Source organism: Lates calcarifer, linkage group LG10, assembly GCF_001640805.2.
Source record: "Lates calcarifer isolate ASB-BC8 linkage group LG10, TLL_Latcal_v3, whole genome shotgun sequence".
Lineage (NCBI taxonomy): Eukaryota > Metazoa > Chordata > Actinopteri > Centropomidae > Lates > Lates calcarifer.
In genome coordinates this window covers 17,203,551-17,317,237 of record NC_066842.1, presented here as the reverse complement: position 1 = coordinate 17,317,237, position 113,687 = coordinate 17,203,551, and the positions used below count along the sequence as shown (strand labels likewise).

Below are 113,687 nucleotides of genomic sequence, written 5' to 3'. Positions count from 1 at the left end.
GTAAAGAGAGAGAGGGAGAGAGAAAGGGAATCAACAGACAGGAATACAGAGGAGGAAGAAAGATGAGAGAGAGGGGGGTGGGAAGAGGAATGGAGAGGAGTTTAGAGGCTCTCAAACACTTTGCACTCCCAGCACAGCAGATGCCACATTCTGTCTGGCACAGTGATCTGTGGGCCTGCTCTATTTATACCCTCACTGTGTCACTTCAGGGCCAGCACAACACTCACTACGCACACACACACACATCTAGCATCAGGCTTTTGCAGAAGCTCTTCTGCAATGACTGAAATGAGGCAGGTTAGAGAGGCTCCGTGCAAAGAGTGGAGATGGAAAACAACGTGAGGGCACATACAAAAATAATATGGGAACATGATATATACAGTGGACATTTTCTGTTTACACTCAATAACCCTTAATGGCTAAGTGAAAATATGTCTTTAGAGATTTCTGCATATTTATCAAAAATCTAAAACTAAAATCCTTCATTACAAAAGTATTTAGACCCTTAATTCATTATTTTGTAGAAGTCTCAGGCAGCTATGACAGCGATGAGTCTTCTTGGGTCCCTGCAAGCTTTGCACAGATATGCTTTGGGTATTAAGGTGACTGAAAGGTGAGCTGTCACCTCAGTCTCTGCTCGAATGCACTATGGAGCAGGTTTTCTTCAGGGACCTCTCTGTATTTGGCTGCATTCATCCTTCAGTTCTGTGTCTGTCCTTCCTACTGAGCAGCACCCCCTTGTCTCAGAGCCACAATAGGGTAGCGCATTCTGTCATCTGTCACAATAGGGTAGCGCAGTCTGTCTGTTATCACAATTGGGTAGCCCATTCTGTCAGGTATCACAGTAGGGTAGCACATTCTGTTTGGTATCATAATAGGGTAGCCCATTCTGTCAGGTAGAGATTATCGATCAGAATAGGGTAGGGCATTCTATCAGGTATCACAATACTATAACGCATTCTGTCAGTTAGAGAATACCTATCACAATAGGGTAGTGTATTCCGTCCAATATCACAATAGGGTAGCACATTCTGTGAGGTATTACTATAGGGTAGCGTATTCTGTCAGGTAGAGAATACCTATCACATTAGGGTAGCACATTCTGTCAGGTATCATAATAGGGTAGTGCATTCTGTCAATTAGAGAATACTTATCACAACAGGGTAGCGCATTTGGTTAGATATCACAATAGGTTAGTGCATTCTGTCAGGTAGAAAATATCCATCAAAATGATGCATGGGCCGGTATGAGATCCTGATTGTATGATAATACAGTTTCATGATATTGCAATTAAAGCTCTAAAATTAGTTATTTTTGACATTCCTGGTGAGAATTCTTTTTTCCTGAACATAATCTATTTTTTTTGAACAACACAGAATGTTTAGGAGCATTAGTAAAGCTGTATGTTAAATTAAAATAATAAAATAATATAAAATCCCTTAAGTGACCCTAAACCTGTAGTTCAACAAGCTCAGAACATAAATACCTGAATTCTTTTCTGTAAAAAATAACATTTCAAAATAAAATTAAAACATAAACAGTCTCTTTCATAAGTGAGCCTAAACCTGCAGCTCAACAATCTCAGAACATTGAATTGAATTCTTTTCTGTTAAAAATACACAACAAACCAAAAGAAACAAACAGACCAAAAAGAACTCATCTTTGACAAATCAATTTACTTTTTATCCTGGTTCTTATCCCATATGTTTTTTGGTTTCCAACTTCTTCTGCATACTTTCTGTCACAGAAACCATTCAACCACCAAAATATTCAGCTTTTCTGCAAAAAAAAAAAAAAAAAAAAGCCATTCAAATGAATGCTTCAGCTGCTGTTTTAAGCTTTCAAGTTATACCTCTGCATTCAGCTTTTTTCAGCCATTTTCAGCATTGCTTCAGTGATTGCTTCCTTCCTCAGCATTCACACTGCACTTTCTTCAGGAAATGCTTTTTCTAGTTAAATTGACAACACAATACAGTGTGAAGAAATCCTGAAACTTGTATGTGAGAGAAGATAAAAATGCAGATTCTACTTCTCAGTAATGCCTGGCTGGTTTTACTTGGCAGGCCAGACCATGAGAAAGAAGAGAGTGAACAAACAGTGGTCTGATTAAGCAGCCGGAGGATTGGAGCCTTTTGGATTGCCCTGGTTACTGGGAATAACAACCACAAGTTACATCAGCTTTCCACCTTAACAATAAATAGAGTTGGGAAACTCAAAGAGGAAAATCTTAGTAAGTGTTAAAGCAGTAAAGGAAGGGTGGAGGGGGATGAGAAAGGGACATTTAAAGCTGCAGCAACAAATACAGCTCTGTGTGTCCTCTTTTCCATAAGAGTGAGTGGTGACTTTATAGCACAACAGTATGAAGATGTGAATATTGTATTGTATTTTTTTCGTCTTGCGTGATTACTCTCATATTGGCTGAGGAAAAGCTTGATAACAGCACAGCTTTAATTTAATAAGCAGCACACTGTGGACAAAAGCAGGGTGTCTTTTCTTGCGCTTTGTGTGTAATCTCATCTGTAAAGCTATGTTGCATTGTTAAGAGGCAGAACCTCTGCATGTTCAATGGCCTTTGTTTGTAATCAATCAGCTCAAATGTTACAGAAGCAAAGCAGGGTTCATTACACATCCGGCTCAGAGAAACAACACCATTCCGCACATCCATCAACCTCACACACTGTGGGCCCCCGTAGTGTAACACTAGCTGGTTGGGAATGGAGGGTGCGCTCACACACCCAAATACAAACACTCCCACGCATATACAAATATACATAGATGCACACATCTGCATCCTCACACACAATTGTCTGTGACCTATGATGTTATATGCAAAGTCACACAAATAAATTCTAATAGCACAGAAGGAGGTGGCATTAAGGAGCAAGAGGAATATTTTATACAGGTGCAATAAAAAAAGCTTGGAGGCAATCTTTGAAGGGTCACCTTTGATATTATGAAAAATGAAAGGCTAAATCACATCTGTAATAGTTCTGTGTGTCTGTCAATGTGTGAGAGTGAGAGAGGCGAACTTTAAAGGCATCACCTATATCTAGTTGCATGGGTGACAAAAAATTCAATGAAAGCTAAAATAAGTTTGCGTGACTGTGTGTAAACCAGGGACTGAGCACTCCAGCTGTCAGAGGCACACAGGGGAAGGGAGAGCTGCGCTTATGTGTGCACCAGAGAGCGCAGGATAGAACAACAACAAACACTTCCTCCACTTTGAAGTGGACCCTATCGCCCCTCCTCCCTCCGCTGTCCATCAGCAAGTCATAAATCCAAGCTCTCTTCTGCCGACGTGCCTCTGAAGTTCAGGAATGCCCGCATGGGATTTTAGGCCCGGTGAGTTATGGGAACACCTGGGAGGGGTGAAGGGGGGACAGGCATGAAGAGAGAAGTGGAAGGGGGGGGGGGGTATGTGTGCAGGCATCCTTATACCTATGAAGGGCAACATGTTGACAGCCAACTAGGCTGATGGATTAGTTCTGGTGGTCAACTGTCTTAGGTGTGGGTAATATGCCTTTGAATCATGGAAGAAGCATGGAATACAAGCTTGCCGATGGCACGCACGTACCCACACGCACCTATTGTTTTTATGAGATGGGAACATGAGCATGTAATACAGGCTTGTGTGTCTGGCGGCAGCTTCAGATAGAAAGAAATTGCAGAGAATTAGGGGATGGCAGAGAGAGAGAGGGGTGTTTTTGAAAAGGCTGAGGGTTATAAAAACAGAACATGGCTGGGGTCGAGGCCTAGCCTGACTCTGTTGTTCCTGCACAGCAAGCTTGCATTCTTTAAGCCTGCACTCTCAAAGTCACCCATCTGCCTGTCCCTGTCCTAGCGTAGTCACTACATTGCCCTCCATTTGTTTGTCTGTCAGTGAGAGCAGAGGTTTGTTTGAATCTGTGTACCAGGTGTGTATCCTTGGTTCTCTTTCAGTCTGCTGCTATATGTTGTGCACATACCGTATAGGTATGAGTATGTTGAAACCATTGCTTTTATTATCGTTCAACCTTTCAAGTATTTTTTTTGAGTGATCAGCCAAAATGCAGCCAGAAAATATTAATGGCCCGCCCTCCAATTGTTTATCATTAACAGTGCCGGAGAAGTCCCCCTTTCCCTCAAGTGGGCCTGTTGGTTCTGCCCACTGAGAAACACTGATTTAAACCATTCTCTGAAATTTTTCTCCCACTACCCTCTGAACTATTTGAATGCGCACCACTTCAACATGCAGAGAAATTTAAAACTTGACAGGTCTGCCGTGGCCATAGTTACGGTTGCTAAGCTGTGGTTGGATAATCGCTGATTGGGCAAGGGATGTAGTGAATGATCAAAACCGTTGTCAGTTAATTTCCTGTTGCTCAACAAGAAAAATTAATCCACTAATCACTGTTTTAGTATGTGTGTGTGTGTGTGTGTGTGTGTGTGTGTGTGTGTGTGTGTGTTCTAAGAGTCTGGAATGAAACCATGAAGATGATAAAACTATATTGCTCCCCGTTCCTTGCCCATGACAGGCAAAGCAGGAGGAACATAAAAGTCAACACACAAATGGATAAATCACTTTGTTGCACTCTCTTTGCCCTTGCTGGAGATGTCTGTTTTCTGTCTTAGTGCATCTCACAGCCAATCTCTATACCTTTCCATTACCTGATGGGAGGCAATAAATTTTGCTATTAAATTGACTCATATACAGTAGCTCATCTCAATGATATATTTCAAACCTCAAGTGTCCAATAAATCCCCCCCTTTTCCCTTTTAAAGAAGAAATGATATAGAATAAATGAGGTGGTTCAAAAATCGAAGGAGTGTGGGGGGGAATGAAAGGAGACAAAATGAGAGAAAATACTTGATATTCCCCTTGTGGTAGACAGTGCTATATTACAGGGGATTGTGGAACCCTAAAAAGATTTAGCTTCTCTTTCAGTGGCATTGATTTTGTGGAAGATGTCTTTGTAACTAGCCCGGATGATTTGCCCCCTCCTGCGATCAATCAATGCTTGCAGGATCTCACAATGGCAATATTTGCACAGGCCAAATAGATGTGAAGAAACAGAATGAGAGAGAGTGGAGGGGAATTAAAGGAAAAGGGTGAGAGAGACAAAAAAAAGAAAGGAGGGGAGACCTTATGAAACTGAGACAAGGACAGGAGCCACATCACTAAATCAAAGCCTTTTTGTTTTTCCGAATTCAACCTTGCTGATTCACAAAATGATATGGCTCTCCTGAATTTCCTGTAACCCCACCTTGTCTGTCAAGTGCTCTTTTTATTTATTGAGAGGATATTGAAACCTCCCACATTCAGCTTTTTCAGTTGTGTTGCCAAAGGATGCATGTTATGCAAAGTGTAAGGTTAAAACACAAAGGTTTGCTGCTTGAATTGCCTCTCAACGTGGAAGGAAGTGAACCACTACACCCTGTATTGTTTCCCCTTTGGTTTGCGTAATGTAAGGGTGTCATGAAGTGCTAGACACTAAGCCTCACCCTGCATTCGTGTCAGAGTACAGTGTAATTGCTGTGGCTGCTGGCGTGGGAGGCCTGGATGTCTCAAACTTGTTATTTGAAATGAGTCAGGTTACAGGTGTGAAAGGAGAGGAATTCTTTAACGTGTACATTATAACACATAATTAAACGTCTCCTGTACAAGACAAGGAAACACAGCATGTCTGCATTTTTATTACTCTTGTCCACTTTTTCCTCCCAGTTAGGTCACTTACAGATTCCCATAGTCCCTCTCATTGCTTGCCATTTTGTCAACATTAGGTGGATGGTGACTATATCAGAATATGAGTCATCGTAATGAAACTGTTTAAAGGCATCATTATTTGTGATGAAAGTATATAGTACATGTATCTGTTGGATCAGTGGAATACTGCGAAGCCAACACCTGTAATGCGTGATGTGTTGCAGTTGTGCATTTTGTAATCGGGGTCCAGGCATAAAAATATATATTGCAGTAGTCAAAAACTCAGCAGGGTACCTTCAACTAAAGTTTCTGTACTCACAGACAGTATTTCAACTCTTTGCTAACCAGATGCCCATGAGCCATGAGCCTCATCTTTAATGAATTTTCTCACACCCCCATAACCAAGTTCATCATCTTTGAGAAGGGAGTCAAGAATAAGTCCTGGTGAGAAAATGGCTCTTGTTAAAAATGGGAGATTTCTTTGTGAACAGCCTGTCCAAAAACACAGAAAAATGATTTTCCTAGGATAATTCCAGGTAACAATACCATCAAATGATATTGTTGTCAAGGACATGTCTGTGAAAGCTGAGATTACCTTGCAATGCTGCCAGGTTTGCACCCAAGTTTATAAAATCCTGAAGTAGAATAGCCATGACATCACATAAGATTCATTAGGTTATATAGTATGTAGAAATTATGCATTATCCCATTCCTCTGTTTCTTATACTAGGCAGTCCCATCTCACCTTCACTAAGGCATGTCCAATCTTGTTCAAATGACAGTGATACTGCAGAGTCAGCCATAAACCCTCCCTAATGTTTGTCTCTTGTGAGCTCTTCCCTCTTTCCCTTCTAAAGAGAGAGGCCAGCACCTGGATGCAACCCAAAACGACTGCCTACCTCTCACGACTGTCTTCATCGCTGCAAGCATGAGTGCTCTCCTCTTCTATCTATGCTCCTGCCGACTTATCTGCTCAACTGATTGACTGTCGTGACATTTTCTCGCCGTTCGCTTTAATCATTTTGGTGTAACAGTGTACCATTATGGAAAGAGGCAAGCCGGAGCGTTTGTGTGGTACAACAGCCTACTGTGGTGGCACAAAGCGCAATTTACATAGAAATGACCAAATTACTGAGCACCAGCGCAGCCATTGGTGCTATAATTCAAAACGACTACTGCAAGTAACCACACGCAGGTCTCCGACAGCCTCCAGGCCAACACTAACATTCAGAAAGCAAGTGGTCAGGCAGCAGGAAGGAATGTGCTGTTTCAGCAGGTTGTAGGTATTTTGTCATCAAGCATCACACGTCCTCTTGCCCTTCTGTGTATCGATTCTCTCTGCACTTCAGGCATGAAAAGGACAAAGCTCTTATGACACAGTCACAGCCCACTGAGAAAACAACAAAAAACAAAAACTCCGCTGACAAACAAGTATGCTGAAAACGTACAGATATCTTCACGCTGTTGAGGAGGATTACGTTTTTATAAATGCTAATTTAGAATCTAAAAAATAAAAGGTGTCAGATATAAATTATAGTCTGCTAAATGGTGCATCATTTGCATACACCTTTTCAGAATTAAAAAAGTCATCCTCTCATCCTTGTTAAGCAGACATAACCATATGTCCAGACAGCTAATTTGGACCAGTCACCTCTTTGTCTGGCTTTTGGGCTGCTTCATAATCTCCCCTCACAACATTTGCATAGAAATATCTTAATTACGGCCACAGTCTCAGCTAGGTGCAGGTGGCCATGAACGCATTCAACGGCAAAATGATAGATTATCTCCCCATGAATGCGATCAGTTGTTCTTTCCAGCAAAAGACTGGGAAAAAAAAGCCCAGTCATTTCCATAAGCATACTAATTCACATTTACATAGAGATGAACCCAGATGCAAATGAGCGAAACGGCATGTACTTGAAACAGGTCCCCTGGCTGTACTGAGAAATCAACAGGCGTCACCCGGTGGAATATCAAAGTCCATCAAGCATGTCAATCAAAATGCTGTGCAACATTTCAGTTAAAGTAAGGAGGGGAAAAGCAAGGCACAACATCTGAACACAACAAGGTCTATACAAGGCAGCTAATGTCATGCCTGGGTAATCCTAGATTAAATGAATAGAATAGAATTTCAAGACATGTGCTACGAAAGCAGAATAAAGCACATGCTGAATTTGGCTCTTTTACTAACTTGTCATTTGGCACTTTTGACTTGCAACTAGATGGATAGATGTACTTTATTGATCACAAACTGAAACACAGAAGAAAGAATCACAGCATATGCAGACCTGTAAAAAAAAGTCTTTTACATTCAGAAATATGATTTTATAGACCTATTCTCTCTCTATGCTATGAAATGCAAATGGTATACATGAAATCAAATGAGGCTTATGGCTTTCTGCAGGCTATGGTCTGACATTTTGGAGACAGAGCTTGAGGGATGAAGCATAACAAATAGGATGGAATTAAGTGGTGAAATTAATCAGGATTTATTTTTATGTATGCTATGACTGGCATGAAGCAAATCGTATTAAGGGAAAATAGAGGGAATCCAGACTGAGGTTAAACAGTTCCTGTTTCAAAAACAGTTTAATGGATTATATGCAGATCTCTATGTTTATTTGTGTACATACTGCAGGCTACATTACTGCTCCATACCTAATATTATCATGCAAAGATATAATCACATATATTATTTTATCCCATACATTTCTGTCTACATATACTACATCAAAGATCTGACTCATTGGTTGTCATGAGAGGAAAAAAAATAAACTAGCACAATGAAAGTAACCAACCTTTATGCTGGAAAAAGACAAGAAGGATGCAATCTCTTAATCTGCGAGCATGACAGCCCTGAGAGAGTGGACAGCAGCTGGACAGATGTATTAGTCCGTTCCCTTGTGCATGATTTACTGTGACAGAGCCCCGCAAAAAACAATTTCCTACTCAAGGAAACTAATTTATTTGCTGAAGACATTGGCCATCAGAGTTTACGGAAATCTCTTGTTCAAGAAAGGAGAAATGTATTTTGGTTTTCCTGGTCTCTCTCTCTGTCTCTCTCTCTCATATATACAGACTCATCACTCATAGCTTCACCTTCTCTTTTTAATTTTTTCCCACTTTTTGCATTGTTATTCACTCTCATTTATCAAACACTTGTGTCTTATTGCAGCTGACTTTAAATCCGTTTGGCAGAGATTAACGGAGCTGGTTGTCCCTTGTGATGTTTCCTGGTGCATCGACTTGTTAAACTGGCAGCATGTGATCAAATGTGCTTACATACCACAAACCCAGAACTCTCACCTATGGAGGGTCACCAACTGAAAATCTAGCCGATTTTAACATCAACTTTCTTGGCAAAGACAGCGAAAAGAACAGGACATCTTTAGATTTGACTCAAATGAATTTGGACATACACATGCTGAGATGAAAACAGAGGGGGTCACTACACTTAACACGTTTTTTTTCTCCTCTCATTAGCTGAGGTATGTGCAGCCCCCTTCTTGTCCGCCTCTGTTACTCATTACCTTCTACTTTGTCTTGAGAAAGAATGCCCAGAGGCCCTGACCTCATGCTTACAAACCTAGTTTGGACAAAGCCAGGCTTTGTGCCAGCTCTCCAGGCACACCATAGCCTGGATGTCCAGCCCTTTACCACTGCCAAAGCCCCTCCAGTTGTTGCCTCGGCTCCCCCGTTTACCCTTCGTGGCCCATGTCCACTCAGCTGTGACTAAGTGACTCTCCCCCTAGTATGTGCTGTGTTTCATAATGAAATCATTCAGTCATGCGCAGGAAGTTCCCTGCACTGTGTAGCCATGAAAGAATGCCAGTTATGTCCGTCCACTCGCACATGGCAGGCCCACTGGGAAAGGGACAGTCTCAGTCAGTCGGTCACCTGGTGTCTGGCAAAACACCCCATTTTACTTTATTGAAAAAGCACTCAGTCTTTTATACTTTAAATTGTGCAAACTAGTTTGGTGTAATTAAGCAACTATTTAGTGTTTTTACAATGTATTTTAAATTTTGCTTTTAGCTTTGTAACTTTTAAGTGATGATATTTTTATATTTTGTTTGAGCTAATGATGGAGGAATAATAATAATGCTTTCTGCTTTCTTGATGAGAGTGAGATTAGAAGCTTGATACATCTCTCGTGTCTGTCTGGTCAATACAAGGCTGCCAGCAGCCTGTTAGCTTAGCTCGGAAATGAGGGGGGGGGGGGACAACCAGCACCTGTAAAGCTCACTAATTAAGATGTGAGAACTAATTTTTACACTTAAATATAAAATAATGATGTGATAACAACAAGCAGTTTAACAGAATTTGTGTGCTGAACCATTTCTTGGCCAGGAATGGTTACTTCCTGAAGTCTTGTCATCACCGTAAGGTTGCCAGGCAACCAGCAGAGACTTTGAGAAGCTACTCTGGCCAAGTAATAGTCTGGCTCATAAACCACAGTGTGTCATTTTTATACAACAAGCAATACAGGACATGTTAATCAGTGAGTTTTAGAGGTACTGGTAGACAGATTTTGGACCTTTGGACAGAGCTAGCTAGCTGTTTTCAGACTTTAAGATAAGTTTAGCTAACTGACTCCTGTCTGTGGCTGGACAAACATTAAACTGATATTGATTTCTCATCTAACTCTCAGCAAGAAAGCTACAGTAATAAAGATTTCCCCAAATGTCATACTATTCCTTTAAAATGCTTCATCAATATGAACTTTATTGTAGTTTTTAAAAATCATGAAATAGGGACCCAGGCAGCTTTGACAGTGGTTTATGTACACAGCTGGGACTCCTTACACTTGCCTGCCTGAGAAGTGTCTGTGTGCTTGTGTGTGTCCATGGAGATGATCCTCCCTCAGCTCCTCTGGAATGTTTGCAATGTGCACAAAGAATAAGAAGATCAGCTTGAGTACCTGGGGTCTGTGCTGGGGCCTGCTGTGGGCCCCTGGCTGTATGACTGTCTGAGCCTGTGATTCAGCCTACTGGCAGATAAAAACAAGCACATCTGGAAGGAAGCACAGATCACTTGCATGTATGAAGGCATAACCAACTGCCATATACTGCATAATAACCTACTGCATGAGCTAGGACAAATTGCAATCGTTAGACCGTGTCGCAGAGGTATGTGCATGAAGATTTAGTTGCCTTTGGGTGGGAAAAGAAGGGGGGACTTGAGGGAATTTGCGTGGTGATCTGAAATAAGCCAGGCAGGAAGAGTGAGAGGAGAACATATGCAAACAGTTAAAAGAGTGATTCAATAACCTCTTTGATATCCACCATTAGTGTGATTACAGCTGGCATGGTCCCTGGTTAAAAAATGGCCTTCTTGTGCAGAGAAACCCGCAAAAAAACTCATTAGGAAAATGAAACTTTCATTTTCCATTTAGCTAACAAATGAAGTTGACAGTGATGTTAACAGTGAAGACAGATGAGCGATGGGAAGGGCAAGATGTGGGTGAAATACAGAGGGAAGGAGATCGTGCGAGGCAGGAGAGGAGGAAGGTTTGTGAGTCTGGTTTAGACATGCAGACCTTAGTTTAGCATTGTGTTTAATCCCTGGTGTCTGTAGCCTGTCGTAAATCTCTTTGCAGTGTTTGGCAGTAACAGACGTGCTTAGTACACCATGCCCAGCTGCAAGTGCAGACTTTGCACCCCCCTCTCTCCCTTTCCAACACACATGTTCTTATACTAACCCTACACCCAGCACATTAACATGACCTGCTTTCCCCTATACAACAGTCAGTGCACATATTGATCCCCAAGTCCTTATTACAGCTGCAGCAGGCGGTTAGTCTGGAAAAAGCCTCCAGTTACACCTGCTTAAACCTCTGCTGCTCCTCCGCAACTATGTAGTGACCTCGCAGGGAGAAGCACAAATCACTGACACGTGCTGTAATCCATTAAATGAAGTGCGAGTACAAATCGAGTCGCTATTTGAACAAGATACACTCATCTTCTCATCCCCTTCCGTGGAGCTGTACAGACAGTAGTGGTGTGCCCTGGAGTTTGCCATGTATTTTTTAAAAAAGTTGTAAAAGAAACCAGATGAGGTGCAGGGTAGTGAAAGGCTGGAAAGAATTAGGCTTCAAAAAGTTTGATCATTGACTTTCCCTCTGATGTGCTCGTAAGTCTAGAACCAGAAATCAGACACAGAGCTGGTGTGGTGGTGGAACTAATGAGGAAAGGGTGTTTCCAAAAGGGTCAAATTAAACACTGATGTGAAATGAAACGGTAAAAGGCAAAATAATACAACTGACCTCCAGGCAGTATACCTGTACTTTTTCTTTTATACCTTCCACAAGTACGGATTCGACCTCTGAAAGACTGTAAACTGGGCTCTCCTGTGTGAGCACAGCTCTCATTAATTGTGGGTTTGGTTTCTCAACGGCACAGGCACCCACTGAGGGACTTTTCCTACTTCATCTGCAACAGATTGAGCCAATAAGCCATCCAACCTCGGCTGTGGATTGACTGTTTATATTAGTAGTGTGACAAATATTCTTGCAGTCTGTCTTTTGGGTCTGAAAGGGAGGACGTCTTGATATAGTTAGGGAACAGTAAAACCCTTTTCAGGGGATGTCAAATGATGTCAGTTGTCTCCTTCAGTTCATCATTCTGGGTGAGATTATAAAGGGGATTAGAGATTCCTGTTGTACCGTGCCTGTGGCTGACAGAATGGCTCCTGGGGAACAGTGTGCCAGAACAAGATATTTCTACAGCACAATGAGAGCACTGTAATGGGCAAGTACAGAGGCCTGAAAAATCCCAGTGCTCCACACAAACACGGTAAATATTTGATACACTCTAATAAGGCAGTTAAGTACAAACTGCATATAAAACACAGTCTGACAACAGTTAAATTAAATTACAGTGCATTTATCAAAAAAGACAAGAGATTTTGGAATGTTACAATGCACATTAAATTAGTGGAGCATCAAATATCCAAAACAGTTTGGCAGACAATATTTACAACATACTTACAACATGTACAATGGACATGATACACCTGTGACTTTAAGGCTGAATATTCAATCCAAACACAATTACAAGAGTGCAGGTGCTGCTATGACAATGTACTGTGCAAACGATTCTCTATAAAAAGCGAGCCAGATGTCAACAGAAATACAGTATTCAAGAGTTAACTTATGTTAAGGCTTAGGAGTTTATCATTAGGATTACTGAACACAAGGCAAGAATCCAAACACGCACATGAAGGGCTGCATTATGATACCCTAGTCACAAGTATAGCCTACTCTTTACATTGATTCCTATTCAGGTGAGCATCAGTGGAGTGAAGTAAGACAGGATAAACTGGCCTTAATCATTCCTCTCTGTGAGGCATACAGTGAAAATCTGTGCAGGGAGCTTATAAACGTGTCAAATTTAGTTATTCATAAAGTAGGCAACACATTCTATTCACAAGAGGTAGTTCAGCTGGATATTCAAGACAGTTTTCTGTAGCTAATGCGCATCAGTTTAGCACAGGTGTGTTTGCAGAGCTCATTATACTGTGCAGACAACAAATCCATCACCTGTGCCTGCTGAATGTTCACAGCTGGCTGTACTTGCCTTTGCAATGCAAAATATGTTTGTATAATCTGTCTATCCTGTCCTGGAGAACACCAGCGTGCTCGTCTGAGAGAAATCCTAATTCCAGAGACAAAGGCTCGCTGTCTCTGTAGAGCTCCAGCAGCCTTTTCCGTGAGTCTCTGCGCCTGTGCAGCTCCGCCACGCGCTGCGTGGTCCTTTTTCTGAACACACACACGGAGCTTAGCACCGTATTGTGATATTTCTCCCACATGTTCAAGACCCGAAAGCCGTGCACGAGTCCGGCCTCGTTGTCGATGAATACAAGGTCACCGTGGGGTGTTTTGAGGAGGTTATTGGTGTCCCTCTCCATTACGCGCGAGTCCCACTGCAGGCTGAACAGATTGCTGACGAGTCGGTCGAAGTTTGCAGTCAGGTAGTCGAAAATGATCAGGTCTGTCCACTGCATCAGCTCCAGCAGCTCCGCCGTGGTCTTGTTCCAGAGATCCTCAAGCACAGGATGCAGCCCGCTGCTCTCCTGTCTGAGCGGCGCAGGTGTGACCACCCCGGTCAGGTTGGAGACCCACTCAGTGAGAGAAACCACGGCTCGGTCACTCCACTGTAAACCATCTATTCGCGTCCTCACAGCCGCCCATTGTTCACTGTCACTGTTGAGCTGGGAAAGCGCTAGAGGAGGCACGTTTGTGATGCCCAGCAAACTGGCAAGGTAATACGTCAAAGTTTCTCCTTGCACCTGATCCGCGTTTATCCCGTAACGCACACACGCTTTGGTCCCATCTGCAAAAGTGGCGAGCTGGTTGGATATCCTGCCGCATCCAGCCTCAAGCTTCACTATCCGGTACGTCCTGGCCCTCTCTCGCCAATCCCGAGCATATTCCTCCGTGAAGCCCACGGGTAGGAGATCTTCCAACCATTCATTCCAAAATATCCCATCCTCCACTGGGGAGCCCAACTTGACCGGGCCCTCCCGCCGCGCTGACCTCTTGTTATCCCCATTCACATGGTAATCTCGATTTCCTGCAGAGACGGTTTGATCGGTGTGGTTGGGAGCCCCAAGTCTGCCCCCCAAGTGCGGTCTTTGTGCCGCTGGGACGGCGAGCAACGCCCGGAAAGTTTTGGCGGAGAGGTCCGCCGGGAGACCCTGGTGAAAAGACCCTCCCCCGGGCACCGAGTACCTCCGCTTGTGTCGCTCCAAACGGTTCTCCAGTGCGCTCCAGACGTAGAAAACACTTGCAAGGGCGCACAGGAAGAGCAGAGCGAACAAGTTTGCTGAAACAGCCCTCATGGTGAAGATCACCTTTCCCTTCGGAGATCCAAAGAGCTCCCGCAGATTTAAATAAGATACAGAGAGATTTTTTTTTTCAATCCACAGTTAAAGTGAAGCGGCTGAGAGCTGTGCGCCCCGTGTCCCGTACACCCCCGAAGCCCCGCGGCTCACAGGCGGACTGTTTGAGAGAACAGGATGAAGAGGGTGACTCTCATCTCCCGTCCTGTTCAGATGTCTTGTCATATCCCTCCTCTGCGGGAAACAGAGGGAGCATTTCGCACCACCACGGCGGTTGTCTCCCCTACTGAACGTTCTCCATTGCAGCCCACTGGCGTCGTAGGGGCTCTCTGTCCGCGTACACCCCTCTGTCTCTCATCGTCTTTTCTCTCTCCGCCGTTCGCTGGGTGAGTTTGATTTGTGGTTGTGTCGGTTCGCAGAGAGAGAGAGAGAGAGACACTAGGCGGTGAGACACGTGACTCCAGTCCCGAGGTGGTGGGCGGATCGTGGGAAGGAGGGTTCAGAGAGGAGCGGTGCAAGTGCACCGCACTGTGTTGTGTATGAATGTGTGTGTGTGTCTGATGTGAGAGGATTGTGTGGTATTGGCAAAGACAACCATTACGATAATTGATACCTAGGGCAAAAATACTTTGGAAATAATGTCACCATTTTAAACAAATTATATTTCGTGCCTGTGTACCAAGCGGAATATATGTGTCAATGAGGCAGGCATGGATAGAGTGGAGATGAGCCTGCTTCAGCTCAGTTTGCACACATTTATACCAAATCTGATGCCAACATGAGATCATTATGGATCACAGCAAGCAATAAGTAGCTAGAATCAGCACATATTGTTTTATTGTATTGGCTCTATACTCCAGCACATTGGATTTGAGATGAAAGTATAACTGGATTGAAAGTGCTGACTCTCAGCTTTGAGATAGTTTGGTGGAGTTCTCATATTGGATAGGACTCATTTCCCTTTTACACTTCCATACTCATCATGATCCAAAACACACAGACAAGGCAGCCATTTATTCCCAAACAGTGGGATATTCCTGGCCAAGTCAGTCACCTGACATTCGTCCAGCTGATCATGTGTTTCACTGCTGAGGACCAGACTGAAGGCAACAAGATTTCAGTTTTCAGTCCCTCAGCTCCTGAAATAAGCAAGAAGTGGAGACTAACAGAGGAGTTACAGACTTCAGCCAGTCGCTGAGTAGAAACAGATGCAACTAAATATGAAAATATGACTTTATTTTTGTTTGTTTGAATGTGTCGAGTACATTTTAGGCCCCCAAATTTGAGATACCATGTATTAAAGTCTGTTATTCCTACACTTTTCTCCTGAGGTGGGCACAAAGACCCCCAAATTAAATGTCACATTTCTCTTGAGATCCAGTATGGTGGAGTACAGAGCCAGAATAACAGAAATATGCAATTTTCCTACAGACTGCACCGTCTAGCAATGATCTGGCTGTTCCTTCCATACCACGTGATAGATTTTTAAAGCTGAAAACAAGATTTGGAGACATTTAAAATAATCTACAGTGTGACCATAAGTGCATTTTTATGCAGAAATAACAATTATTTGAGTATATTTTTGAAAAGCTTCTGTTATTTGAATTAATTTCTGTGTAATCTAGACCCAAAAATACATGTGTTTACATGTGTGTGTCTTGTTTCTTGTGTACAGTGTGTCCACAACAAATAAAAAAGTACTAGAAAATCTTAACACGTTGTCCACTTACTCCCTTTATGGAGTTTTCAACAATATCTCACTGTTGTCAACAGCAGGTAGTGTTTGTACCGTCATAAAATACAAATTCCAAAGTATTTAATGCTTCATGCTCCTGTTTTGTATTCATAAAGACCACAGTTACTTCAATTTCTGCTGCTAAGTATTTGATAATTTTCCCACCAACACCTGGGGCACAACTAAGTCAACTCCTGCTTGTTTCATCCTCATCCAAGGCTTTTGTTAAACCAAATGTAACATGCATGCACGCAAACTCCTTTATACACATCTCCCTCATTAAATTATTCCTCATTAGCATCCCCTTACACTCTTTATCATTCGACTCATGCTTTCACACTCTGTATCTTGAACCTCAGTTTCCTAATCAAATTAATTGGGTCATTTTTATAGCAACATACTGGCATGCTAAATTGCCTGAGTCGAAAAAGACAGCCACAGACAGGAATACTCAATTACACCCAGTAAACTAGAGGTCTACTAATGTATGCTTTAAATGCCTGGAGCTCTGAAACTGTTATCTCCATGCTGATATCCTTGTTATTTTATAGCTCGAAGAGAGAGCTACACAAAACCCATCCACCCGAATTCATCTGATAAAATGCAGAAACGGACAAGAAGCGAGTTCTCCTAGACAGGCAGGTGAAATGATTCTGACGTGGTCATGTTGCTCATGTAGCCTTCACTTCTGCTTTGCCAAGTTGGATCTTTTAGTGCTTTTGCCATGAGCAGAATAATTTGTTCAATTCCCAGCCTGTGTTTGATTCTGCAATGCAGATTGACAGCGGTGGCAGTGCAGAGGGAACAAAAAATTCCCCGGATTGCTTTCAAGTAGAGAAGCATTTTACAAGTCTTAGAATTGCAAGAAATGGTTTGTGTAGCGGTGCATGGCAGGGCATGTTTTCTAACGTGGTAGACAAAAAGAGTGGATCCTTGTGGAGGTGGGGTTTTTCCATCTGCTGTTTAAAACAAATTAGCCTTTGCAAATTGCACACAGGTGTCTGTCTCCTGGAAATGCAGGCAGTTAGGGCTTCCTAAATACATACAAGTACGGGCAGATATAGAAAGAAGTGTTTTGTGTTTTTGAGCATTTTAAGTTTGAATCCATCTGTACTGTACATCAGCTTGTCATGTTAGATTTCTGCTTGTTCTCTGTCCTGCTCTACAATTCCTGCTTCACCTTGATGTAGCGGCTTCGCTTTCACTTTAAAGCATGACTTAAGACTTGCAGGGTCTAGACATGGGAAATGAAGAAGGCTTAAGTGCATTGCTGGAATTCTCTCTGATGCGTGTTGCTTTTTAGGAGTGTTGAGTAACTGCACTGTAACTGACTGGGTCAGTCTGCAGCAGTGCGGCCCAGTGGTGTCCCTTTTCTCAGAGCACAAGTGTGGGCATGTTCACATATCAAACCTATCTGTTTCTTGCCATGTGTTATCTGCAGGTCAGCCAACCTCTGAGCCCCCCCACCCCCACCCCCCCCCGCCCTAGCCTGCTGCATTCCTCCCTCTGCTTTCCTCGTAAATCCCACAGCAGTCCCGCGAGGGCTGTAACACAGGGAAAGCTTTCCTCCACCAGTCATAGCTGTCCGTGGTCAAGCGCTGCGGTGACACGAGAGAGAGCCCTGACTGTCTTTCATTCTGTCCACGGCGACACAGTACACCCATCACCGGCCGTCTGACCACGCCGCAGCTGTGATACAATCTCGTGTTCTCTGTGTGGTGTCTGTCTACCCGTGCAGATGGACAGAGGAGACGCAGGGCAGACATTAAGGGATGGGGGGGGGGCAGAAGAGGAGAAAGTGCAGTGGGCTCCTGTCACATCCCTTGTAGTCTAAGGTTAATTCACGCCGAGCAATAACTCATAGGTCCCTTGACACTTTGCAGCACTCTGTTTCCTGGACTGAATAATGAATGTGCGGGGCTTCCATTAGTGTTGAAAGCTACGATTATTTCACAGGGCCTGACAATTACTCATGCTGAGGGACTCAGGGACGGGGCGGGGGAAATCCATTGGGATGAATTCGCCTCCTGGTTTATGTGTGTGATAAAGAAATCAGTATGTGAATATGTGTTCTTTGGACAGGTGGGCTTGTATGTATTTATTCTCAAAAAGAAGTGAGTGGAGCAGACAATAAGAAGGAGGTATGGTTGTTTAATTTAGTATTCTAGTGGTGAGGATGTATGCACACTGAACTGTCAATACCTGCCTTGAATACAGGAACTGGGATATTGCCATCTGCTCAAGAAACCCAGCATGTGCTTCCTGTCTTCACAGAAGGCTAGAATTTGGCTGCGGTAAACTTTGCAGTTGCGGATGCACCATTACAATAAATACTCCAGAGACAGATAAGACATTTCTTTTAACTACTGGTGACAGAGACACGATCTTGTCAGCACTTATTTCAGCACTAACGCTTCCGAATAGTGCATAAATAGCATAAAGTGGACTTTATAGTCAGATCGCTCTACTTTCTTGGCTTCTATTAGTGAGCGCAGATGTTGCTGGTGTTGAATGTGAGAGGTTATGCAGTTTAATTCTCAACCATGGTGTTTCCAGGATGATGCAGGTTTTTTTTTTTTTTTTTTTTAAGCCGCAGCTTGCTGGCTTCATCTAGATAGAAACTGAGGTCTCAGAGGCAGGGAGAAGAAACAGGCAGCCTATGCAGAATCAAAACGAAGCTGTTGCTACAACGAGAGATCCGCTGCACTGCTGGGACCTGAGCGTGGCACAGAGCCACCAAAGTGCTGCCCTTTTTTCCACCATTCACTGCAGTTTCATTAGCCTGCCTTTGCCAATTTCCTGATACGCAGGCTCAAGGTTTCTTAGCAGTGACTGGTCGGTTGCTATTTGCTAATGAATGGGTAATTGTTAATGAGTGCAGTGTTACTCTCTCAGCCATGGAGAAAAAGCAGGAGAGGCTTGGCTTATTGATGTACTGTACTCCTCATATCCATCTGGTTTCCATGCAGCAGCAGTTAAATGGCGGGCGGGGGTGGGGGGGTTTGAACCAGCAGAGAAGTGGGGCCATTGAAATTCAGTGCTACACAAGGGAGACCCTCTTAGAAGAGCAAAATCGGGAGGGGAGGAAGGAGATGTACTGTCGAGCCACCCGATTAAAGAATCAGTGTCCAATCTCCTGGATTACACCCTCTGACCTGCCACGCCAAATCCCCTATTAAATAAGTCAAGAATTGAATTCTTTTTACTTTCCTTTCTGTTAACTGGCTTATTGACTCAAGTGTGCTCGGTGCTTTGTGGCGAAGCTCGCCTTTAAGTTGGCTAAAGGGGGAGCTTAAGAACATCTGATCATTATTAGGAAAGTCATGACATTTAGGGCCTTAGTGTATGTGTTTTTCACATGAAATGCGAAGTGTGATATAGTTTTGCCCCCAGCTCTTGCATGGGTCACACATGGTCAGTTAAGATTAGAGATGGTGGTTGAATGTCCTCCTAACGTTTCAGCGAAACAATTTGGCAGCTTCAAGTTTAATGGGCACGCAGCGTGAAGTGCCCGCTCTCATCGTATCACACTGGAATGAATCTTCTGCATATGTGTGTGTGTGTGTAAGGGAGGAGTGCTGTGGTTTTGCATGCATCTTCTCTCTCAACTCCTCCCCACCCTCTCCAGATCTCAAACCAGTTTAAGCAACCACTAATGAAAAACATTTAGCCTTCTCAGCATATGGTTCTAGCTTACCCTCTACACGGAGGGCAGAGGGAATTTAGTCACATTCTTTTGAGCAGATGTACGGAGATGTGATTTATTTTAACAGAATCTCCAAATTAGCCCTTCTGTCTTCTCTCTGCACCATGCTCAGATAGAGCACTGTGTTGTTAACTACAAGGCCAAACTGACTTGGGAGCACTTTACTCTGTAGATTATAGAGCTATTGGTAAGAATAAAGATAGGAGAAAAACAGTCTATATTTCACAGTCTAAATTCAGATTAACAAGCCTCTGCAGCGCAACATTAATATGTACTTGGCATATGCGACATGCTGTAAACACATGCCAGTTGACTAGAAGCTATAGCACCAGTGCTCCTCTTTTTGCTTTCATATGGCTCTGACGCTTCAAAGCCTTAAATGCTGCTTAGATGTAAGGTGGACATTAGTTAAAAAAAAAAAAAAGAAAAAAGAAATGCAGTATGCCAGCAGAGAGCAGCTAACAGCCCAGGGAGCGGTAATTATCAGCTGTCGATACTGAAACAGCCTTTAATTGGTGCCTATATACAGCATATAGCACATTGATTTAATTCAAACAGTTGATAACACCTTGCATTACATCTTAACAGAAAAAAACATCTTGCACCTGGAAGCATCTGGAAATGTTCTTGTTATTTCAACTTGAGATTTCTTCCTCCCAGTTTCTCCTCCTTCTTTATGGCTCCTCAGCTGCAGTAATAATGCTGTTGGTGCACGGTTAAGGGAGGGAGAAGACTGCAGAATCCTGCACACAGGGGTGACCCCTTTGACATCTTGACCTTTTGCTTCCCACAAGGCTGGTTGTGTTGACAGGACCCTGGTGGGGGGAAGGGTAAACAAACGAGCCACATGGAAAAGGCTTCTAAACAACTGCTGCAAGTAAAAAAAACAAAACAAACAAACAAAAAAAAAACTTTACTCAGAACTCGCTCAGTGTCTCACTCCAAATTAGCATGCAGTATAGTCTGTTTGAGTTAGCTGGATCATATAAAAATAACTAAGTGCAACTCGATTCAAAGAATTGCCTGGTTTTGTGAAAGTTTTTGTGTTCTTGGCACGGTGTGTCTAAATCAGGAATAATCCCTTTACTCTTATCTTTTAATCTCTGCTCATTTCTCTGAACTGTGCTGCATAAATAACAACATCCTGCTTGTCTTTCTGAGCCTAAAGTCAGTACAACTGGGTTAACATATAAGATTCCATCATTTAAAACCCCAGAGAGAAGGCTCAATGCTTTGGCCATTTGATATCAGCTGGAGGTTGGCAACAGAGCGAAAGCCTGATCATTTATGGCTGTGGCCTTGTGGAATGAGCTTTTTCCACAGGCCTTGATGTTGAGTGTATTTTACTTTCATATGCCTCACTGGTGCCTGGAATCTCTAATGTGGCAGAGAGACGCTCACCACTGATAGATTTGCGTCCCTTGGGACAGGTTTGTATCAGTGTTGGCTGTCAGCGCATACATTATGCCATTTAAGCAAGAATGATCACTGCTATTAACAACAAAGCAGGCCCAATTGAATAATTTAAGTAGTGGGTAGTGGCAGTGGCTTGTTGCTGATAAAAGAAGGGAGTGGAGAATTGATCAAACAGCCAGCCCTCACCCAGCTGTGGGAATATAAATAATAAAATGAGATCAGACTGATTAGTCATGGTCCCCCGTTCCAGTCCGGTGCCCACTACTTACATTCCTCTCCCTCTGAGATTCTCGCTGTGAACATCTTGATTCCACTTTGGTGCTTGCAATGGCAAATCAATATGTTCCATAACAGATGGAAGTGGGAAGGATGGGAAGTGCCTCATGTGAAATCCTAGAAAATGATGTGCTGAGGTACAGTTTCTTTTTTTTTCCTACACAGGTTTTTGTGACTCAGCTGGAGGGGAAAAAAAGACATCTTCTCTTCCACATCAGGAATGTTTAGGAGTCCTCATATGCTACTTGCAGATTCAGCTCATGTCTCTTTTGAAAGGATTTTCATAGATTTGTAGGCTCTGACTCCCTCTAGAGGGAGTAAGGTTTAACAGCAGAGGATAAACAACAACATGAACTATGAACACTCCCACTCACTTGAAATATAGATTTTTGAATTCCTAGCTTACACCAATTTTCAGCGATGGAATGAAAGGACACAAAATGTTTTCTGTGTTCTTTAATTAATATTAGTTGACAGCTTGGGAGTTGATGTCCAGCCTTGGACAGCTTCTTGTTCCAGATGAAGTTTTTGGCAGGCTGTGCTCACTTTTGAATTATGCAACCACTTCTGTGCAAATGTTCATTTTTGTATGAACTTTAAAGAATTGTTCACTGGTCGTTCTTCAGAATATCCGCCAATAACGTTCATCCACATCCATCTCTGTGATTCAGTTTGCATGATTAAGACAGCACAAGTACCCTTTTATGGTGTGTTTAGATTTGCCAAATTTGTCCATTTACAAGAAATCTGGACTAACAGATGGAAGACTGACAGTATGCCTTTACATCTTCATCTGAAGGAGAATGTCTCCACAGTCGCACCACAGTCGATGCTACATACTGCGGCATGTTCTGTCTTGAGCTGCATACATTGCAGGAGGTTAGACATCAGTATGAGCAATGTATGATGTAACAGATCTGTAAGGGTAAAATTATTAGAGAAAAAAACATCCTCAGCTATCAGGAGGATTTATCAGTTACTTGAGATCATGGTGCTATTTCTGGCAAATTTCTTTAAGTATCTTGGAATAACAGGTTTTGATCCCAGATAAGATTTTTTTTTTTTTTTTTTTTTAACATTTATGGCTATGTTACTTGAGGATTGATGCTAGATAAGTGATCCTCTCTTTGACATTCTGCTAATTTAGTCCAGGCCTTTCAACGTCATGGCTTTTACACTGAAAGATTTGGAATGAGAGTCATGAATATGTGAAGATCAAAGTGTTTTAACTTTATCTTTGAAGAAATAGCAAAATGCCAACAAAAATTACAAGTGCAGGGCCAATGATGTTGATTGTGGGAGTGGATTTTAATTCATGAGAAATTGTTAAGAATTTAAAAGTACTTCTACAGTCTCTGGTCTGGCTTAATTGCTCCTTTGTCCTCCGAGTCTGCCTCTGTCTTTTATGGACACACACACACACACAGTATTTTCCCCTTCATTATGTATATTCTATTACAACTCCAGACACTATATGTGCCCATTTCTGAAAGGGAATACGTACAATATATCACAATGGTTGCTAATATGGCTGCAATAAGGTTGTGCTGTGTTACATTACATAGAACCTATGCATACTTTCCTTCTACACCGCAAACAAATTCCTCCAGTACACTCAAGGGGTTTCGGGTGCCTTAAACCTCCTGCGACATGTTCTGTATGGTTTGCTGTGCGGTCAGTCAATGCCCACTCTAGCAAACATTTATGTCTTTCTGTACTTTGCCACAAGAGGCCGCTGTGCACATATCATCTCTCCTTTGTAGAACAGTTGGAGCTGTTGTATGTAGGCTGCTGTTTATGCTGTTTTTGCATAGACTTTTTCACAGTCTAAGCTAAGATAGAGGCTAAGACATTGTGCTAAAAAGAGACGGAGATAGGGAAGAAAAGAAAAACAATGAATCTCAACAAAAACTCACTTGCCACTTTATTAGGTATGCCTGTAGAAACTAATGCATTTCAATTCAACAGCTCTGCCATAAATTTTACTTTCACATGGCTTGTAAATATTCAGTGTTTGTTGACTGTTGTCAGAAAGGTGATAATTCGGCTTTATTACTGAAGTTGTAGTGAGTGGTATTGTATTGGACTGCATTATATAAAGACAGTGTTTATAATATTTTGTCAAGACCATAAACAAAGGGAGCAGAATATTAGAAATACAACTGTCAATACATGCTTGTCAACTTAATTGTTTTGCCCCTTGAACGCAACACAATTGATCCAAAGTTCTTTACATTATACTGCAAGACAAAAATAAAATGCTTTGTCCTCTTAGCACTCACCTCCTTGCTAGCAGAATTTGGGTTAAGGGGGCTGGATTAGGGTCAGGGGTTAGGGTTGTGGGGGTGTAAACAAACACAAGAACATAATTTCATAATTTTGGTCAGCTCCTGAAACACCTGAGTCATATGGTCTTACATCAAGCCCATCATCTTTTTGAGTGTGAATTAATGCGATATTTCAGACATGACCACGTGGACCCAGCACATAGTAAAACCATATGTTAAACTTACACCTGTATATTTGTGCTTCTCATGACCATGGTTATTATTGAAGTATTTTATTTACATGATATGCCACCTCAGTTACAAAAGCCAATACACATTCTCAGTTATTATTTATATAGTACACATAATCTCACTATTGGATTTTATTTTTTATCCCATTTAATTGCCCTGAGGCATGCTACATGGTCAGGCTTAATATTTGACATGGCAGAAAATAATACCACCCTAGATCCAATGTTATTGTGATGGCTGCAGAGCAACAAACCCTCCCATGAAACTAAATCCAAAATTTATGTGACTATGAATACACACAACAGATCAAGTATCGAGAGGGTGGTGCCCCACGTCCACGCCCTGCATCTTGACATCCAGCACAATGAGCATGATCTCTCTCCTGTTTGTTTTCCGCTTAAAGCCTCATTAAGGGGCTCTGCTCTATAAAACTGTGAATTCCCCATGTCAAGTGTTCCATTCCTCACACAAAATGCCACTTATGTCACTAAGAACACATTGAGATCACGGGCTCCTGTCTGGAGACTCTTCAAGAGCCATAACCAATAGAGACGAATAACAAAACACAGAGAGATCAGAGAGGAGGAAATGCTGTCCAGCAGCAAAATTGGGGAGGAGGAGAATTGGAGCATGGAGGTGATGTGCTGTAAAAAACCGAGTTTCTGTTAATGGGCTTTGGGTGACTGTTTTCTGCTTTAAAGTAGCTTAGTGGTTCCAATTTTGGTCTCACACTGACCTCACTCAGCCCAACTTTTTCACTCCCTTTCTTTCTTACTCCCTCCTCCCCTATATCTTTCTGACCAAATTATTTCCACCACAATGGCACAGCCTTGGTGCTCCACAAACGGTGACAGGAAGAGGATGAAAAAAAAAAGATGTCCAAAACAGAAACCTAGTTGCCATGGTACACCAAAACAAACTCTCCGTGTGAGACAGTTGTCTGGTTCACTGCCCGTCTGGCTATTCTAATGACACGACAAGGGTCACTCTGTGATAAACACGGATGAAGGAAAGGAAATGCAATTGTCCAGCAAAACAAAAGTGGAGGCAGGTCTGTAGGATGCTGTGTGTCTCATGTCAGAAACCTCATGACTCCCTCCTGGAGCCAAGAGCAAATGGAAAGTCTCCTCCTTCCTCCTGCATACCGTACTTTCCTTCTGTGTCTTCTTCCATGTCCTTCTGAGGTTTCCATTAAAAGAGTGACATTTTTTTTCTGCCAGTGTGGTTCCGTCTTCCCGAGCAGGCGGCTTGGTCAGCAATTACTCAAGAAGCTTCCAGTGCTACTGCAACCAGCTCCAGTTGTTCTTCCCCTTTCAACATTTACATTTTTTGTTGAGTTTTGCATCCATGCTCATAAGATCCTATTTTAGACCTCATAGCTAGAGTCTACAGTCTTCCTATAAAACTTCTTTCCTATGGGCTGGACAAGATTTATGATCTTGAGAGCTGTTTCAATGATGGCTTTGAGACTATTCTGAGTCAAAGCCCACTCACTGCATTGAAAGAGAAGGTGACCTTGTTCAAATATAGTTTGTCAGTCTTCAATATATTTTCAAGGGGAGGGCACTTGTTTTATTGGATAATATTCAAAATAAGTCACTAAGTTCTCCAGGTCCAAGCTTTTAAATCTTGATTAAAAAATGAAAGATCAAAGTAATATGTATAATAATATTTTCTGTTTGCAAACACTGGCTGATTTTACAATTGGCTGTGCATGGATTTGCATGGAAAGCAGAGCTCTGTGGATATTTGGCATATGCTGTAATCTGGATGAAGTCGTTTCCCATTAAAAGAAGTTGTTTCCCATTAATTTTTTTCTGGTAAGGATCAGTTATGTTCTGATTCAGAGGGGAAAAAAACACATTTCACTTCAAAGTTTGCGATTACAGGTCTTCAGGCAGTTTACATTATACTCAAACTGTGACTACATGTGATAGAGACTGACTGAACTGTATAGGATCATCCTTGGAGATACATATGGAAGAGTTCATGCTGCATACTGGATGTTATATGGGTGTGGAGCTCACCAGGCTATACATGCATGTGCATATGCTCAGATATGCACACCATATCTCTACCATCCTATCTATAGACACCCTTGAGGGTGCTATAATAATCTTAACTTCAATGCAGTTCCCTGCTGTTGCAATGTCCTGCAGATGGACCTTTTGCTGTGGGATTAACAGGGTGTAATAGGATGTGAAATCCAAGTCTTTGTGATTTCCAGCCAGGGCAGCCATAGCTGCATAGCTTCATTGGGTGGGACTCAGAAGGACAGATTTAGAGGTTCATACAAAGTAACATTTAAATATATTTGACCTGACTTACAGTATAGGTTGAGGTAAATCAAAGCCAGGCAGGAACAATTTGGAGTGTGACTTGAAAGCAAAGTGCAGGCACATGTGAGCCAAAAACTACATTAGATGTCTCTGACTAGTATATAATATATGATATGAATTTCAAGTACTGCTTTGAAGTAACTGGAATTGGATGGGCAGTGGCAAAAATGTAAAATGTAATTCTTGGGGCACCGTATCTCACTTAATTTAGCCTGACATACCTACAGGCATATATGTAGGATGTAGGAGTATGAGCTACATATGTAAACAGGGTCGGCAAGTTCAGACATATGTCCCAAAGCACATTCAAATGTTTTCTGTATATCTTCTATTATATTTAGACTAATTTGGACCCATTTTCTCTTTCATATTATTTCACGTAATATCATGTCATCATCACTGTGTCCACCTTCCCTCTTTTTCTTCCCTCCTGCTCTTTTACTACATACGTGTAATGGAGGAAAATGACTGTTGAGGTGAAAGGACAGACTCTCTGTAGGGACAGATAATTATGCATAAACACAGTGGCACAGTGGACAGAGTAGTTAACCTTAAAGCAGTTCATAAAAACAAGTTGTCTCTATAAGTGGAATGTTCTCTTTAGAGTGCAGTGCATTAATGGGAGCATATTTGGCGTCCAGTTTGACACTGTCCTGCACTATTAAGTTTCTAAACTGCACGTCGTCATGGCACTCTGCTCCTGGCAACAGTCATCGTCGGCTTTGTTCAAAAGCTGCTGCAGGCATCTGTCTTACCTGTGAAACAGGCGGCCTAGTTTCCATCCACCGCATCTAATGGAGACGGCAGGTTTTGCCGTGATAGAGTGAGACTATTAACTGTTTGGAAAAAAAAAAAAAAGGTGCTCGTGTTTACTCTGTGTCCACTGTGTTACCATAGAAATGGAATGAATGTGATGCCATGATTAGATTCTGGCGTATTGAAACCACATGGCTCCATAGTCAGACACCTTCATTTTGTCTGGCCTTGCGAGAACCCTGCCTCAAACACAACACAAACAAGTCAAAACTATTAATAATGCACTGATCAGACAACATTTTGGAACTGTATACTTTTGCATAGCCTCTGAAATACCTTCTGTAAGGAATGTGTAGTCGAGAGTGGATTTCTCCCTGCTTGTCATTAAGTGTAATGGCTCCTAGGTAATTTGTTTTGCCCCTACTGCACCACTTCCTCAGTGTACTTGGTAATGAGATTTTACTGTGCACTGTGGGCGGGGGGCCCGTTCTTTTTGACCAACCACAGTCACTGTGGTGCCAACTGAGAACCTTCTGTAATGCAGCCAAGGATGAACATGATCTGTGGGTCATGAGAAAGTGTTTCCCATCAGGAGGACGTCTCCACTACAGTAACATGATGGATGAAGATCTCAGCAGGCCACTTGTTTGTCTGGCAAGGTGACCAAAATTCTAGTCTCCTATAGTCAAATGGGCAAAACAGATACTAATGACAACATGACAGAATTACCATTGTCAGACATCATATTGTTGTTGTTGCCCAGTAAAACATATCTTCTATTTTGGTTATTACATTTTTTTTTCAGGAAAACTGCAGATGTGAGGGTGGTTTCAGTCCAAATGCCCAAGAGACAATGGTTTGCACAAAGTAGAGCACACAATGAAAAACAGCACATAATCTTACAAATCAGCTAACTAGGATGCTATGAACCACGGCAAAATGTAAACAATCACAATGTTAACTTTCTAAAGTTGTCCTCTGTGAGGTTTTTTTTTTTTTTTTTTTGCAGCGCTTGAGATTTTTTTTACTCCAGTTGCCGTATGATCACATTGTAGATTTATGCAGCTGTGGGACTACAGAGATTGCACAGCTTTCCCACTATATTCTCTACTGTAAAATTATCACCGTCATAACTTCTGGTTCCCATCAGTGACAGAATCCCCACTAGACACATGTTGTGGAGGTCAGGCTATTTAGTTGAACTTAGCTGTCCTCTCCATTGGAGTTAATGGCCTTGCTCTGCACAATGTCAGACTTTTTTCTCCTACTTCTTAAGCTACACAAATCATTTAAAAACCCACAGGACTGGATGAAATAAATATTGTTACTGAGCTGAAAACAGTGCTGTTTGTTGACATTTTGGACATACATGGTATTCATAGGACGGTGGCCTCTGCTTCCTCAAAGTTGTATTCACCACCAGCAGTCACAGTTATTTTAAATTAAAATTCCAACAAATACACCAAGAAATATAGTGTAATAATATTCATAGCCACCTTTGTACAATAAGTGAGTGACTCACTTCTCAGGTTACTTTGTTAGCTGATAAATTATCATATGTGAGGTTGTGTGTGAAACATCAACAAATGTAAGACTAAAATGTTCTATAATATTTAAACTAAGTAATGAGATAGTGTGTTAGTATACAATAAGAAATACATGAAAATTTGTATACTTTTTTGTGTTTAAAAAAAAAAGGAAAGATGTGTGCAGTCTCCTCTGTGCTGTTCTGACGCAGAGCAGACTGCAGCTGTAGTCCCACTGAAAATACTAAACCAGGGTCCACGTTAACCTGAAAGCCTTGGGTTTCACATAATAAACTATTAGGCATCTGGACAAACAGTAGAGAGGTGATGAAAGGTGGATAGAAGGCACAGCAAGGCAGACAATATTTCATTTTCCCCCCTCTCTTTCTTGATTTTCCTTTTTTCCTCCATGCATCCCACTGTCTTAGTTCCTATTTTTTCTTCATAAAGTCTCTTGATTTCAGTCTGTTTTTCAGTTCCTCTACCAAACACGTACATTGACTGGAGCACTGCTCATGTGCTCCTTCTATGGTCTAGATCCTGCTGTTTTAGGAAACTGCCAGGGATATTTGATTCTCCTGCTCTGAGTCGTTTGATCTCTATTCTCTGTTAGCTCTTGCATGCAGCTTGGCGTCCCAGTGGGCAAAGAATAACAAATGAATTAATTCCAGTGCTGCATCCAGCTGAAATAAAACACACCCAGGAGATCATACAAAATAACAACTTAAAAAAAAGCATCTTGAGCAATTGTGTTTTCACTGGCTACTTTTCTGTTGCTATTGTAAAGGCTTCAAGTTTGAATCAAAGGTAAAACTTTTAAAAAATGTATTTACTCCATTCGATTTGCAGAATAACATTAACTACATTTTCAGTGTTATAGGAAACTTAATTATGTAATTTATGTATTACTGTTTGTTTGTTTACAGTGTATATGTATGAGTATATAATAGCGCATAGTGTCAAATTGGTGGAGGTTATTAGAGAAGGCTCATTGGGAAAACATTGTCTTTTGTTGATATCATATTTGCGTAGTGTACTGTTATGGGAATAGTTTAATATTTTAGAAAATATACTTTCTGGCCAAGAGTTAAATGAGAAGATCTGAATATGTAGTCAACAGCTGGTTAGCTTAGCATGAAGACCGAAAACAGGAGGAAACAGAGTCTAAGCACAGTCGAAGCTCGGTCCTAAAGTGTTGGTTGATTAATTTTTGTTTCATGGACAGAGGCAAGCTAGCTGTTTCCCCCATTTTCCAGTCTTCCAGTCTAGTCTAAGCTAGTCCTCCTGGCTGTAGCTTCACATTTAGACTACAGACATTAGACTGGTATAAAGCTCTCAGCAAGAAAGACAATATTCACATGCTATTGTTAAACACATGCTGCCCTCTGAGACTACACACAGCTGCTGTTTTCAGGCTTAGCTAGGTGTGAACTTGAATAACACTGACTTCAAGATTTTTTAGACATGATCACATAAATAGCAAAGCAGGCACAAATTCTATCAACACTTCATTGGCCTTGTGTGGCCCGCATATAGTGTAGAACATAAACTGTTGTTATGTGCTTCCCCTTATTCTCTCTCTCTCTCTCTCTCTGTGTGTGTGTGTGTGACACCATAATGAGTTAAGCATAAAACGCTGGAGCCTGCATTCATTCACGAGCAGTGACGTCGTCCTCTGAGCGGAGTTTTCGGGAGACCACTGCAAGTGGAACTCCTTTGCGAGGCTGGGCTGTAACCTGAAGCCAAAGAGAGAAGTGAGAGAGAGAGAGACAGAGAAAGAGAGAGAAACTGAGGGAGAAAGAAAGTGAGAGAGAAAGAGAGAGAGAGAGAGAAATGGAGGGAGGGGGAGGGAAGGACTGAAGGGCCGAAAGAAGGTGATGTCAGCTGAGCTCAGAAAGTAAACAGAGTTCCAGACTGCAGCATGCTGTCTGCGGGACCGAGACTGCAGCTGGGGCAAACCCATGGGGGCACCCGCACAACCCCCTGGTCCGGCACCTTTACCTCTGGGAAGGAAGGCTGCTTCCTCTTCATATCCCTCCTCATCCTCATCTCCTTACCCCAAGGGAGAGCTTGGCCCTACGGTAAGGCACTGGCAAAGACTTTACCTTTACTTTTTCCTCCCTCTCCCTTTGCTATCTCACATCCTCTTGGTTTATGTTCTTTGTTCTCAAAAAGCTGGCATCAGCACTCTCTCCATCCCCTCTTCCCTTCTGTCCTTTAAGAGCACAACAGCACTCAGCAAGGCTTGTAAAAGAAGACCCACAGAGGAGCAGTGATGTAAAAACTAGCTTTTTTTTCTTTACAGAAGCAGCAAAGAAAAACAGCACAGTCAAGTTTGTGGAATCTTTGTCTTTACAACTTTTATTGTGATATACAGAGTGAGGGGTTGTCCTGTGTGGGTTTGTTTATTGTCCCATTAAAAAAGGGCTCTGTGATCTTCATACTAATCTTTCTACTCACTGCTGTTGTTCTTTGTGTGAAATTAAAGTGATGTTGTTTTTCTACTCTTAAAAAAAAAGAAAGAAAGAAACAACAGTTGGATGTTACCACACATTCCTTGAGGTAAAATAAGGCGGTTGGAGTCTTAATGGGGCTGTTGAATCCTGGCTCCTTATCCCATTTGTGTGAAAGTGTTGTGGGTGAGTTCCCTCATCGATGAAGATCGACTCTGCCTGTTTACCCTGGGTGACCACTTGAACTGCAGCAGGAAGACATGAGTCATGTTTGAGTCAATCACGCTCACTGCGGCAATGTGAATAACTGTGCACCGTCTCCAAGACTCCCATAACCAAACCTCTGCCCTCTGCCTGATTCCTGTTCGCACGGCTTCCACTGGGTAAATTAATACCTTTAATTTGTAATGCTGGTGAATGTGGCAAAGGGCTGGGCAGAGCACAGCTGTGTTAAACTCCTGTGATTAAGAGACTTCTGGCAGATTTACCTACTTATGTTGTTGTCAGCTGAGTCACTCTCAGCACGGCTTGTTTTGTAATCGTATATAATCAGCTGATGAGAGATGTTTTCTATTGAGCAACCTAAAATACTTTCCTTTTTTCAAAAGCATAGCAGTTGTTTTTTTTTTTTTTTGATCTATGTACGGTTTCCTGTTCAGGATCTCCCACCTACATGAATCTTGAGATGTTCTTGTTCTACTGACACACTCTCCTCATGGTGTGTTTAACTTAAGTCTACTGCCAGGGCTTCTGAGTAGTGGGCAGTAGGAAACAGAGACTGATGTTAAAGTAATGATATTAGAGTGGAAAAAGTGAAATCTCGGCTGAGAGTTTAGTTACAAGAAGAAAAACATGGCCTCTGATTGAGCATTTGGAAAAGTAGTGTGTCAGACATCAGACTCAAGAGTTCACTCCAAGTTTAGGGGCTAAATCTTGAAAACAAATGTGCACATCTCAGACTCCTGTTTGACCTACATATTGGTGTGTGTGTACATACCATTTCACCAAACTGGGTAATAGTTTGATAGGATATCTCATTGGGTGTGAGGTTTCCTGGTGGAGGAAAGTTTATTTAAAGCAATCTACAGGACGAGCACAGGGATCAGCGCTTGGGATCAGGCTTCATTCAGCTACGCAATGCCCGCAGACCTCCCCTGGGAGTTTCCCTCTTCCATGATAGGTAAATCAGTCCAACCTCGAAATACCAGACAGCTGCTGTGGGCAGTAGGCAAAAGGAATTATACACTAGCACACACACGCACGCGTGCACTCACAGCTGCTGTAAAAACAACTATTTTTCCATGATACATCGGTGTGAAATAAGCGCCATTTTGTCAGGAGGAAACTATTTATTAAGTAGTGGATATACTGTAATTTGTCAGTCTCCTCACAGGGAAGTTCTTTCTTAATTACAGCAGAGAACAAGTACGACCTAATGATTTAGTGGCAAGGAATATGCAAAGTGTTTTTGATAAGCATTTTGAACTCATCCTAAAGTTCTCACTGGGCTGCACACTGCACTGTATGTAGCTGTATTTGTTTGGAGTTAAAAATAGCTCAATGGTGTCTGGCAAGACAAGACAAGTACTATAAGATACAGTTTCAGAGCAGTGAGCAAGAAAAAGACAAACTAGACAATATCCGGTTTAAATGCCACAGACTGCAGACTCCAGCTGCGTTTCTGATAACATTTGGATATCATATTAGAGCTTAATTATACAGGTTATCTGAGACTTGCTATGCTTGGTTGTAAAAGTGAACTGGGTGAAATGTGGATGCTAATGTGAAATCACAACAAATTAAAAAGCAGATGCTGACCGTTGGGGTTTATTCTTAGCTGAGTTCAGAGGAAGTTGCTTGCAGAAAATGATGGCACAGCGTTACAGCTGATACAGGCTTTATGAGTCACTTGCAAGGTCAAATTCAGCACCTGCAGCACATTTCCAATGTAGCCATTTATCAATAGTGCTGCTTTTCCGGGCCTTCTGGAACAGTTATGTATATCTGTGTGCTTTATATTTGCACACAGAGTACTTTTTTAAGGTAAGAAAAATGAACAATGATAAGAGTGTTTTATAGTTTGTCCTCGGCTTAAGTCGGGATGTGATGTGGCTCTCCAACAGGTCAGTGGGCCAAGAGGGCAGTATGGTTGGAGACGAGGTCACGTGATGTGGTATTCCGTGACCACTGTTCTGCCCCCGGTGATAATGATGTCAGTCTCTGGATCCACATCAGTAGTGTGCAGCTGAGACACACTGACTAATAACATGAGCCTGTGGAGCTTCTGATTGGATGGAAGCGCTTTTGTGACACACAGAGGTCTACACCAAGCAACAGGGCATCTATTATGATGCCTGTATCATTCCTATTTTGATTTCTATGGCTTCTTGACATGCATGTTGAGGCTTACATTTAAGAGCTCAACATCTGGAATGGAAAAAGCAGATACCACTTACATAAGACCAGAAAAGCCAAACAACCCACACTGAACTTAGCTACAAAACTGAGGGGAAAAAAAACCTGCTTGTGATCTGCTGTTAAACTGTGTTTATATGGCTTTGTGCCAGTGTCTTCTCTCTCTCTCTCTCTCTCTCTCTCTCTCTCTCTCTCTTTCTCTCACACACACACAAACACACACACAATACTAGTTATGTGTGCACTGTGGAAACCATCACACATACCTAACCACAAAAAAATAAGACAAGTTGGATAGAAAAGGTGCTAAACAGCCATGAGGCACAACAGACAAGCAAACTTTGTAATCAGATGAATATCTTCCTTGTTACCTCTCTGACAACTGTCAACACTTCCAGTTTATCATTAAATACAAGCCAGGGGCACACAGCACAACCGCAGTCTTGGGTTAAATTACAGGTCCGGGAACAGAGCATAATGATAATGATAATGGTATGAAATTTGCATGGTGGTGCCATTTTTTTCCCTCACATTCAAATCAGTTTTCATGGTGTTTGTGCTTGCAGAAAACACAGCACAGTGCATGCACTAATGCTTGCACAGACGCCCACTCGCTTTTAGGCTCGCCCCCTGTAAGTGTTCACTTCCACACCTGTTCAGACCTTCCTAAACTCCTGTAAAACCCCACTTGAAGTTGTTACTGTCCAGTGTGTAGTTACCTGCAGGTGTTGACCTGGAAGCCTCGCAGATGTGTTTTTACAAGGCGGTAAGCGTAGTGCCGAATTCATGCAAATTGCCAAGCTGTGAGCCAAAGAACAGCTATGTAAAAATGATCTTCAGAGTTGTAAATCAGTAAACACTGAAAAATAAAGATGCATGCCAGCATGTGTCCAGCACTGGGGGAGTCACGGTTCAGAGAAGAACACAACAGCCTTATCAGCAGAACTGGAGGTCAACAGCCTGAATCTGTATGTGAGAATGAAAACTCTGCTGCCTGTGTTCATTTACCACAGGGAGGAGCATAGAGAAAAAAAGCTTATGGCAGCCTGGAACCTAACCCTGTCCTAACTGCACATACTTTCATGTCACTGACCATCTGAGGCCCAACAAAAGACGATTTTCCAGCCCTTGTTATTTTATTCTAAATCAGGGCCTTCTGGTAGGAGTGTACTGCGGGCATTTGCAACCACAAGATGTCAAATCTCTGTTGAAGGACAAGACACACAGCAGCGATCCGTGTAATGATATTACCAGACCAGCTCATAAAGTCTTCTGACCCTTTCATGTTGATGTTCCATAAATCAGGTTTCACAGTCTCTCCAGCCAGTGTCCTTTACAGACTTCAGTGAGGAAGCAGAAAAGCTGTCCCATAAGGAGGGGAGATTGTGTCAACACCTCTCAATCCCCATGTGGTGGGCATGACACCTTTTAAACACATCGCAGGGTAACAAACAACAGCAGTTTACAGATAGAGGAGTAAAATTGGTCTGTAACACAGTTGGCAGTGGCCTTAGTCTATCCAGAGTCTCCTGTTTGACAATCCTCAGCGTCCAACTTATATAATTAGGGTCACGTTGGAATCATAACAAAAGTCATAGTTGTTTGAAATGTAGTTGCTTCCACATGCATTTTAATGTACATGAGTGAAAACAGAGCAGGAGTTGTGTTGGACTTGTGCTGTGCAGACAAAGTCAGGCGACTGTAATCAAACAATTAGCAGCTTTAATATTTCATGAGTAAGGCGCCAGGTGTTAACAAGAAAAACAAATGCATGGAATTAACAAAGATGATATCCCTGGATCTGCTGCATTGATTTTTATTTTATTTATATTTTTTATTAACTGGCCACAAGTCTAATAGTGTTACATGAATGTAATTCTAAATCAGTGCAGTGCTGCTAAAAGCCTGGGCTAGATTTTTTGTCTTTTAAATTGATTTTACTGGAACATTGCATACTGAGGAAAATGACAGTTTTAGGTAAGAATGTGGCTAAACCTTTGTTTTGTTTTTATTTGCTGCCTGCACTATTGCTTATATCTGTTTGTACTTTTCTCACAGTACGGTGCATAATCCCACTCTTTGCACTCAGCTTTCATCTTGTCTCAACAGACATCTCCCTAAACATGCAAGCCATGCCCATGCCATGGATTTTTGTGGCTCTCACACATGGTCAAAATAAATCCACAGAAAAGACAATCTGAACAAAAACCATGAACTTTTTTGTTGTTGTTTTTATGGAGACAGACCAAGCTGAACAAGAGAAGACAATGCAAGAACATGAGCGCTGATTCAAAAAACAAAGCTGAGAGGTCTTAAGTTCACATTCATTTTTAACCACAGGAATCTATTACTGGTGGTTACTGTGGCAGCATGGGCATTGTGTAAGTGCCTGGTTCTCAGTGATGAAATCAGTGATCCTGAGGTCTACCACACAGAGAGCACGGCACAGACAGAGCAGGCTGACCACCTTGTTGTCACAGGCTTGCTGAACATGGTTTAAGGTTAGTACACAAATGAAGGTGAGCCCATGTTATCAAAAACAATAAATGATGCTAGGAACAGACAGGAATCATAAAACAGCCTGCAACAGCTTTATGAAGCACAAACTCTGTCCTTAAGAGACCCGCACTAAAGTTGACCTAGTGGCGCTGCACAACCTACTTTCAGTTTGATTAATGTCAGCGTGTATGTCATACCTCACTGTGTCTTCATGGAGAAATAGCTGAAGAGGAGGCCAGATTGTGGCTGGACTGAAATTACAATTTATGATATCATTAATGTGGAAGGGCAACAGGGACGACTCACAGCATTCCAAGACATCTGCTCTTCTTCTCTCTAGTTGACCGTCTGCAAACAACCGCTAAGAGATTAATCACTTGCTCTTGTTGCTTTTGTGCGTCAGTGCGTTTGCGTGCCTTATTTTCTTGGTTTCACCAAACCCATATAAACTGTGAATAAATCTGGTGTGCAACTACGCCTTTGCAAATAAAACCAGCGTGCAAGCGTGTCTGCGTGCTTTTCAGAGGAGAGGAACAGGAAGAATACATGGTGGGAGTCTAGGGCTGAGGGCATGAGGAGTTATTATGATCGCAGGGCTGGAGGGAGGGCACGTACAAGCTGCTGCAACGACATGGTGCCAAGTTTAAAGTGCAGCTTCTGTTAGTTCTCCGTCCACATCTGCCACAAGAGAATTTCCACTTGTCTGTTTCAGCTTTTAAATCCACTGTTACATAATCATAACCACTCAGGCTCAAAGCTCCTTGAATCACTGGTTTCCAATCCAATTAAGCATCTCATTTACTGGGTAGAAACTTTACAAAAAAGAAGGTCGGGGTTTACACTTGGGTTGGTAAAGCACACTCTGATTAATGATTTGATTCTCTTTTCATTAACAATTACTTTACCATTGTGGCATGTTGTCTGATGTAATATGGTATGAGAACACACAGAGAAGGCAAACTACTGAGAGACTTGCGGTTCCCTGAAGAGGAGCTTGCAACCATATGGCAGTGGAAATAACCAGAGAGCAGCAGCTCGGATAAACACTGAACTTGCCAGAATCCTTTCACTTCTGCTTGGGCTTCTGCTGACCATAATGCATGTCTGCTCACATTTTCCCACAAGGCCAAATATTACATCTGATATATTTTCTCCCCGTTTGAGTCATCTTCCTCTCTATTTCCGTCCACTTATGAAATAATGGTTACATAAACAAATGTTTCCTGCCAGCGTGTCTGAGTGATATTGCTGAATTACTGACGCTGACACATCGTCTTGTTTAGATTACAGGTACTTGTACAACCACTGCCCAGGCCCAGAATGGAACGTTATGTGCAGGGGCTGCTGTGAGTATGATGTCATCCGCTGTAAATGCCCAATCCAGGGGACTCCGGTGGGCTACGCTGTGCCCTGCTGTCGCAACGCCATCAATGAGTGTGACCCCTGCATCATCCATCCAGGTAGAAACTTTGTGAATATGGATATGAGTGCTCCCATTCAATGACAATGATTTCTGCATTGTCTTTGTAAAGTATACATCTGTTGATTCAGCTTACAAGACTTGGGTCTATCTTGGAAATCTACCATATACTTTGTGAAAGACTAAGTGCTGCACAGCTGTTAGCATTGTAGCATGAAAAACAGTGTGACAGAAAGACTGAAAATAACTTCTGCATTTGTGTCTGATCTAATTTGTTACCCGGCCAACTTCGCATTGGCTCCCTCTCTTGCTCCTCTCTTACTGGCAGAATCCTCTTGAATTGGCAGAGTGCAGGAGTGTATGATCACACTTGGAACTTTGATTTGTGAATGAAATCGTTGTAAATCGGTGTGTTTTTATAGTCCAAGATGAGCACATCTCTGTTTGCGTAAAGCATATAAAGTGTGTGAAAATACAATTACCTGGAGATCTCTGGACACATGTGCTGCAGCTCAACTCTTGTTTTCTTCAAGTCATTTTCCCACATACCATTCTCCTATAGAAGTATGTCATGTTTTCCTCACAGCTTGAATGTACTCATGTTTTCCTTTATGGGGAAAAAACAGCTGTTCAGAATTAAATGGATACCTGTATGTCACATTCTACTGTTAAAAAACTAAAAAAATGCACTCCAACCCTCTGCGGACGAACATAAATTCTCATGTGTACATCCTTAACCCAAAATTCATACCTTTACTCAGGTTAGATGTTGCTCTTAAACTCCCCATGGACAGAACAGCCTCTTAAGTAAAAATCCATCCACCCAGGAAACCATTTCATGGGGTTTTCTTCACAGTTCTATTTCAGGAAGCCACAATATGTTTGTGCTGTGTTCTGTTCTAATGAAAGATTTGCTTAATGTGTTCACCAGAACTAAAATAAAGGAAACATATGTTAATGCAAAGTGTTCCCAAGTCTGACAATAACAGCTCTTTTGAATCCTTTGTGTTCTGGCATATCAGTGTTACTCCTGCTTTACTGTCATTTTTCCTCTGGCTCTGTTTCTTCCAGGTTGCAGTATATTTGAAAACTGTAAGCGCTGTAACAATGGGACGTGGGGCCCTAGGGATGACTTCTTCATTACTGGCAAATACTGTGCTGAGTGTCGGCCTGGCTGGTCTGGTGGAGATTGCATGAGTAAGTCCCTTCATTCTCCTAATTACAAATCCTACATGGCTTCAATATAATTTTTTTTTTTCTATAGTGGAATGAATACTGTGTACTATATGTTCTTTCCTTCCCTGCTGATTTGTCTTCTGTGCCAACTTGGAAAGCTGCCTTATGCCCAGGAGGGTTTCCATGGGGAGCAGAATGACAAGTCAGAGTCAACATTCAGGAATCCCATAAAACAATTTAATATGCAACATTTGGACACTGACTATAGCTTTCTCAATATGCAAATATTCCCCCAAGAGGCATGAGAGCCACGAGAGGCATACATTTAATTAAAAGCAGAAACTGGGAAAGGCTGGTGAAAGTCTTTGTTGTCCCTATACTTATTGTGTTTATGTTTCTTTATGTTGTTGAGCACAACAGAGGGCTTTTACAGTCCCTTTGGAGACTCAAATGTAATTACTTCTGGTTTGAATGGTAACCAAAGCAGCTGAATGTAGACCCTCAGAATCATAATTAAAATGTAATTAACAACCTATGAAATTTAAATAGAAACTCATTCCTACACATCTTTCCAAAATGGAATTCCTGTGTTTTTCAGAGTGTGGAGGGGTGCTCCGTAAGCGACAGGGCCACTTGGTGCTGGAAAGTTACCCCAACAATGCTCGGTGTGAGTGGACCATACAAGTGGACCGTCCCTTTACTATAGAACTCAGGTAAAATCATAAACATTCTGCTTCTTTGGTTGTTTAGTGGACCTCATTTCCAAATTTTGTCCAGATTACTGAGGTAATATCAGTTAGGTAACATCAGCAACGTAATATTCATTCTACTGAAGCACAGCCATGCTTTGAGCTAAATGCTAACTTTAGTTTAGCTTAAACTTTAGTGTATATCCTACCGATGACAATACTAACATAATGATGTTTAGGAGGTATAACATTTATCCTGTTAGCATACTAACAATAGCACTGAACACAAATTACAGCTGAGGCTGATGAGAAGAGGCATTTCATCAAAAACAAAGTGTTGGACTAATTTGGACCCTTGTGTTAGAGCTTGCACAATGGTCAGTGCACCATCTACATTATTAGGATTCGTTCTCTGGGGACCATGAATATCTGTACAAAATATCGCTGCAATCCATCCATTTTTAATCTAGATCTAAGTAGTGGGCTAACTGACAAGATAAATCAACATTGCTATCCCAAGAGCCACTCCACTGACGTGGCTAAAGATGACATAAAAATAGTCAACAGCAAAGTGTCCTAGTTATTCTGAATAATTCACATACCTCGCTGTCAACAGTTCTACTACTTTCTACTGAAGAATCCCCGAAGTCCCAAAAAGTGAACAAACAGTAGCTGATGTGGGCATAATGACTACAGCTTACAGATGAATGTGTGCCTGTGGAAACTGAAGAATATAGCAAATCTTTGTGTCAGTAAAGTCCAAGTCACTACAGTTTAATCTGGCATCAAAGTTTCAGTTTTTGGGATTGTCATTGTCCATCTGTAATAGTTATTAAAGACTGGCCCACTTCAGTCAAATTTCCTCTCGGTTCAGATATTTCTGCAAGATGTATGTCGTGCTCTGATGGCAAGTCTACAGCAGAGTTTGGAAACCACAACACCCTCTTTTTTCATGAAGGTTATTACTTTTCAGTCCTGTGATAGCTTTCTATTTCTGTCATTTTCTCCATTACACATACAGCATTTTATAGGCGAGCATTTGTACAGGGACAAAAGCTCCATACAGTGCACACGGCAGTGGTTTGTTATGTGCATAAAAGCCATTTAATGATCCCAAGCATTTTTTCTTCCATGTATAAAGCTTTGCATTAAACTTAACAACCATGAGCAACCATGTCATACATAGACTGCGAGGCCAAATCCATTCTGTGCAGACAAATGTCACTATGAGCTCAACTAGTAATTGTCATAAATGTCATATTTTCTATATGTTTATACAGTTTGTGACATAAATCCAACAAAACTCCTAAAATGAAATAGCACTGCTGTGCTCAGAGATAGACTAATGGAAAGTTATACATGTGTGCCTGAGCCACTGGGGAATTACTGGCAGGGTTTTCTTATATTTCTCCGTCTTTAACTGCGGTGCGTCGTATACGCTCTCATCACAGGCAGCATATTTACCGAATACAACTGGCATTAATTGTTAGGTGCTGCTGCAGGCTAACATTTAGCATTACCGTAAATCTCATTAGTCTGAGCTTCCCTGACCCAAGGGTCTATGATAAAGAATAAAATTAGAGGATTTGGGAGCATGCCATTGTCTTGTTTAAAGATCATCAGTCCTTCATGTCTGTTCCAGGAGATTACATCTCTAATCGGCGAGAAGGGGAAAGGAGACTCCTTTGTGTTTTTCCTAATTCAGCTGGCAGTCATCTCAATGTCACACTTTCACTGCAGCCAAACCACACAGCTCATGAACTGAAAGTGTGTAAATTTATCTTAGTCATTTAAATTCACATTTAAACAGGCATCAAAGCCACTCCTTCTGAATATTCTGAAGCACACGAAGGATGTTTTGGCATTACCTAGAAATTTAGTACCAGTAATTACTAGTTGTACAACTTGTTTTGGAAATAACACTGTGCAATCAACATGTTTATTCAGGATTCATATTTTATAGATGTTTAATGAGCACAGTTCTAAAATAATGAGATTCCTGTTTAGACGAGGGATGCTGTTTATCAGAAGCACTTATTGCCAAATCCATAAATGTAATGGCATTCATATGTGCACTTCAGCTGTTTAATGGACACATAATGAGTGTTGATGATAACTGATCTATTAAATATAGGGGAGAGCAATTTCTGAAGAAGTCCCTAAAGCTTGCCAAAGCCACAAATCCAAAGATAAGCATCTCTTTTTGGTCTTTTGTTGTGCTTACTCTTTCCTTTTTTTGCTGCCAAGCGTGCTTTATCTCAAATATTGAATCTTTGCCCACATGATGTTGGGGTAGAGTCAATGGGTATAGTGATAATGTGATCTTACTTGTCTATACCTGTCTTGGTCATGATTGCAGGTGACTCTTTTTCTTCTTTACTGCTGGAAGGAGCTTTGTTCTGACAAATCTTTGTAACACTATAAATAAAAACAAAAAAGCAAAAATCTAAACTGAATCTAATCTAAACTAACTGTTGCAGTACCTGCTAAAAATGAGACACATTTAACGCAACATTAAGTCATGTAATAGTGGGTAAATCACCTTCAGCAGCTGTTAATATACGCATTAGCTGTCATTATTGTTCATTACTTGTTTGCTGGCTGAAGATTTTAAAGCTTTGGTACTGTGATGCCAGCTGGTGCGGCACTGCCAGGGAACACAGGTGTTCTCATAATCTGGGAAAACACGAAAACACAACAGTCCCTTTTACACACTCACAAAAAAATCCCTTCAGTTAGTTTGGGGTGTCTATGGCTCAGGAGGTAGAGCAGGTCATCCATTAATCAGTAGGTTGGTGGTTCAATCCTCGACCCCCTCCAGTCTGCATGTTGAAGTATCCTTGGGCAAAATTCTGAACCCCAAATTGCCCTTGATGTATCATTAGAGAGTGTGTGATAGAAGTGAGAAGTGCTTTATGAACTCAGTGTAAACAAATTTGAACACTTCTTCAGAGTTGAAAAGCACTATATAAATACAGTCTATTCACCATATTACCATCATATTCATATAATGTCTGAAGGTGAAAATGATGAACAGCAAAAATAATTTCCAAATATTAGTTTTGCAGCGTTTCATATCCTTCTTTTTTCATACTCATCTTCATACTAACAGGTTTATGATGCTGAGCCTGGAGTTTCACCATTCTTGTCGTTATGATTACGTGGAGGTTCGAGACGGTGACAGCATCAACTCAGGTGTTATTGGTCGATTTTGTGGGAACAGCAGGCCTGCCCCAATTCAGAGCTCTGGCAATAGTTTACACATACTCTTTGTGTCTGATGGTTACAAGAATTTTGACGGATTCTTCGCCACTTTTCAGGAGAACTCAGGTAGGTCAAATACCAGCGACAACTGAAAAACAAAAAACATTTGCTACTCCAAATCCTAACCCCTTGCCCCAGCCATAGCCCAAACCTAAAACCGAAGGAAAACAAGAGAGACAACTAGAATGTGTCCTTACTTTACAGACAATAAATAAAAGTAATCTGTAAAGTCACAGTCAGTGAACAAAGGGGTTATTTGGAGACATGGGCCCCAACAAATACAAACAAGAAATAAGTTTCCACACTTCTTTCTTTACACTGGTCAGAGCCCAGTGTATAATAAAAAGCTTTAATATGGCATTGACTGACACCTATATATTTCAGCGAAGGCCTGCTAATGGACCATTGAGAATTTGAGGTCTGGCCAAAATATCCTGACTTTCCAGAAATGTTCTCACTCTTAAGGTTTAAAACTCAAACACACACACATACACACACACACACACACACACACACACACACGTAAGTTACCAGTGGCAAAGCCAGATCTAGTAAAAGTAAACAGAGGCTTACTATGTAGAAATACCCACACACCTTTAGAGATGGAAAGTGAAAATGTCATTTAAATGGCACCAGCTTTGAATATGAATCCCTTGATGTAGCCTGGTGTGGACAGCCATTCCTTTTGGCATACAGATTCTGCTGCTGATAAATACAGTATTTCTTTCTTTTTGTACCCTAACGGCATACACTTGTATGTTCACAGCCTGCAGCTCCTCTCCTTGCCTGCATGATGGGACTTGCATCCTGGACAGTTCTTACACTTACCACTGTGCCTGTCTGGCTGGCTACACAGGCAAGAGGTGTGAAAATGGTGAGTCTGCAACATAACTAAAGCCCCTGTAGTATGATCATCCTTGAAAAATGCTTATATTTAATATTTTGGGGGAAAATGGAAGTGGGAAAAGAAAAAAAAATGGTTCTAATCACAGTCTTTGCAGCATGACTTTAATTTTCCATCTCACGAGACATTTGAAAGACATGCATCTCATTGTATTGACACTTACGAAATCCCAGAATTATTTTCGTAAATTTAATCTGAAATCAGACACGCCTGGTTACAGCAGACTTACTGAGAACTGACTTCTTCCTGAAAGCCTTTTTTTTTATTGTTGTTGCTACCCCGAGGCAGGCGGTGATTCATTGTCACAAGGGAGAGGTCTGTGGTTTGGACTGGGTTCAGGCCAGCTGCCTTTCCCTGTCCATCCATGTATGGTTTTGGCAAATCAGCATTTCAAGAAATATGAAATAAATGTCACTAGAAGGGCTGCAAATCCAGAATGCCACCATACAAATATATTTGCTTTAAACTAAAAACAGGGATAAAAAGAGCAAAAATAAATACTGTTTTTCTGAGTTTGGTGACCAATTTGGTTTCTGAAGATACCAGCTCCATATACCATGGGAGGTACTGCTCCTTCAGGGTGTGGCTGGAATCATTTTGGCCTACAAGGTCATATATTTATGGGTGTCTGGACCTTAACTTGTGTTTTTGTACCCAATACACCTCCCTTAAGATCCTGCAAAAACAGACTTCCTGAACCCCGCTTGCTTTTTTCCTTGTGGGTTCATTTTCAGGCTTAAATTTGAGCCGATGAAACTAATGGTGAAACAATTGTACTTCTATAACACAAGCCAGCTTTTCCACTGGAGGAGACACCTGTAAAAAAAGGCAGGAGTTTCATTCCAAACAGTGTGCATTCATCTGTATTCCCCTGAGGAATCCTCAGCTGTTAATTTTAATGGAAGAGAGCTGGAATAACGTTAATGTCTTGCATTTTGTAGAGGAAATGTAGTCTACATTTCTGCCACAGAGTCACATGAGAATTTTAAGTATGAACCTGACATTGGCCATATTTTATGTCTGCAATAATCAACCTGTCATCTGCTCTGAGCCTGAGCTAAAACTCATTCTGTATGAGAGAATCTGACACGTTATCATAGAAACTCGAGATGGGAAATAAATTCTCCTCTCTTCTGCCTCCCTGGCACAGTTTAATCTATTCTTGAGTATAATCTGTTTTTGGAGTGCAGTATTCAACATAGCTTCCAAGGCATTTATGAAAGGAATGATGATTTACTTACAGCATGTGTCATTATGCGCACGGTGTTAGCATTCCTCCCTAATAACACCAGACTCATCTCATTATGTCTGTGGACACAATCTGACATGAAAAATGGATCATTTAGCAAAACACAAGAATGCCCACAACACCTCAGGGTGCTTTTTTATGCATTCAAAGGAGGTCAGCTGCAGTTTACTTTTCCACTTTTGGTTGGCCAACAGAATTCTCCATCCCCTAAGGGACAGAAGTTTAGAAATGGCGTAAGGCACAAACGCCCAGATTATAGGGAGAGTTCCTTGGTTTAGAGCTACAAAAACCACAGACATTGCATTTCACTGATCTGACCCAATTTAAAGTTAATTTAAAGTCAACAACACAGAAAACCTCCTGAGGGACCCTCTCACAGAGAATGCTGTAATGGTATGATAACTGTTCTGTTAACATGTGTGTTTGAATTTTTGTGAACTCAGTTGTGGGTGGTGCAGGCATCCAACCGCAACACATTCGTACGCACATTTTTCTGTTTGCCTTTAACACTGAAACAGATACTTCACTCACACAGACACAGCACATCACAAAATCCTAAAGGAAATACACAATAATTTCTGCATGTCTGACATGGATAGTTTTGTTTTGCAGTAGGGTGATATATAACAGAGTTGCACACTGTCTTCTACAACCACATTAACAATCTTTACTACCACACTTCATAAAATCCACTTTTACAACACTGGAAAATTGAACAGTTTGACTAAAGCTCTTTTATTGCATCTATTTCTTCCTCATTTACAAGCTGTGTGTTCAAGTCTTGCTGTGAACTGTTCACACTTTGCCACAATGGGTGAAATTATTCATTAATGAGCCTCTAAGGGAGCAGGCTATGCTTTTAAAGCTCTGGATATTTTTAAATTAAGAGTAATGAGTCTGAGAACTGAGACTTTGTGGGACTACCTGTCTGACCTGCAAACACCAGAAGGCAATGAATGCACTGATGGTCTATTTGTGTGGTCTTTTACTGCAGGGAGGTACAATAAAATGATGTTAAAGGGATGCTAGAGATGCTTCCTAAATTCTCCATGCATCATAACCTTTTAAATTCAGTCAAGAAAAAGGAAAATAAGACAACATGTGTTCATAAATAAACTGTGCATGCCTGTCTTTCCATTTAGTGGTGGGATGTCCGCAGGCCTCCGGTGCCCACCCATGGATCCACAGAGGGTCTTTTCCACCACTCAGGGGCACGAATCACTTTCCGTTGCGACCCTGGGTTTGAGCTGCGGGGGTTTCGTACTGCCATCTGCCTGAGTGATGGCACCTGGAGTGCGCCTGCTCCAGAGTGTGGTAAGACAATGATGTGAAATGTTTTTTTCTACCAAATAATTCAATTTTAAGATCTGAGAAAGTCATATGTGTGTGATTTTCTTGTCTTTGGATGGCATACATACTGCCCCAGAGATGGTGCAGATTGTGGAAAAAGTCTTGATTTTCAGCTTCTAAAAGCCTGATTTTCTTTCCTGTCTCCAGTGCCAGTGGAAAGAGTCTGTGCTCTACCACCCAAGCCAACACATGGGGACCACTTCTTGGTTTATGGACCCAATGATGTCCTCATTGCACTACAGTACCTGTGCTACCAACCCTATGAACTCAGTGGGACCTCCCAGAGAACCTGTCTCCCTAACAACACCTGGAGTGGGACTCCTCCTGTTTGCACCAAAGGTCAGACTCTGGAATGTCTGTTATTCCAGATAGAATGGATGAGTCACTGCAGATAATTTGTTTGGCTTTTGTTTTTATAAGGATGCCAGTTTTTAAAGAATCTGAGAAAATGAGTCAGTACCTAGAGACATGACGAGCCAACTTTGAACAAAAAGATTTGCAATCAGCATCTGATCTTTTTTTTTAATATTCTTTACCCACAGTGAATAACACTCTCACTGAAGCAGAAAAGGACAATGATAAGGCAAAAGAGCCAGAAAAAGGCAAAGAGACAGAAATATACACTGACAAAGACATCAACAAAACTAAAGACAAGGATCAAGAGAACACAACTGGAGAAAAAGAAAGTGTTGGAGGGAAAGATATAAACACTGGCCATGAGAATACAACAGCAGTTGACAGAGAAGATAAATATACTGGGACTATTCCAGAGGAACCTGTGACTGAGGACAGGAATGAAGGAGAGCAGGAGGAAAGAAATACTGGGTCAGAGAAACCCACTGGAGGCAGCAAAGATAAAGTGGATAGCAAAGACCCAGATAACAGCTTGAACACAGTTGAAAAGAAGGAACCTGAAGTATCAAAACCGCCTGAGAAAAAGGAAGGCATCCCAGACATAAACCTGGGCACGGGGAAGACAGATATCACAGAAATAGTTGTGATAAAAGACAAAGGTCAAGAGGAGAAGGAAAGAAAAGAGGAGCAGGTGAATGGAAAAAGAGATCCGGACAAAGTGGGCCCTAATGACACCAAGTTGAGGATGGTCATATCTGAGGGTGAAAACACAGTGGAGATATTTGAATTGGAAATGACAAAGAACAACACAGTTACATATGATACAAAGGACACAAAGAAAGAAAATAATACCATAGGTTCTCCAGAGCCTGGGAGGAAAATCATTCCCACTAAAGTTAACATTACACAGTACACCCTGTACAGGGCAGGAGGTGAGGAAAGTGGGAAACCAAAGGAAAAACCAACAATTAAAGAGGATAAGACAGAGAAGGATCCTGCTGAGAAAACAAAGGAGGAGTTAGATAAGGAGAAGGAGGAGAAAGAAAAAGAAAAGGAGAAAGACGTCAACCAAAGCTTCACTGGTAAGAGACTTATTCAGAAAAACACTCACTGACCTGCACCGTACCCCACCTTTTCCCGGGCCTTCATCTCACCTAACTGTCTGTTCCCCTCCTGCAGAGAAAAGCTGTCCACCCCTCCCTCGCTTCTACCACGGCTACCACCAGGTGGTGCCAGGGTTGGAACCTGAAACAGTGGAGTTCTTCTGTAACCACTCTTATGCTCTCAGTGGTGATGCCCGACGTACCTGCCAGCCAGATGGTACCTGGAGTGGAAAACAACCCCTCTGTGTCAGAGGTACTATCATCTGCTTTGTCAGTGATTCTTAAATTTGCTTAATTAGTGATTATGATATCAGTTGGCTGTTTGGAGACTCGTGGAGGGTGTACATTTCTGTAGATCACAGGTTTCTCACGATATAACCAGCCATCAAACCCTCAGTTACGATAGCTGGTCAGTAAAGTATTCCAAAATGCTGAATTCTAAATAAATGCTGAATGCTAATGTTAAATGCTGGTGAGTAAATGATTCTTGCAGTACAATAATCCGTAAGTCTAGAGCTATGAATGTTAATTAGTTCTTAATGGATTTGGATGGTCTGTCTGCTGTGCTGCTCTTTGCCAAATGTTAAGTGGCTGAACTGTATATTGGCTTGACTTTCCTGATAAATTAAAGAACTAAGGATAAAAGGCAAGCTAAGTTATGCTGTACAGGAGCCAATTTATTTAATTTTTTTTAAACCTGGCAGTTCAAAATTTGTTTTTGTTAAAAGTATTGATAGAATATTTCTTAAAGAATATTTCAGCATCTTATTGTTTCTTGCTAAAAATTAGATAGAAAGAAACAAACAATTTTAATTACGGTATGCCTTAGAAGTACTGGTTTTGTTTCTTTCAAACACAGCCAAGCTAGCTCTTTCCTACTTTTTTGACAGTTGCTCTATTCAAATCTAAACAGATGTTAATGGGACTTTGGTGTATGCACTGTATGTGTTCCCTGTGTGTGTTCATACGTGTGTGTTTATTCGTAGCATGTCGGGAGCCCAAAGTGTCAGAGCTGGTTAAACAAAGAGTTCTTCCCCCTCAGACACCATCCAGGTATGTTTACGAGTGTTATTATTATATCATATCACAACAGTGTTTGACATCCATAAGTACTGTATAGTCTACTGTATAGTAATATTTCAATTAGTGACTGATGATTTACTCTCATGTCATTGTTCATTTTCTCTGCATTCATATTCAAAAGTATTATTTACCCTAAGGGTTATTTTTACTATTCACACTCTCGTCTTTTCCCCTCAGAAAGACCCCTGTGCACAAGTTCTACTCTTCTGTGATGGGCCGACAGCTCCAGTCTGACGGCCCCACTAAAGGCCCTCCAGTTCTTCCCCAGTTGCCCCAGGGCTTCCACCACCTTTACACACACATAGAGTATGAGTGTCATTCTCCATTCTACCAACACTCAGGCAGCTCTCGCCGCACTTGCTTGAAGACAGGGAAATGGAGTGGACGTCATGTCTCCTGTTCACCAGGTGAGGGCAGCAGAGGACCACTGGAAACAACCACACTCACACAGAACAAATACACTGATGCACATTTCAATCAACTGATTTAAACCCACATATCCAAACTGATATGTGGATATGAAATTAATGTCCACTGTGGGCACATACAGCAGCACTTTCTAAAAATATACTCACTGCCTGTAATTGCTGACACTGAGCAATACCTTGTCAGCTTATTCACCCATCTCTTAGGAATTCTTGCCAGCCAGAGAGCCTCTCATTACTACTCAGTGAGAGTTCCCTCAGCTACTAACTGCCATCAGCTGACATGTAGAGCGGGTTTAAGATAGAACAGAGTTTAAAACATCAGCCTCTTTCATAAAAGAAGACTTCCTCCAGGCTGTAATCAAATGTGCAGCAGCCATGTCTGCTCTTGGTTAATCAGCAGCAACAACAGCATCTTTTGTCAAAGCAGTTGGTTTAGAGAATAGCAAAAGTTTCAACACAGGTGGTGTGTCAAGGATGTTTGCATTTGCATTCTCACAAGAGTGTTTGCACATTTGCACAGATGATGATAAAATACGTTCCATATCCAGCAATCCTGTCATCAATCCCTACGTGAAGGATCCTGTTTGCATAACAGCCATGCATGCATTGCATAGGTTCAGCAACTTGACACCATTCTTGTTGTGGAACCAGACAGACAGGCTGAGTTTAGTTGGAGATCTTGAGACCTGGTTTCAGCTCATTTCAGACAGTCTTATTCTTCCAGCATATTCAGAACATAGAAAGTCTTGTTGCGTCAGAAATTTGTTCACATCAAGTCCTCCCATTTGTTGGCTTTGTCAAATATTTCTACAGTCATAATTTTTCAGTTCACTAATAAATACAGACTTTTGTCAAAGGTAAGTATACTCCTCTTGAGGAAATTACACACATGCCAGATGCCATAATAGCAATAGTTTCCCCCTGCTTCTTTCACTCAGAAATGTTACACTGTACTTGGAGCCTTTCACCACCAGGACTAACCACTCAAGGAAAGAAACTCTTCATGTTCTTTACTACACCCTTCATTTAAGTGACTTCCCCCTGAGTGCAGAGTGGAAGGAAATCAGACAGACTGGCCCCTTCAGTCAGTATTTTACCAATCACAAAATGGCCTGCTAGTCATGGACAGTCTGCTTTTAGTCCCAGCCTAGGAAGGTGTTGGGTCTTTTGGTAACTTTGATAAAGGATATTACACACATGTATAACAAATGTCAACAAACAGTGGAGGTAGAGTCATCACTTCTGATTGCAATATGGTTAACTTACTTATCTGAACTTATTTATCAGCCAGTGATGAAGGGGATAAGATGTTTGAGTCTCCAGTAGTACATTTTATTATCATTTGATAGATCTATGATCTTTAGAGATGATCTTATCTAGAAAAAAACATTCAGTGCACTAAGACCTCTTTCATCCTTCATGAGTTAGGGGCTCATATTTCACACGACTGTGCGAAACTTAAAGCTTAACAACTCAAAGACAGTCCCACACAGTCTCAGTTCAAGTCCAATTTTTTCCTGTCTTCCTACCCTCCCTCTTGATCACGGTCTGCCTCCCACCCTGTCACCTCCTCTTTGGCAGTGTGTGGGAAGCATCCAACCTTTGACCCAGAGAGGCCAGCAGAGGGTCACTGGCCTTGGCTGGCAGCCATATACCGCCGCTCCACCAATGGCATAGAGACCAAGGTGACCAAGGCAGACAGCTTGGCAGGGTCCCTGAAGAAGGATGGCGAAGCAGGAACTGGCAACCACAATCAGGTTTCTGACTGGCAGCTGGTGTGCAGCGGGGCTCTGGTGAACCAAAGAAGTGTGGTGGTTGCGGCTCACTGTGTGACAGAGCTGGGCAAGGTGTATCCTGTGGATGCAGCCAAGATCAAGGTGGTGGTGGGGAAGCATTATCGTGATGACCACAGGGATAGTAAAGGTCTCCAGCACTTGAGGGTAAGCTATTGGAGATCTTCCCTACATTTCCTTTTATCTTAGTTTAGTGGTTAAGTCAGTTTATTACATAAAAATCCAAACACAAACAACATTTTAACTCATTTTACTAAACCACATTTAATGTTACCTGGTTCAATAAGCTTTTCCCCCATCTCTTTCGCCTGTTTTCCAATATTCTTTTTAAACAAACTTGTTTTTATCCTTTAGGTGGCCTCCATTGTAGTTCATCCAAACTATGACCCCAATATTCTCGACTCTGACATGGCTGTGGTTAAGTTACTGGACAAAGCAAGGATTGGAGAGAAGGTACTGCCCCTCTGCTTCTCGGAAAACCAGGGAGTGGAGGTGACCTCTGGACAGGGGCTTGTTACAGGCTGGTCTCTCCTGCCCGATTCGAGTTTAGGTGCTGATGAGAGGGCGAGGGTTGGGATTGTTCACCTTGCCGACGTAGTCCCATGTGAGCAGCAGTATGCTCGTAACGGTGTGCCAGTCAGTGTCACAGACAATATGCTCTGTGCCAGCCAAAAGCCTGACTATGGACCATCTAACATATGTCCCTCTGACACTGGGGGAATCCTTGTCATCCCTGCCCTCTCTGACAACCAAGCCAGCAACGACCAGAAGCCCCCTCTTGGCTTTACACAGGTACAGGGGGAGAGCAAAGGGTTATGGAGGATCCTGGGACTAGTGAGCTTTGGTTATGACCAAGGGGAGTGTGATCCTGACCTCTATACAGTCTACACACATGTAGCCAACTTCAAAGACTGGATAGAGAGCAATATGAAATAAGAATCCTACTGTCTGACTCACTTTATTTCCCTTATACTTCTAAGATATTTAAATGCCTTTATATCTTTCTGTCCTCTCCCTGATGTTTGTCCGCGTTCAGTCTTCTCATCCTCTTTAATCTTTTTCTTTTTTCTCGTGCACAAGGGCATTTTCTTACTAAATGGAGAAGCAACACTGGACAACACAGTGCTCTACCTGAAGGGGGTGCTAGCACATTAGATGTGCTGGGCATCAACCTTTTATCAGACGACTTCAGTGTTCAGATCCCTCAACCTGAGGTTACAGACTTGAAAATGACCAGAAAACCATTTCAAGCCTCTGCCTGATGATGGTTTGTATTGTACTCATTGGTATGTATATATGTTGTAATGTACTGAATTATTCTATCAATTCATACGACTCAAGAGGTGTACATATTGTATTGAAGGACAGGGAAATGATGACGTTTTTAATTAAAGAAAATGCGGGTGTGGTAAAGCTAGTCTTTTTAAACACTGTGGTTACTTTTCATCATAGTGTAAAACTAAAACTAGTATGTATTCATGTACAAATACATTCTATTGATGAAGTGCAGAATTTAATCATTATATTTATATGACATGAAAAGAAACACCTTATATTTGCTCCATAAAACACACAGTGGGTTTGTGCTCTGAAGCAAATGAATCCAGGTCAGAGCAGTACCGTTTTGCACAACCATAAACAGAGCACGTTATTCACAGATCAATTCTCTCTTCTGTGCTCAAATTAAATCACTTACTTCCATTTTGACCCTCCTCCATTATTCAGAAGTGAGTTTACATAGATAGAGGCTCTGCAGTTTATATCGACTTCCATACAGGGGCAATAATAAAAAAAATACATTATTACTCAATATTTGGAAGTATTAGTAGAGAAGCTAGGCTCTGGTTGTTGGTTCATTCGTTTTTTATTTTAAAATAATTACTAAATTTACAAGCTACTTTACATGAGTAAATCAAAGATAGAATAATTCATTTCCTCAAATGAGAATAACCAGATTGGTAAAATCATGCAATTAGAAGTATGAAAATGAAATAAATAAACACAATGCAATAAAACAAAATGAAACAACAATTAAATACACAGCCTCGGACAAGACATATTGGAGCTGCAAGAATAGAAATTGGAGGCAGTGATATAAAAATGTTATTGAGTCTGCAATCCTTAGTCAGGAAGTTCCAAAGCTTAGGGGTCCTGATTGCAAAAGACTTTTCATTTACGTTTTGAACTGCAAATAAAGCTAGGAGTCAGCTCATGAAGATGTTTAAATTTGATCGAGTAAAATCTTGAAGTATGGCCCTGGTATTACTCTATTGTAGAGTGAAGATAGGGTTGAATGACAAATAAAGACCAAATAAAGTGTGAGAGGAAGAGAAAAGCAGGGGTGTAATTGTTCAGAAATGTGCTGTTGGGTGGCTACGAAAAACAGCAGTCTTCTAGAAGGGGGATGAGTTATCTTGGTGCAGTTAAGGGGGTGTCACTAGCAGTCTGGTGGTGCGCTGCAATTTTTGTGTCATGATTCACTGTTTTGCATTCTGCTGCCCGCCTCTTCAGATCAGGTTGAAGGTTCAGTATGCTTCACCCATATTTTGTTGTATTTTGTCATAACTGATGGAGATCCTAAAATCACCATTTATTATACCCACTCACTTATGGCCTTGGATATTGATGATTCATATAATCACTGCATTTCATGGGACCACACATGTAATTTAAAGAAAATACTATCAAGGCACACTGGTGCTAACAGCCTTTAAAGTCACAACAGTCAGTTTTGTTCACTGCAGCCACACATTTTCTTACTACCATATCCCAATCTTGAGCACCCAGAAAGCATTGGTACCTAGTTTTATGTAAACAGGGGCTGAGTTCCAACTCAAACTAAAGCTTTCAGTCTACGACCCACATCTGAAAACCTGCAAAGACCTCTGTCAATATCAGTTTATCTCCAGATTAAACCATGGTTATGTAAACTGATGTCTTTTTCCAGATAGAAACTATGTTTAAGACAGACTCTTGTCTTTCAGTGGTCCCTTTCTGCCCAAACAGCTGGTGGATGACTTTTAAAAGATGTGCCAAAAAATGGGATCACATAACACCTGTCTTGGCCTTATTTCACTCTCATAAATATTCCAATCAATTTAAAAACTGTATTCATGACTTTAAAGCATGACTTGGACTGGGCCCGGAATATCTAATATCTTTTTCTAAAACCTTATGAGCCAGAGAATAGCCTGAGGTGATCAGAGCAATTCTGCTACTGCACTCCCCAGATCTAATGTTCCTACTGGAGGTGATGTGTGCTGACAGGGCCATAAATCTGGGGAGCAAGGGAATGTTTTTAAGATTCGAATTTTAGGATGACATTTTGCAAAGTTTTGTTTTTATCCTCTGCTCTCCAATTAATTGCTACTAATTTCTTCCAAGGCCTATTTTACTGTTTTAAAAATCTCTTTAATAACTTTCAAAGACACTTTGTCTTTCTGTGACTGTTATTATTCAAAAATTATCCAGCCTCTTATAACAATTTGTGTTAATAATATGAGATCACAATTGGAATGCAAAATTACTATAGTGCCTTTTTTGCACTCCACAGGAACAACATCTATCAAAGACTTTCTGTCTCTCCCTTCACCCATTTACGAAGTCCAAACAACAGCTTAGTATAGTCCCGTGTTTCCCAGAGGAGAGTCCTGTCCACTTGGGCTGGGAGACTGTCTTGTTCACAGGCCCCGGTTAGCTCACAGGGCATCATCAATAGAAACATGGGCAGCACTTAACCGAAAGCTGACTGGCCTGGGAATAGAGATGTAACCCTGAGCAAAGTACCTGGATAATGATGAGAAAATGCTACCATGAGAACTCCATAGTTGATGCTGGAGAGGCGGAGGGGCAAAATACTTAACACCAGACTTACACAAAATGTTTAGGTTTCAGTCCAATTTCCCAGTTAGGCCGATGGGCCCTCTGTGCTTTGTTCTCAGTGTGAGGAGAGAAGCCCTTTGAACTAAAAGGATCCAAGGATCTGCGCACAGCTCCGCTGTTAGTATTCTGGTCTGACATAACAATGTGGGAATGCTAATGCGATGTCCTTAAACATTTACATTCAAACTTAAATGGTATCATTTTATGTATTTTTAATATTTTTTTCTTGATCTTATCCCTACTGAAGATGCAAGTCTTTAAGGATTGGGCACAAATGTTTAAGACAAAGTTGTGCACTGCAGTTTTTAATAAACACCACTCAAATATGAGTAAAAAAGTGCATTTTTTGGGAGCTACTTTCAGCTGCGGATTGATACACATTTGTTGCACTGGTGAGTATTTAGTGCAACATTGCATCTGGGATTGACTCAAGACAAACTGCAGTGCATTCATTGTAATTAAGTAACTGTCAGCCAGTGCAATGATGTGGTTCATTTATTTGTTTCTAATGGATGTCTATGACATTGAAAAGTAAGCTATTGTACATCAAGCTTTGGCTACACAAGCAATACTTGTTGGAAGGAACAATTCATCCCTGGTGTCAGGCTTTTGATGGGATTTGCCGACAGTAAGAAAATTATAGTCAATGGCCTTATTCTTTAAGCAGTAATGTGTTTACTGCCCTGTGATATTATCCCCTATATCCCTATTTTTTTCACCAGTTGTGCCTTCAGCAGCTCATCATGGCACCTCTCAGCACCTTCAGCCCTCTACTACATACAGTAAACAGAGCAGGGTATTATTCAGTCATTACCTGCCATATGTGACCATATATAATGGAAGATAGACATTTAAATACACCTCTACACAGCCCTGAATAAATATACAACACACTCGTGTTTCAGCACACAAAGTAATTTGGGTGTATTGATGCAAAGCCCCAGCTGTGTTTTCATCCATATGCAGGCATGTGGCTGAATTGTGCAGCCAGAAGTGGCAATATGATTTATTATGGCTGTGATTGTTTGACTCCGACAGCAGCTGCAGAAAGCCTGCATGAAATCTGGCTACTGCTACTGAACTGAGAGAAAGACTGTGTGTGTGTGTGTGTGTGTGTGTGTGTGCGTGTGTGTGTGTGTGTGTGTGTGTGTATGAGTGATGAAGAGAAGAGAATGTGAATACAAAGATAGCAAGATAGGGAGGGAATGAATGAAAGAGGCAGCAGGAAATGCGCATTGTGTGTATGTGCACGCAGGTGTGGTTCTCTTGGTTTAGCTATTCTTGTAAACATGTGTACCACTCGCCAGCACCGAAGCCAATCTTTCAAATATACAAGGCTTAGCACACAGTTCAATACTTGCATTAACCTTTCCTCCCCCAAGGAAACCTCCCCACCTCCCTGGGGTATTTCCAAAGACTCGTCGGCTTTATTACCTTCGAACATCCTCGTAACACTTTTCTAGGTTTTCTGATTGCTCCTGAGAGGCAATCAGCACTGGCCCAAGCCCTTTAATGTTTATGTACCCTTTCTTTATTGGGACAGGTGGAAATGGTAGCTTCTGCCTGAAAGAGCTTTTTTAAAATGAATTACATTTAACATTTAAAATGTCCAGTTTTATATAATATGTGTATTTCTACTAATCGCTTTGTGTTTGTGATAACACAGTTCCAAAATTATCAATGCTAACGTCTATGCAGAGAGAAGGACCAACCAAAATGTACATGGGTTCTTAAATCCACTGAGCAAATTGGAGACCAACTGATTTGGGCCATTTTCTGTCTAGTCTTTTAGTGCCATTGGGAGGACACAGCCAGTGGAAGGCTGAGATAAAAAATCAGTAACCTGCAAACCCGTTGAGTAAAAGAGTGCAGTCCTAATAGTCAGACAAAGATTTCTCAAACAAAGCACTTTGTAGTCATGGAGATCTGTTTCTTGTAGTCAAATCAAGAAGTATAATCTCTATACATCATCCATTGTTGTTTCTTATCAGTTGACAGTGCTGAGAAACTTCTGTGGAAAATGGATTATCCAGCTGGGTTCCCCGCTGCTTTCTATATTGACTGTCCTTCACCATCCACTCTGGTACACACAAATGCTGGAGGAACTTGTCTTTGTTTCATGAACAAGCCAAACCCAGGGGAAGGTTGGCAATTCCCTGAAATTCCATGGAGGGTTTAATTGCAGCAGCATGCAGCCAATGACCTGGGACAACAGAGCAAGTTATCAGTTTTATTATGCAACAGCACCAAGCAAATTGTAGCACCTTGTTATAGTAATTAATCATATAATAGTGAATGGTTAAACTCTTAAAAAATAAATAAATAAATCACACTGTTGCTTGCCATAGTCAAGTCACATGCATCAGAATTATTTACATAGGGTGATACTGGCCCAAAGCCAGCCTGAGAGCTGAATGGAGCTGAAGATTCAAAGAAAAGAAGAAACAAAGAACTAACTTAAACAAAGATGAAGCACATTTGTGTGCACTGGAGCGTGCTCACCACCACTGGTCAGAAATGACATCAGATGTATAGTATCTGATGAACTGACCATGTGTAGACACTGCACTGTGGTGTATTTGGTATTCCAACACAATGGTAGATCTTTAGCCTGTCAAAGGTTAGGCTGACTCTGCTCTGTCAAATCACATGTTTTATCTTTTTGCATCAGAGACAAGCAGCACTATCTCTAGCTCTTCTAAATATATATAATAATATATAATATGAATGCTTGACAGATTTAGCACAAAGTAATTACTATTTAATCAATGTGTGCGTAAGATACTAGGGAGAAGGTTAAGTGTGGAGCATGGACTGAAAATAGAATTTACTGCAAAACAATACTATTGACTAACAGAGGCTGTGAACAGTAAGAAGAAGAAGCTGTAGTAATCTATCTTATCTATACAGGCATTCAGCTGCAGTACTGTACTAAAATGCACAATTACTGTGGTGATACATGTAAATAGGCTTGAGTCCTAAAAGCACACTTAAGGGTTGTTGTTGCTTGTGTAAAGCGAGAGTAAAAATAGACACATAGCAGGAACCACCAAGAACATCCTGGTTGGAGTGCTTGCGTGGGCCTTCAGAACATAAAGCCAGAATTTTGCTAGCCACAAATGATCTTTCCTCTGCCTTACCCGTGGTATCACTCTTTCCCTAATCACTAACCAAGAAGTTTTACATTTTTAAACCTAAACAAACCTTATCCTCCCAGCGTGTCTGACCAGAAAATGTTACTTTTGCACCGGTTGTGGAATTATCATGGATTATCATGGATAACTGTTGTCAGGTTCACATGAGAAATGTGAAACAGCAGTGTCCAGTGTGAAAGTCCTGTGTTTTATCAACCCATCCATCCTCCACAACCTCCTCCTGGCATGGACTTTGTCTCTCTTCACATTACCCAACTTCTTCCTTTATTCCTGTCACTGGCTGCTTGCACATGTGACCTGTGGAGTTGTTGTTTTTTTTTCAGTGAGGACAGTCTCCCAACTACACAACTCAACAAGCCGATTACTGCTGTTATGCCTGAATCTAGATAATCAATAAGTCTTTTCAGATTTTTTTTCTCAGTTGTGTAATCAGGCACAATAAGCAATCATTAATTTAATGTGAGGATGCCAATAGTCATATAGTACTGTATCCTCAATTTTAAAATTGCAACATAAAAATAAACTTCTAAACATCTGCTTAAAAAGTAATAATATGTCAAATGACACCTGCAAGCTATTTCAGGCAGACAACATAAGAAGCACTGCATCACCATCTTTCCCTAGTGATGTCTTTCCCTCAGGGGAGTTACTGCTCTATTAGGCCAGCCCCTATATCACCCTGTCCGTACCTGCTCATTCTTCTCCTGCCAGCACTCATGCTCAATCACTACCTCCTATAGGCACTTTCCTTTGATTGTCTGCTCACCCCTTGTCACTGTAATGTCTGGCAATGCCTCAGTGTCACCGAGATATGGGTTACTTTGAGAAATGCGGATAAAACTGTTGCTGAAATTGCTACTTAAATGGTTTATTTGTTTTCTGATGTGCCCTGGATTTGCTGACCTATTTTGAGATTGCAAGTTTTTCACTACACATTAGAAGCATTCAGAACTGATAAATTAAACAAATGCATTCATTGCTAAGACTGTATTCTGTCCTATTGCTTCCATACCTGCAATTATGGCATTTAGTTTCTCCTTTTCATCTTTGATGGTGGCAAGGCTGCAGCTAGAATCAGTAAGGACAAATTAGTGCTGCCCACACAATTACTGCCACACAGTAGCCAGCGCAGCTCGAATACATACAGAAAGACTCAACCAAGGGTTAAAGCGGTCACCTGTGCAGAGGTGGAATATCACCTTAGCTGAATAGGTGCTCCACCACTCACTCGCTCACATGGCTTAGTCAGCGTCTGGCTCTGGCTCAGTTTCTTGGAGCAGTTTTTTTTTTTTTTTTGGCGAGGATTTGCTCTTATTACTCCCCGAGCTCTCATTTGGTGCAGAAAAATGCTCTGAAGGCATACAGAGCACTGACCCAAACATAATTGCGATAACAATTAAGTTTTACCTTCTCTCATGAGCAGTCTGATGAGCAGTGCTTGCAATATAGTTTATGTAGATGACCTCCGGTGGTGCTACATCACCATCTGGGGAAGTTTTATCCCCTCAGAAGAGTTCTTTCCTAACAGATCAGCATATAGGTGGCTTATGGATTGTGGAATGTTGATGGACACTTAACATTGTTTTTTTTTTTTTTTTGTAGGGCTCATGATACAAACATGTCAAAGTCATATGCTTTGATAACCAATCCATGAACCCTGTGATTTTTGAAGTGTTGTCTAACCATGTCTGAAGGCAAAAGTGTTTGTAGCCACTCGGAACAGCCACACCTGATGTAGGGGGCAAAAAGCCTGCTGTCGTAGAGAGGGGTGATAATCACTCAAATCTGAATAACAATTTATGCTTTTGGACATTCATGGTATTGCTCTTGAAAAATGATGGGAGTTAGTTGTGTGAAGAATTAAAAAAGGAGGGTTTGAGATAGAAGTTCAACTGTTGCCCTGATTGTTGATTTCTGAAAGTTACAAAAACCATCAATCTGAGCGCTTTGGATGAAGTGTATTGACCCCTTAACTCTGCCTTTGGTCCCAACCAGATCAAACACTCATTTTTCACAGTGCCATTTGAGTCCTTGGTAAAGTTGTGTGGACACACATTTTAGGCATCAGAACAAATGGCCTATGCCTTTGTTTTTCTCATGAGGACAGTGCCCATGGTTGCCTCACAAATAAGAAATATTGGCCTTGTAATTTTTTTTTTTTTTTCCCATCAGTGTAGGTGGTACATGCCTCTGGCAGAATGACTTGCCCAATTGCAAACCTGCCACTCCTACTTTCCCTCTCTCTGTCATCTCTATTTGAAAAATCTTTGTGACAAGCATGAGCAAGAATCTGACCGTCAGTTGTTATGTATTTCAGTGTTCTACATGAGCAACTCTGAACTTTGTCTCCATTTCTTTGAGGAAAGGTCTCATAAATGTTAAACATGTTGGTCAACTGGAAAATTGATCAACCAGTGTTTTGATTGAATTTATCATTTCAGCCATTGTTTAGGCTAAAATGAACATTTTGGACTGATGGCTGGATGTAAGTAACAACATGAATACCATGGGCTCTGGGAAATTGTAATGCTAATCTTTCACAATCTTCTAACATTCACAGTCAAAATGATTAATTAACAAATTGAGACAATAATCAACATTAAAAAGCGATAATGAAAATAATCTTTAGTTAGTTTAGGGTTGTGTCACAGAGAAATTGAAACTTATTTTTTTTCCTTTTTATGCCATTGATTATCTTCTTCTTGTCCTCTTCTCTTTTGCTCAACCTCAGCCTTGACTCCATGTTGGAAGACAAGAGACAAGAGACTGTCACATTTTGTCACAGGGCGCCAACACCGAGTCAGTACCTACTCTGACCTGACAGGTCAGAAATGCTTTGGCTTTTTTTGGGTTTTGCATTGGCTATAATGAGTTCCAGCCTACAATCTTTAATCAGGGCAACAAAATAATGATCATAAAAACATCAGACTGTCAGTTAGGGCGTTGTGGCAGAGAGGCTCAGACAACCTGCAGCTAACTCTCTGCGTGTTAATAAATGATGTAATTAAGATATTTTGTTTGTAGGGTTGGGCAAGGTTTGGGGTTTTGGCAATGCTTATGAAATGAGAGGAATTCAGCTCTCTGCACTACACCTCCCTACGAGCAGGTTTTGCATTAACTTTGACGGTGGTTGTAAATCAGTGTGCGTGAGAAAGGGAGAGCGAGAGCAGGGGAGAGAGGGAGAGAGAGAGGGTGTGAGAGAGAGACAGAAAGGTACGGTATAGGCTGCATCTTCAACCAACGGGAGTTGGCATTCCCATGCACAGCAGACAAAGAGGGGGAAAACGGGCGGAGGCGGGTGGGAGAGTAAATCGCCGAAGAGTGAGGTGAGGCAGAGCTCATTCAGTGGGAAACGTTGAGCTTGCGGAGCTCCTCGGATTTTACTGAGAGAGAATCCCTCCGTTTGGTCTGTGAGGCGCTCCTGTCCCGGACCGCTGTGGCTCACCCTCTCTGAAGAAGCGGATGCGACAAGACCCTGCGAGGGGACAAGACCAAAAACTTTTTTCATCGTGGTTTGCAACAAAGGTAAGATGCGGTTTTAGTTTTCATTTTAGTCCACAAACAGGACAGATTAACGCTGGATGATGATGATGATGATGATGATGATGGTGATGATGAGTAGATGCATGGCTTGACTTAATCCTGATTTGCAGCTTAATATCATTGTTTATCATGACAAGTGACAGGTGAACTGAAATAATTGCGTTAATCGAGGAATGAATGACTGCAGGTGCAACAGGGGTGCACGTTAAAAAAAAAAAATCAAGTTGAACAGCTGCTTGCAGATCTCCCTTAAATTAGCGGCTGAGTTTCCTTTAAATTATTCGTGCAACATCCATATTCCATAGATTCTCATAGATTGAGCCATTAAAATGACAACCGGAGCGCAGACCGTCAACAATGAGCTCGCGCTGCACATTACACTACACGGCTGAACAAAAGAGCCGCATTTACTCGCATCTTTCTTCGGTTTTCACAAATCGCAGACTTCGGCAATGCATGCATCAAATAACAGTCGAATCGTTTCGCTAAAGATTAGCGATCCTGTGAACCCCCACCCCCCAATGCCCCTACCCCCCAATGCCCTGTCAGTTACAGTAACATCACGGAGAACATTCAAACGCGTCCCTGTACGTGCCCCAGGCAGCACTTTGGTGGTAGAGTTGTAGATTTAACCTTTTTTTAATTCTCTTTCTGTTGTGCGTTTAATCGTGCATATGAAGCAGCCTCCTCTAAACTAGACCGAAGGGCTCCCGCTCCTTGCCTCTGCTTTTCATCCAAGCGCGCAACGTTTTCCCCGTCTCAGCCAGACCGTGTGTTTGTGCTTCCAGGAAAAGAAAGTTGCTTTTTAAGAGCAGCAGGTGCGACTGTATGTGAAGTGGTTGACAGGCACCACTGTGCTTCTGTATACACTGATTTTGATGCTAAATTACTCAACAAGTTGTCAGTTGAATTCATTAAGTGACTTTATTGTTATCATTTTGAGTTGGCCTGCTCTGACAGATTAACTATTAAATAATACACCACTTAAACTAAACTTGTTTTACTCTGAGAGAGACAAATTTAAAGTGTGGTCCACTTTATCTTTCCTTAAAAATGTTTGACGCTTCTTGTGTCTGCAGTGGAGTAGTCCATGACATTCCTCGTGCTCCACATCATGACTTTTTTTTCAGAGGACATGACATGCTCCCTGGAAGAAAAAAAAAGCTGAACGCTTATTACCTTACTATCACCACCCACCTCTTGAGCCAATCGTTGCAGCCCTTTCCCTCTTTCACATTAAAACGCATGCACTCTGGCGTGCTCGCACGCACGCACACACACACACACACACACACTCCCATTTTTTCAATAGCACCATCAATGTCACCATGGAAACCAACTCTCTTGGCACCCTCAGTTGATCGCCTTCAGCAATACTCTTGGCTTGTCAACGTGCACAGGGTGATTTTGTGGATTCTTCTGTCATAGGCATGTTTATGGTTGCGACCTGGAGAGGAGGTGGTGCTCATTCTGAGAACAGATGAGTGTACATGATGGATTTTTAATAAGTACGTTTTCTTCCACTGGTGGTCCTGGTGAAAAGGAGCGGGCTGTAACTGTGCACATTGTGTGGCAGGGATGTGATCTGAAGAGGCCTTGGCCTTCAGTGTAATTGCTGGGAGAATCAGTAAAGGAAAGTGTCCATGCAGCTAATGTGTTTTGTCCTTTTCCCAGAGGCTGCTCTCTAAACTACTGTACTGTGGCATTTGCTGCCTTACATGAATGAACACACATAGGCGTTCAAGGCAAGCTCACACATGCTTAAAGGCAGGATGCGTCATCTGACATAAATTCATGTCCTGAATCTGGGGAAGGGCTATGGGACATGCTACCATCTCAACAAATTCACCATCAATGCGAGTCTGTCTGGCCACATTATGCACATATTTAGCATTTGTTTACAGAGAAGAGCGTCATTAGCGTGAGGGAATTTATGCAGCAACTTTTATCTGGGATTGCTCCATTAATCCTTTTTACCTGCATTTGTCGGTAAATAATTGAAAACAAATTATTTCCCTGGATGTTTATGTCTTGCCATATGCTGTTCTGGAAATATATTCTATCTAATATTTCTCTTTTTCAACATTTTAAGTTGTTATCAGCTCATAAAAATATCCAGATCCACTGTGTCTGTTGAACAGACTGGAATTGAATTAAAATAAATGCAAATTCTGCCTGGATAACTTTGAAACTTCTTTTTTACATAATGTAAGCCTTAACATCTGAGTCTCTCATTAAGGAAGAACCTCTTCAATATGATCATTGGTGGATGAAAAGCTTGAATTTTGAATTAATTGTGTGATATCAGTATTTGACTGTTTTTGTTACGCTACTATAACTGTTAAAGGTGATGAAGTCCACTGCTGAATTATGGAAGTACCAACCTTTCTGTACATAAATTAGTCAAAATAATCATGCAACCACACACACACACACACATACACACACACCCAGAGACAACATACAGAGGCACTCACACGCCCAGACTAGACCCTGGACCCTGCAGCGTTGCCTATCTCCCACTGGAAGTGAAACGAGTCAAAATCATATTTCTCAGAATCTGTTATGTTTACCATCTGTGAAGGCGTTACTTTAATTAGGGTAGACATTGCTTTAGGGTACTCAGGGCAGAGTAGATGTTTACATGGACATGTGTCTTTGTGTTAGGTATAGGCTGTTCTACTGTGAAGTGCACACACACGAGCATGCACGCATAGGGGGAGGGTAGTTGTGTAGATATGCAAGCCAGGGGTAAATAATATGGAGAGGAAAAGGAAGTAACAGCATACTGGTCCAAAAAAAAAAAAAAAAAAAAAAAAAAAAAAATCAATATGCTGACTAACTGATAGCTTCTTCATTGACTGTGTAAATGAAATTTTAACAATCGATCTCAGCTGTTTCATGGATTGATTGTAGTGGTCTCTGCAGTGCTTGAGAATTCTTCCAAGAAGAATCCACTGCATGGATTTGTGTGGGATACTCTGGGAATGGTAGACCAGATGGCAAATGAGCCATCACCAGTAAGCAGGCATGATGATTAAAAGAAAATTGCATTTACACTGCTGTGAGTGAGCTGTAAGATTAATTAAATCCTATCGAATGTTAACATGTAATGGAGAGAATGTGGTAATATGGTCTTGTTTCCATAGGAAGAATCAGTTATATTTTTTATATAATGTCTGACAACGACGAAAGCAAGGCTGCAGATGGGGCTGGCCTATTTTCCTTGTTGTCTTCATATTTTCTACACTGATCCATAATGTTATTCAGTGCAATTTAGCACCTCAGAAAAACAATAAATCCCATGAACAATGTGGAAACACTTCAGTTTCTGCCAGATAAACTGAGATTTTACACTGCCAGAAGTGTTAGATAGAGCAGGAGAGTAACTTTAATATGTGGGCGTGACAGAAAGAGAAAAAGACAAGGAGGACAGACAGTAGAATATAGGGCTCCTTCTGTTGTTAAAAGGGAGATAAATGGCCAAAAGATGGAGTGAGTTAGCAGGGGCGGAAGATGGATCTGTGTCCCCTCCTTGATATTTTTCTGTGAGCTCTGCCCGTGCATAAGGAGGCAAGAGGGCCGCACAAGCAGCCTGAACATATGTTACCTGTCTGATGCCGGCCAAGTCAAACCTCTCCTCTCCCTGCTGCTAAGAGAGTAAGGCTGCAGAGAGAGAGAGAGAGAGAGAGAGAGAGAGAGAGAGAGAGAGAGAGAGAGGGGGCGGAGAACAAGCTGGGAAAATTGGAGGAATGAAAGAAAAGGGAAGAGAAAAGGACAGTAAAACTGGGTAAAAGAGGGAGGAGAGGAAACAGGTGAAACAGACACCAGAATACAACAGCAATATGTTTGTGTGTGTGTGTGTGTGAGTGTGTTTGTGTGTGTGTGTCTCCATTCATGGAGCTTCTCTGTGGTCTTGCTGGCAGTCTGTGGCATCTAGTGCTTGAGTAATCCTCCTGGGAACACACTGAAGCTGCCAAAGTGCCATCCAGCTCCTCTTTTCACTCTTTACCACCCTCATGCTCATCTGTCTCTGTCTCTCTTTTTCCCACTTTCTCAATATGCCTCTTTTTCTTCTCTTAGCTGCTCCTTTCATTCCAGTACTTCCCAATTACCTTAATATCATCCAATTTCGTTTAAATCTGCTCTTAATTTCCCCCCTATTTCTTTACCCGCTCTTTGCTTTTCGGGCCTCTTCATCACTGTACTCCTGGTGTGAATCTTCCCAATATGAGGAATTTGTGCTCTCTCCTTTTTTGGCTCTTGTGGTCCTGCCTATAGAATCAGTGTTTCAGCTCTCAGAGAGCTGAACAGAGCGAGGCCTTTCCCATGGGTTGACCAAACAAAGAGCCTGGCTCCCTTCACTTCTGTATGACTGCACAGGAACAGAAACAGAGGCATTCACCAGCGAGTCTGCTGCTGGGCGGCAAAACGATAGATCTCAGATGGCCTTGGTCAGTTCTTTGCTTCATTTTTGTTATGAGACAGCAGCGACCATTAAACCGTCTGTATAATCTAACTGTAAAGGAAGGAACATAACCTTCACAAGTGGAACCATGTGTATTCATCATTTTCAACAATGAATCTCTCAGGATTTGATTTTTTAATAGCATGTTATTTGTAACTTGTATTTGGTCTGAGAATGATCCTGTGCACTGCTATGACATGACAGCCATTATGTGATAACATTACAGTGAATAGAGATGTACATTTAGTTGAGCTGAGGTAACTTTAATACAGATATCATTAAGAATTATCATTAGACAGGACAATAGTCAACTCAGCATACTAATAAAATCATCATATAGAAAACGTGTATGCAAAATTCCTAAAAACAAACCCAAAAGCGTTATAACAGCTGACTGGCACACACACATGCATGCACACATGTTTAAATTCAAGAAATACCTTGAATAATGAAAATAAATGAAAATGAAAATAATGAAAATAACAATGTAAAAATAGAATATACATTAAGTGTCATGTTATCATGTTTGTGCTTCGCAAGCAGTCAGATTGCTTTACATTTATTGTGATTAAAATGTCAGATTCTGAAATGTAATTTTACTCTAATAATTTAAACCTTCATGAGCAAAAGTGAACATTTTATAAATGGCTGTGTAGCCAATGCAAAGACCATGAGGGAATTTTTCATTTGGTCTCATCTGGTAGACACAGGTCAAAAGTCATGGTCAGAGTAGCCCACACGTGTCCAAGTTAGGTGAGTTAGGCCAACACATCCTTAAAATACACACACAAGTTTTTCTCACACATGAGCTAATCTCATCTGGTCAGTATGACTGTAGTTGTTGCACCTTTTTTTAAAAAAAATTCTGGAAAATCTCTTTTCAGTATGACTCAGATTCAGTAGATTCTCTGAGTTAATATTGGACATTAACATTCATGAACTGGCTGTGGGGCCCCAGAGGGGATTGAGTCAGTGTTTACTGGTACAGTGAAGGCCTCATCCCACCCACCCTTTCACTACTGCCACTGTCCTTCTCCCAAAGAGAGAGAGAGAAAAAAAAAAACAAAAAAAAAAAACAAACCACCCGCATCCCATTGGCACCTGCTATGTCGGAATTCAGGTCAGCAGGGGGAGTCACGAAATTGCTCTGAGAGTGATTGGTAAAGGGAAGAAGGGCTTGGACAGGGGGGGTCTCGTTGTCATATTTTTTTTCTCTCTTGGCACCAAAGACCTGGTACTGAGAACAATCAGCCCATTGTGTGGCAACAAAAGAATCATAATTAAAGCACATTAAGTGATTTGTTCAAAACAAATAGAAGACTTCATCTGGAGAACTGTCACAAGATTCAGTCTGACAGATTCACACTGTTTATCAGATGGAGCCACTTTTGTTTATGCCATTGCTCTGAACTTTATGCCTCAACACATGGACCATAACAATATAAAACAATAAAACTGTATAATATTTTACTTATATTTACATTTTAGAAAGATATTCAATAAAGCAGTCACTTTTCGACTGTTTTGAATACTGGACCATATAACCTTAAAGAATCAAAGGGTATTAAAAAAATATATATACTATACTAAAATTGAATCCTGCTAGAGTTGCTCTAGCTGCTTTTCTCCTCATATCCCTCCTTTCTAGAGTAAAGCTTTTATGACAGTTTCATAATGAGGATAATGGGAGGATCAGCGAATGGGGAATAAAGAGGGAGAGGATGAATGGAAAAAAAAGGATTTGATGATGCCTAGAGTTTCCATATGGTGACAAATATTTGGCTGGATATTATTTTCACATTGGATTCTCCTGCCATCAGCTGAAGCTGACTGGGGACATAGACAAAAAAAAAAAAACAACAAAACAAAACAAACAAAGCCCCTAAAAAAACCCTAAAAGTAATACAAAAAAGTTCAAATTTAAATAAAACTACTGTCATTGCCCACTTCACCCACTACCCCTCCCCATTTCACCCACCTTCCTCTTCCTTTACCCCTTTTTACTATTCCACAAATCCTCAATTAAGTGTGTAATGGGCCTCTGAGGCAGGTTTGTGTGCTTCTTTGTTCAGCTGTGGGGCATTAATGTTCCTCTTGAGTATGTAAATAGCCCGAGCTGTGGGAGCGCAGAGCAGAGCTGCCACTTGTCCGCTTAATCGCGGAGAGCTCCATCACTTTTCGGACATTTTGGGGAGCCAAAACAGGACATGCATGAGAACTTCAGCACCAAGTACAATGCCCACACTCGGAGGAGTAACCTCAGCACCCATGTCCACCTCCCACTTCTTCCGGAATAAACCTCTCTCTCTCTCTCTTTCTCTCTCCCTCTCCCTCCTGATTCCCTCAGGACCCTTTACCCTCACCCTACCTACCCTCCTCTCCCCCACCTCACCCCTCCTACTCCACACAAGCCCCGACCAATCCTCCCTCTGCGTGTGTGCTGCTCCCCACAGCTTGGCCTATCCCGTCCCGACGAGCCCCCAGCTGATGGACCCCGCAGTCTAGTTTTGTTTACCTCACCCACTTGTCCAGCGGAACACACAACAATCCCCTTCATTGCCTGTTTGTCAGCCCCCTTTTCAGAACTAAAAGAGGAGAAAAAGGGGGTGGGGGGGGGGTATAGGGATGGGGGTGGGGTGTGTGTTTGTGTGTGTGTGTGGGGGGGTACAAAAACAAAAAAACGGAGGAAACAATTAAATTGCCCCTCCTCCCCATGAACCCTGTGCTAGCGGTTTCCCAGCTCTAGATTCTGTGAACTAACTTGGAGGCCTGTAAAGTGGCCCATTATTCTGGTAGGGGTGGCGTGTTCCAAGAGCGGCTTGCCTCAATGGCTGATGAACACAGAGAGGGTTTTGTTGGTGGGTTTTGGCTCACCACATTATGCACTGGTTAATTAGGAGCTGCATCTATCTATCTATCTATCTGAAAAAAGAGAAGCAAATATAATGTCCAAGTTAACAATCAAGTTGTATTAATTCAGATTTAAATAGTACATTTGAATCAGTATTCCATTTTGCACACTGTACAGTATCCTGCTTGTACAGATGAATCCTGACATCAGTGGGAATCCCGGTTCCTCTTATAGTGTGAGGATTAGAGTAGACCAGGATTTCAGGGAATTTGTGTTGTGCTGCCTTAAATCTCGACTGAAGGGGGTTTACCATCCTCTGAGCAGGCTAAGATGAGTGCGCTCTGGGGATTTGGCCACAACTGAGCTCAAACATTGAAAATGTGTTGTAAATAGAGCTTTCTGAGAATGATTGACTGTGACTATAGGCAGGCTGTCATAATTAGGCGGTGGAAAAAGCCTAAGCGAGCGTGTTCGCTCTCAATGGCATTCCAGTGCTGCATGTGACTGAAAAAATATTTACATAGTTTGACAAAGTATGCAGTGAATAAAGACATGGAAAGAAAAACAGTGAGCTGTGGAGCAGCAGGGGTCCCCCTGTGGCTTTTCACGTGTAACAGCAGCCAGGAATAGGCGGTGGTTATTTTCACACTACTTCAGGGATATGAGAAAAACACTGTATAGATGTGGTTCTGAAAGAACAGTGTCAGTGGAGTGGTCCTGAAAGGAAAGCAGGCTTGTAGAGTATAGAAGCCTCAAGTCATACTCAAGCTTACAGCACTGACTCAAGTTTTGCTCTTCTAAAAGGGTAAAAAAAAACAACAGATTGTTTAAAGAGGTGTATTTCTTGGATCACCTTGTCTTATTTAATGATATTTTTCCTTCACGCATCATTGAATTTGTTGCTCAAAATTCGGTCTGCTGCTCTGAAACAGCTGGGCCGACACTCTTCATAGTCCACAGGTTCTGTTAGAGTCCTGTGTGCTTCCGTGCCTAGCAACAAGACAAAACACGGTTCCAGATATCTGCCTCTGTTGAAAATGTGTGGTCAGGAGATGAAGGCACTTATGTTACATGATACATTGCGATAACAATGATACATTTTATACATATGTGTGTGTGTGAAAGAGAAGTACGAGAGAGAGAGAGTGAGAGTTTGTAAATAATGAGGAGGAGAGATGCATACTGTAGAGAACACACACAGTGAGACAGACAGTGTGAGAGACTGACAGATCTGTCACACTCCCCTGCTTTCCTGATATGCTTCCCAATTGTATTCTGGTCACCCTTGATGTGATGTACTTTCCTTGCTGCAGATACACTGAAAAGGAGTGACAAGGAGTTTTCAACTATTTAATGATCATATCTCACAGAAATGTGTGTATGGTAACATCACTGTAGGTCATGTCTACATATGTCTCAGCTTCTATTTACAGTAATAAGCATAGCATGACATCCAGTCAGTAGATACCATATGGTGAGAGTACTATTATTCAAGCATACTGTATGAAATCAGTTGTATGTCTAGGAATTTCAGATGTCAAAGTGAATTGTGCTGGCTGTAGCACATTAGTTAGCATGATATTTACATTTACCTTTCCACATATACTTCATTATCTGTAGTTATGCACTTGAAAATTCCTTTATAGGAATTATTTCAATACTACATTTTAAGCTCAGTGACTTTTGTTGCCATTTTCTTAAATGTATGAGCTGGAAATTATGAAATGCAACCGATGAAAAATATACATTGAATATCAGGATTAGTGTGTGTGTGTGGTCGTCCAGCTTAGCTCACTGATGTAATGAGCTGTGCATGTGTGTGTGTGTGTGTGTGTGCGCTTGTGTGTGTAGGAATGCCCTTTCTGTCAACACTGCAGGGTGGTGTGAGGAGAGCGGGGCATGGCTACTGCTGCAGGCTCTGCTCAGTCCCTACAGACTCCAGTGTTTAATTAGTGAGAGAACATCCATCCTCCTTAGTCCTCTTATTGGCAAATCCTGAGTGAGACTGTAACCCCCCCTAACCCCCCGCCATGGATACCATGGGACTGGACCAACAGAGATTTATGACCACGGACGACGGTGCAATATTTTTAGTGTGCGCGTGTGTCTGTAATGTGTGTTCTCACACAAATGTGATGGGTTGGTTGGGGGCGGGGTAGCACAGCTAGAGTAAGTGCGTGTATCGTCGACATATATTTAAATTTGAGAGTGTGGCAGGTGAGTCTAGTGATGTATGAAACGTGATTTGTGCAGTAATCCCATTTCAGAGGGCCAGCTGCCCAACACAGATGTCAGCTCTTCATGTATCCACAGATAACCTGATAACACAGAAGCCCTTCAAATTAATATATATGTAGAGACATGCTCCATCTCATTCTCCTCTTCGATTGATTACTTTAATCTGACCTTCATCCGACCCTCTCTCTCCACCTTTACTTATTTTCTCATCTGTTTGCCATTCCATTTCTTTGTCTCCATCCTTACCTTCATCGGCCACACCTTCCCTCTTTCCACCCTCCCCCCTTTTTTCCCCTTCACCCTTCCCCCATACATTGTTACACATCTATCTTTTTATTGCATTCTTGCCGTTTCACTCCTCCCACCCTTCCCTCTGTCTGCTATACACATTTCTCTTTCTCTCTCTCTCTGCCTCTGTCATCCCCCTCTCAGCAATGGAGCGGGTATACCATAGCAGTGGTTGTAGTAGGGGGTGGGGGTGGTCCTGCCTTACTGGCTGATTTAATGAGCTCCTGTGGGGATCAGACCGAAGCCATCAAACGCTGTGTGCTGCTATATAGCCGGCTCTGTTAAAACAGATGCGCCTTTGCTAATGATAGTACTGTAGCATTGCTTCATATGCATATGTGATCGCAGGAGTGGCTATAGGAGAAGAAAGATGAGAGATTAGCATTAGGTGTGTAACCCCTCATCTGATAGAGGAGGTTGTAGAGAGGTGGAGTGGGAAAATCTCACATGACTATAGATGATCTTTTCTCCGCTGACCTTTCATCTGAGCAGCTTTAGGTAAATGATGGGGGCTGGGAATAATGGGTACTGGACAGGCAATTAACAAAATCCCAACTGTAAGCATAGCATCACAGTCAAGTCTTGGAACATGATGGAGGAAACAGTGAGAGTTACACAAGACGAGACATGGAAGGCGAGTCTGAGCCCAGTTAACTTGGAATGCAACAGAAAAAGAGAAAAGAGGAACACTAAGGGTGAGGGTGGGGTGGTAAAGACATGTGGGGACAAGTATGTGATTATATTAGGTGCCCAACCATAGCTCCGGTAGTGAACTGGGTTGTGGTTGGATTAGATTCCATCAACCAAGGTTCTCTGCAGATATTATCCAGATGAATGGGAATCGCCAAAATCAGTCCTATGACAACCACTCCCCAGCATAATAGGCAGTTAGCACATAATTACAGTGGTCCTGGGCACATCTGAGGAACCTATGCAGATTACAACACTAGCCTCGGGATTCCCAGAGGCTCTCTCTAATGACTGCCTCATTATGGACACAAAGAGTTGTTCCAAACAAAGGGAAACCTTAGAGGATGCTGAGTGACAGGCACATATGGTTCAATCATGTGGCGACAAGATGCTGATGCACCCTGACTGTAAAACAGAATGGTAAAAACTGAAAATGTGATGAGAGCAGGGAAACAGGAGGGAAAGTGTTACAGCTGTTACATACAATGCATGAAGAATCGTATGTAACAAGCCTAGCTTGGGTTGGCCCAGTCTAAGCTCAGGATGTGGTAAATGCAGCTCTTTCAGCACCATGGAGAGTCAGGATGACCTGAGCTTAGACCTGAGGCTGTGTCACTGGCCATGGTACTGAATGCCTGCCCTGCTACCCCATATCTGTTTGAAGGGATTAACCCTTCAAGACCAGACTGCCCAGTTACTTTAAGGTACCCCTTTTCTACCAACCCAAGAATGAATCAGGTCAATAGCAGGTAATGTCAGAATGAAGTTTTTACAACTGTTACTTAAGTACAAATAAGTAGAATTTAAAAGCACAATTCACAATAGTGCATTAGGCAGTGAGCTATACAATTGAAAAGCTTTGTCACCCAAACATTTTCAAAGTACCACCTTCTAGACATTTAAGTTTCAAAGTTTAATTGTGTAGTATGTAAGAATTAAAGCAGGGCTTTCCTCCTAATTGATGTTTGTTATAATTGTTGTAAATGGCTCAACTCTGTAGACATAAATGTAATGCAAAAAATAGTGTTTTCTGTTGCCATGACATGTTTTTGTAAGTGTTTATAATTGCTGTGGTTTTGCTTCATTAAAGTAACAGTCTGATCTACACTAGCACTAAGTAAAACATTATAAAGTTACTAATTTGATGTTCTGAAATTGGACTGTAAATGGACATATTGTTTGGTGTTACAGGTTCATGTCCTTAGGATCTTTTATTTGCTCTCCTCTCATTGATTAACTGTTTCATTGAGTACAGAAATAGTAAGTGGCAGCATGGAATTGACTTGGGTGAATATCAGTGAAAATCCACATCATTCATTGTGTGTTCCTATGGCCCTGTGCCAGCCCTTGATCTGACTGTATTCTCACTCCAGAGTTCACTTGGAAGCAGTTCAAGACGGCTTTCAAGTGGACTGCTGAGTGACTCTGTACACCTACATTTGTTAAGGGGGTCACTTATCTTAAATTAACCAAATCTAGAGGGCTTGCCCTTACTATTACTCCCTGGAATAGTTGATGGGAATGGCAAGGTTTGGCCAAGTGTGTTGTGTGCTTTGGATTTTCCATCTTTAAACATTAGTCTCAAAGAGATGAACTTACTGAAATACTGGCAGATAAATTTCATTTGGGCAGTTGTTGGAGAAACCTATGATGGGAGTAAGGGGAAAGTGCAGTGTTGATTGGGGTTTGGGTTTGCAAGCTTTGAAGCAAGTTTTGAGGCAACTTCCACTCAATGGGAAAGGTTTTTTGCTATGGTCTATCCACTTTTTTTCTTAGCGAGCATCACTGGTAGAGGATCTCCTGTGTTTTGTTGAGCTACGGAAGAACAGTAGGTTACACTGCTGATGGAATAAGCACAGATTTACATGATAGTCCACACATCTCTATCACTATCTATCACCGAATGCATTCATCCTGACAACCATCTAGGGATTCATAATTGAGAGGCATAGAGTGACAATGCCTCCCTTTCTCTGATGCTGGAATTTATCTCCCACTTCCTATGCACAGCACAACCTGAGGTGTTTGCTGAGAGCTTCATTTGTGTGGGGGGGCTTTTTCAGAGCTCCTAGGCAGCCACTATGTGTGAGCCCGTTTCTTCCCACTGCATGGTAAGTGGCTGTGAGGCCCAGAGGGGCCAGATATATCCGGAGCCTGGCCCAGCTCCAGTTGTCTTTACCTCACAGTATATTGTGATGCTCCAATCATGAGAACGGGCATTGGGCCCCTCGTGAAACCAGTGGGAAACTGGTATTCTCATTTACATCTCACTCTGTGCTATTGCATGGATCCCAACAACCGGAATTAGACAAGTATGACCACACAACCGGTCTCTAATGCAGACTTGTTAATTATTATGTAAGCACATGTTGTGGATGGCTGAGTGGCATTTAATGACAAAGTATGTGACAGTATCCTGTGAAGTTTTTAAGAGTGTTTGAATGCTTCTATAAAAAAAAACAAAAAACGAAATTTTCTTTGGTGAGGTAAAGATATAAGTTGTCTATCCGTCCACTAATCTTTCAAGCTGTATCCTGTCTTTATATGGTGTGTGTGCAGGCTATGTGTTTGTATGCTCGATGTGTGTGTGTGTGGCTCTGAGCTTCCTCTTTCCCCTTCATCCCCTTCTCTCTAAGCCGCAGAGTGTTGCTAGGACAACCCCTCGTGGTCCTTGCTGCATCGCGGCGGCCCTCAATGCCAGCACTCAGGGAACCTCCTCGCACTGGGAAGGCAGCATAAAATCGGGATAATCGCCGTCGATTATGGGACACAATGGGTGCCGCTTCTGAAAGATTCATTCATCCTGGAAAAAGAGACTGTGGAGGGGGAAAGAGAAAGGGGCGCCTTGGTCCCTCCGCTGCTCTCCCACGGTGGGCACAGGCATGACATCAGTGGCCTGAAAGAACTGGCATTCTGGACATGCCCACTGCTCCCCCACCCCCACTCCCCTCACTATACCCTTATACCCCCTCCTGTTCGAGGCCCCCCCCCCCCTCTTTTTCTCACCCCTGCCAGTTTGGATGCAGCGCTTGGCCGGCCGAGTTGGGGCCACTGCCACTGTTTGCGTGTGAAACAAAGCCTCTCAGAAGGAAGAGAGAGGAAGCAGAGAGCTTCACATGGTACCAGCCAAGAGCAGGGATGGCTGCCTCAGCCTTCCCCTCACAGGCCCCTCTTTTGGCTGAGAGGTGCTGGTGTGACCCCAGTACCCCCTTCTCCCCTAGTGTCCCTCTTAACCCCCCCCCCCGTAACCCCTTCTCCTCCTAGTCCCTTGCTCACATCCCGAGAAATACTCCCTCTTCCCTGAGAGAGCCCTTTGAATGAGTATGACATGTCAAGGGATTTAGGATGAGTGATTTCTCATGACACAACCTTTGCAGACAGAGATGGCATTCCTCTAGCTTTTGTTGTGCAGTTGGTCATTTGTCTGAAGAGGAAATAGCTTTCCAACACATTTCCCTAATTAGAATAATGTGATACTGCTCAATACGATGTGAAGTCCCATGCTGCTGGGAGACTAGAGGGAAATCAGTGTGACACCATCCTCACATGAATCACGTTGGTCATTTGTGCTTTGGAGTTCAGAGCTTTGGAGCATTATTGAATAGTGGGGATATATAAATCTATATGTCGAAGAGTGTGTGACTTGAATGTGTGAACCTTTCTCTGTCAGTATCGTAAAAGACAAAAAAATGTTTGTGTCCGTTTTCCCTTTTAAAGGACACAATATATACTAATATTACATCTTTACATCTGATGATTTTTGATGAGTGGTCTTGTGTGACATTCCCATTTGCTGAGAGCATATAATGTACTGTGTGCTCTTGGATCACTGTGACATAATAATATGTTGCTGCATAACTACAGAGAGCAGTAAACATTAACCTCTCATCTGCTATCCATCAGAATGACCTCAAAGCAATATGGACATTAAATCTTCCATCCGTCATTCCTTTATTCCCTTCTCAGCAAAAGGGCTACTTACAAAGCACTACTGTCCACATTGTGGCATTAGTAAGCATCATCATGCTCATCTCCAGCAGCCTGGCCTTTCCCTCACTATCCCACGTAGCCGGATGAGTCTGGGAGCGTGCTCTCTGGAGGGATTAGAGAGTCCAGGGAATGGAGGGTCCCTGAGGGATTTGACTCTTAAGCTTCGAAACTGACTCCTCCCTCCACTTTTTTCTTTTTAGTTATTTATTTTTGATGTGATTGTGTTGTGTGTGCGTGTGCATGTGCGTATGCTTGCACGTGTGTGTCTTGGTGTGTAGCCGGCTGTGGGTGGTGGTGATGGTGAGGGGGGCGGGTGGTGGTGGTGGTGGTGGTTGGAGGGTGTGGGTGGGTGGGGTGGGGGTGTTTGCAGACATCAGGATGGGCCAATTCAGGTTGCAGCGGCTGCGAATGGGTCTGTCGTCTGGGCTGTGTTGACTCGCTCCTCTCTGGATGCTTTGGATGAGCTGTTGGACAGCTGAGGACTTCTAGCTGTCAGCACACCTCTGGTGTTTTCAGCCACCGGTCGGTTACCTTGGACCATATCTGTTGACATCTGGCAATTTTTTTATTTATTTATTTTTTTGGCGGGGGAGGATGGAGCAGTCGTAATCCTGCTCACAATTTCTTGTGCTTATTGACTCTTAAATACCAAAGGCTGGAGATTTGATCCTGGTCAATGTATATAGCACTTACTTCAACTCCACCAGAAATGAAGTAAGTATCATGCATCCCATTCAGTTAGGCCGGACATAATCTACTTTTACTTACTTTTTTTTCTTCATTCACTTCAGTCACTTAATGCTTCAGTAACACTCATGCAATCTATATTTTATATCAGAGTCAAAGGTTGTTATGCATCAGCAACAAATAATAGACAACATCTCGATCTTCTCTAGTGTACATGTGAATAGGGAATTATAATTTTGGAGAATTTTAGCATCTTTCAGTTTAGTTTGTATGTCATAATAGTTTGGCATCAGGTGTAGGTTTATTAAGACCTTCATTAATTCCTCATGGCTTCACAGTCCTGTAATGCAATTAATCTGACTAAGCCCTGAGCCAAGATTAACCGGTTTATAAGATGATCCCATTAGAGACTGAGGACAAGAAACTCTGCGTGTGTGTGCATCTGTGTGTGTCTGTCATGACTTTTGAATTATGAAATTTTACTAGACTTTATGTCGAATCCAAATATAGTCACAGAAACTCACTCTATGAGTGGCTATTAACATCTCAGTGCAATTTTTTTGGATTTACAGTTTCTAAAAGAAGCAGCTCGAATCCATTTAAGTCAATGGATGCTGAAAAAGGTTTAATATCTTGGAAGTATTCTTACATATTCTCTTAAGTATTCTTCTACAGTGAGGAGAATTTTCCATACATAAAAAACACACCTTTTTCCTACTGATGTGGCATGATAGTTCTCTGATATAATTTCTCTACACATTTTCATATTCATTTATCACCGGGATGCACAAGCCCACTCCCTCATCTGTCTCTGACTTGGTGAGAGAAGTGCTAATGAGAGGATCATGACAGAATAATATCCGACCACTGTGACATCCAACATCTGCTTCCTCCCTCTCTCTTAGTGCTAAAAATAATGAAAGGGAGAGAAAAAGGGGCAAAATTCAATTAACAGCACTCATCGCTCTTATGGAATGGGATTACATGGTGATGCTAATTTTTCAGCGCTTCATTCCTGGGGTTTTTTACTAATTCATCCAGCTTTTGTCAGAAGTATGAAACAGCGCAGAGGTTGAGCGTGATGGTGGCTACTGTTTCCCTGCTGTTTGCATGTATTTTCTGTGAGTTTCACACTTCACTTTGAAATTAATAAGATGAGATAGGACGGATCCATCTGTGCGCCTGGAAGCTGACCAGGTGGTCCTCCTATAGCCAAGCTTGCAACGCAGCAATACACAAAGCCGGGGGAGGTGTGTGTAAGTGTGTGAGTCTGTGTATGTGTGCTCATGTGGAATTATTAGTGACTACTAACACAACAACAATAACCCCATGAAGAGCTTTTGGTTGTGAGGAAGTTCTCCAAATGCAGCCTATTGATTTGAGCTCCCGGTCTTTCCTTTGATCAGGTTTCAGCTTTGGAAAAAAAAAACGACAGCCATCATGATTAATATCAATGAAGTGTTCTGACTTCATAGTGGACTATTGGGGGAGGGTACGAGGACAAAAAAAATAACTTCACCATTGAGGCCTCCGTTTGTGAGTTTTAGGCCGTGAACCCCAGGGGTGAGGTGAAAGGTCAGAGTGACATTATTTCTTCTTTGCTTTCCTTTGTAATCCATCACAGCAGACATTTTCATGGACTTATTGGAGATGAATAGAAGCACAGAGACATCTCTATTTCTTTATAGACAAAAAATATGTCAAACTGAGTAAGGCAATTTGATATATTGTTCCTGCAACTTCTTGAGGGGACAATGAATATGAAGCTATAGTGCCTCTTTTTTCTTCCTCATTCAGAGTTATTGAACACCTAACTAACTGGCATGTGACAGACACAGCTGGCTCTTTTCTCACTGACAAACTCATTCACACCTCAACGGGATCACAGGAAACTGCTCTGTGTTGCCTGTAAAGGGAAATCACTTTTCATTCAATTAATTCATCTGCATGACTGAGTCCCCTCTTCCTACAATTGTATTGGCGGTTTTGTGTGATTCTAAACATACTCCTACACAACCATTACTAAGACAGAGAATGTATAACACAGGTGTATATGTATTAACAGGCAATAAGTTTGCTCCTCCTCTCTGTAATTCACCAATCGTTTGTACTGTCAAGTTGGCATTTTCTTGTTGTATTTTTTTTCCCTCCATGTGTTTCTCTTTTCCGTCACTGTCTTAAATGACTACCCAAAGACATTTGCCAGGGGATTTGTGTCAGTGTTTGTCCACACTTCTTATAGCAATGAATTACACATTACATAATGTAGTGTTTGAATAGTACTGTGTGCTTAATTTTGATGAGCTTGAATATAGTTAATCTGTATACCTTCTTCACGTGTAGTGAACGTTATTTGAAAAATCGGAAAGTTATTTCAATCAGTCACATTACATCATGTAGACATGCCTGTAAATTCTTCCAAAATCCAAAATCAAAGCCTCTTACAAATTTCTGTACTAAAGAGAAATACAGAATCAATTCTTCATAGATTGACTTGAGATGTTGAGTGTCTGATGTATCGCTCCAAAGGACTGCAATTTTACAAGCAGCAGCTTGTAGTCAGCTTCCATCTGTTGGATGCTATAGTAACCATGAACAGTGTTGGACTGACAGCTTGGCAACACACTTGAATGCTTAACATTTTGTCATTATGCACCATTTTCTTTTTACCTATGGTTTTCAGGGACACTGCGCACATCCAGAATATCTGATTTCTGTGTTATGGTGCTCTATTTTGTTATAGAGTCAACATAATGCTTGCTTTTTCTCACAGTGACCATGCATGACAGAATGTGACCATGTGATGTATACTGGATAATAATGCTGTATGGTCAGGAGTGTGTTTTTGAAGTGGTTTGGCTTGATGGTTTTGCATTTAATGAATAGCCCTTTCATTATTTTTCCTTCTTGTCTTTCACAGTGCCAACAGTATGCCTAAACAAGTGGAGGTGAGGATGCACGAGAGTCACCTGGAGCCCATTGAGGCCAGGCCTCAGTCTAAATGTGCCAAAATCTGCTCCTCGATGTTTAAGAACCTTCTGCTCACACTCACTGTCTTCGGTAAGTCACCTCATCACTGTTTCTATTTCTTTCTTCCTAATTTCCTTAAGGGCCTAATACAGAGGAGGGCATGCTGAAAATGGGCACCACCACTGAGCTCAGTGATCTGTTAAGTCAGAGCTCGATTATGCAGCTTGCTCGTAATATGAGGAGGAGATGCCATCTGTGCTTGCTCAGTGTACCAGACAGTAAGATGACTGGGTGTCCTGACCTTCCCCAGCTCTGTGCCACCTGTTGCTATCAAAAGCTCTCTGCGGCACTGGACACCCAAACAGCCTCTGGTGTTGCATGAAAAATATTGTGATTATAGCAGTGGCTCACAGCGCCACAGGGGGAGATTTAATGAAAAGAGGAAAGGGCACGAAAGCTGTGATGCATTCTCTGGTTATAGGCCTTAAATTAGATTTGTGTTTAACCAGCACATATCATTTATACTTTGTTGTGTCTGACAGCTATGTGCCCCCCCCAAGTCTTACTACTTTATAAGCATAGGCTTATAAGATAGGCCAGTATAGATGCATATATGTATATATATGAGTGTGTGTGTGTGTGTGTGTTTCCTTTAGCCATGTGTGTGCCTGTCTATCTGTATCCTGCCTGCATGCATGTGTGTTTTTGTGAGCATGTGTAATGTGTACATCTCACCCCACTTGGCAGGACTCTTGCAAAGCAAGTGAGCCAGTGTGATCATTGATCATCTGTCACTTGGCAGATAAGAGCCTGAATAGGAACTAGCAAATAGGCCAAAGAGAAGGCACAGGAAATCAAGTGCCATCCAAAACCATTGGGTGTGCAGAATCCACAGGATGCTGCTAGACTGGAGGATAGATTGAAGCACAGGAGGACAGCTTACTTTGTTTTTTTTAATAAGAAAGCTGGAGGGCTTTTGATTCCAGTGCGTGTTATTAAACAACGTCTCGGGCTGTGTGGTCTTTGGCAGTGGTGTGGTAGTAGAGGAAGTGCAGCCTCCGGGAGGGGGCAGGGGGGGTGGATGCTGGAGTTTTGTCTAGCCCGAGATGGGCAGACACAGAGGCCAACTACCAGGCCTGGTAGGCAGAGCTGCAGGGGGTTTAGAGCACACAGAGGTCATCTTTACTTTCTGGACAGAAACACTGCTTGGCAGGAAAAGAACTGTTAGTTGGAAGAGACATATGTCAAGGGTCAACAGTGGCTTTGGTTGAGAGGGGCTGAACTTTTAAAAAAAAATCAGGCTTTTAGAGAGTGAATGGAAAACAGGGGATAGGTAGGGGTAGAAAAACCCATTAGCCAGCTGAAGTATCCCACTGAGGCACAAGGTGAGCCTGAGACTACTACCTCTGTTTTCTCCCTTTATTGAATACTAGTATAAATCTTTTTCACCTTCCCTACCACAAAGAGAAAAAAATCCTCGAAAACATTTTGGGTTTGCAGAGATTACAGATGCTTCACCAGGGAATCTGACATGCTGCCTCCTCCCCACCGCTTCAAAGAGATCTGATCTTAATCCTCGAAGAGATTTACTCTCTCTTAGCAGGTTTCTGTTTTATCTCCTCAACCCACTGTCCTCCTAAAGCATGCAGCAGTCAGCTTCTCATATAGCATTAACCAACTGAACTGATTAGGCGGAGGTCAGTTATTGAGGCAAGTTTAAGGAGAAAATTGTTGCTCATTTGTTATTTCATAGATTATATCTAAGCCTTTCTCAGTGGCAGAAAATACACAAAAATGGCTTTTTTTGTAATGTTTTATTTAAATGTAAAAATATCAGTCTGACTTCATTCCTGATTCTCTTCTACTTTGCCATTATACACTCTCGCAGTTTCACTCACTCACACTCCTCCTTGCACTCCAGGTGTGATCTTGGGAGCTGTAGCGGGGATGTTGCTTCGTGTTGCCTCCCCAATCCACCCAGATATTGTCATGGTGATTGCTTTTCCTGGAGATATCCTGATGAGGATGCTGAAGATGCTGATCCTCCCTCTCATCATCTCCAGTTTAATCACAGGTGCAGTGTGACTGATCACTTATGGCAAATACATTACATCATTACCAGAATATTAGATATTTTAGTGGTGTGTTTACATTTTGTCTTTACAGCAGCTCTTGTGAGGCTGAGGGCAAATAAACTCTAATTCTTCATCTGTACCTTTTACTGTGGTAATACTGCTAAAAGATGCAAGGAAAAATCCCATTATTATTGTGATTCTGATAATAAAATCATGATTGGCAGTATTTAATTTAATTCATCATGCCAAGCATCATGCACATGATCAAACACCATTATGCAGTCTCCTAATGGTCTTTGCATTCAGCCTTCATGCCCCGCAGTATTGAGTAAACATTTCCATTCAATAAGACCAAGTAATTACCAGGTAAACACGATCTTGCTTGTTTTGGCTGCAGGTCTGGCCGGTTTGGACGCCAAATCCAGCGGTCGCCTGGGCACCAGAGCTATGGTCTACTACATGTCCACCACTGTTATTGCTGCTATCCTGGGAGTCATCCTGGTGTTAGTCATCCACCCTGGCAACCCCAAACTGAAGGAGAATCTGGGCGAGGGCGAGAAAAATGATGATGTGTCCAGTTTGGATGCCTTCTTTGATCTGATCAGGAACCTGTTCCCAGAGAACCTTGTGCAGGCTTGTTTCCAACAGGTAATGGAGGAAAATAAGATGATACACACTGTTTAATACTGAAGTTTGATTGTCAGTGCGGGTGCCAAATGCTTAGAAAATATGTCAAATCAAGTATGAAGAGTTTGGCATCACTGAATGTGGAATATCATTTTGTCCAAAACATTAAATTTGAGAAAAAAGATGTTGCTTGCATGTTCAGAAATCAGTAGGCTTGCACAAATGGGTGTCCTTGGACTGTTTTTATTGCAAATATAGAGGATTTATCAACAGAAGAATTCAAATACACATTAGAACATAAAAATAGCGTTGTGATATGATATAGCGCCCACTCTCCGTCTGTGAAGGGGCAGATTTTCAAACTCTATCACTGTCAGTTGAGTGGCACTTAATAACTGGCATAACTGGCAGAGTATCAGTGATTAAGCTCATAACTAATATGTTTTCCTTTGTAACCTCAGATCCAGACAGTCACAAAGAAGGTGGAGGTTGTCGTTGAGGAAGATGTCAATGTCACCACCGTGGAGGGACTGGTGGCGAACATTACCAAGGAGCCTCAGTTCATCGTCAAAAAGTCCCTGCAGTTCAAAAGTGGCATGAATGTTTTGGGTGTGTGACATTTTTTCCAAATGAAAAAACTTACAATAGGATTATTACTGCTAAACAAGAATTAAGCGGGTGTGTGAGGCGGTACAGCATGCTAACACGCTCACGATGACAATGCTAACATGCTCATGCTAGGCAGGTAACATGTTAGGCATGTTCACAATCTTTGTTAAGTGTTTTAGTGTGCTAACATTTTCTAATTAGCACGAAATGCTGAGTACAGCTGATGCTAAGGGGAATGTTAGTTTGGCAAGTATTTAACTACATTAAAAAAATTATTGTGAAAGTTATAGATCATCCTAAAGGGGACATGAATGTCTGTATTAAATGTCATGGCAGTCCATTCAACATTTGTTCAGACATTTCACTCAAAATCACAATTGTCGCATATTCAGTAGGATTCATTCTCTGGGCATCCCAATTAGTCACTAAGATATTTCAGTCTGCCTAACTAATGGCAAAAAAAATATCATGGCTAAAAATGAAAGCTACATTTACACAGTTTGACATTAGAAAACATCTGGACAAACTTGATGTTTTTTGGCTGTAAATGTAAAACGTCTCACCTTCTAATAACAATTCCTTCATGCTGTAGTCATCTCACCTGTCCACACTGGTGTCTAGAGTTAAGGATGCATTTATGATTTTCTGTCACAGGTCTGATTGGTTTCTTTATTGCATTTGGCATCTGCATGGGCAAGATGGGAGAGAGGGCCAGACTCATGATTGAATTCTTCAACATCCTCAATGAGATTGTGATGAAACTTGTCATCATGATCATGTGGTTAGTATCACTTAAGAATCTCATTGACTCATTTTGAAACTCATTTACTTGTTTTGACTCAGAAATAACTATTTATGCCAAGTTATATCTCAAGTCATTACCACATTTAAAGAGATGACAGCGATTTAAAGCAGAACTTGTTTTTTTCCGACAAACGGATAGTTCCTGTTTTTAATACTGAATTTAAAATAATAATGAAAGCTTTTTCATCTCATCAGGTACTCTCCCTTGGGTATTGCCTGTCTGATCTGTGGTAAGATAATTTCCATCAAGGATCTGGAGGTGGTTGCCAGGCAGTTGGGCATGTACATGGTGACTGTAATTATTGGCCTCATCATCCATGGAGCAATCTTCCTGCCCAGCATCTATTTTGCTATCGTCAGGAAAAACCCCTTCACCTTCTTCCTGGGAATCTTCCAGGCCTGGATCACTGCTCTGGGGACAGCCTCCAGGTCAGCATCAGGGTGGATAGCTGGATCAACAAAGGCTTCTTGATGTTCATTCAGTTAATACAATATATAACCTGCCTTCCTTTGCTTTTCCCTCCAGTGCTGGTACACTGCCTGTCACCTTCCGTTGTCTGGAGGAAAACTTGGGTATTGACAAAAGAGTCACTCGTTTTGTGCTCCCAGTCGGTGCCACCATCAACATGGATGGAACTGCTCTGTATGAGGCCGTGGCTGCCATCTTCATTGCCCAAATGAACGGTGTCCACCTTGACCCGGGTCAGATTGTGACTGTCAGGTCAGAAAACATTTGTGATGGTTTGTCTTTGTACTTAGAATTTGTCATATTCAATTAGTTAATGCCATTTGCACTGTTGAATGGAAAACATACTATTGTTGCAGTTGTCACAGCTATCCCTGTATGAAAATAGGCTTCTAGATTAATTTGATGGCACTCAAAAGTCAGAGAGCTATTCTTAGTTATAACACTAAGTGTTTAAATGGAACCCTGAGGATGCAGTTTGGCAAACACTGTTAGTTCTTAATAAATGAGGACAGACACAGTAGTGGTGTGGAGGCATTCCACGAACAGAAAAGCCTCAGTTGATCAAAGTGGCTGCAACTATAGAGAAGAAATTTACAGTGGAGCAAATAAACCACAAGGAGGAAGCAACAACATGTGCCAGTGCCATGTCTCACACTAAGCAGAAAGATAAATACAAAACACTTACTGTTTCTCGAGTATCTGTAATGAACTTCCCCAAATACTCCTCTGTTAATAGAGTGAGTTGAGGACGGATGACCTTCAGCCTGACATTTTTATGGCACATCAGTCCACAAACCCTCAAATTAACACAGCATCTCTCACATTTAAACTTCTCTTAATGTGCAGTGGAGTACCCACTCTGGTGCTCTTCAGCTGCTGCTCTTTACATGAGCACCATAGAAAATGAATGTCTTCACCTGCAGCAATGAGGTGTAGCGAATTCACTCTCACTGGTGTCTGAAGAGTTGAGGCAGGGTGCAGAGGAGAGTTGTGGAGGACATGGTTATGCGTAGCGGGTTTTGGAGATGTGTGATCAAGTGCCACTTTGCTGTCTCTTTATCCAGTCTGACAGCCACCCTGGCCAGTGTTGGAGCAGCCAGTATTCCCAGTGCCGGCCTGGTGACTATGCTGTTGATCCTGACCGCTGTAGGCCTGCCAACCCAGGACATCAGTCTGCTGGTTGCTGTCGATTGGCTGCTGTGAGTTTGACAGAACAAAAAAGTATATTGTGGTTATGCACTGATAGGTTTTTGTTTTTCCTGCGTCTGCAAATTCCTGCTCATATTTACCTCATTTATTAAGCATGCCAAACCATCTTTCCATGCTGATTTTCTCTTTCTTCAGGGATCGATTCAGAACCTCAGTGAACGTGGTGGGCGACTCCTACGGTGCAGGCATCGTGTACCACATGTCCAAGGCAGAGCTTGAAGAGCTGGATGCTCACATGGCTAAATCTGACGACATTGAAATGATGACGAAGACCCAGTCTTATTATGACGATATGAAGAACCACCACGAAAACAATTCCAACCAGTGCGTCTTAACCGCTACCGCTACTACAACCGCTACCGCCACTGCTAACAATTCTGTCGTAGTAGATGAATGCAAGGTACAATTAATGCTTACGGACATAGAGACTTGTATATAACCCTCTCTTGTTGTTGCATGCTCACCCTGCACCTTTGCTTGACTTTTTGTTTTATTCATTGCATCTTTGTATATAATAATGTAAATACACCCACTGTTATTCTATAGCAGAAGTGAAGCAAGAGAACAACAGATGCATGTGTACGTATGTATTTCATTCTTCTGGAAAAGCAGCTTTTGTGTTGATTGAATGTCCAAAGGATTTAAAGCGCTCTTACCAAATGTTTTGCAAAATTAAACAAAAAAATTATTTAAATTAACTGTTCTACAGTTTGCTAATCTAAGAACTGCAACCTGTTGGGAATTGGCTCAAAAAACTCAAAAGGCAGCACCAAATAATCCTCATTATGACCCTGAGGAATAATTTAGTAGCTCTCCTATCTATCAAAAATTCACATTACATCCATTTTCCAAAAAGAAGAAGAAGAAAAGAAATCTCAACAGAATAATGTTTTTCCTTTTCCATAGGTATTTTCTCATTACCTTTTATTCAGCTTAATGTCCAGAGCAGTTTATTGTGTATTACCTTAAAATGTGGCTATTTTTAATTGTTTAACAGATTTATTTCGAAAGGGGTCACCTTTTGCTGTAGGATTTAAAATGTAGAGAGTGAAAAGTGTTAACAGCTAATTAGCTAATTCATATATTCCCTACATACGCACATCTACCAGGCTGTCACTGAGTCATTCACAGTCGGAGTTTTTGCATTTTGACACCATCTATTTCAGCCCATTGTGAAAGCTGGGTTGTGAAATTAAAAGCTGTGAAGTGGCTCCCATAATGTAAAACATAATGCACTTTGAATACCATCTTTGAATGTATTCCAGGCTTTTAGAATAATATATGGGAGTTCAGAGTACTTGTTCCCTGACACACACACACACCACACACGCACGCACACACCACACCACACCACACACACATATACGCCCTGGCGGAAAAGGTCTACTGATGAGCCTATTCATTTATTAAAGGGTGAAAGGTGTTGCCTAGCAACGCTGGCAACCTGTCACACAAGCAATCTGTCCATACTAAAAAGTTATATCCTCCTTTCTGAGTCTCCATTTATTAATGGGCATTTACATATAAATGTGACACAAAGGCTTGCTATTTCCAGTATCCACCATGACTAATTTTATTTCTGTTTTCTTTTCTGTTTGCCTGTAAATAGACTGACTCACATTTCTAATCCCATTTTCAAAGATGGATACTCCTGTAGAGTGCTTGCAAAGTAGCAAAAACATAACAATGCATTAATTATCTAGTGTTTGTACCTTTTTTTCCTGTGTAATCTGTCTATTTTGCATTCATAATTTCTTCATAATTATTGTTGGGATTTTTTGTTGTTTGTTTACTGCCTGTTTTTGAGTTTTTTTGTCACCTTAAATGTGTGGTCTGTTTCCAGGTCTGCTCTTAGGACTACCATAAGCATGATCATCAGTGGTCATACAGAAATGATAGTATTCCCCCATAGTTTTTGCAGGTTGCAAAATAGATGTGATACCTAAGAGGCTGAGGCTTTAATTGCCAAATAACATCATACAGCGCCCAAAATTACAGAAAAGAATGTCCTAAATGGTGTTCTGGCTTTACAGTAATAAAATGTTTACAGTTAAGTATCATCTAAAACATTTACCTCAAGAATTGGCAAACAACAACAACAACAAAAAAAAACAGGATATAGTAGTGTTGATTGGTAAAGTTGCTTTTTTGATGCCGTAGCTAATAACGCATGGTCACCCATGCTTTATTAGCTTTATAAACTGTACAAGCCTGATTTACCAATCAGATTGCTTGGCTGAAGCTGAAAATCAAATTATACAGTGTTATATTGTTATAAGTTCTTTGATCCAAAGTCTTGTTAGAAATGAAGTGTGTGTTTTTTTCTTATCTGTGCCTTAGATCCTTTGTTTAGATCTCCCTGCTAACTGCTTGCAGGTAACCTCAGCCACTAACGGCTCTGCTGCGGAGTGCACGCTTGTTGAGGAGGAACCATGGAAACATGAATAATGGCAGCACAGAGATCCCCTGCTCCTGGGCTCCACAAGCTTTCCTACCTGGTGATAAAAGAGTGAATGAAAAAAAATGTCACATGAACAGAACTACTAATTGTTTTTTATGTAGTTTAGTTTTCTCTTTTTTTTATTAGTCCCTTTAAACATTTTTGTAACTGTCTATCTGACCAATATATAATACTAATTCACTTAACCGTGAAATGATAACAGAGGTACTTTACCTGCTAGAGCACAATTATGTCCTATATAGCAGATCCTTGCACAACATACTTCAAGGCTTGGAGAGGGAAGGAAGAGAAAAAAGTTAGATAAGCTATTCTTAGCAATACATCCTGATTCTGCATTATAGAGATGAGAGAAGAAGTGGCTGCATAACGTGGGATGCACTGAGATCATCTTTTCCAAGTTTCATACAGGTGATTCATTACTCTAATGCCAGAAGATGAGGTGGACTTAGGGAATTAATCATTCATGGCAACCAACGTAATGCTTGTACTGAACTTCCTTGTGTTGCATCCCTGTCTGTACCATCACATACATGCAGAGGGCCACTGCATTTTCATTTTCAGCTCTGTCTCTCATCTTAAGAGTATCGCTTAACAGTTAAAGGCCTTTGAAGTGCATCTGATCACATCTGCCTTTGCTCAATATTACCCACTATCCCTGAGGTCCAGTAAACTGATGAAAGGGTAGGTGGCAGGGAGAATGATAGCAAACAGGAACATGGCGCTGAGCCTCATAACCCACAAGCACAGTCACCGTGGAATTACAAAGCACAAATCATACCATGGAGCCCATTTTTTTAAAAATTCCCCTTTTGTTTTCCCTTTTTCGTATATTGGAATGAAAATGGACTTTTTTTTCTTTCAGTCACCTGTTGAGTGAGATATAAAACTTACTTCTGTGTGTGTCTGCGTGTGTGTGTGTGAGCGAGAGAGCTGGGGGTTAAGAACATGACCAAGTCAATTATAGGGACCAAACAGGCAGAAAATCAATCAACTCACAGAGGCCTTTGAACTGCCTCCATGACGCAACACATTTTTCAGTTTTCTTACACTGGTTACATTATAACTGGCTGGCACAGCCTCTGATATTTCCACTTTTTCTGATGAAGCCTCAAAATTTCAAGCTAAGAAAATCACTGCCCTACATATGAAACTTCATACGGTACTTTCACTTTTTACAAATAACTTTATGATACCAATGAAAGTAAAGTCAAATTAGCGGCAATATGATTATGAGAGCAAATTGACATATCTGAGTAAAATTTAGCACAAAAAAGAGATTATATAGAGCACAAACAAAGTGACAGAGCACAAATAAAGCCAAAATGCCAATGCATAATCAGAGTCATGCACATTATCTTTCCATGTCGACACTGATCGTATATTCCAAGTTTTTAAAAAATGATTTAAAAAAACCCAATAAGGGAGAGCAAAAGATACTCAGGCTTGTATGTTTACTCTTACAGGGAAAAATGTTGTAATCCTAAAATGTTTACTCGCTTACTACTTGAGCTTTTCACCTCAAGAAAAAAAAGCCTCTTAACAGCACATCTTTGGAAAGCTTTGACTTTGGAAAAGGTGACAGTTTACTGCAAAAGACTTTGTTGAAAGACAATAATTTTATAATATGATAAGACAACAGGAAGGGAGGTTTCCCAACACACACAGTAAGCACACACACGCACAAATATATTTCAGACTACATTTAGCAGGTGAATGATCCTCAATCTGTGTATCTGAAAAACACAGACGTGGTTATTATTGAACACTGATAGAGTGCACAAGGAGAACGACCTGAAAACATTTTTAAAAAAAGAAACGGAGGAAGGAAGTAGCGCAGCTCTTGGCTGTCAGATGGATTCTTGGCTTGCACAAACAAAGAGACAGATCATTGATATAACACTCCTTGGGGAGGCTCGCCAGCTTCTTGTTTAGCCAGACCTAAAAAGGTAAACAACAATATATTTTAGCCACCAGAGCTCAAGACTGTTTCTACAAACCCTAGATGCTGCAGCTGTTGTGTCCATATTGGTGAGAAGAACAAAAAAATGGACACATACAGTAACACGCATTATGCCAGAATGTTGCCAACTATCAGGTAAAAAAAAAAACAAACATAATCCTCTCATACAACCAAATGGCTTAAAAAAAAGATCTGCAAACGTACAGTCAAAGCCGGACTACTGGCTGTTAATCTTTTTTGAGCCCATGTGCATGAGAGGTGAGATTTCTGTGACGTGGGTGTGGATTTGATTTATTTTTTTTTTTAATTAATGTTGTGTCCTTCTCTCTTGTCTTGTTTCTTTTCACTTGTGCTTAATGACAACCTTGCCTTGAAGATGTTCACGTCAAATGCCAACAACATGCGAAGTAACACTAGGGAAACTTAACAAAACACTTAGCGCAGCACTCTGTCCTTCAGTTCCTGAAACACACTCGGAGAGGACATCTTTCACTTAGCTTTCCTTTAAGCTAACAGCAGTGTGCTTTGATACCACTTAGTGCTCACTTGGTGTTCTGCTGTTCACACACTGATGCATACCATACACACACAAAAAGCAAGCATGCGCATACACTCACACGCACACACACAAATTCACCTTTTTTTTCTTTTTCTTTTTTTCTTTTTTTGCAAGTGCACACATACAAACACACACGTAAACACTCTAAAACCTCGAAGGTCACTACATTTATAATTGTAATCAGCGAGCTGCAGAGAACAGCACTGACAACCTAACAGGGCCTTTGAGCCTGACCTTTTGACCTTGTGATCTTCAGGAAAATAAAATTACGAAAAAAAAAAACAAAAAAACAACAAAAAAACAAACAAAACAACTCTCCAGTAAGGAGACAATGCAGACAGTAGTGTCACCAATGGGGATTGAGTGTTGGACCACTATTATGTTCAAACTCACGGTTTTAGAAGCATGAATAAAATAAAATAATTATTTTTTGCACCACTATCTTAAAAGCATGATATTTTGAAGTGCCTCCTTGCACTTTGTGTATATATTGTAGGTAACAGATTTTTTTTTTTTTTTTGGTTCCTTTTGTTTTCTTTTGGGGGGCATTGAAATGGTATGTAGGAATATAGTTTCATTGCTGTGACATTTTTAATGTAATCCTCTAGAAAAAAATATCATCTATGTCCTGAGTAAAATTAGATTAGACAAAAATGTATAGAGAGGAAATCGTGTAATAAATTGCTTGTTTTTTTATTCTCTAATAGCTGTTAACTAGTTGTTTTACTTACCTGTCACACACCAATATATAAATATCTTTTTTTTGTATCTAATGTAAGCGTTTTGAATGTTTGTTCCATGAAGATATAAGCAGTGTGCATTCATTTTCATTGTACATAAATAAATATATAATTGTTCTGTTCAGTGGCAATGCAGAATTTTCCAGAAATTACAGTGATCCTGAAGCAAACACTGTTTGCATGATGATGAGAAAAAAAGAGAGCAAGAATGAGAGAGAGAGAGAGAGAGAGAGAGAAAGAGAGCAAGGGGAAGTTTCTGCTTTGACAAAAGGGGGCCAACATGAGTTGTTTTGTTGGGAATTACTGTGATAAAGGCTGCTAGGAAAGAAAGGTAGATAAAAGAAAAAGGTCAAATTTGCCCTGGATGTAGAATAGAGTGAGGAATCAAACACAACCTAGTAGTTGATTCGAGTGAAAGAACAAACATCAGATGTATTCAGATGCCTGTTACAGTATAGAGCAACATTCCTCAGGTGACTCATCTGAACCATTTTGTCTTTTCAATGGAAAAAACTGGCTTTAGTCTCAGGCATCTTTGTTTACCTGGTGCATGTGCATTTCAAGCTGGAAGACATGGACATCTAGACCTTTAAGATTCCGTGTTAGCCTGTCTACATGCCACATCTCCACACATTTTACCCAATGAGACTCTGTCGTACCATCAACATCATGGAGGTTGATAGGAATCCCTCTCAGTAAACTGCCTTTACTCCACTTGCCTTTTGTTTTTGCTTTCTACTAATAGAAACTATATGCACGCACAAACACCTGGAACCTGCTGAGCTAAATGGTACTGATTACATGGATATTGATTGACACAGTATTTCAACAAAAAAGCCAGTATATCTTCAAGCTTGTCCTTTTCTACTGAAATGTGTCTTTCTGAAGAAACTCCTAAATAGAGCTGATAACCTGTCTCACTCCTGCCTACGACGTGCTTTCCTCATCTTACTTTTCTAGGCCTTCCCTCTTTGTAAAGTTGTTGTAATTCTGATGTAAAGGCAGAGCGTATGTGTGGAGGAGATACACTATCGAGAAAAAAAGACAAAAAAATACATGAATTCTTTCCTCGGTCGATGGTATACATAAAAAAAATCTGTTTCTACATATCAAGTGTTGTACCTTTCGTGTACATATACAAATATAACTAATAAATGTTGATTCATAACTAAATTTTGAATGCTCTTTGAGGATTTTTTGACTGAATTTTTATGTCTTGTCATATAATTGTCACACACACACACACAAAAAAATAGATTTTTGTGTCAGTGTAATTATGACTCTGAGACAGTCGAAACAACACAGATTTTACATATGTATTATTCGTTACTGGATGCAAAGCATTCCAAGATGCATATCGGAACACCAGCAAATACTACCTACGGTATTTTCCGTTGGGTGTCTCTCTGTAAATAGCTATTTTTATATAGCTATATAAAGAGTATGGTCTAGACCTTCTCTATATGAAAAGTGCCTTGAGATGACTTTTGTTGTGATTCAGTGCTATATAAATAAAACTGAATTATATTGAATTGAATATTTTCAATTACTACGGTAGAGGTTTAATAAGCTGAAATGGACAATGAACTGACTATTTTTAAGCATCTCTAGACTGCCTTTGTCATTAATGCCCCATCCCCAGAGCCACTCTGGAAATAAGTAATCATCAACAGTATGTATATGAATATGTAGTCCTATAGACCATGGGAAACCTGATGCAATATTTATTAACTCCACACTAAACACTGAGATCCATGACATGTCCCACACCATCTGGAAAACATCAAGCTTTACACAGAGGAATAGTATACTACAGTTAGTATGACAATGTACCCCTACTATGGACAATTTGGCAAAATCAGTATTATCATCAAGTTAATATTTAAGCAAAACTGCACTTGTCAAGCAACATTATAGCAATTAACAAGCTAAAAACAGTACACTTCTGCTTGCAAAACATGTTAAACCAAAGTGAAAATATGAAAATGAATGAAAATATTGGTCTCATCAAAAAAAAAAAAAAAAAAAGAAAAACAAACAAACAAACAAAAAAAAAACCAGATGATATTTTGGACATACAATCCTGTTTTCTGCTAGTTTTTATGTTAGTCTTCAGTGCTTCACATCACAGTAATATCTTGAAAGTGACACAGCAGCAATGTTACTCCTGAGCAACAGCGTTTAATGACAGAGCGCACTACATTGTACACAGTTATTGTGCTCTCCTGTCAATGGACCATACTGCATGCAAACTAACACTGTATGGAAAGACGCCATCTCTGTCTTTCAAAATGGTCGTCTTTGTCTCAGTCTTTGTTTCCCGTGTTAACATGTTCTTGCATCACGACCCCGGTGCCATGGAAACCCCACTTCCTCCTATGTGGGGGCAATGTAACGTCTCGCATCCCCTGTCATATTATTCACTCGCTCCCCCTTTTTGTCTTGCACGCACACTGAACAATCAGTGACTGAACCACACATTCCAGCACATCTCTTTCTATACACATTTATTTCATTCATGACTTTACAAATCTTTTCAGTGACACCTTTTTGTTAATTTGTCATAAAACCTGCCTACACTAGTATGTTTGCTACTTCCCCTCAAAATGAATCATATAAGAGCAAAAGCTGGAAAAACAACAGAACAAGTCAGAAACAAAAATTTGTTACAATTGTCGTACATAATTCAGCTTTATACTGGGAAAACAGAAAAAGAAATTTAGCTGTCATGCTGGGAATAATATTGATATGACACAATGTATGATGTAGTTCACCAATGAGAAAGTCAGTAGAAAAAAAAAACTGCCACATTTTGTTTACATGTGTGAGTGACTGGCATGTTGAGGCCTGGGCAGGCACACAAGCTTCATTCACCCTCCCACTAATCAGGAGCATACAGAGAATGCTGTAAAAGCCTCTTGTTTTGAGGAAACCTTTACATTGCTATGTGTTTACAGCATGGGCCCCACATTATCATATGTGGTATTTAGTTCAGCATCTAAAGTCAAGCTGCTGTCACTCACTTGCCAAAATTGAGCTTAAATCTTGGATTCAAAAAACAATCAATCTGCTACAGATATAATCCAATTCTCTCTTTTGCTCATTCTTTTTCTCCCCCCAATCAATGTACACACTGTGTATATACTATGTATACATCATCATTATCATTGTGTTTATCCTCAGGATAACATCAGGGACTTCATGTCATCATATTCCCAATGTAATATAAATGTATACCATATTAACTGACTTCAGTGGTGCACAAATTGCACAGTTTTGGATGCTATACATCAAGCTGATTCATACGATATGCAAAATCCATTGCGTACCTCAGAGGTACTTTTTCTAATTAAATAACTCGCACATTCGTTTATTTAAAAAAAGAAAGAAAAGAAAAGCACTGGCAGCTATTGCTAAGGCATTTCCAAAACATATACTTTATATACAGAGATCAAGAAAAAGGGGTTCAAAGCTGCATAAATTAAGGTAGTGACATCCCCAGTTTTCTTGAAAATGGAAAATCCAATCTCCAGTCCACAAGCAATGTCTGAAATATACACAAGGTTACAACAGTAAGCAAACAAATAAAATAACATGAAACACATGGAAAACACTGGGAGTTGGTTGTTTAAAATTCTTTTTTTTTTTTTTTTTTTTTTTTTTTCCTATTTGCAGTATCTCAAATAACATTACCCAGTTTTCATCAGTAATTTATTATTTGCTATTTAGGCTGATACATTATAATATCCACCAATTGTATTAAAAAGAGAATAATCTGTAATCAATATGTTCTTCCCAAATTACACCCTCACCACCCCCTCCCTTTCAAACCCATGCCTATCCAGCCCCGTCATCAACAAAGCTATACAACCACGCAACCACAAAGAATTGACACGAAACACACTCATACACACACCCCTGCTATGCAGTGATGCATGATACCCCACCACACATGACACTCCATTCAGTCCTAACTAACCTGGCATACCAGACAAACAAAATGCTGCACATGTTGGTTTGAAAGACCTGGTCCCACTAAGAGGCGTCAGCTTCAGACCCAGTAGAACACTTCAGTCAGACAATCTTTCTAAAATAACACACACATAGAGCCTTACTAAGCTTACATCCATTGCTGACCGCCAAAGCAGTTTATATTATCCCCCCTCGCCCCACCTGCCTGTCTCCTCTCTCAACCATCTCCCTCACTCTCTATCCCTCCTGCCTTCACCTAAAGCTACACACTCCTCTCTCACGCCAGCTGCTCTTTATCTGGCGACTCCTCTAGTGTAATGACGGTGAACTCCTCCGTGTTGCCATTTTCCTGGATCTTCTCCTTGTTCATGAGGGTCACCATCTCCTGCTCTCTCTCCTGGGCGTGGGAGCTGGATGCTGACGCTGCCGCCCCGTTTCCTTCGCCTGCATCTGTGGACGTGATCATCAGTGTCTGTCGCTTACCGCACAAGCTGCAAAGGAACATTCAGACACATTTATTTGTAATTGATTTTTCTTTTTTTTTTTGTTGCCATCTCTTAGTCTGCAGCAAAATATGTGAAAATTAGAACTCAGAACAGACAGAAAATTACATGAGATCATACATACTAAAAAAAAGTGAGGTCATACCTTTTTCTTTTGGCAACAACTGCACATACAAGAAGAATAGCAACAATTGCCAAAAGCACTAGGAGGATCACCAGCCAATCTGGAGGGAGGAATAACAAACTATTAAGTATTAAAGCTGAGTCAGTAATAAATCACTGTCAATAAAGAATCTTTGTGATTTTCCCAACATGGTCATATTTGACTGCAAGTTCATTCACTATGGACTTCAGGGTATTGGAGGTATATGTGAAGTAACATGGCTGCTCACTCGATGAATCACGGTCCTCCTGGTGCTCATGTCCAGGCTGAACATGACCGATCCGTCCTTTGCCACCAGGTAGTGGTGGAGCTGTGTGTCAACAAAACAAAAGGTAAACATTTAATGTCAGATACAGATTACTCAATGACATATCAAAAATGAGAGCATGATTAACAGATAAATCTCTTTTTGTGAGGCTGCAGCTGCAAACTACATGATAGTAATTTGATGTGTGGATTTGATTTTAATTTACTTGTGCAACAAGCTTTTTCACATTTGTTTATTGCACTGACCCTGACTGGAGCTCCTCCTAAATGATACTGAGGCCTGTTTTGTAACTAACACAAGGGGGCGTCCTATGTTCTTAAAGTTACTTCAGCCCTCCCAAAACCTGTTGCATCTGATGTAAGGATGTGCTGTCCTTAAAGGAAATGTATTTTAAATAGAAATTTACACAAGCATTGCCATTTTCTATCATTACATTTGTAGATATACAAACGGTGGATGAGATAACAGGAAACTTGCAATATAATGCACTCCAAAAGTTATTGAAGAGATAAATCAGCACTTATTCTCTTTGATACAGCCTCCACAAAAATACAAATTTAATTTGCACCACTGAGGTGTTTTTATTGCATTGTCTGTGTGTTGAACAGGATTACACTGCATTATCAGGTGTTTTTTATTTCACCCTAATCCTGCATAATGTACTGAGTTGTAAACGCCTAACACATCTCTACTTGTGCTTTGATTTGTAACTGTTGTGCATTGGTTGGTTTTTGTTTGTGTTCTGTTTCTTACACTGTGTTGTGGCATCATGTCCGACAGACTCTATTATCTCGTCCTGCTTCTCATTTTCAGTGGGAGGTTGTGTTTCCATTGGCTCTCCAACAGGGGCCGTTGGAGAGGCTCCTTCCTCCTCAGAGGAGGGTGGCTGCATCCCAGAGCCAGTGGACAGGTCAAACTCTCCAATAGTGACAATCTTCTCCCCCGAAGCAAAATTTGTTGTGGGAGACTTTGCACTCACTTTTGTGGGAGTAATGGTAAATGGCAGGGTAACTTCTAAAATTCCATCCCTGTGTGCTGTGGGGTCACCATCCTCACCACCATAAGTATCATTGGAGTGTGTTTTTGGAGTAGGCTCTGCTTCACCTTCTGCTGTTGGGGCCAGAGGATTGGGCTCACCTGATTGGAGAATAGAAAGGGTCACACATGGATACAGTCACATACATTCTGAAATTATTTGTAAGAAAAATATTAGATAATTTTTTAGCAAAGTGGCAGCATCCACTTACATATCATTTTATAGTGTTAGAAACCCTGATCATTTTCTCATTTTGAACTTACTTTTCACCTGTTCAAGTAATCTCATTATTCCAACATTTATGTTACAAAAACAAGTACATTACACCACATGTTCACATATTAACAAGCGTGGCAGACTTTCTCAGTAAAACTGAGTTTCTCACAGTCTTGTGCTGAACCATACAGCATCATATGTATAAAATAGTCGGTGCTAAAGTATTGAACAGTGTTTTATCAGAGAGAACCATTTTTTAAAAAATGGCATGCTGCAGTTGACATATAAATAACACTACAAAATGAGTCATTGCACATTGCACAAACATTAAAAAATTACAGCTTTGGTTTTATTATGCTTCTTAAAATGAATGTGAATAGATAGGTTGATACCTCCACTGTGTTGTGTGTTTCGATTTGTTGTGGAGTCCCTGTGTAAGTAGGAACATGTTAGAGCTATTTGTATCATCAAGGGAAAATGGGAAACCCAGTGGTTGGGAAACTGATCCCTCATTAGCACTCAAGGCGGTTGTAAAAAGTAACCTCACCCAGCTGTCCTCTTGTTCAGCGGGAGGTGATTGGGGTTAACTGTACGTCCCACCTCAGGTAACATAGCTAGGAGCTGAGAAGATGTTGGAGTTGATTATGGTGATGAGATCATTGGGTAACAAGACCGAGGTGATTTCTAAGAGGTTTCATTCCCTTTGCTGCACTTACAGTTGTTCAAGTAATGATACAGATGTACATTATCAACTGAGTTTAACCACCTGGGAATACATAAGATATAGTAGGTGTAATCATATAAACAGATTACACAGATGAGAGTGTTAGTGCTCTAGTGTCCGGTTCATATTAGTGTTTAAACTTTGGATATGTGGTGACAAACGTGTGCTAAATAAGTTGGGGTGAACGGGCATATTGTGCTCACCTGGTGCATCTGAGGGTGAGTTTTTGTGTATTGAAAATTCTTTCGAGCAGTTCTTCACGGGGTCAGCTGGAACTTGGGGGAACAGGAAGCAGACGTCACAATGAAGACACAAAAATGTCTATACGATGCAAACTGTAAATTTACATGACACTTGAATAATTTGAGTATTGGCTGTAGTTACCTTTGTCATCATAGCAATAGGCGTCAAAGTGTTCATCATCCCTTATACGTGAATAAATGAGGAGCCCGGTTAAGTTATTTGCACATCTTTCATGATGACTGTGTCTGAGGATGGCAAAGCTCCCATTGTTGATCCAACCGTTCCTGAATGGACATGACAATGTTATTATTAGGAGGAAAATTTTGACACAACTCTGAGACATTTGTTGATACATAGTGCAATCTGTCTCCAAGCAGCCACGTCTAAACACATTACATCATACTAAAAAACTGAACTAATTCTCATCGCTCACAGAAATGGAGACAAACACAGTTGAGGAAGAGACGGTGGGGTGGTTTTCATTCACTGGAAGTTTGGTTGATTTCTACCACATGGCAAATGTGGTGTCTCCATGTTGTTCTTCCTCTTTTTTGGTTTTACATGTCTGGGTGATGTGTAATGATAGTGACCAAGTGCAATTTGAGTGGTTTAAGTTCAGTTGTTGGCTTTAACTATGATTTCTGAGTATGAATAAAAGCATTTTCTATGACCCGAGGAAGATCAGTATAAGAGGACGTGGAGAGTCTGGGATCAATCAACATTTTTTGATATGTCTTCTAGCTTTAAAAAAAAAAACAAAAAACATTTCATTTAACAAGTGGTGTGGTTTCACCTGCAGGTTTGCATTCCTTTTTGATAGGCCTCCTCGACTTGTTCTGGACTTGCCAAAGTGCTCTCTAGCTGCTCACACACCTCTTTAGCCATGGGAAGGTCCAGGGAGTGACGGCCTGCTCCCTCAACCAGAAATACCCCAACAAAGCTACAGCTTCGAGAATTCACTGAGGGGAAGGAGAGAGAAAAAATATACAGTGGTTGTGCAAAAGTATTTTACATGATTCATCATCATTTAGATACAGTATATGTGGGTGGGAGAAGGCTACAGAATGTAATGTGATCTCATGGTATTGTGTACAAATACCACTGCAAATTCAAGCATGTCATACATTTGCATGTCATTTCTATGTATTTTTTTCTTTTCTCATGTCATTTAATGCTCTTTTAGTTATAGTTAGGGTTGGAGGAGGGGGAGTTTTAGGGGTTAACATGGCATGAAATGACACATGAAAAGAAAAAAATGTGTAGAAATGACACGTGAAATGTTACAACAGCTCAAAACCATATTTATAACAAGCAGATGCTGAGATATAACATTGGTTTAAGGCCCATGTTTCTTTTGACTGTATACCACAGTAAGGATGCAGATGCTGTGACTTATATAATGGGCATTATTATTTAGTCTTGAGTTATGTATTATGCAGTGGCGTCAATATGAGACAGCTGAGGATCCATTCAGTAGTTCTGAAAGAGGAGCTCTTTACTGCTCATTGATATTTTTCTTGCAGAACATTTTGGTCTCTACAGTGTTTTGGGCACGCTTGTACTTCCTTTTTCCTGACAGGGGAAACACAGCTTTCCACACAAATTAACCACTGTATCTATCATTCAGAAGCTTCAGTTCCAGAATTCTATGCGATGGTGCACGTGAATGCTTTCACAACCATATAATGTACAATAAGTGAAATCTTGATGCATACATGTGCGGTGTGTTTCGTGTCAACATTCAAGAGTGAGTCATGAGACGACTGGTTTGTTCTGAGGAGTATCATGAGACAGGCAGCATGCTCATCTGCAGTGTTTGGCCCCTCAGGTCTTGCTAAGAGACTGCTATATGTTGCACACATACAGTCCACTTTTCACTAAACTCACTGACCTCTTCTTCAGAAAGGCACCCAAATAGTGATGAGAAAATTTGCATTGGCGGTGGCATTTTATGGCCAGACACATCCATTTCACACTTGGTTAAGGTGTAAGAAGCTAACAAAGTAAACTTTGCTTACTGGGCATACTTTGATACTCCTCTGTAATAGGACAAATTTTATAAAGACTTTTTAAATTGTAACTATTGGCTTTGTGGATGTTTATAATAATCTGTGACTGCTTAATAGATCAATCATGTACAATTAATAAATGCAACATTAGGCTGTGAAAAAACCCTTTGGTCGGTGTAGAGCCTCCTGCAGTATAACTGAATTTGTTTAAGTAGCTCTTTAGAAATGACACCTCATTAGAATTTGATATCCAAACTTTCATTCGTCTTTGCAAAAGCATTCAATAGTCAACATTATCTCTACAACAGGAGTCTGAAAATGTGTGGTTGTTTGCCAGCAACCCTCAAAATCTGCTTCTCTGTACAAAAAATCTTTTTAAAGCTATAGGTTTATAGTGCCTTAGTTTGCTAAAGAAGCAACCACCACGAAATGACTTTGCCCTGTTGAAATGAAAACAGAAATGCAAACCAAGCCAGGCAACTGTGCAGCTGAGCTGTCAGTAGTAATGTGTACACGTGTAGATCACTTCATTCAAATAGCCACACATGTGTCCCCTCCACACATAAACAAAAGTAATGGTTTGAACTGGCAAGAATTTGCTTTCGCCTGGGGATTTGCCTGATGTGAGCAGGTGAACATTTGCATTGAGAGTGAAAAAAGACAGAGACGCCACCTGGGAAAAATCTTGCAGTATTAACAGGGACACATAGCTCTCAAACTGACTCATGGGTCTCCTTTCCACACAGGGAAAAAAACAAAAAACATAAACGTCAAGGGGAATTCTGTGGAAGCTACTCTGAATTAATGTTATAATTATCTGAAATAACACTGAAATCTAATGGCTGCAATTTAGATTTTGTGGAAAACAGCCATAAAATTCATTTTCAAAATGTAAACACTGAAAATTTGATCAGGAAGTTGATGGGTTAATTTTGTGGAAGCTTTTGACTTTTGTGGTAGCATGGATTTCAAAAATAACAACAAAGGATGAGGGTCAAGATATTTTATTCATACAACAGTTTTCTGTGGAAAAGTGAAAGGGTGAAGTGAAAGATCTGAGGAACAACGCCCTGAAATTTACCAACAGGCTGGAACTATCTTAGAATAACCTTCCCATAACCATTTGATCCCTCTGTAGTTTCATCCTATTACAATTTGATCCACTAATGACATCATGTATTTCTAATGAACCTGACCATAGTCAGTGGCCTGGTCTGATGGTCAGATCATTACCAAATATAGCCTAGAAGGTTCAAGCACAGTTCAAGCACAGTATGTTTTGCACAAGGATTCTGGCACAGTTTGGGGGTTTCCAAAGGTTTGGTGCTTGATGGGTATGCTCCGACTCTGGCCCAATGTCAGCTGGGATAGGCTACAGCACCTCTGTGACTTTTAACGGATAAGTGGTATAGATAATGGATGGGTGGTGCTTGATCATTGGTTCACAATAAGACACATTTGGTAAACAACACTCTTCATCATCTTTATCAAACTGACCTGTCATTTGACACTAATGTACTCTTAAGGCCTTCCTGTTCTCAAAACAAACTCTCTATTGCTGTAAGATGAAATACTTTTAACTGTGAATAACAGGATCACATTCACTGTGTAACTAACTGAGCACTGATTTTATACCACACTTTTCACTGAAGTTCTGAAAACGAGCATACAACAAGATTTTGTGCAGAAAAACTCACAAAACAAAAATATGAGTGACGTGAATTGCTCTGCGCCTGTGGGTTTTAATATCCTGTGCTAGAGGGAAAAAGGAGGATCCTTTGCCACCACAAACACCACAGACAGTCTGTGTAGTGCAGAGGAAGCTGGTATCTTCACTATCTGTTTGTTGTTTGTTTAATCGTGTTACCATGGCAACGGATGCACAAGTTGTGACATAGGTGTCTAAGTCACTTGGCAGCAACATTACACTTGTACAGGAAGATCACACATGACATGTAGCGGATTTTTTTTTTTTTTTTATTGCTGTGCTTCCTGCAGTCAACTGTCAAGTCCTCCTAACCTGCATAGAAAATGTGTGAATATAAAAATCTAAACACTGAACACAGTTTCTGAAGTAACTATCATGCGATGTCAGTTAACAGCTTCCACTAACTGGGGAAGAAGAAATCAGGGTGCAGTACTAAAAAACACTTGACAATGTTGTTTTCTTTCTCTTTTCAAGCTGCAGTTAAGGAACCTTTTTTGTACTTGGTTAAAACCTGTAAAAAAATCTACCTCACTACTTAACAACATACAATGTAATGCAATCTAATACAATTGTCCTATAATCAATACTACAAAATTAAATCAACTTGTGTTGTTGTTGTTTTTGTGGAGTACATTATATTGTACAGTGTCTGCCTCGGGTGTGTACTCACATAGTAATCACATGGTATGTACAGTAATAACTGGCAAATTGTTCAGTTAGACCCAGTAAGGAAGGAAGCGCCCTGTTTAGCAGCTGACTGGACAGATTTCTCAGATTGCATCCTGAACTTGACTCTTGTATTGCAGCATGCAAATGATGAAAAAAAGCAGATTTTGCCGAAATCAGTCTTGCATGTTGCAGGTTGCATCCCCACCACCAATATTGACATCTCAACTGCAGATACTTGATGAGTAAAACACAGCAGATATTAAGAGCTTTGCCAGATTGTTAATTGTAATTTTGTGGCCATGTTTATCTCCTTGTTGTAGAGAAAGCTGTCTTCTAAAAGACTAGCTATGATAGAAAAAAACCCCAAACTTTTCCACTGGCTGCTTTGAGTAAACAGAGCACTAGCAGCAGCAGGAAGTTGAACTCTCTGCTATTGGTGGCAGCTGGGCAACAAGAGTCTGTGCCAGCACTTGTTTTGTAAGGCAGTTTCACTTCTTTGTTTCTCTCTCTCTCCCTCTCTCTCACACACACATACACCTGAAAGAATGTCAACGCATGCTGCCACATGGCACAGTGTCCTTGAGAGTAAAAGGATGGAAAACAAGACAACAGTCCTGGCCTTGCAAACCTGCCCAGAGAGATCAAAGACAGCCCAGCTTACCATCACTGAGCTGAAAAAGGGGCTGACATGAATCTGAGGCGTGGTCATTAGTATGCAGAGAGAATGGTCATGGGTGTCTTTATACAGTCCAGAAGCCTGCTATGCCAAGGCACTGACTCTCCCAAAGGCTCCATTGTCACCTAATGGAGTTGAAACCAAGGAGACAGCAAAGTCTGGGTGTACAGAACCTGAGAGAAAGGGAGCTTTAACGCAGCATCTTGCCAAAAACTCCAGCTGCTCTAGGAGTAATAGACAAGCCTGACTCACTCACTTCACTTTCACATTCTCCGTCTCTGTCCTCTTCTCTTGTTTTCTCTCATTACTCTCTGTTTGTCTTTTCTATGCCAGCAATAAAGTACAAATTACCCCCCGCATGCAGGTGCGCAAACACACAGGCAGATCACAGACATGCACACAAACACACTTCAATTTTGGCAGATGATTCCTTGAGTCATAACCTTTGTGTGGCTCATGTCTTTCTTAGATACACCTTGCTGAAAATGTTTTTACATTTTCTGAAAATATCACGAGTGCATGATTTCATGCTTGAACAGGGAATCTATTGTGTATTTCCCACTACTGCTGTAACATCCTTTTAGTCATAGTTCATCAACTGATTTGGAGAGAGACCTTGTCACCATTACTCCCACAAAGTGTCCTACACAATCAGATTTGTGAAACTGTGAAGTTGCTCTGTCAGCAGGTACGTCCTTCATTCCACTGGTCACAACAACTAAGGTCCACTGGGCCAGTGGGACAGGTGAAACATGAGATCTGGTACAAATATGTTTATGTCACACACACACCTGAAGGTCACTTAAGGACTCTCACTATCTGACATTTATGAGCCATTTCCTTTCTCACCTTCTATCTTCCTACACCTCCACCTATTATATTCACTGTTGAAAACAATAACAAGTATTCCTTCGAATAGAGTAGGTAGATGCATTTTTTTTCTTTTGCCTTTAAAGAAATATTGGCCTTGCAGATGTTGTCTGAGTTAAAAAAAAAAGAATAATTTAGTGAATCCAGGATAAGGGAGACTGTAAAGCTTTAAAACATTTCGAGTACAGCAGAGGTCCTCTCACTGGCTGCTTTTGTTAACACTACTAACTGTCAAACTGTGATACATTTGGCAAACATAAAAGCAGTTTTCTACTACTCTGTTCAGATATTTCATGAATGTCTGTTGTTATTAATCTTTATGTGAGAGTTTTAATTAATTTTGGGATATGGGCTTATTTGGTTAGCCTAGCTTTGTGCACAAACTGAAAACAAGGAGAAACATCAACAGTAGCACCCTCCAAAGTTCAAAAGTATGGAAACCAGCACATGTAAAGGTAACACATATTGTGTTTGATTATTTTTACACAAACCAAAATGTTAAAATGGCACTTGGACATTGCCAAGTTAGCTGTTCCTTCTCTTTCCAGTGTTTATGCTAATGGCTAAGCTAATCACCAATGGCTCCAAATCTACACTTAATATACTAACATGAACCATACAAATCTTCTCAGAGTCTTTCCTATATTCCCAGGCACATAATGGCAAATGACAAAGGGTGGGAACCTGAAAAAGATGTTCCCCAGCTTAGTATAGCATGGACTATAACATCAAAGGGTTTTTTGTTCCCTAGCACTGCTGTATGTCTCTCAGTATAATAGGCCTGCACTTAAGGGAACTTCTCAAATGGTTTGCGGTTTATGGTAGGTTGTTTATATTGCTGTTTTGAAGCCTTGCTCCAATAATAGTAATAAAAAAAACAAAATAAAGCAACAAAAGCCAGATACTATTTATCAAATATGTGGCCAAATTTTACCTGAATGCTAAAGGAGGGTTAATGCATGTTAACAGAATATTGAACTGGGGATATAGGACTGCTGGGAACAGTGGACCCTGGGAACATAGATACACTCCCAATCCATACAGCACAAAACTATGGAGTAATGATCCTTGTCCTTTTTGTCCCAACATGCATATTCAACATCTTTGTTCTTAAAATCAAAGTGGACATTAATAGCTTGATCCAGTATAATTCTCTGTTATTCCTGATGATACAGATCACACCCTCATCCAGGTGAATGTGTGTACATTACAGGGCTGTCTGAGCAGTTTTCACAGGGACACAAAGACTTTAGTGTATATGAGGAGGGAAAGCAGTTAGGGGGGAGTACATGTAGAGAACATGAAACTCACAAGATGGTCTTAAAAAGTAATTAGTAGGTTTAACAGCACACAAAGACAGAAAAGACAAAACCTGGGGATTTTGAGGACCCCTTAACCATTTAAGACCACTTCAATTAGAGCTGAAGGTGCTGGCTAAAGAAGAAAAACTAAGGAGAGGAGGTTACGCAAGATATTGGTGCAGGGCCATTCAGCTTCAGGGTGGCTGGTTTAAGAAGGGTACAGTGGTAGAGGAGGCAAACACGTGTCCGAGAGTCTCAGGTGGCAGGAGATGGTACTCAGAGCCTGTACAGGCACAAACCTTCTTTGTCAGGGCCCAGTCCCAGTCCAAGGGGCCCCTGACCACCCCTCACCTTGAAACATGACACGGGAGGCATGCAGGAGAGGTTGTTAATGCCAAGGAGGCAAATACGGCCACATTTGCAGGAAATCCAGCGGTCAGGTTGGCCCGAGTGCAGGCATTTGAGGTTGTGCATATGTATGTGAGAAAGAGAGAGAGAGGGAGAGACTGATCCTCTGTATAGAGGAAGCAGGACTAACATATCTGCATTCAAAAGATAGATTACAAGAGCACTAAGCTTACACATCAGATAAAGTTAGTGAGAGTTATGCTCATAATCAGTTCATCAGTGTTTAATCCCTTACTGAGACAAGAAACTGACAAATGATCAAATTAGGAATGTCTCTCAGACTGGTGATAACTCTTCACAGTCTCATGATCAACTTAATTATTGAAATGCAGTAATAAATTAGATTTATTCTAAATTGGATTTTTATGACATTCCTTGCAGAGGTCATACAGTTACATATGAATTTAAATGGATGATATTAATTCACTTAACTACAGGAAAAAAAAGAATGCCTTTAGGGCAGTTTCAACCAGTACTGTATGTATTAGAGATACCATTTACCAAATGTACTCAAATTACTGTTTTTTTCCCCAACAGCTTTCATTGAACCATTCGGGCTCGCAGATGCTATTGGTGGGCATCCAGACATCATTGTAAAAAATCCTCCTTAAATCCCATCTTGATTTAAATGGATGTCTGGCCTGGCCACAAGTCAGCGAGTCCTGCGCTGCAATGATGTGCTTTGGTGTAAAACAGCTACAGGTTTAAGGTTCAAAGACAACGTTTGGACCAGGACGAGACTGTAATCACCACAGGACACTTCTCACCAATTACTCTCAACACTCAAACATCAAGATGCATGCACATGCACAATCACACATACAAAGGGGATAGGTCCAACCCCCCTCCCTCTGCCCAGATACTGTGCACATACAAGCTGTCTAGGTAACCTCTTATTTGCCTTTAAACACTGGAAATACAGGTCAAATTAATAGCTTGATGCTGACTCTTATTTGGTGCAGTGCCAGAGGGAGTCTCTAAACAACCCCGCCACTACTTCCTCGGGGAACAAGCCAGACAAACCCATAGACCTGTTTGATTCAGTACCAACTTCACCTCCAGAGATGTATTGCTCCAAGCAACAAATCCAATCAAAACCATACACAGGGAGCACATGTGAAACAGAGACAAAGAGAAAAGAGGGAGACATTGAGGGGGGAAAAGCTGTAGCGATTGCAGAACATCCTTTGTGTCAGAGAATAAAGCATTAAGTGTGGCAGCGCAGACTCCAGTTGTAGCAGCACGCCAAAAAAAAAAAAGAAAAAAGAAAAAAGAAAAGAAGAAAAGAAAAGAAAGAAGTCTCTATTTCTGCCTCTAACTGATAACAAGGACTGCTTCTACAAGCTAGACTGATCATCCAAAACCCTGATAAATAAGGTTCACTTCCCAGCGTGTGAATGCATGTGAGACAGAGAGTGAGCAAGAGCGCCTGTCTCCCTTTGTGTCTATCAGGAGTCTCAGACTGCCAGACGTAAGCCTGTCTGCACTGGTGTAGCACGCGCTCTCTTGCCGGCATTCACTCGTTCCATTCTACAAGCGGCAGCAGAAGCAGCAGCAGAGCACAGCCTCTTTCTTTCACTGTCTTCTCTTTACATGAACAGTCGCTCAAATTCTCAACTAGACTAAAGATGGGGGGAAAAAAAGAAAAAGAGAAAAAAAAAACAATACTGTCTGGTCCTAAAATCTGACAACAAAGGAGCGTTGCCAGACAGTCAGTCAGGCACTATTTAGGCAGAATAAAGGTAAGAAAAAAAATCCACAAAGAGCCATCCGCTGGGCGAAGGCATTGTCCCCTCACCTTGAAGTAGTTCTGACCTGGAGGAGGCCAGTAATCCAAAGGTGACCCCCAAGAGAAGCGTCCACATCCTGGGCAAAGCGTCTGGTGATGCCTGGGTGAGTATCTGGTAGTAAAGGTGTGTAACAGTTCTCCTGTGTTCCTGTCTTCCCTCTGCCAGGAATGACGGGTGGTGTGTGTGTGTGTGTGTAGTGTGTGTGTGTGTGTGAGAGAGAGAGGGAGAGAGAGAGGGAGAGAGAGAGAGAGAATGAGTAAGAGAGCAGTGAAAAAAAAAAGAGAGAGAGAGCGAGAGAGAGGAAAACTGGTACCGTGGAGGGAGTTGCTGTGAATGTCTGGTAGCTGCTGCTGGAGCTGACTCAGACTTTGCCCCAACTTTTCTATTCTCTGCCCTAGAGACACAGAGGCACACATGCAGGAGGGTGAAGAGTGGCTCATGTGAGCACACACCCTTGTGCCACTCCCACACTTTCCCCCACTTCCCCTCCCACCTCACCTCGCACAGCCTCACTCTTTCACTTCCCCTCCCCTCTCCACCACTTTCTGCCGCTACAGTTTGTAATGGATAAGAAGAAGGTGATCTCTCCTTCTGTCTGCTCCCCCCCTCCACTGCTTCCCTCTTCCTCTTTTTATGTTTCTGACAGCAACAGTTTCTAAGCGCCCATCTGGTCTTTTGTTCAGTCCTCACTCTAGTTTCAATTCATCCGATTTTCTTGTCTCCGCTCCCTCACACACTCTGTCTTTCTCTCGTGCTGTGTGTCTCAGTGTGATCCTGTGCCACCAATTGAAAGAGGTAACATCCACTTCACAGAGATGCAACTCCTTTTCAAGTTTTTACAGATCTGTAGAACATCAATAGGAATCTCTAAAATCATACACATTTATCTTTTTTACCTGTCTCGATCTCATTGCACTGATTTGCCAACATACATAAATCTATCAGAAGAAACATGTTTAAGACACAAGAGCAGGTACCAGTAAGGAGCTACTCATTTAAACCTTTGTTTACTGTACACAGGAATGGCAAAAATGACGGTCAGGAAAATCTGTCACAGATATGCCTCTAGCTAAGGAACCCTGATGCTATCTGCAGTGTTTCAACATCCAGAGCATTTTCCACCTCCATCATGAGAAGCCATGTCACCACTCTTACCTCAGGTTTAACATTTCACTTCCCCTGATGACGGATGAAGTCATCTCAGGTTTCCAGAATCTCCCCGGCGACAACATAATCTTGTGTTGTTTGCATGTGATTGTGCAATATCTGACACAAACAACTACGATAAGAAAGCATGACTGTCTGTAATTGTGTGACTGTCACCAACTGACCATAAAGAACGTCTAATGGCTCGGCTTGGCCACTAACTTTGTAGTCATGGGAACGGCACTCAAATAAACTGATGTGACCTAGCCCTTTGGTTGAAAACTGTCACTGGGTTATTACTGAACAGCATATGACACTTAAATCAGAACATTTTCACTTCATTTATATCAGGATGGGACAAAATATGAGTGTTTTTTCCCCCTTTTTTCAAAAACATTTTTGCGGGAGGCATGATGACCCTGACTGCTCTAAAGACCATGTTACTGAGCAGTCTGATGGGAAAGTCTGTATTCTTTGACCACAGATAACTTGAAGATACTTAAGGGTGGATGTGTTTGTCAACTAGAAGCTTCTTACACACAACTGACTGCAACCATGCAGATGGATGCTGCCATCCCAGAATACACCTGACCAAAAAGACTACTGTCAGAGCCCCAGTTACCATCACACAGCTAATAACAATCTGTAAATAAACATGCAGGATAAGGGATAAGTGGAATTTAAACAATACTTAAGACTCACAGAACAATGTACTCCCAATGAGTCACTGGGACTGGCCCCTCAACTTCCTTTAGCCTTCAGTGACCTCTGGTTTGGGGAAAACCACTGATTAGAATGCTAGGTCAAGTGGATTCACAAGCAATTATGAAAAACAGAAAGACTGCTGGTCTTGCAAAGATTAAGATTTAACTGTAGAATTCTTAGATTTAGTTCACAGAGCATATCACAGATGCAGTTCATAATTTCATACACAGACTGTTGGCTACGATTTCTCACACAGATTCAAACACATTTATTTTTTCCGATGTCCAAATCCCACCTATGACTTCACTTAAAATAATAAATAAAGGTCGTGACAAAACAAAGCATCAAAAATGATTCACACTTCTCACCCCACAGACACAAGTTACTTCCTGTTTTTAGCTGTTGCCATAGTGACATTTACTGGTAGTTCATCTGAAGCAATAAAAGCAAAGAAACAAGCATGTTTACACCATATAGGTAGTTCATAGTTTTGTTTTTTTTTTCGTGTAAACCACACTGAACCTTTGCCCTGTGAAAGAAATGTGTGACGAAAATAAAGTTTGCCTCGCCCTACAGTGTGGTTGATGTTTTCTGTGATATGAGGACAAATGTAAATGAAATCAAAATTAAAAGTGATTTATAGTCCAATCTAATAAGGCAAAACTGAGTGAAATAGTGACAGTAAAACCCAGACAGATAAGATAATGAAAAATCGAGCGCAGGCCTGAGAGACAGAGAATGAAACAGAGAGTGACAGAAACACTCTAAAGACAAATGATTATCCAGCCTGACTTTGTTTCCCTCTCAGAACAATGTCTGCCCTAATTTCTCTCTCTGGAGAAACAACACTGATGCAAACTGCAAAGACAATCCACTCCTTTAATGAATAGTTGAGTAAATGTGTAACATTTGCTGTGACTGATAAATCTCTTTTTAAATAGCTGGACATACATGCTGTTCCATGTAGGCTAAAAAAAGACTAACTTGGTCAACACTCCACCACAAAGGAATGCACAAATCTCTCAATCACTGTCAGTCTGAACAAGTAAAATAAACTTGTTCACCCTTAACTCAAGTGATCATGTTTATAAACTTGTCTGAACATGAATGTGGCCTAAACTGGGTCATATTTGTAACCAGACTGGCTTGAATGTTGGTTAGAAAAATAAACAGTTAACCAACAATCCATGGTTATTATTTGGCTTTCTTTGCTGTATTATGTAAGGGCAGCATAAAAAAGAAAAAAACACAGGAGGTGAACAGCATAAATTAGACATCAGACTGCTGAGTCAGCCAGTATGCATCCAGTAAAGAAAACAAAATTTCCATGATGGTTACTCAACGAGGACACATACATACACACCCATCAGACGTCTTTGTGGTCGGGAATCCTTGTGGTAATGGCCGACTAATGGCACATCCTCAGCATTCCTCTCAGGCAACGTGCCTTTTTCCCCCCAGACCAGTGCAGTCACTGGAATTTGAGTAAGAGATTTGTAAGATGTCCATATACGTACACAGCAGCCAAATGAAATCCACCAATCACTGTCTAAACATGCACAGAATATGAGTGTTTGCACAGATGTGGTGTAATGATGATGAGAACTACAGTTACTGGTGCAGACTATTTGTGTGAGGTATCAGCTGGTGACAAAGATAGCATCAAGTTTTCACAAATTTTATTCTGGTTGACCTTAAGAAGAACATGTGAACCCCTGGGAGTTGTTGCTTGTTTCCTTTTACTGCTTCCTGTTAATGAAACTACTGAAGGCAGCAGAAAGTCTATCTATGTTGCAGCCTGTGCTGGAAGAGGTCTCTGATGAGGTGAGGGAGGTTGTCAGGAGTGTGTTCTTATTGTGTACCTTTGGCCCGATGGATGAGCATCGCCTCTCCCCACGGTACCTCGGACTGAATGAGCTATCCTGGCGTCATGGGAGCATGACTGGACTGCTTCAAAAGGCCGGGCTTTGTGCAACAACAACAAAGCAAGGGCCTCGCTTGTGTTTGGGTGCTGGGACAGCAGAGCGGGCGTGTTTGGACAGTGAGTGTCACAGAGTACTGTATAGCCAACTGGAATGTCCTGTGTCATCCCCCATCTGGGCCGTACTTTCAGTCAGCATGGTGATGATAAGCCTCAGTAATCTCACAGGTGAAATGTTTGCAGATGCCACTCTGTTTCCGGGGAATTCACATGACTTAATCTTTTTTAGTATCCACCACATCAGCTTCGGTAGCACCACTTTAGGTGTGTTTTGGTTTGTGCTGGACTTATTTTTCATACAACCTTGACATTGATTGAATTATACAGAAGTGGTTCAGACTTGTGGCTATGACTCCAAAGTGTTTTCCACACAAAAGCCTCTGTTTGTGCCTTTGTAACTTCGATTCAGTATCTCTTACATTAATTCTGACTTTGTCAAGAGTTACCTGTCAGTCAGAGTTTTGACCGTAATCAAAAGGGCTGGTTGATCATTTTTGGGATTCTGCAAAAAAAAAAAATAAAAATGGGGGTTTTTGGTAACAGGTTGATCTGTAGAAGAAGCTTTTCAAAGAAATTACATAAATATCTAAATGTGAACCCAGACAGGACAAGGAAGTGGAAGCACAAGGTGGTATTTTTATGGCATGTAATGCATGCAAAGTCTACAACCGCATTAAAAGACAACTGAATAGAGAAGTGCTGGTGGTAAGGGAAAATGGAGAGGAAATCCTGTCAACAATGGTTGAACAAACTTGAGTGTGAGATCATGTGGATGAGAGAAAGCCACTCCCCGATCCTGGTGATCATTCACAAAGCCTGTTCACACAGGATAATATGTGTCTCTCTGTGTCTGAGAGAGACCAGAGAGGGATTCCTGACTAAAATGGTTCATCATTGATCCTTATTTTGTCCTCCAAACTACCACTTTCCTTGAGAAGACAAAGTATCCATTAAAAATTCATTTGATTTAATCTGAAAGATGTAGAACTGTTAATACATTAATGGTCCCAAGCTTTGATGCAGCCCAGGAGGAGAGGGAGGGGCTGGATAGAGGCTTAGGGAAAGGGTGGGATGTAGACTCAGGGACTGCACCATACCACCCCAACCTCTGTTGTTTTGTTTTGTCAATCAAGTGCTTCCAGCCTCTGATTGGACGTGTAGTCGAAACCCCTCAGACATGGAATTCAGTCATTTAGATCACCTCTGCTGTTTGGACCAACACATTCATCAGACGGTGTATCTGAAGGACATCCAAAAATCTGCACAACGGAAGTGCACAATCGCCCACTCTGGTCTCCATAGCAACTGCCTCCATCACTCTGCACCACGCTGTGTGTCCATGAGTCTGACCTAGACGCTTGCCCAAGCCCCCGCGCTATCTTCAAGACCCCAGTTCATCAAAACCTCGGCGGGAACAAATCTGATTCCCTCTGTCTGGTGGCTCTCTTATCCAGCTGTTACACATAACAAGATTGCCGGGCAGAGATTGGCGGGCACCAGTCAGAGGAGTAAATGTCACACTGTGACAGGAAAGCCAAGAAAAATGTCAGAATCTGTTTTTGCTGCATTTGCAGAGCTGATATTTGGAAGAGCATTGTTCAACCACTCTGCTTAACAGCTCCAGCAGCTGTCAAGTGAAATATGGCAAGGTCTAATAATGTGAACATGATTTCACCATCTGACATGCAGTACTACAATAACAGGGCAAATATTAACAGAAAAAGGATAGAGCTTAAACAGCAAGAGGAGTCTGCTTCCTCAAAAATGAAAAGATACTGAGATATACGTATGTGCTCACTTTCTTCCGTTTTACTGCATGTTTTTATGTGCTTTGACAGCAGCTTACTCATTGGTTTCACCTTTTTAAGCAGTTGTGTCAGTCCTGCATTTGACTTGATCTGATCTTGACTCACACAATACAGCAGCTGGATTATAAGCACCGTTCACCAAGCAATAGCACATTCAAATGCAATACGGAGGAGATAACTGGGGATGAAGAAAGGGATTAGTCTGTTTGAGGCAAATAAGAGATGATGTCAGTGTGTTA

The 113,687-nt window shown here is 41.3% G+C and overlaps 4 protein-coding genes across 6 annotated transcripts; 2 read left to right on the top strand and 2 right to left on the bottom strand.

Moving 5' to 3' along the window:
• Window positions 1-12,546: 12,546 nt before the first annotated feature.
• On the bottom strand, window positions 12,547-14,954 carry fjx1 (four-jointed box kinase 1). The gene has a single exon (XM_018664078.2). The coding sequence runs from the start codon at window positions 14,522-14,524 to the stop codon at window positions 13,241-13,243; it is 1,284 nt and encodes a 427-aa protein (XP_018519594.1). The 5' UTR covers window positions 14,525-14,954; the 3' UTR covers window positions 12,547-13,240.
• A 15,445-nt stretch (window positions 14,955-30,399) lies between these two features.
• Window positions 30,400-52,394, top strand: pamr1b (peptidase domain containing associated with muscle regeneration 1b). Its single transcript, XM_018664077.2, has 16 exons — window positions 30,400-30,878; window positions 37,448-37,624; window positions 38,656-38,781; window positions 39,359-39,473; window positions 42,562-42,779; window positions 43,480-43,587; window positions 45,466-45,477; window positions 45,861-45,864; window positions 46,026-46,180; window positions 46,364-46,555; window positions 46,759-47,652; window positions 47,750-47,926; window positions 48,660-48,726; window positions 48,934-49,163; window positions 50,766-51,124; window positions 51,332-52,394. Exons 1-16 carry the CDS (start codon window positions 30,719-30,721, stop codon window positions 51,911-51,913), a joined length of 3,576 nt encoding a protein of 1,191 aa, XP_018519593.1. The 5' UTR covers window positions 30,400-30,718; the 3' UTR covers window positions 51,914-52,394.
• An 8,770-nt stretch (window positions 52,395-61,164) lies between these two features.
• slc1a2b (solute carrier family 1 member 2b) lies at window positions 61,165-92,425 on the top strand. Of its 3 annotated transcripts, none has more exons than XM_018664035.2 (11): window positions 61,165-61,539; window positions 79,690-79,829; window positions 81,661-81,813; window positions 82,212-82,462; window positions 82,903-83,050; window positions 83,705-83,831; window positions 84,050-84,283; window positions 84,381-84,575; window positions 85,388-85,522; window positions 85,668-85,932; window positions 87,909-92,425. In XM_018664035.2, exons 2-11 carry the CDS (start codon window positions 79,700-79,702, stop codon window positions 87,978-87,980), a joined length of 1,710 nt encoding a protein of 569 aa, XP_018519551.1. In that variant the 5' UTR covers window positions 61,165-61,539; window positions 79,690-79,699; the 3' UTR covers window positions 87,981-92,425. The 3 variants fall into 3 exon arrangements, with proteins under 3 accessions (XP_018519551.1, XP_018519550.1, XP_018519552.1); XM_018664034.2 differs by lacking the exon at window positions 61,165-61,539 and adding an exon at window positions 76,460-76,796; XM_018664036.2 differs by lacking the exon at window positions 61,165-61,539 and adding an exon at window positions 76,461-76,796 and having other exon boundaries at window positions 85,668-85,856.
• A 526-nt stretch (window positions 92,426-92,951) lies between these two features.
• On the bottom strand, window positions 92,952-108,278 carry cd44b (CD44 molecule (Indian blood group) b). Its single transcript, XM_018664040.2, has 9 exons — window positions 108,122-108,278; window positions 107,817-107,966; window positions 99,171-99,336; window positions 98,519-98,661; window positions 98,338-98,409; window positions 96,912-97,295; window positions 96,120-96,200; window positions 95,873-95,951; window positions 92,952-95,715 (listed from the first exon to the last, which is right to left on the bottom strand). Exons 1-9 carry the CDS (start codon window positions 108,246-108,248, stop codon window positions 95,502-95,504), a joined length of 1,416 nt encoding a protein of 471 aa, XP_018519556.1. The 5' UTR covers window positions 108,249-108,278; the 3' UTR covers window positions 92,952-95,501.
• Window positions 108,279-113,687: the final 5,409 nt, after the last annotated feature.

Excerpts from the sequence above, each read along its gene's own strand:
- pamr1b (XM_018664077.2), top strand. The coding sequence starts at position 30,719 with ATGCTGTCTGCGGGACCGAGACTGCAGCTGGGGCAAACCCATGGGGGC. Across the intron at positions 46,181-46,363 it reads TGCGCCTGCTCCAGAGTGTG|TGCCAGTGGAAAGAGTCTGT; the intron begins GTAAGACAATGA and ends TCCTGTCTCCAG. Across the intron at positions 46,556-46,758 it reads TCCTCCTGTTTGCACCAAAG|TGAATAACACTCTCACTGAA; the intron begins GTCAGACTCTGG and ends CTTTACCCACAG.
- fjx1 (XM_018664078.2), bottom strand. The coding sequence starts at position 14,524 with ATGAGGGCTGTTTCAGCAAACTTGTTCGCTCTGCTCTTCCTGTGCGCC.
- cd44b (XM_018664040.2), bottom strand. The coding sequence starts at position 108,248 with ATGAGCCACTCTTCACCCTCCTGCATGTGTGCCTCTGTGTCTCTAGGG. Across the intron at positions 107,967-108,121 it reads TCACAGCAACTCCCTCCACG|AGGGAAGACAGGAACACAGG; the intron begins GTACCAGTTTTC and ends CATTCCTGGCAG. Across the intron at positions 95,716-95,872 it reads GTTGTTGCCAAAAGAAAAAG|CTTGTGCGGTAAGCGACAGA; the intron begins GTATGACCTCAC and ends GTTCCTTTGCAG.
- slc1a2b (XM_018664034.2), top strand. The coding sequence starts at position 76,759 with ATGTATATAGCACTTACTTCAACTCCACCAGAAATGAA. Across the intron at positions 82,463-82,902 it reads TGCAGGCTTGTTTCCAACAG|ATCCAGACAGTCACAAAGAA; the intron begins GTAATGGAGGAA and ends TTGTAACCTCAG. Across the intron at positions 83,051-83,704 it reads AAGTGGCATGAATGTTTTGG|GTCTGATTGGTTTCTTTATT; the intron begins GTGTGTGACATT and ends TTTCTGTCACAG.